The following is a 144179-nucleotide window of genomic DNA, read 5'->3' as shown; positions in this document are numbered from 1 at the left end:
ACTGGAAACATACTTCCATATGATACTTCCTCTCCCTTGCTGAAGCTGAAGGCTTGAAACCCAAGGCTAAGAATGTCCCCTTTGATCCAACATCACTGGTAAGAAGAAGTCAGGACACGTGCATCAAAAAGGTTGACTGGAATAAAGGAAACTTTAAACCCAGGATTTACAGATGATAAGTAATCAACATACCTCTGGCCCCCGTGTGGCTGGAGGCAGACCATTTATTTTATTTATCTGAAACAAACGAAATCTGTTTAGTTTGTGGTACATTTTCACAGAAACAAGAAGAAAACACTCTGGATTTTATTGGTGCCTATAAAGCAGATTGCCCCCTCAAGTCTAAAAGTGTAAAGAAACAGGGCTTCTTAGTCCTCTCTGTTCCCATCATGCCTGTGAGCAAAGAAAACCCTGGAGGGAGAGGGAGAAGGGAATCAGAGGGAAAGAGTGAGGGCAATAAACACATAAGCCTAAGTGTCTGCTTGTTGAGCAGATCTTTTACATCCTACCTGGAATGAGTCACAAGAGAGTTCCAGGCAAAACTTGAGAGAAGCCTTTATGTTTCAGCTTTGGTGAGTTCAGCTTACTGGAACTCCTGACACAGCCGGCCCTCAGAGAAAGAAGCACACAGAATTTGCATGTCCTGGACTTGGCCCTTCGCCTGCCTCATGCCCAGCCTGGCTCCTAGTTGTGACCTCCCTAGATGTCCCGCTACCCATGGCTCCTATTTTCCAGTTGAGTTCTTTCAGCATTAGTCTTGACCAGCCCTGTTACCACATCCAACTTCACCTACTCATGATACTCTTTCTTCTGGCTCTGGAAATTCCCTTGTGATAGGAAAGTCGGGGGTTGAGAATCAGGGATTGGTGAGTGGATGAAGCAGGGAAACACTCATAACTTTATTCATTCAACAAGTATTTATTATTTACTCTGTGCCAAAAGCTAGGACTTCCATGGTCCAAAACATAGTCAAGGATCTTGCTCTTATATGTGCTTGGGTTCCATGTAATACCACATGCAGGTAACATCTCCTGATGGTAATGATCCACGCCAAGCACTGTACAAAGACCTTCATCCTACAAAATACCCACAGAAGCACTATAAGGAGTAAACTTGTCAGTTCTGTTTTGTAAGCTGAACATCTGGAGGTGGAATACATTGTCTAGGCTCGTAAATAAAGTCAGTAATGGGTGAAGCTAGGATTTTATCCAAGCTCTAATTCCTGCCCCACTGCACTTAATTTCTGTGCTGCACTCTGCTAGTTTGGAATCACAGATCCTTGCACATTGCCATTCTAAAACGTTTGTAGAATTGGACTGTTTGTTCAGAGAAGTGTTGCAGGGTAACACTGTGAGTGAGGAGAAGGTAATGACATCGGTGATGGTAATGTGACCAATTGCACATAACTTGAAACCCTGGCTTTGGGATTTACTGTGGGAGGTGACTAATTAGTCCATTTTTAGTTCTCTTCCAAAGACTGCATAGCTCTAAGGTATGATGAAGATTTACATTCAGGGCTGAACATCTTAATGAGAATTCTTTTATGTCTTTTTTCCCTCTGGAGATAATAAGCATCCTAAGAGAAGGGGATTTTGAAGAGGGTATAGAATGTTCTGACAGCCAATGAGTCTTCCATCACCATTTGAACCCTAGGGATGTTCCTAGGACTCTTAGATCAGTGTTTTACTTGAAACCAACCAGGCTCTTTTGGGACCTTATATTTGGCAAGGAATCTATCTCAGATCATAGCATATCCCTTGGCCATTACTCAGCATTTCTGAGAAACCCTCTATCTATCTGAGTTTGCAATAATCTCCTTGTTTGGTAAAGTTGCCAATCAAAACAACGTCACCATCTCTGGTCCAACATGTTTTCCCTAGCATGGTAGACTCAATTCCCACTGACATCACACAGGGGTTTTGGAGGACTGTAATCATAGTGGATGACTATGATATTCCCTGGGGTAGGTTCACAGGGAACCTACCTTCACCCACATGGGGAATTCTCTACGGTCAAGGAAAAGACATACCACAGTAGGGCAAAGACCTAAGCGATTGGTTTCAAAGGCATAGCCATTGTATTGTCCAGGTCTGCAAAAATAAGCAGAGTCTCTTCTGGGACAGTGCCCTTGTAATTCAGCTATTGTCTAAATTCCAAAGCCCTAGACATTTTGTTTGGTTTGTGGCTCAGCAGTGACACAGTTGCTATCAACCCCTAGGCAGACACAACTGTCTGGTTGGCAGGATAAAGCCCATCTTCACTGGGAAACATGGGATAGTTCTAACATTGTTTGAGCCAGGAAAGCTCTGTAAGGAGGGAAATGTTAATTTCAGACCTAGAAGTTGCTTTTTCTCTTGAGCAGACCCAAAGATAGATAAAGAGGGGCACCTGGGTGGCTTAGTGATTGAGCGTCTGCCTTTGGCTCAGGTCATGATCCCGGGGTCCTGGTATCGAGTCCATGGGGAGCCTGTTTCTCCCTCTGCCTATGTCCCTGCCTCTCTCTGTGTGACTTTCATGAGTAAATAAGTAAAACCTTTGTAAAAAAAAAAAAAAAAAAGAGTAGAAAAAGAGGCACCTCAGTGATAGCAACCATTTGTTTCAACTCTGAGAACAGTCTGCTTTCTTTCATCCATAAAGAAGAAGGTGGCTGTATCAAATGAAGCCCAAGAGGTAAAAGGATTAAAAATTCTCCAAGGGGATCCCTGGGTGGCTCAGAGGTTTAGCGCCTGCCCCTTTGGCCCAGGGCATGATCCTGGAAACCCGGGATCGGGTCCCACGTCGGGCTCCCTGCATGGAGCCTGCTTCTCCCTCTGCCTGTGTCTCTGCCTCTCTCTCTGTGTGTCTCTCATGAATAAATAAATGAAATCGTTAATAAAAAAAAATTCTCCAAGGACATAAATTCTAAGTCTGACAATCTTTTAAATAATCTATCTAAGGAATTTTATATCTTACCAACGAATTCTCCCTTTTGAAGGTTAGCATAATAATAACTGATATTTACACAGTGCTTAATTTGGGCTAGGCAGTAGTCGAAGTGCTTTTAAAAAAATTGTATATTATATCTTTGAATTCTCACAGCAGCCCTATAAAGTAGGTCTTATTTTAAAAATGAGGCAACTAAGGCACAGAGAGGATCAGTAACTTGCTCGAGTTTTCACAGTGAGTAAGGGCAGAGTCAGGAGTTGAATTCAGGCAGTCTAACTCAGAGGCTGAAGATACCCCAAACCCTTTCATCAGAGAAAAGAGAGAATTTAAAGGCAAATAAAGAAGCGTCTGTCATTCCTTCCCTTTGATTTAGGTGGCCATGCTTCATGTCTCAGTGACAAAAACTAATCCACAATGTTCCAACCAGCAGAAATACTCCATGGCTCTGGAAGCCACTTCTCTATCCCTTCATTCTTACTACTCCCTCCTTGACCAACAGCCTGCTCCATGTGCCAGCTGGTATCTGTGGGCTGATTATGTTTGGAATGATGCTAGGGAGTGTGGCATATGTTCACTCATAAGAAAGGCAAGGAGCCCTCAGTTGGGGGTTTAAGGGTGGGTTGGAGCAAATCACTTTGCTCTGAGATCTGTTACAGGAAACCAATGGACTCTGGTTAGACAGCATATGTCATTTTCCACAACTCAGCACGTGATGACCAAACTTCTACTCAAAGGTGACATTTTATGAAACACCAGATGCAGTTTGGTGTCTGACTGAAGTTAAGTGTAAAAACAGCCATGGATCCCTAAGAACAGAATAATAATCTCCCCAGGAAATTTTTCCGTCTCTGAGATTACTGACTAATAACATAGTTGACCAAATAATAGTGCTGGAGAGGGAAAAGAATAGGCTATAATGGGAAGAGATGCTAGCTAGCTGAGCTCATCCAGGTTACAAAATACATCTTTGCCATTCATTTGTTTATTTTCTGTTCCTTTTCATGACTTTCCCCTACTATTTTAATAGTTTCCCACTATTTTAGTAGTTTTATATTCATTATTTAATATTTTGCATCAGAGATACATGGTGATTATCTCTAGTTTTAGGATCTTTGAGTCTAAGGGCTTAGACAAACATTAGGATCCCCTGGGCCAATCATACTGTTTTGTGAATGAAAAGGCTGAGACCCTTTCAGGTTAAGGGACTTTTCAAGGGTAGTGAGTGAGATGGCTGGAGATAATGCCTCACAGCCGTGGTGGTGGTTTGAGCTCAGCTTTCTCCAAACAAAATTGGTGGTGAGGCAGAGACAGAGTGGAGCAGCAGCTCTTTGACCCTGGCTTTACCCCTTTTCCAATCCCTGTGGTAGTCACCCTGTTATAAACACCAGGAGTCATATTGATGACTTTAGAAGTATAGGGGTGAGACAGGGTGGTACATGGGTCTATTCATTACAGAGTGACTCCCTCCAGATGCCATCTACCTGCTTACGGTGTTCAGTCCTTCACTTCAGGTCATTCTTTACCTAATGCTTTCAGCCGCTGAGATACCTACACTGTGTCCTCCTCAAGGACAAGAGAAGGTTTAGGGGCTTACAACTGTAAAACCTTCACAGTCTTGATCACAGGCACAACAGATTTTTACTCTTTTCCTTATCATGTTTGTTAAGAACAGCTTATTTTTATTTAGAAGCAGTTAAGCAACCTAAATGACATCTATAATTGCCTATATTCTTCAATTTTCTTATTCCATGTACAATACAGCCAAAATGTGTGCATGTGTATATATGTTTCTTTGTATTTGCATAACTGAATCTAGGATAGCAGTTTCTGAATCTGAGAACAAAGTAGGGTGAGCTTGATTTTTAAGTCTCAGAGTTTGAACTAGAGTTAGACTGAATTAAATGTTTAGTGCAGCAGTTGAATTTAGTTTTAAGCAATAGTATTTATCTACTTGTAGAGATTTGTGTCTTGTTCCACTTTATACAACTCTTTCTGATGCATAGCTTGAACCTAGATATTAATTCCCCTAACTTGATATTTAATATGAAGTTAACTTTTAAGGAAACATTTAATTTTATGTTCTGGGTTCATTAATTCAGGGAAGTACTAATGGGCCAAATATAATCATGATTATGCTGGGTGGCAGCTGCTAAGGAAACACAACGAAAGAAAAATGAGATTTTTTTTTTATTTGTGGCAAATATCATAAGACCTTTAGAAGCTGGGTTTAATTTTCCTGTTTCCAAGTGGTGAAAACACAACCTCTAAGAGTTTCTTTGAACTGACTGTGTTCATGTGGCAAGCTAAAGGAGGAACCTGCAGACTATTCTAGATATCAGTGTGTTCTCTTTACCTACTTTACTTCCTTTCTATTTGCCAAACTCAATTTGGTCTCAACTTCATTGGCTTAGATTGTTTCCTCAGATAAATAACCCCAAAGTAGGCTCCGAATTATACCTGCCTCAGCATATTTGAGTGCACTATTCTATGAACTCCTGTATCTAAGGTCATCAAAGAATAAGGAAAAAACATCCCTAAACAGCTAACAAGTTGGCAGAAGCCAGGAAGTATGGTCCTGGTATAAGGGGAAATCTCATTGAGACTTCTTAGGGCAGGGAATGTTTTATTGTTCTAATTTCAACACAGTCAGTAAAGGGGATGTTGGCTGTCTGCCAGATAAGGAAATGAAAACTGTAATGAAAAAAAAAAAAAAAAAGCCACCATCAGAAATAGAACCATGTCTATCCTAACACTCATTTGAATTTTGTAAAACAACTCTTACAAAGCAACCGGGGAAGTTTAAACATTACTTTCATATCCACCCAGGGCTCAACATGTCTGGACTTGGGATGCCCTTCAGCTCAACCAACCAGAGAAAAAAGGGCATTCCCAACTATATCCTAGTGAAATGATTTGTGGGCTGAGCCAGAAGGAAACCCAGGTAGGAAAGCTGAGCCCAGCCCTCAGAGGCTCCATGCTGCCTGCAGAAGCCTACTTCACTTCAAAAGAAATTCCAAACAGCCAAGAGAAAAACTTGACAAAGTCCAGAGAGTTATTGCAATAATCTTGATTTAAACTTGGTTTAGTGGATTTACCTAGAGTAATCTATTTAAAATGATTGAAATCTTATGAAATATAGTCTCTGACCACAGTGGAATAAAATTAGAAATCATAACACTCAGAAATTTGGGGAAGTCATAAATACATAAAAATTAAACACACACTCCTAATTAACCAATGGATCAAAAACTGTCTCAAGAAGAAACGGAAAATATGAATAAATCTGTAACAAGTAGAGATTGAGTCAGTAATTAAAAACTTCCCAATGAAGAAAAGCTCAGGACTAGAAGGCTTCATAGGTGAAATCTACCAAGTATTTAAAGAAAAATTAATACCAATCCTTCTCAAAATCTTACAAAATCTAGAAGATGAAGGAAAACTTCTCAACCCATTCTGAGGCCAGCATAACCTTAATTAAAAAACCAGACAAAGACATTACAAAAAAAAAAGAAAGCCACAGAAAAATATTCTTCATGAATATAGATGCAAACATTCTAAACAAAATTTTAGCAATATGAACCTAACAATATGTGAAAGAAATAATATATTGTAACCAAATTGTGCTTATCCCATGAGTGTAGTATTGGCTTAATATTTAAAAATCAATGTAATTACCCATATCAACAAATTAAAAAAGAAAAGCAAACCATGCTGTAAGAATTGGATAACTTTGTGCAAAACAAAACTAAACAAACAGAAAATGAAGTTTGATCCATATCTTACACTATAAAAAAAATTAACTGAAAGTGGATAACAGACCTAAATGTAAAACTACGAGTATAGAATTTCTAGATGAAACATAGAAGAAAATCCGCTACTTTGGGTTAGGCAAAAGTTTCTTTTATCCAACACCAAAACCAGTACCCATAAGAGGGGAAAAAAAAAAAAAAGATAATTGGAGTTAATAAAAATTAAATTTTTTTATTCTTTGCAAAATGCTATTTTTTACAAAAAGAGTTTCAGGTCAAACCATAGGCTTGATTAAAATATTTGCAAAGCACATAACTGAAAAAAAACAGCAATAAACTTGCATCTGGAATATATAAAGAATTCTCAAGCCAATAATATGAAAGCCACCCATCCGATTTTAAAAAATGGGCAAAATACTTGAATAGATACTTCACTTCAGCAAAGAATATAGATGTAAGTAAATGGTAAGATTAACTCAACATTTTTAGCCATTAGGAAAATGCAAATAAAATCATAATGAAATAACACTGCATACCTATTAGAATGGTTGAAATTAAAAAGGCTGACTATATCAGGTATTGATGAGAACGTAGAGAGACTACTGGTGGGAATGTAAAAAAGGATGTAATTACTTTGGAAAAGAGTTTGGTGGTTTCTTAAAAAGTTATAAATATGCTCTATGATTTAGCCATTTGTCTCTTAGATATTTACACAACAGGAACAAAAACCTATGTCCACACCAAAGCTTGTACACACATACTCAGAGTAGGAATTTTTGAAATAGCCCAAATCTGGACACAATCCAAACGTCTACCCACAGGGGAGTAGATAAACCATGGTACGTCCACACAATCGAAGGCTACTTACACAGCAATACAAAGGAATGGACTATCGATACCTGCAGCAACACAGATAGACATCAAAATAAACACTCTGAGTGAAAGAAGACATGCAAAAAAGTACATACTGCATGAATCTATTTATACAAAATGATAAGTGACAGTAAATCAGTAGTTTGCTGGTAATAGGAAGTGGTAGGGAGGTAGAGGACTAGGAAGGAGAGAACTACCAAGGACCACAAGGAGACTTGGCGTTGATGTATGTTTTCGCTTCCTTGATTTTGATGATGGTCTTACAGGGTGTATGTAACAGATATTCTCAAAATTTATCAAATTGCCTACTTTAAATATGTGTAGTTTATTGTATGTCAATTATACCTCAGAAACAGGTTTTAAAAGAAATAACAGAATTGTGACTATAAATTGAAATTTAAAAGAGAAATTCAGTGATCAAAAACATGAAAGTTTTGGTATTGTGGTAAACTTCCTCATTCCTCCCAGAATTAAGTAATACTAAACAGGTATACTTGGTGAAACCTCTCCTGAATTACGTATCATCTTGAGTAACTTACATTTATTTACTGAATACTCACAACATCCCTGTGAGCTAGATAACCCACTATAACATTTTATAGTTGGGGAAACTGAGGCACAGATCACCTTAATCAAGGGTTCACTGCTAAAACTAGCCAAGCCAGGATTTCAATCCAGACCGTCTGGCTCTACTATGTTTACTCTTGACCACTGCGCTGTATGACTTCTCAGACAAAACTCTCAAAAGATTGTGAACTGAGCTAATTGACTGGAAGTAGAAATATTGAGACAAGAAGGAAGACCTTCAGGGAGCCAAGGAGAAGGGCTGCATGAGGTCTGGACAGAGTGGCCCAAGTCATCCAGATCTGGCTTTGTGCCTGTCCCACAGTGGCCCACCGGGCTCTGTGCATGATACAGCACCACTTATATTCAAAGGATTTAGCCTAAACCTTTGACTCCTTCCCTCATTAGGCAGGTGGACTGTTTCTGCCCCAAGCCAACCTCGAAGCTCAGGGTCCCTCACCAGTTTTCACAAGAAATTCAACCTCCCTGAAAAAATTCGGAACATTTTTAGTTTTCATAAAGATCTGGGCATTCGTGGGAAAGAGTGACACCTCCCAGAGAACAGCATTTCTTCAATTCCTTCACCTCATGCAACTATCTACCTTCTAATCCTCTCTTCTTCCTTCCCCAGGCAGTGTCCATTCCCCCCTATATCTTTCCTGCAATGCTTAGTCCTAGCTTCCCTTTGATTTTCCTTCTCCACTTAAAAAGCTAGTCCATGGCTTTTACCCTCCTCCCAAGCCTGTCAAAGTCATTCTGATGTCAGTTGCTAAGAAGACAAAGTTATCTCCATATCCTCATAGGAGCTCTTGGCGGACTTCCCAAGGCTGACCTGACCATGGTTGCTGTTCTGAGCATATCTAAAAGAAATGCATGGAGCACAGGCAGGGACCTTCCTCCCAGATAGAACCTCAGCCCTTGGGTTCTATCTTCAGTAAGCAAAGGCCCAAACTCAATGCACCCTTCAGGAATCTGACTGAGATTTTCTCAGACTGATAACCAGATATCTCCCGGTGGCTAGTGGGCATCAGTTTATATGGTTCTGTTAGGGAGATTTAAAAAAGCCTGGAGAGCTCTCCCCTCTCCTCGAGCTTTGTATGGCTGTCCCACTTTGGCTTACAAAACAGTTTGCAACATGAAGGCAGCATTGGCAGGGGGGCCATTTATAACTCAGGATCTCAGTCTCCGAGGGTGGGAAGAACAGATGGAGGATGATCTCAGCCCCCGCAACGATCTGGATTGCCCTGTCACCCCCTCTCTGTGAGGGTACGTGGGAGAGTAAGGGGGTGGAGAGGGAGGAAGAGAAAGCAGATGGGGCCTCTCTCCAACAGTGTGTGCAGAGTGAGGTGTGGGAGCAGAATAAACTCTGTGAAAGGAAGTGAAATCCCCAATGAGACAGTCATGCTACACCTCTTCTTTGCTGTGTCGCCCCCTCACTCCAGTGATGACTAAGCTGATTCATTTAGGGCACATCCATTTTCAAATGAAGAGGAACAGTTAGGGCCTGGGAGAGGAGGAGAGAGACACAGGCTCAGTGTCCTCTCCTATAAGAGCAGAGATGTGTGTGCAGGACAGAGGATCTGTGGATGTGCTCAGCAATCACAGTGTCTTACACAGGCCTGACCTAGTTGTCAATGTGTGAAGAGGGAGCTGGGGATTATTTTCCATAAAAAAATCAGAACTCTTGAATATCAGCTCATCTGGCAACCTCACTGGATCACTTTAACAGCTTCCTAGCAGGTCTCCCTGTTTACAGTCTGTTTTAAACCCAGCAGCCAGAGGGATCCTTTTACAGCATAAATCACATCATGTCACTCCATTGATCCAATCTGCCCGTGATGTCCCATCTGGCTCAGAGCAAAAACCCAAGCCCCAGAAATGCTCTGCAGGGCCCTGCACTGGGGGAGGGGAGAGGGGGGTGGAGGACACCTGATTTCCTTAGCTCCCTCCTCTTCCTCTTTTCTCCTTCTCCTCCTGTCCCCACAGATTACACAGATTCAAGTCCTGACATTATTCTCTGCGTGTCTTTGGGTAAATAACTGGTACGTGTCTCACTTCCTCCTCTGTAAAATGAAGCTAGTAATCTTATCTTGCTCACAGAGTTGTTATGAGAACAAAGAAACTAATATTTTAAAAGCCCTCAAAACAGTCTGATACATGGTAAGAACAATCCTGTTGCCTCTCTGCTCCAGCCATGCTGGCTTCCTTGATTTTTTTTTTTTTTTTTAAATAAGCTTTGTTTGTACCTGCCTGGGTGCCTTTGCAAATGCTGCTTTCTCTGCATGGCCCTGCTTCCAGAGATACCCATGAGCTTTGCCCCCTCTGCCCCACCATCCCCACATTCAAGCTTGCTTACTAGTATTTGGGGTGAATCAAAATTTTAACAATTCAAAGCAAAGATGGACCAAAAGAAGAAGAAGAAGAAGAAAAAAAAAGCCAGTTCAGAAGAAATTAAATGGGTATTGATTGAATTTAGGAAAGAAATGGGAGGAAAAAGACAATTATCTCAAAATGAAAATTCAGTTACAATGTGGCTAAAGGAGAAGAGATTCGAATAAAAAATTAACAAAGAGCGTTGAGAAAAGCCTGAAAAATAACAAAGATAATTAAGATATATGATACATTTTTCTAGAAAATCATGAGAGCACCTAAAGTTTTAAGCTAGATATGGATCAGTGCTGTCTCGTTTAGGATTTGTTCTAGATGTTCTGGAGCATCCAAGACCAGCTTACCACCATCCTGGCTACTGAAAACTTTTTGCCATGACCTGTTGGCATGAACTGTCCAGGCTGAACTGTCTTGTCTGGCCCTGGGGCTCCGGGAGGCAGAGGGCCCACGCTCCTTGTGACTGTGTCTAGCCCTGCCTGGCTGAGATACACCATCACGAGGCTCCCCAGAGGTTCCAAGTGGCAAATTATGCCACGTGCCCAGCTCCTCCACCCCCTGTCCATCCTCTTCCTTCTCCTCCAATCTCTAGGGTCAGGGTCAGGGTCAAGGGTAAGGTCAGACCCTGTCGATCCCTCACTTCTCTGCAGAATCACAGTTTCCATTTCTATTTGGCATGCCAGCAATGATTACTTTCCTTCATTCATCAACAATATTTATTTTAAGCAATAGGTATCTAGTATTGCCCTTATTTTCAGAGAAATAGAAACAATTGTATGTTTTTTCTTATTTCCAAAGAACTCTAAACAAGTATAAATGGAGGCTTCAGTGTGAGTGCCTTAAATCAGTATCACCGATTCAGAGGCAATAGAGGATGGAAGAGGGGCAGTCTCCACGGTCCTGCTTTGGTCCTAGGCCAGGGAGGGGAGGCCACAGGAAATGGTCTTGGAAGATTGCTTGTAGCTCCTGACTCATCCTGCCCTTGGTCAAGGTCTTCTGGGCTCCTTGGCAGCATGGGGGCGATGTAGCGAAGCCTGGGCCAAACTATAAGAGAAAGAGAGACGTTTTCTCCTTTTGGCATGAGCCCCTCCGCACATTATCTGGAAGAAGCGAGGCTGAAGTCTGAGAGTCAGGCACACCAAAGTGCATTCAGACCTATGGAAGCTGGCAGATGGGTGCCAGTGAATGTCATGTGATTGAACACTTTTCAACACTTTTCAGGGTGGGGAAGGGAAACAAAAATAGAGGGGAAAAAAATCTCAGAACATATAAAGATTTTGCTTGATGCCTTTTGAATGAGAGCTAGAGTTAGAGTGGAGACAGTAGTCACTGGCCTTCCCTGCCCGCCCGCCCCCCCTCCTGGAAACTTCTCTTAGGGGTGGGAGGGAGACTTAGGGATCGCAGATGTTGAGTAATTTTTTTTTTTTTTTTCTTCTCAGGAAGCTTGTCTGCTAGAGTCCTCATCTAACTCTTCTCTGCCCCTTCAAGTGAGATCATTGCTTTGCTAACAAGCTTTGGGGAGGAAAAAAGTCTCGTGGATTCGTTGCAGAATATTGTCACTTTAACGGAGGTTCACTCAGATTCGTGTTTTCCCTCAACCTGAAACAAAACCAACTTCCCATTCCCTCTTTTCTCCTCTCCTTTTTACTAGAAACAAGTTCTGTGACCACAATGGGGAGGAAGTGACCTGCTCCAGCCTTCCCACCTCAGCAGAACCTAATGAGCATGAAATGACTCTGTTTAGGATCCTATAAACACCCGCTGTTCCTGACCTGGGGCAGAGGGAAGAAGGGGCAAGAAACATGGTGCCAGGGTGAGGGATAAACTAAGAGGCCAAACAACGTAAAGAACGCTCATCAATGTTTTGTAACTAAAATCTGGGTTTATACAAATTTTAGGAAAATTCTAGATTTGTACATTTTTCCAACTGAAGACCACGTTAATATTCATTTCTGTAATCACATAGTATGCTACTTCGCCTAGTTTTCCGTTCAACCCCAATACTACTGCAGTCTGAGATGATTTGAGATTTTAACCATTTCAGTTTTGACTTTTGAAATTAGATATGTCTGCGAATATAAAATAAACTGCTTTTAAAAATCCAGAAGTGAGGGAAGCCTGGGTGGCTCAGTCAGTTGAGTGGCCGACTCTTGATTTCAGCTCAGGTCATGATCTCAGGGTTATGAGATAGAGCCCCACCCCCCCCCCACCCCAGGCTCTGCCCTCAGTGGAGAGTCTGCTTGGGATTCTCTCCCCCTCTCCCTCTCCCTCTCCTCTTCCTCTCCCTCTCCTTCTCCTTCCCCCTCTCCTTCTCCCTCTCCCTATCCCTTTCTCTCTCCTCTTCCTCTCCCTCTCCTCCTTCCCCCTCTCCTTCTCCCAATCCCTCTCCCTCTACCCCTCTTCTCTCCCCCTCTAAAAAATAAATCAAATCAAATCAAATCAAATCAAATCAAATACAGAAGTGAATGGCTTTAGGTCTGATCCCACATTGAACATTCCAGGGTTTCTGGGGCACTTCTGTATATGCCCCCGCTCTCATGAGATTTCACTGCCTGACACATGGATATACTTGCCCACCTCTGTTCTCACTTGCTACCCCTAGATGAAGCCTGACTGCTCTTTATACATGCTAGGGTGTGTAAGTGGTTACGACCGCATTCTGAGGGCTGACTGCCTGAGATCATGTTGTGGTTTTGCCACTTCTTGGATGTGTGGCTTTAGCCAAGTCACCTATTTTCTCTGTGCATATTGCTTCATCTTTAACATAGGGGATAGTTAGTCCTTATGTCATAAGAATACTGTAAGGAATAAAATCAGTTACATGTATAAAGTGCCTAGAACAACGCCTGGCAATGTTATGTGAATATTAGCTATGGTTATTCTTCAGTCCTAGAGTCCACATGATCATATCCTCTCTGTGATAATCCTAACCCTTCCTGTTCCTTTTAATCTCAGATAAACTTCCTCTTTCCTAGGAAACCATCATATGTACCATGTACTTAATCCATAGCATGTCTTATTTTATTGTATAATTAATTTTTCTTTGTGTACCTTTTATCTGCCTCAATTATACCAAAGTCTTTAAGGAACAGTAATGCTGTTATATGACTTTTTGTATCTCCTATGTCCTGTACAGTATTTTGCTCACATAGGTCCTCAAATAATTTTTGTTACCGGGACTGTGGAAATAGTAACAAAGATGAATTTGGGAAAAATGTGGCAAAAAAAAATAGAGAAACTCTATTTTGGGTGTGTTGGTTCCCATTCTGATACGAAGGCAGAATTTTCATCCTTTGTGAGTTGGAGATCTGAGATGATGACAGTTCTCTTTGTTGATACCATGTGGGTTTTTTTTTGAAATGTCATCTCTTCAAACCACATAGGAATTTTTATCTTCAAATTTGTCCAATAAGGAAAAGATGCTGATGTGCATTAGCCAATGCAATTGCCATTTGGTTTTTCTCTCACAATAGTGTACAGGTCCCTCTGTGGAAAGTTCTGCAGGACTTTGGCATGAGTGTTGCCCAGCACCTTGTCACCACATATGGTTATCTAAAAGGAAGACACTCTACCTGGGTCAGTGTTCCTGTGTCTGGTATTCCTGCTGAGATTCTGGTAGAGAGATGGATGCACCAAGGTAAGTGCAGAGGAAAGGTGGTGAGAGAGATGCATGAAGGCAGTCTCATATTCTCTCAGGCTCAGGTGAAAGAGCCCGTCTAGTCTGATTTAGCTTAAAGGATGTGGTTTTGTCCTGGGGTGAACTTGATGGGAAAAGTTTGCTCTAGTTCTGAACTCAGTTCTTGGAAACTCCTGCCAAATTAATGTCTGCTGAATGAAGAAATGAGTCAGTGAGTGAGAGAGTGGCCTTAAGAAAATGACGTTTGGTATAAGCTCTCAAATTGAAAATGGGAAAAAGACTACATTGGTCTGTGTGGCTATCCTAGAGGCTCAGGCCATACCTTCAAAGTTTCCTGAGTTTTAGAATAAAATGGCATCAAAAATTATACAATCTTTCCACCTGGGGCTCTAAGCCTCATACCAACCTCTAATCGATTTCTACAGTTATCTAAGATGCAAACATGATCACTGTGATACTCACTCCTTCAGTGGCTTCTTGTCACATTCAGAAAACGTTCAAAGCCCTTGGCATATCATGCAAAGTGCTCCATGTTTTTCCCTCTGTCTTTTTCTGTCATCTTGTCTATTGCTCCTCAATTCAGTATTTAAAGTTCCATTTCTTGTCCTTTGATGATGGAAAGCTGTTTGCTGTCCTCCAATATGCAAGATGCTCTCAAGCCTTCTCACCTTTGTATAAATGGTTTCTCTGCTAGGCATGCCCACCAGCCTTTTCTCTCTGCTACCATCTACTACTCATTTCCCAAGGATTAACTTCTGGGAACTTAACTCAAGAATTAATTCCCAAGAGTTTCCTCTTGGATGAATCTTTCTCTGGTCCCTTCTAAGTAGTTTAGGGCTCTCTTCTCTATGTTCTTCCAGCAACTTTTGCCAATTTCTATTGTAACACACTTTCTTTTTTTTTTTTTAAAGATTTTATTTATTTATTCATGATAGACATAGAGAGAGAGAGAGAGAGAGAGAGAGAGAGAGAGAAGCAGGCTCCATGCAGGGAGCCCGACGTGGGACTTGATCCCGGGACTCCAGGATCGCGCCCTGGGCCAAAGGCAGGCGCCAAACCGCTGAGCCACCCAGGGATCCCTGTAACACACTTTCTGTCTCTCCAAACACACTGTGACCTACTCAAGGAAAAATATTTCATCGTACACATGAGCATAATTCTGGTAGACAGCTATAGTTGTCCCTGAGTATAATTATGGAATTGTAATAAAGTATAATGTTGATATTATGGATATAGAAGTTAGTATTGCCTGAGTTTCCATTATAGATTCCCCATTTTCTGAATTGTGCTGCTTTTGTAACCTCTTTAAGCCTCAATTTCTCCATCTATGAAGCAGAGATAATCATCAGCCTCGTGTGAGTATTAAAAGGAAATGTTGACTGTCAATGTCTTAGCACACAGTTCCTTGAACACAGTATTTATTCCATATTGTAGTGCAGACACAGATGAAGATGAAATTTGTTTTGTTTTCTCTGCTTCAGCAAAGAAGGAGTTAGAAAAGCACTATTATCTCTCCAAGGCCAACCTTATTTAGAAGGAAGTTGGGATGAAGGATGTATTTTAGAATCACTGTGGATGGCTACCATTAGAAGGGGTAAAAAGATGGAATAAAACAATGGAATAAGACTCTGTTGAAGCCCAGACCCCGGGGTTCTGGATACTGCAGACTGCTCAGCCTAACCTAACTCTGTGCTTCAGGTCTGACATGCAGTTAGAGTGGGGTTGTCTGTACAAAGGAGAAAAACTGATGTAAAAATCCTGGAATTGAGAATTAGCCCTACAACAGAGTGCTGGGCTTAGGTCTCACAGCCAGCTTTTCCTTAGCTCTCCGTGCCTCACCACACAGAGGTAGTGCAGCAAAGTGGGATGGTGTTAGTCTGGAATATACCTCCCAGTCCAAGATACTCTTTTATTTTTTTGGAAGAGAAAGAATGCCAGCCAGGGGGAGGGGCAAAGGGAGAGGGAGAGAGAGAATCATCTTAAGTAGGCTCATGCCCAATACAGAGCCCAACATGGACTTGATCTCAAGACCCTGAGATCATGACCTGAGCCAAAATCAAGAGTTGAACACTTAACTACAGACTCACCTAGGTGCCCCCCAGCCCAACGTACTCTTTGTACTGGAACAAAATAGAGTCCAGAGACTTGGATTGGCTCCCATTACTGGTAAGTAGAAGGATGGGCTTCTTCGTCAGATCTCTGGATTGAAACTGGATCATATGTGTTGTATAATGACACTTAGGAAAGGGTTAGGGCACCCATATTATGATGTTGCCATTAGTTGTTAAATGGATGGAATCTGTAAGGTGGGGTTGATTTTGAGTTCCCTAATAGTACCCAAAATGAATGGATATGCCACAGGCTGTGCAAGACAGTCCACTGAAGTGTGGGAAGAAAATATTAGAACTTCTATTTGTAATTCTTAATATAGGTATAAAGATACATAGTTTTTGGTTTTACCTAGACAAACCTCACAAAATGGATAAAGTGGCATAAAAAGGATTTCTGCAAAAAACCAAACCCCCCAAATTTCCACAATACTCCACATTTAACGATAATACTAAGAGTATAAAAACAAGAAAATAATAAAACGTGTCAAAACTGACAATTTCTTCTTTTTAGTTGTTAAAAGATAAACTGGGGATATTTAAATTTTAAATTTTTTTACTTTATTTTGAGAAAAACTTGATTTATCTAGCAGCATCCAATCTACAGATAGAAAGAAGCTCTGAGGAGCAGCACCAAATGAAAGACTTTTACAGGGAGAAGAGAATGGGAACTAGGAAGTTGTACTGGGCAAAAAGCTGGCTGGTGATTGCAGTTACTTTCCCTTAGGGGATGGCAAGGGCCTATGGGCCAGATGACCCAACTACTGCTAATCAAGTGATAGCTGATCCAATGGTTTAGATTTTATTCTGGGAGAGTTGAAACTGCAGTTAAGTCCCAGTGTGGTGATGTGAGGATAAGCATAAGCAATTCCTTTTGGAAACTGATGTCTTGTTTTTAACTCAGTAGAAACTTGTCAACCATGTAATTATATTAAAATGATGATTTAAGCAGTTCTTTTTAAAAAATTTTTTAATAATAAATTTATTTAATTTAAGCAGTTCTGACAGTATGTTATATTATAGATATTTTGTAAAAGTAAACTCAACATCTACTTCCAAGGTAAAGAAAGTATTTTAACAATGAGCGGGATAAGAATTGCTTGTCAAAAGAAACTCGAACTCTGAAATATGAAAATGATGCTTCCATTGATAAGCAATTTTTTTTGCTGAAAATGATTCCATGTTATCAGGTATTCTTTCTCTGTACACCTACAAAATTAGAAAATACTGCTTCCTGGACTATTTTTAAAGCCTTCCAAAAAGATTAGTTTTGTTTCAACTCATGTGCTTAAAATATATAAAAGTGCAACACCCTGCAGTTCACTTCCAAGAATAACTGATATCAGGGCAAATGTTAATTTGCCAGTTAATTTCATTAAAGTTTTTGACCTAATTTTTAGTGATTTGACTATTTACTCAAATTCTAGAAGCAAAGAAGAGTGAACAGAAATGTTCTTTCACCCTACTATCCTTCCATTATTAAATACCTTTCAATGAAGCAAAACGAACTCCATCTCTCAATTGGAATATAATTTTGTGTCTACATGAAATAATTTTTCCCCAACAAATATTAAGCCACATGAGAAGTATGATCATATTGGTCATACTGTTTTTTTCCAAAGCAGGAAGTTTGAGCCACAACCTTGTGAGTACTTTTCTTTCTGAGACTCTAAGTTTCTGGGGGAATTTGCCTTCAGAAATAAAGAACTGGCCAGCATTCAGTTAAAACTGAACACAGACCCAAGGACCTAGATTTTGGGATTTCCTGTGGGTAAATCACTTAAATGAAAAATATTAAAATGGACAGTTTATTTAATCTTCATGAAAATAGAATAGAATTGAAAAATAGAATTGTAACATACTAAAAATTACACACACACACACACACACACTTGGAATTAAGAAAAGAAAGGAAAAATTATACTGATACATTTGACTATATCTTTTAATAGGTAACAGGGGCTAACCCAGCAGGTAATCCAGGAACTGCTTCAGTTTCTAGGTAAACTGCTTCTTGTCCCCTTCTCTATGGAAAATTATGCCTACAGATTGTGACTCAAATGAATGCCAAACCTTCTGACTATGGGCTGTCCTGATGACTGCCCCACTCTGCCCCGCTTACCTCCAGCTGTCCCCCAAATCCAGCACACATTCCAGCAGAGTACTAGGAATGGGAGAATAAAACATATCAGTTAGGATTAGGTTCATCTGAGAATAAAATGGACCACTTTTCTCCCTTCCTCCCCCCCACACACAAAAAATGCCTTTAGAAAGATAGAAGTGTCATTTTCTCAAGTGAAATAATTTCAGAGATTGTAAGGCCAGGAATGATAACAACCTCATGGTCATCAGGAACCAGTCTTTCCCCAAGGTTCTGCTTCAACATGCTTAAGACGTGGTCTTAGTTCTTATGGTTCAACTGCCTGCTGGAGCTCCAACCGTCAAGTCAGCAGGTTGGAAGAAAGGCAAAGGAGGGCTTTTTAATTAAGGAGAACTCCTGAAGTGTCACACAATGCTTCCTCTTATGTCATATGGCCCCAAATTAATCATGTGGTAAGTCCTAGCTTAAAGGGAGATCGAGCATGCATATTTTTACTATATTCTAAACTAAAATATATATTTCTTATTACTAAAAAAAAGGAGGGGGGATGAATATCAAAAGACAAGTATCAGTGTTTGCCAAAGGAATAGATTCTTTATTTCATGTTTTATAAAAATGACAAATTCCATCTCAACTATGTAAATGGAACCCTTTTATACTATAGTGTATATAATTCCTTATATTCCACTTCCCAAAGAATTTTAAGTTATTGGCCCAGATGCCAAACTCCAGAAGTCTAGGTTTCCATATGGCAGTGGTCTCTCTCTCTCTCTTTTTTTAAGATTTTATTTATTTATTTATTTATTTATTTATTTATTTATTTATTTGAGACACAGAGACAGAGAGAGAGGCAGAGACACAGGCAGAGGGAGAAGCATGCTCCATGCAGGGAGCCTGACGCGGGACTCAATCCCCGGACTCCAGGATCATGTCCCTGGCCAAGGGCAGGCACTAAACCGCTGAGCCACCCAGGGATCCTGGCAGTGGTCTCTCAATGTGACTCCCATCTTTTCTCTCCAATCTGAAGGTCAATGATTCTCCCAACCATTTTGTTTATTGATCCCACAGTCCACCTTTTTATTAATAGCTACAAAAACTGGATCATCTCAAATATATTCATATTCACAACATGTACTCAGAATTCTGGGAATTCTAAGTGGTGTTATTCAAAGTGGTATTATTTTTTTTTAAAAAAAAGGAATGGAATTATAGGGCCTACATGACAAGTGTAACTCAATATTTCCAAATATCTAGATAGTAAGGTATTGCAAGATCCCAGCTATTTGATAATCAACCAGTATCTTTTTATATGGGTGTTTTGGTCTCATTTAAAAATATTTTTTTTTGTCCAATTCCAAATTTTTGAAAAATCATCTTCTTGGTATTTCAAGTTTTTCTGTAAGGATTTTGTGAACTATTTAGGATATCTGCCATTTTTCATTTGATACTTATTAAATCCACTTCTTTATAATTGCTAACTTCCTAACTTATCTTCTTAGTATTTTTAGTTTTTTCTTACAATCCTGGACCTAAATCTCAAAACTTCTAGAAGAATTCCTAATAATGGAGGCCACATATGCATGAATGTTTCAAGTCCCACAAAAAGATTTTTTTGTGTGCCAGTGATAGATGGAAAGAGCACAGAGATTCAGGAAATTCCAGACCTAGACTGTACTCAAGTGTTTCCCTCACTTGTTTGTACACAACTTTGATGTAGCCGAATGATCAAAGAAACATACAGTGATCTGTGCATGGTCTTTGCAAGATGTTTTCTAAAACCCACATTTTAGCTATTGAAATAATTAGCAGAGTTAAATTAACTTACATGTTTATGGGGGATCCCTGGGTGGCTCAGCAGTTTGGCGCCTGCCTTTGGCCCAGGGCGTGATCCTGGAGTCCCGGGATCGAGTCCCACGTCAGGCTCCCAGCATGGAGCCTGCTTCTCTCTCCTCCTGTGCCTGTGCCTCTCTCTTTCTCTCTCTACATCTATCATGAATAAATAAATAAATCTTAAAAAAAATTGAAAATATATTAAAAAAAATTTACATGTTTATGTAAAATTTGTTTATACCTCTCAACTGGTCCTTGTGGATTTCTGGCCTATTTCTTCTCAGTTGAAGGTATCGGTATGTGCCTGTGGTATTGTTCTTGTGGTTTAGTTTTATCTATTCTCTTTAACTTATTCTGAGTCATATTCCCATGTCAGAAGAATAAGAGCACAGCAAAGGAGAGAGCTGGAGGCACATAGAGAATGAGAGAAAATGGTGGAGGTCATATGGAGTATAAGCTGCCATATCACATTGGTTAGGCAACGAATTCCTTCAAAACTATCATCTCTATTTATTATACATTACATATGTGTTACACACTGGGTATGTCTTGCCGAGAGCTGAAGGGTAAACTTCCCTTGTGTCAACCAGCAGGGTTATACCTGCTTGGAGCAGGAGGAGGCATTAAATAGCTCTTATGGTGGGAAATTCCAGTGAGAGAAAGGGACTAGAAGAATTTACAGATGGGCAGTAAGGACTGAAAGTAGGCTGGTGCTCTACCAAGGCCAGAACCAGACAACTGAAATGAACTGATGTTAAACCTGAGGACAAAGAAATGACAGTTAATATCAAGTGTGTGGTAGTTGTAAATCCCGAGGGGTCAGGATTAAGGACTCTGGTAAAGAAAGGGAACTGTGCTCATTACAGGTCGCAGGGGAAATGGAATGAGATTTCAAGGCATTTGCAAGAATCCCTTCTCTTACATTGTTGGTCTTGATGACTTCTCATCTCTTTGGATCTGGGAACTCTACAGAACTGACCTGAAGCCCTAGAGTATATATGTGGATACAGGGGCCTATCAAAGAAAAAAACTACTTACTTTGCTATCTTCAGAAGAGAAACTTCCATTTTTATTTAAATGTCATATATATATATATATATATATATATATATATACACATATACATATACATATAATGGAATATTACTCAGCCATCAAAAATGAAAAATTTTTTACATCCATATAAAAATGTGGATAGAGCTAGAGAGTATTATGCTAAATGAAGTACATCATTCAGAGAAAGACAGATGCTATGAGTGCATAGCCCTCAAGACCCATGAGATCATGACCTGAGCCAAAACCAAAACTCAGAAGTTTAACCAACTCTGCCAGCCAGGCGCCCCTATCACCAGAGACTCTTAATGACAAAAAACAGAGGGTTGATGGAGGGAGGTGGGTGGGGAATGAGCTAGGTGGGTGGTGGGTATTAAAGAGGGCACTTGCTGTGATGAACACTGGGTATTGTATACAAGTGACGAATCACCGAATTCTATTCCAGAAACCAATATTGCACTGTATGTTAACTAAGTGAAATTTAAATTAATTAATTAATTAATGCAATTATTTAGAAAATTCTATTTAAAAGGAGTGCCTTTATTTATTTATTTATTTTTATAGTTTGCATTTCAGTGTTCCTAACTCCCTTAGCAGATGTCTCTCTCAAGGGGCCCCTGGCTATAAAAGTACCTGGCAACAAATTTGAAGTGAGGCCATGAAGACTGTAGCGAGAAGACATAAGATATCTTTCTAACAGTTGTTTTCTTTTGAAAAGCTTGGGTTCACATAAATATTTTGCACCACAAGAGTAGCCATGAGGACAGAAATTTTTACAAACGATTCTGTGTGATGTCAGTTTTGGATCACTTTGAGAGTAATGGTTCCATCCAGGGATTTTTAGATGTTGCTAATCTGCTATGTTTTTAAAAGGTTTCTTTAAATTCATATCACAATGATAGGAACATGCTGTGGGTAACAAGCAGGGCTCATGGGAATGGTATTAGAGCACAAAACTTTGGCCTTAAGGTCTTTTGTTTTGATTCAATACACTTTGTGAATGACTAACTGCATACCAGTAGTTTGGTAATTGAAGTCTGCACAGAAACAAAGAAAAACACGTTGTCACTAAAGGCACAGTAAATGTTAAAGATGCAAATTGGATGATGAGTAGTAAAGAAAGATTATAAAATATAAAGATTATAAAAACAGAGATTTATAAAATATTAACAAACTGGACTCTATCTTAGAAATCATGTTGAAAAAAAGAAAAAGAAATCATGTTGAAACATGCTACCTTTCATTTTTTTTATTTTTTTATTTTTTTAATGCTACCTTTCAAATGAAGTAGTTTCAGACTTGGCTTCCCAAATGTATGTTGAGAAACAGAAGTCAAAGAAATATATTGATCTTGTTATAAAAAGAAAAACATTTAAAATAATATTATTATTAATAATAATTGAGTACAATGCAACTCTCATTTTTGCAAACATTATTTAACTCTCATTTAACCAAACACAGCATTTCAAGCCCAATTACTTGACCACCAACCATGTGAAAACACTAGGAAAGAGGACTCAGAAAATTACAAAGTAATTTTTTACAAAGTCATACCTTTTGACTTAAGGTATGAAGAATGTTGTTAAATGGGGAGAAAACCTTTCCCCAAATTTCACATAAGTAAAAAGGAGAAGATTTGGACAATTCAGTCGTATATTTTTCCTTTGAAATTCAATAGATATAAAAATAAACCATTCTTAAAAATAAAAGCAATTAACTTCCTTTGTAAAATAGTGGTAATAATAATGTCCACCTCATCAGGTTATTCACCTCAATAAGTCCCAGCTAAGGAGATCACTCAATATATGTGTTAGTATTCTTTCTTCAAAGAGCAATCAAAATGCAACTATGACTATTCATATGGGTCATTTAGGATAAAGTAAATGGTGATTGGAACTTATTTTTTCTCTTAAATCATAACAATTCTTTCATTTCAAAGAAAGCAGAGAACTACAATAGAGGTAGAGAAATCTTTAGAAAATCATTTCCTCCCTTCTAATAGTCTACCCATCTACCCCATCTACCCTCACACAATGATACCATCAGACTCTGTAACTGTGACTAATAGCTTATCTACTATTTTGTGATTATGATGTCTATTATTAAGAGAAATAAATATTTAAGACTTAAGGTAACTCTTGAAGATGTCTTTCTTCTTATAGAATTACAAGGCAATTAAAAGTAAAAAAAAAATAACAAAAGAAAGACAACTTAAAGGCACTTCATAGAAAGCTGATGATATGAAGGAAAAGACATGATGTGTATAATCCCAAGAACTGGGTTTCCATTTCAGCTATGCACACAAGCACTGTGTGCCCCAGAGACTAGATTTCCTTGCCTGTGAAATGGAGATGATACCTGCTGTGAGAATTGAATAGTGTATGTAGAACATTCAGCCCACTGCTTATCTCATGGTGTTCACTCCTTCTTTCATTCGGCAATGTTTAGTGGATATTTACACTATGTCTGGCCATGTGCAAGGCACTGGAAATTTATCAGTGAATAAACAGACATGGTTCCTGCTCTCATGGAGCTTACAATATGGTGGAAGAGGCAGACATTAAGAATGATGCAAATCATAGTTTGATAAATAAGTAAAAGTTAATTCTGACTAAAAATTAGTTCCATTTCCCTTCTCATTTGTAATAAAGAGAACACCGATTCTTTGTAGGTTCACTTATGAGAATTAACTGAATTGCTGCATGTGAATCCACTTTGGAAATTCTAAAGCTCTCTATAGATGCCCATTGCTATATTTGTAACAAAAAATGGATCACACACCCACTGTCTGCAAGGCCCTAGGGCAAGTAAAAGAGGAGCTGGACACGGTTCTCCTTGCCCCTGCTGGGGGAAGGTAGGACAACTGGGTACTGCGAGCTACAATTCCAGGCAGAAAGTACTAAAAAGTGTTTTGAGAGAGGAAGGGGGGAAATTTGGAGGCAGCAGAGACAGGCTTGATTGAGAAGCTCAAGAAGACTTTATGGAGCAGGTATATTGAACTGGCCTTGACAGGGAGTACTTGGACTTGAAATCAGGAAACCGAATAGGCAAAAGCACAGGAGTGAGAGACAAGGGGAAACAAAGAAACAGTATGTGGTGCATTTTGGCTGGATTGAAGGAAGTGTTAATGGCAGTAGTTGGCAACTAAGAGTTTTGACAAGTAGTTTGAGATCAGGTCATAAAGGACCTTGAATGCCAAGCTATGGAGTATGACCTGTGTTTTTGACAGCTGCAAGCCATGGAAGGAATTTGAGTAAGACAGTAACATGACTGGAGCTGTGAGTCAAGAAGAGTAATCATCCTATAACAGTGTGTCAAAAGGAGTGTTATGACTTTCAATATAATTTTGCTGAAGCCCCTGGAGAGGGAGATTTTGAAGTCTTATATTTTGTCTTCTTGAAATCCAGGGTCTTGAAGACATCAGAATCAGAGTGGTCTAGGGAACTTGAAGTATTCTTGTACCTGTCTCTACTGAGACGCGTAGAAAATAAACTTCTTTCTCCAAATAATATGGAACTCATAATGTAGGTGTGAGCTCCATATTATTTGTGGTTGCAAATAATTTGTGGTTGCAAAAAAATTTGTGCTTTGCAACCACATCTCTCATTTGCCTTAGCATGGGTCATGTTACCTCATCTCATAGAAATAGACAAGAGAGACACCAGGAGGTAAAAACAATCGCTCTAAAGACTAAGCTGCTATGACTCACCATTCTAAAAGGTACACACCAGACCCGGTTTCACACACACTCAGGGCTGTGACTTTAGCACTCAGTAATGGCTGATCAGAGCAGCTTAATGAAATATCCTTGCTTCTGGAATTCCCATGGGCTGCAGCACAGAACAAGCTGACCCTGACCCCCTCCCTCCACACCCAAGAGCCTCTCAGAGCCAAAACAGCTGTGGGAGATGAGTGGCAGCTAGTCAGCCAATCAACAAACAGCTGATGGATGACATGTTCCATATGTGACTCTACAGAGGAGGGAGCCAAGTTGCCCTACCCAGCTGGGTTCAGAACCTCTTGACTGAAAGAGAATAACAGATGTTCATTTAAAAAGTCCAACTGCAAACCCTAAACATGATTTTACTGCACAAATACATGCCAGTGAATATTTGGAGCATAAGAACATTCTTTTTTTTTTTTTTTTTTTTTTTTTTTGCCAGCCCTCACAGGGCGTTTGGAAGACAGACACAGAGAAAGGTCTACATATTTCTAATCTTTATCACATTTCCATGATGAACTCCAGAGAGTGTGAGACACTGTCTTGGTATGTCCTACAGAGCTCTCAAGGCTTGCACTGGGTTTGTTTAGAGCTGGGGCAAACATGGGACTGGTCTTTTTATTCCCAAGGCGAGGAGAATAATTAAGTAGGAGCAAGATAGGTAGCTGAAGGCTTTGTATCATTACTTCATATATAAGTTTTCACATTAAATTAACACATTTGGCATGAGTTTACCAACATAGAAGAAAACGACACTAAGCCATTGACATAAGCTTTTAAAGAATTCAAAGTCTAAGATTTAAAATTCCCTTCATCCAAATAAGCAACTGGCAACTAGGGTCGGGCCTCGTGATGTACATATTATGTAATGAAGAGAGGCAGCCAGAGGTTAAGCCCTTTTTCCCCAATGATGAGCAAGGAAGTGGAAATTTCCTACCATTGAGAAGATCACCTGAAGGCCTGTTCTTCAAAAGCTTCACCTTGCTGCCTTGGCCCAAAGACCAAAGTGTTTATGGCCAATGTGTGAAGCTGAGCTCTGTAAAGGACAAAGAAGATGCCAAAAATGTCTTGAAAGGTTGTTTGGGCTGGTCTTTGGACTCTAGTCTATTTGTGGCTCTGTCTTGTCGAAACTGCCTCCAACGTCTTTCTAGCTCAATTACAAGAAGGCCTGAGCTTCCACCTCTATATCAAGATTTCCTGACCTCTCGATCTTTCTTTGAGGGCATTACTCTATAAGGAGGAAAGGAGAAAATTGGTTTAAATTAACTAGAGGTTCTGGGTATCCAGGCCAACCTTTCCTGGTACTTCACTTGGGGATAGAGTTAAATTTACTTTAAGAAACCAGGTGATACCTGTGAGGATTGTGAGAGTAGAAATGGACTCCAATAGGCACTCAGATTGTTGTGCTGGATCCCAAAACACTGGAGGTAGGTCAAGAGACCAAGGTAGGATTCATGGAGCAGAGGTCACAGGCAGAGCTGGGATAGACCTAGCATGGGAGTAAACCCCTAGTCTCAGAATGCTGAATCACCTAAAAATACACCCATAGTCACCTACAATTGCACTCAGTGACTGAGATCCCAGGGCATGCTTCCTGCCTTGTGTAAACTGTTTTTAGTACAATTGATTAGTGGAATTATTTTAGATTTCTAAAGGAGCTTCTGACACAATGGGCATAGACGTTTTCCTTTTAAGTTGACAACATATGTCTGCTATTTCTACTGTGGACTTGTATAGGGCGGGAAAGTTCAAATAATTTCTTAAAAATTATTAATACAATGCCTCTCATTATATAGGTGTGTTTCCAAATTGCTTTAAGGAGCTCCCTTGGAAAATACAAGAAGTCCTTACTGCTTAACAAAAATGTAACCCTGAGAGAAGACCACTGAAATCAATCCATCTCAACAAGTAGTAAATGAAATAGCCAATAGTTCAAAGTTTGTTTGCAACTTTATCTTGAAGTTTGAGAGAAAAATATACAGTTTATTTTAGGTGTAGCATATTGAGTTGTAATTGCAAATGTGTGCCCTATTCTTAGGATGATGAAGGAATGACTCAGCCCTTGCTTTGGGGCAGAGTAAAATTTTCCCAACCAAACTGCATAATGTGACTTGGTATCCATCACTTCACAGTGGACTTTTATAGCATAGTCCCAATGAGGATCACATTTTTAAGCTTATTCAATGGCTTTTCAATGGCTCTTCACTGGTCTTTCTGAAAGACCCATTTCCAAATAATTTTCATGGGAAGTACCAATCATTTTTTTTATCCTTGTTGATTTTGTTTTCTGCCAGTTTTCTGAGTGTAACTTTAGCAGTTCTTCACTATTTCTTGTTAGATAAAGATGCCAATTGATGGGGACCGTTGTGACATGGAGAACAACACTTGGGAACTAACTTTGTAAGTAGATAGTCCACTACTTTTGTATTATTATGACACTAGCTTCTTCTCTACCTTGTGTCTTTAGATAACAATTATGATGACAGGTATTTCATTAATTTTTTTTTTCCTCTGGGACGCCTTGGTGGCTCAGTGGTTGAGTGTCTGCCTTCGGCCCAGGGCATGATCCTGGAGTCCCGGGATTGAGTCCCATATCGGGGTCCCTGCATGGAGCCTGCTTTTCCCTCTGCCTGTGTCTCTGCCTCCTTCTCTCTCTGTGTCTCTCATGAATAAATAAATAAAAATCTTTAAAAAAACAATTTTTTTTCTCAAAAGCAAACCAAGGAAATGACTTCAATTCATACACAGTAATCATAGTAACCGTAGACTCCCAGAATCTTCAAGGCAAAATATTCACCTGGGGTAGCCACTCTCCAAATGTATAAATTCTCTGCAAAGGAACCCCTATTTTAACACTTTGTTCAACAAGGAGCTTACTACCTCCCCAGGCATCTCTTTCCATGTTTGAACAGCTCTGGTATTGATACCATTTTCCTTATAGTAAGCTGAAATCTTATCTAGTATTTGGGCGTATGTAAGTACAGCTGTCTGGATGCTGGAAAAACACAGTGGGGAAAAGTGAGGGAAAAAATTAACTGAGTTATTTTTGCCATGGAGACAAATTAAGTTTGAATAGTTGGGTGAACATTTAACTGGCTCTGCTGCAGTTGAAAACACAGAAAAGCAATTGTTCTTTTAAGCATCTGTCAGACTGTCATGCTCTGAATATCCACAGAACAGATAGTTTTGAATTTCTAAGTACTTCAATAAACTGGGTGTATATTAAACATTTAAACAATAAAATATTTATTAAAAAAAACTCTTAAAAATAACCTCTGGATTTAAAATCTTTTTTTTTTTTTTTTTTTGCTATATGTCCATCTATATTCACTTACTGAATCAGAAATCTTGATAATTTAGACATACTAGCTCACCATGAACAGGTGTACATGTGTCATGTCTAATGCCCATCTATTTTGAGACAACACTTAAATGTAAAATAATTTAAAGTTATAATATTTTTAAAATCAAATAAATTATTTTATTTCCAAAAATAAAATTAAAGGCATGATTTTCCTTTTTTAAAAAAATATTTTATTTCTTTATTCATGAGAGACACATAGAGAGAGGCAGAGACATGGGCAGAGGAAGAAGCAGGCTCTCTGTGAGGATTCTGATGCGGGAATCAATCCCAGGACCCCAGGACCATGACTCGAGCCAAAGGCAGATGCTCAACCAGGTGCCCTAAAGGCATCATTTTCTTTCCTGCCTTTTTTCTTTTCTTAAATTATAGACAGGTTAATTTAGGTGCAACATGGTAAAAAAAAAAAATTATTTCCATCTTATTCCAAGTTTACAGTCAGGAAATTTTTTAAAAAGATTTTATTTATTTATTCATAAGAGACACACAGAGAGAGAAAGGCAGAGACATAGGCAGAGGGAGAAGCAGGCTCCATGCAGGGAGCTCAATGTGGGACTCAATCCGGGAACCCCAGGATCACACCCTGAGCTGAAAGCAGACGCTTAACCGGTGAGTCACCCAGGTGTCCCAGGAAAATTCTTTTATGATTAAGTTATTAAAACCCTTAATTAATGGAATCACTGCTCGATTTCCAATGCAATTGCACTACTTTTTAAGTGAAGACAGAGTCTCTAGGGCTCCACTTTCCCTTCATACATGAGGATGTTTACAATTCAGTGTACCTTTTAAGATATGACTGGGGAGTTTCACAGGTCCCTGAATTTTGTGCAACTCACATTCAAACCATCCAGTGATATTCTTCTGAAGACCGTGGCCCTGAAGGTCATGCATTCCTCTTGCTTCTCTAGGGCACCTTCACACTCATCTGTTGGTTAAAGTTCAAAATCTTCTTTGCAGGAGGAAATCCCAGGGTCCCAAGCTCCACTCAGGCATTATACTGCCGGTCTATTATCTCACAACTGCTTTCAGCTTGATCTGACTTTACACCATCAGATTTCCGTGGTTACTGCTAGACACAGTGCCTATTTTTCAGTTCACTTCTAGACCAGAGGAGCCTTGAGTTTTCTCTCTAAAGTTCTCTCTTACTGTTGAGGAATTTGCAGCAGGAATGAAACATTGATATTTGAGGAAAATTACAGTGACAACCATTGAGGGGATAGATTGGAAGGACGAGTCTGGTGGCCAGAAGACCAACTGGAAGACTTTTGCAGCTGTAGAGAGGTGAAAGCCAACAGGTGACACAGGGTGTCAGCACTACACTGCCTTTTGATTTTATGACAGATTGGCACAAAATACTTAATAGGTGATTCCTCTTCTAGTGGTTAATCATTTCTCTTTGTGTTTGGTGTTTAGCACTCTGTTTGATCCTTTAGCTCCTTCCATTGCTCCAGTAGCCTTTTGTCTTAGGCTGGACGCTTGAGGTTATGGGCTGTTCTTGTGCAGGCACTGTTCCCCTCTCCCCCAAGTAGCTGAGTGTTAGCGTTGTGGTAGGCACATTGCATACATTAAAAATAGCCATTCATAGTCCGATTCATAAAGACGGAAGGTAAAATAGTGGTTTCCGGGGGCAAAGGAAAGGCAGGCAACAGAGAGCAATCTTTAATAGGTAGAACTGTTTATTCCCCAAATGAATGAGACCATATAATGTTTGTCCTTCTCAGATTGACTTACTTCACTCAGCATAATACCCTCCAGTTCCATCCACGTTGAAGCAAATGGTGGGTATTTGTCATTTCTAATGGCTGAGGAATATTCCATTGTATACATAGACCACAGTTTGGGAAGATGAAAAGGTTCTGGAGATGAACATTGGTGATGGTTGCACAACAATGTGAATGCATTTAATGGTGCTCAACTGAACACTTAAAAATCATTAAATTGAAAAAAATCATTAAAATGGTAAATGTTATGTTATCTATATTTTACCACAATGAACAAACAACAAAAAGATTGAGAACTTCTGGGGCAAATCAACACAGAAATTTGCCCTTCTTCAAGATACTTCACTTGTGTGAATCAACAAATTCCCTGTTGTTTACAGCAGTTAGCTATGGATTTCCGGTAAGCATGAAGCACTCTAATAAAATCATTGTTAGAGAAAGATTAACCCTATTATTTATATTAAAAATAACCATTCACATTTTAATAGATGAAGGAACTGAGAGGTTCAGGTAGGTTGACAGCTTGCCCAAGTCACACAATTAGTGAGCAGGGAACCTTGGATTCCAGTCTAAGGCTTGTTTGGCTGTAAATGTTGTACGGCCTACTCTTAGGCAAAACAAATCTATGAATATATGAAATCCCCAACCGTGGGAACTAGGAACTATTCCCCAACCAGGAACAGGAATTTCTTTTTTTTTTCAATCTAAGCTGTTTCTCTTGTTTTTGATGCAGTTACTTACCAACATTTATTTGCACTGACTGAATTTCCTGAGAGTTAATGCCAACACTTCTGTCAAAATCCACCATTGAAAATTATTTGTAAAGGGACCACATGCTTTTATTTTCCATATTTAACTTTTAAATAAAAGTAACATTTAAAGCTTTAGAATGTTACCTGTTAACATATTCAGAATGAATTTTGCTTTGAACTTTTTAAACTCACTTTGAAGACCACATTGTATTTGATCTTTATTCTGGAATTTTTGCAACAGACTTTGGTTAAAAATATTTAAGTTATAACAATATAGTTTTTTTTTTTAAGATTTTATTTATTTATTCATGAGAGACACAGAGAGAGAGAGAGGGAGAGGAGAGAGGCAGAGACACAGGCAGAGGGAGAAGCAGGCTCCATGCAGGGAGCCTGATGTGGGACTCGATCCCGGGTCTCTAGGATCAGGCTCTGGGCTGAAGGCAGTGCTAAACCGCTGAGCCACCTGGGCTGCCCTAACAATATAGGTTTTAAACAGAAATTCCTGAGATGTGGTTACAAACTAATATGACTTTTTAGGAAACAGTGGAATCCAAATTCATATCACTGACTTCAGAGCAAACATCTTGGGAAACTGTACATAGTAATATTTCAATGGTTCATTCACAGAAACACATAAGAAGTACTTATTCTATGTCAGACACTCAGAGAGTTTTTGAAATTCCTTTTTTTTTTTGTATTTCCTATTTTTTTTTGTATTTTGTATTTTTTGTATGAGAAGCTAAAGCCAGTTAACGACCCATGCAGAAAGTTTATTTATTTATTTATTTATTTATTTATTTATTTATTTATTTATTTATTTGATTTATTTACTTAAGAGAGAGAGAATGCACAGAGGGAGATGGAGAGGGAAAAGCAGATTCCCTGCTGAGGAGAGAATCTGACATGCGGCTTGATTCCAGGACCACGAGATCATGACCTGAGCTGAAGGCAGATGCTTAACTGACTGAGCCACCCAGGTGCCCAGAAAACTTACTGCTTTATAATCATCTATTATGTTGACCCAACCAGAAATATACAATGTGATCATCTATTTTGTCCTATAGACATGGCTTCTAGAGATTTCAGGCCATGACTAAAACTCAACGCCAACTTCAGAGGTTGAAGAATTAACAAAGTGGAAAATATGATAAAGATCCTTTGTATGTAGCGGACAACTGCTCTGGTAAGTCTTGCACTTGGTAATATCTAATCACCCAATCTTAAACAGTACTTTTCTTCCTTCATTTGCTATTACTTTTCCCTACAGTGTTTTTCTCTTCAGTGCTTATCTCTCCCTAATAGAATGTGAGTTGCCTGAGAGCAGAGACTTGTCTGTTGCTGTATTCCTAACCCTGGAATAATGCCCAACACATAAAAAGCGCCGCATCAATAGTTTTTGAATGAATGAATGAAAAAAATGAAGATTTAAAAAAAATGAAGATTTATATTACTTCACATAAATGTTTTGCTTTAATTTCACAATTCCATAATTCAATGAAAGAATAAGGTCTCATTTTGATGATGTACAGTGCCACGGTTGTGTTACTACTATTATTATTCAATAAATAGGGACAAAGGGATTCTTTGGTTCATTAGCAGTGTAGATTCTCTTCTTCTGTTCTTTCTTACTTTAAGGTGATAAGTCATAGTTGGGTTGCCTTCTGGAACAGTGCTGTCTCTCTTTTTAACTGTATTAGAGAGGACAGACTTCCCATTTTTGTACCATAACTACACGCAGGGTGCTAAGAAGGTGCAAAATAAGTGTAGGGTTACTCCATGTTTTTAGAAGCTTAAAGCTGTGCTTGGAAGAACAAGAGCCCATATTTGAAGTACAAAACAATTAGAAGAGTGATGTTGTCCTACAGGATACCTTCGCAGAGAAAGGAGAATGATTTGTGTTAGGGCTTCTCAGAAAACTGTATGGAGAAGAGAATACTGGGCCTGGACATTGAGAAATGAGCTGAATGTGGACACGTGCGTTAAGGACCTGTTGAGAAAGGTCAGAAGGAACATGTGATTCAAGCTGTGGGGCACCGGAAAACAGCACGTGCTCTCACCTTCCTCTCACCGCATCAGCTGGTCCTCTTCCATGTCCTCGGCTCCTCGTCTTTTAAATATTGTGCTTCAGGCCACAGGACTCTTCCTCTCCACGAGTACTCACTCCTTGAATGACTTCTTCCAGCCTCATGCTTTAAACAGCCTCCCAAATTTACAATTCCAGCCCCAATCCTCCTTGACGTCCAGACTCACATACCAATTGCCAGCTGGACCTCTGTACCACAGTGTCTAATAGGATTTTCAAACATAACATTTGATTGTTTCTTCCCCAAACTACTCCCATAAGTCTGTCTTGAAAATACATACCGAAGAGGATGACTTTTCTGTACCCATACTCCTGCAGCGGCCTAATTTAAGCGACCACACTTGCTCTAGTGTGCTTAAGTGTCACTTGCTCTAGTACAATGTCTTCCTAACTGGTCTCTCTGCTGCCATTCTCTATTCATCGTGTAGCACCCATAGTTATCGATTCAAATTGTGTATCAGTTCTGGCCACATCCTTGCTTAAAATCCTTGAAACACTGCTCTTCTGCAACACACTTGGGTAACAGAGTTTGCCTCAGTGACTGTGTACCTGCTATTCCCTCTGCTTAGAATGTTCTTCTCCTCCCCCAATACTTGGGTGTCTAGCTCCAGTAGCTTCACTTAAAACCATTATCCTTGACCCCTATCTAAAATGGCCCACCCTCCCTTCAGCAGTTTTTAATCCCTTCTCTTTAAAAAAACCCTTCCAACCACTTATCTGAGTATAGGTATATGTATATTTTTTTATATTTTTGTTTCCTGTTTCCTACCACTGGAATAGAGTTTCCATGAGGTCAGGGAGTGTTTGTTCATTGCTATATCCCTTGTGACCAGAGCAATGCCTGGCACTGAGTAAATATCTGTTGAATGAATGAACTGCCGTCCTGTTGGTTATCCCCTCCTTACGTAAGGTGGTATCCTGAGTGATGTGATCAAAATCCAGAGTGCAGGCTCAATACAGAGAAACAGCAAGTGAAAGATGGGGCAACCCTAGAAGAGCAAGTGCAGCAGACAGAACCAAGATGGGGACCAGGAAAATGAAGATGGAAGGACTGTCAGGTAATCCAGTGCCACCCAGTTTATCTCGGACTCTCGCAGACTCCAGTCCACTCTAGAGCCTATGAAACATACCAAGCAAGATTTTTCAGTGCCACATAGTAACTCCTCTTTCTGGGGAAAGCCTGCTCCAGGAATCTAAGGAGCAAACTCTCCAACAGGAATGGACTCTATGCATATTGGCTGCAGCCATAGTCAGCACTGAACTTTTTTTACAAGAAAGTTGGCAGTACTGCTGTGGAAATATAATTGATATTTGTTTAATTTCTCCAATGGGCTGTGAACTTCTAAGGGGAACAGACTTCCTAGTTCGGTACCGTTCCTGATACAAAGTTTGCACTATTGGCAAACATTCCAGAGAATGGCTGAAAGAAGGGGGAACAAATGGTTCAGTGATCTCTTCTTGGCTATACCCACAGGTGTGAAGAGCAGCATACTTAGAGTTTACCTCTTTAAACTAGACTGATAGAAATCTTTTGCATGCATTGAATGGCCAATAGTTAAGACTTTGAACATGGTACTATCTATCCCTTCCCAACACAGAACTAATGCTCCGAGCAGCAAACTGATATGCCCACAAATTTACATCTATTGCACAGACAGAATGGCAACCAATGTAGATCTAAACTTCAAATTATTGACCTTAAAGATTTACAATAAGCTATTAGGTTATTCACATAATTTCTTAATCTCTGCTAGGGCAAGATCTTTCAATTTGTTCTAAGTTAGGAGTTCAAAATTCTCTTCATTAAATAACTTTCCACTTGGAATAAAAGGTAGCCCTTTATGGCTCCCTCAACAAGCTCTAAAGTAAAATAAATGAATAAAAAAGAATATTGATGGCTATTTCCCAATAGCTTTGGCCATTATCCTGTCAAGTATTCCTTACTTTTATTTATTTTTTAAAATAGACCTATTTATCAACTGTGGATTGAACACATGACCCTGTTGACTTTCCAGAAACAACCCCAGATTGTTTTTTCTTGGGGATTAGCCTTTCTCAGAGCCTCTCTGGGTTGGCAGTTTCCTGAATTAACACATTGCTGGCTTTCTCCTGGACCGTGTTGTTTATTTCTTTCATTATCTTACCCTGTGAATACTGAGAAAGAGGATAATTCTTTTTCATTCTGAAGGACATACATGTGGTCTTCATTCTTAAGAAGGAACGTTTGATTAAGGTCTGCAAATGAAAAGGAAAAGCACAAATCAGTATCTTCAATGTGCAATTCGATGTCTCTGCCACAAAGGTGTGATGAAATGGCTCTGTTATTTTCCAGAGTCTTCATCCCAGGGTGCCGAGCCTTAGGCCAGTGTGTGACTGACCAGTTAGCACACCTCCTTCTGGATGCCTCTTTACATTTATTCCAACCACCAAATAATTACTGCTACCTTCATGTCGCTAAAGCCATTCTGTTTCACACACTCATTTCCTTTCCTTCCTCTAAATTACTGTGCAACCGGTGTCAGGCAGTTTCAACACAGTGAAATTCCCAAACTAGCATTTCTAAAATCTACTTTCAAATTTGATTCCTTTTACCTTTGTCTGACTCAACAGTCATCTCTTTGAAATCTCTTTTCTCAGCTAATGGGTTAATGTTTCTTTTTTAGGTTGAAGAAAAAAATGGAAAGATCTAAGTGGGAGGGTTTTTTTTTTTTTTAATACAGAGCTCTTAAAAGTCTTGGACTAGAGCTTGAGAATCTTTAGAAACCACATATCATGATAGGATTCTCCAGAAAGGAATGGATGCTAACCTGCTTCCTAGTTACTTTTATTAAGTATGTGCTCCCTGGACTTCTGAGGTCTCAGGGAAGATTTTAGGTATTGAGGTGGAAAAATCCTGAACAGGTAGAGAAACCCCACATTGCCAGTCTGCCTGTGAGGGGGATGGGGACCTCTGGGGAGACGTGGAAGTGGTCTAGTCAGTCCCCTCCCACCTGTGTGTTTAGCGCGCCATCTAGTGAAGCTCGCAGAAGGGAGAAAGCCTGAGGGCCGCAGGAAGACACACTCAGCTCAAGGTTGGGCTGTCTTCCCCTCTGGGTCAAATCCTTTGGCAAAACTGTGTTTCAACTCTGCCAGTGCACAGGTGATGAATGTTGTATGCATCGTTAGAAGGTTGGTGAAAGTCATGGGATACTTAAGAAGAAGGATAAAAGATATTAAGGACTTATTAAGAAAGGCAAAAAGTACTGCTATACAGTCATCCCAGAAAGTAGCACTCGAAAATTATAAGTACTCTGGCTAAGCAAACAAATAATACTTCTGTATGAATATGAGAAACACAAAAAAGGAATTGAAGGAAGGGAAAAAAGAGAAGGCATGGGGAGAAAATGAGAGAGGCATGATGCTTTCTAGGTAGTTCTAAACCTGGGTTCAAATTTCAGAGCTACCATTTGCCATTTGTGTGATGGTAGGCAATTTACTTAAACTTACTAAGCTTCAATACATTCATCTGTAAGGTGGGCATCATCCCACCTATCTTGTAGGGATGCTGTGAGGGATAGATAAAGGAAGGTATGAAAGCACCAAGCCCAGAGACCCAGGTGAAAATGCTCAACAAATGGTAGTGCTACTAAAGGGGAAAAGACAAAAGGAAAAGAGAAGAAAAGAGGTCTCAGCAAAGGATAGTGTGGAACACAGTATGATCTGAGAAAGGAAATAACATCTGGGACTGTCCAACTTTGCAGAAGGCATTGATTTGGTCAACTTAACAGGTGAATCCCATGAAAGGGGATGTCGTCTCTGACTCCAGTGGACAGAAGGCCTCCGTCTGAGGTCCACCTTTGTTACTGCTCACAAGGGTCAGAAAGGGCTCCACAGGAGAGCCCTTCTTGTCACATCTCGTCTCGGTGAGGTGAGAAGACTACACTCAACACCCTACAGGTCTTTAGCTCAGTGCTGGGAGCTTATGTGAAGGAAAGGTGAATGTGACCAGTCAGAGATGGGGCCGATCAAGGGGTAGCAATTAGGAATCAGTATTTAGCCGGTAAGGGTAGCCACTTACATGGCCTAGCTTGAAGAAGCCTTCTGAGAATCCTGGGTTGCCACTGTCTGTGCCAGTTAATACCAACTGAATGATGCTCTTTGAGACTGGAAGAAGTATCTGTGTGCCCTGAGAATATTGAGATCATCACCAGATGAGAGATCAGATCTCTCATCACCAAAAGCTGAATGCCCTTGGCAGAGCCAGGAGGTGGATACACAGAGCTGCCTCAGTCTCTCTTTTGGAACCTGATCTGGTGACTTCAAAGGATGGCCTAAAATCCTCCAGACTCCTGAAACCTCTGGAGAGCACAATCAATCCTGTGCTACACTCCCACAGCAGCCTCCCTCCCCAGTCCCATCCTCCGAGGAAGCTCCTAGCCTAGCATCTCTAGCCAGAGCCCAGAACTGGAGATCATAATGCCCTTCCCTTGATGTAATGCCAACCACAAGCTCAGGGGAACAGCAGCCATTGCCTGCCATTTCTAACCTTTTCCCAGCTTCCTTCCATGCCAAGGAGAAAACGAGGAACAAGAACTCAGTAATATGATCCCCAATTAACATAAAATAAAAACAACCCAGTCATGTTTTCCATGGGCTTTTCCAATCTCAAACTAAACACATAAAAGGAGGAGAAAGAGATAAAAATACACACATGGAACTATAAATATATATGCTGTCCGTGGATGTACAGCCAAGCACCCTGACCCAAATGAGTATCTGTCTCTAGGAAAACTGAGCAGCCAGGTGCAGAAATCTGAGAATTTTCCGTTTCCAAAGTGCAGTGTGATTCCAGACAGGAAGGGAAAGTATCCTGATTCCTTGGCATGGAAGGGGTTAAGTCCTCAGCCATCCTATCCTAAAGTGATTTATGATGATGTGTAGCGTTTCAAAACTTTCCCCCACCCCAAAGCACAGCCCTCTCCTTCCCCACGGAGTCCACTCTCAACGTGCTGAAGTGGGAAGGAGGTGGTGTTTTGCTGATCTGTTAAATTCTTAGCGAAGTTTCCTTGATTTCCAGCGGCTGCTGTTGTTGGGAGTTTGGTTTGGATCAAAACTGAGGTTGTCCTGGCATTTCTGGGACCGAGTCCAGGCAAGAGGAAGAAGAAAAAGAAGGAGAAGGAAAAGAAGAGGAAAGAAAGAAAGAAAAAAAAAAGGTGGAGAGACGTAAAGGAGGGGACAAGCGCAGGAAAAGAAAAAAAAGTCCTTTTTCAACATCACATTCCTGTGTTTTCCCTCAGCCTGGAAAACATATTAATCCCAGTGCTTTCACGCTCGGAAACAAAGGGACTCAGCCAGACTGTGGGGGAAAGGGTGATAAGAAGGATCCTGGAACTCTAAAGAGAGAGAGAGCAAGATTGAGGAGTAGCTGGGACTCCACTCTCAGGGGCCCCTGCGTCGCCGGCACAGGGGACTGGCACACACAGCCACTCGGGACGAGCAGAAACTACAGACAAATGGAGATGCAAAGCCTCACAAGGACAGCTCCTTTCCCCTCATCCTACTTGTCAAGAAGGTGAAAAGACAGCCAGGGGAAAGAGGAAAGCAGCTCGGCCGGGGTCAGGACAGGCGGTGGCCGGTGGCGCCTTTGGGAGCCGGAGCTGCCCGCACCCCCCTTTGTGCTGCTGAGCCTGAGCCGGGCTGCGGAGAAGGAGGCTTGGGAGGAAGAGGATCTCATGTAGGAGACCGTCCTGGGACCACGCCTGGGATTGCCTTTTAAACCCTCTGCATTCCATCTCCATGAGCCACAACGTAAGTGTGCAATCCCTTCTGTCCTTGGTGTGCTTGCTTGTGTCTTTGTCGCTCATTTGAAGGCACGAACTAGGAGTGTTGTAATTCGTGTGCCCAGTGTGCCTTTGCCCTGGAGCATCCGAGCGCCGGCCCTGCCCGGCTGGCCTTCCTGCTTCCTGCGACTGTCCCTGTGGAGCGCTAACAGATTACCTGGGTTTGAAAGCAACAGGCTGTCACCCTTCTTGCCAGCGCCTGACCTCCCTGCCTCGCCTCTCACCGCCCCTTCCCCCCACCCCCCACCCCTTGGCCAAGACAGAGAAAGAGAAAATGCCCAGTTCTGTTTGCAATTAAATGATTTTTCTTTTTCTTCTCTCTCTCTCTCTTTTTCTCTCCATTCTCCCTCTTCCTCCCCGCCTTCCGACCCTGCTGCCTTTCAAAGCGGATTGCACAATGACATGGACAACGGCACTCAGCTTTGCCATGCTGGTGGCAGTGTGGCTGGTGTGCGGCTCCGAACCCCACCTCCCTGCCGCGAAGAGGGGGAGCCACGGGGCGCGGGGAGCACCCCTGGTGTCCCCAGCCCCCAGAAGGCCGGCCCGGCTTCTGAGGCACGCGGGGAGGTCCCGGGGGATCGGGAGAGGCGCCCTGGAGGAGCCGAGCCTCCCGCCCCCCCTAAGGAGGAGGGGTGTGCCGGTGCCCAGGGCGGCGCCCCCCGCGCCCCCCGCGCCCCCCGCGCCGCCGCGCATCAGCGGGGCCCCCGCGAGGCCTAAGCAGAGACCAGGGGCCCCCAGGTCTCCCCGGGACATGATCCGAGACGAGGGGACCTCGGCTCGCTCGAGGCCCTTGCGTTGGCCCGCGGGGTCCGGCTCGCCCAACGTCCTGGCCAGCTTTGCGGGCAAGAGCAGGGTGTGGGTCATCTCGGCCCCTCACGCCTCCGAGGGCTACTACCGGCTCATGATGAGCCTGCTGAAGGACGACGTGTACTGCGAGCTGGCGGAGAGGCACATCCAGCAGATCGTGCTGTTCCACCGCGCGGGCGACGAGGGGGGCAAGGTGCGCAGGATCGGCAGCGACGGCCGCGTGCGGGAGCAGCGCCTGGAGCCGGGCCTCGTGCCCAAGCTGATGAGCTTCCTGCAGCTGGAGCACGGCAAGTTCGGCATGGTGCTGCTGCGCAAGACGCTGCAGGTGGAGGAGCGCTACCCGTACCCCGTCCGGCTGGAGGCCCTGTACGAGCTCATCGACCAGGGCCCCGTCCGCAGGCTGGAGAAGATCCGGCAGAAGGGCTTCGTGCAGAAATGCAAGGCCTCCGGGGTCGAGGGCCAGGTGCTGCAGGAGGACGGCAGCGACGGCGGCGGCGGAGCGGGCAAGCAGGGCCGCGCGCCGGGGCCGCCCTCCAGGGCCGGCCGGCCCACCGCGCCCCCCGCCCCCGCCCCGACCCCGACCCCGACCCCGACCCCCAGGGCCGCCACCCCGCCTCCCGCCGCAGCCCCCGGCCGCCCGGCGAGCCCCACGGCCCCGCCCGCCACGCAGAGGCCCGGGACCCCCAGGGCGCCCCCGTCCTCCGCCGCCCCGCACGGCCTCTCCCCGCAGCCGCGGAGGGAGAGGCCGCAGGGCGCCCGCAGGCCCGGCAAGGCGGGCGGCTCGGAGAGCCTGGCCGCGCCCCCCCCCACGGCGCCCGGGCAGGGGCAGGGGCAGGGGCAGGGGCAGGAGCACGGGCAGGGGCACGGGCAGGGGCAGGGGCAGGGGCAGGCCGCGCGCGCCCGGGACAACCGCACCGACCGGCGGGAGCACGGCCCCCGGGGCCCCGAGGGCGGGCCCGCGCACCCCAAGCCCGCCAAGGGCAAGGCCGCCCCGAAGAAAGGCCAGGACAGAACCGGGAGCAACGAGTACGAGAGTAAGTATGACCCCGGCAGGCCCGGCGCCTCTCAGCGGGACCCCGAGCTGCGGGGGGGCGACGGCCGCGCTCCCAAGGCCAAGGCCAGGGAGGCCAAAAAGCACGAGAAGCTCGAGAAGCTCGAGAAGCTCGAGAAGCCCGAGAAGGAGAAGAGGAAGAAGCTGAAAAGCGAGAAGGCAGACAAGTTGCTCAAGGCGAAGAAGGAAAAGGCTGAGAAAAAGAGCCGGCAGGAGAAGGAGAAGAGCAAGAAGAAAAAGGCAGGTAAAACGGAGCAGGAGGGCTACCTGACGCCCACGGCGCAGCACGTGGCGCACAGTCCCGGGAAGTCGGTGACCCACCTGCTGGGGTCCTTTGAAGGCAAGCGGAGGCTGCTCGTAAGTAATCTTCTCCCCAGCTTTGTTCTGTGGGCTGACGCAGGGCAGGGGCGTATGGGTGCTTTATTTATTTATTTATTTAAAAAAAATTTTTTTTTTTTTCTAAAATCATGTTGCTGGATGGCAGACTGTGGCTGAACCTGTGCCACGTCAGGGAGATCAGGAGGCTTGTCTTGAAAGGGCTGCCAGGCCAGAAGCACCTCTTGGTTTGGTGCTCTGTGGCCCCAAGGTTGCAGACTCAGTGGCCACGGGCCCTTAGACCTAAGCGTAAGGAAGCACCTCTGCTGGGGTCCTTCCAAACCCGTCCTTACCCATCCCCCATCCTGAGCTCTCTCTTCCAACGGAGAGTTCTTATTTTATTTTATTTTATTTTATTTATGCATGAGAGACATAGAGAGAGAGAGGGAGAGAAGCAGAGACCCAGGCAGAGGGAGAAGCAGGCTCCATGCAGGGAGCCCCACGTGGGACTTGATCCCAGGTCTCCAGGATCAGGCCCTGGGCTGAAGGCGGGGCTAAACCGCTGAGCCACCCGGGCTGCCCCCCAACGGGGAGTTCTGAGTATAGCCTCCCTTTTACCAAGTTCAAAGAATAAAAGAAGAACAAAGGAGTTCCTAAAAGGGCAAGCGTTGACTAAGGTCACAACTTGGGCAAAGGATTTATCTCTTCGTGAGCTTTGGAACTAGAAGCATGCGCATGGGGAACTGGTCAAGGTTTTTCCTTTTTCTCCTGGTTAGGTCTATATGAGAGTGGAAGCCTCAAAGAGGAAAGTAAGGCAGCTTGGGTGGAGAGTGGGCATGTATGACTGGGAGCCGGGAAGGGCCCTTGTCGGTGTGACCCTCCCAGATACTTTAAAACCAGCTGGTTGAAGTCTTCTCCCCTCCAAGACTGCCTCTCCCATCACTGTCCAAGTAAGAGGCCAAAAAGACAGAATGGGGAACTGGGTTACTTGTCCAATCTCCAGTACGCTAGAGACAGAGGTCAGTTTGTCCTGTGTCTCTGTCAAATGAGTGTGTATGTGTGTGTGCGTGCGTGTGCACGTGCGTGCTTGCATGCAGGTGAAAGGAGATAAGCAAGTCTTGCTTTCACTTTGCCTTTCAGTGTTCCTGAAGCCACTGATACTGAGCAAGCCATAGGTCCATCTCAAGAGCTCTCTCTCTTTGGGTCATTACTTGCCTCCATCCAAAGAATGATAAAAGAATCTAGTCAAGCCCTGGGAAGCCTTTGGAAAGAAATCAATCCCATCCTAAATGTAAGGGCAGTTCTCATCAGCCACGTGAGAGTGGCTCCTTCTCCTCTCCATGTCTCCTTGTCCCCTCTTTTAGTGCCCTTCCAAGATCTTTATCCCTTCTTAATGCTGTCATTTTACTTACTCCAGGCTGTCAAGGGGGAGAAGGTGCAGTACAATCATTGCAGAGAAAAGGATCAGTAAATTAATGTCACGCAGTGTGGGTCAGGAACGATTTTTTTCCGATACATGGGTGGGAAGGAGACATCTCATGCCACTGAGGACAGCATTTGTCCTACTAAAGGCACAAGGTGACCGCAGCCTGCATTATCCCCATCCAAAGAAATAGACACTCTTCTCTCAAGGCATCTCTCAAAGGGGCTTTTACTTTTTCCAGTCTGGTCTAAATTTGGATTAATGATCTGAGCAGAAAGGCGCTGGTGTCCATTGATCGTTAGTGGTCTCAAAAAATTTAAATTTGCATTTGAAATGTTACTCAGAGCAGAATCCCCGGTGGTGTTTATCATGGGTGGGGTATGTCCCAAAATTCTCTTATCAGGTCCACAATGATGTACCTGTGTATTAGAAAAAAACTCAAGTTTTCATTGATTCTACAGGTTTGTGTGTGTGTCTGCTGTTATGTATTTTTTTTTTGTATATTTTACCCATTTTTAAACAGAGCTTTAAAGTATATAACGTAACTAGCAGAGGATAGGCTGTATGCTAGAGCAGTTTGACAGCTACTTGGTTATTTTCAGAGTACATAAATTTAAATGAGAATATTTTAGTCAGAGCCAAAGGAATCATTCATTTCAGAGGAGCATTCTATCCGGTACTTAAATGTTTGTTACAGAACCCCAGGGAGCCAACTGCTCTCTTTGTGGTGTGGGCAAACCTTACTCGTGTGCTGCTCCTGAGGACCTAGGACTTTGTCCAGGAGGCTAAAGCACATCACCCAAGCCTGGCCATTCAGGCAACGGGGCAGGTGAAGTGTTCCTCTGGGCAGCTTTTAAGCAGGGGGAAAATAATCATGGGTAAAATATCAGGATTGTAATTGTGCACCCATCTGGCAAATACTTCCATTGCCCCTGGTTTGTGAGTCAAAAGAAAGAGGTTTTCATACTCTTTCCCCGATATTAGTCATGCCTTTCTTTTCTCCCCTTTTGCTCTACTCCCTTAGTCAGGGATTTGAAAGCCCAGCTGGGTATTTTCTGCTTTAAGCAGTAACCCTGATCATAAATTTCTAGCAAATGAAATTCAAGCGACAGCCTCTGCTGATGTCATGTGAGGCAAAACAGAACCCAGCTGGGATTGCTCATTGCCATGAGCAAAGAGTGTTGCTCTTTGGGGCTGGCAAGAGAACCGAGTTTGTTATTAGGAAGAAAGTACCAATAGGAGGCAGTTCAGTCTTACCATCCCACATGTGCCCAGCTGATGATCATATCAGAAATGTGTTTTCTGGAAAGCTTATATCTAAAATGCGAATGGATTAGAAAAGACAAGATGAAATAAAAAAATGATACGATCTCAAAAGACGGAGAGAAAAGAAATCTATTTCACCAGGCAGAGAAGAGACTTGGGTTTCTGGGTGAAAGTGCTGGTTGGTGCCATGTATCTTTTTTCCACTCATTTTCCCCATGAAACATGCTGATGTTATTCAGGAAGTTTGGTGATTCAATTAATATTCACTAAGGCTTACCACTCTGCGAGCTGTAAAAAGACCCTGACAACATGTACCTCCAACTGGCCTCGGCCTACTCCGTGTGCTGAAACCGAAATGAGGTTAGATGCCAAGAAATCATGCAGGACTTTTAGCTCATCTTCCCAGTTTTTCAGTAACCTGATGCCCAAACTACAATATATCATACACTCCTAGGGCTTTACATTTATTTATATCATTCTTTGGATGTGAAAATATCGTGTAGCTGCTCCTTACCCCCCTTTTAGAGAAACAATGGCCACAGTGGTGAACAGCATCCGAGGGGCCTTTCAAGGAGCTGCAGGTAGAACCAGGTGTTCTATTCTGAGGCCAGAGGTCAGTCCTTCAAACCCTCTGCCTCTCAGTCTATAAATCAGAAAAGGGCACATCCCGCAAGGTGCTTTGCCGAAGCTGTGAGGTTTAACTGTCACAACAACCCTATGAGGAAGGACTTATTAACTCCACTGTACAATCAAGAAAAAAAGCTTAGAGAGTTTGAGAAGTTTCCCAAGGTGTGTAGCTAATACCTGGCAAAGTCAGAATTAGAACTCAGGTCTGTTTAATTTTAGTTCATACTCCAGCCACTCTCCTCATTCTGCCTTCCTATGGGTGTGAGCCTCCATGGTCATATGCCATAAAGTGGAGGGGAAACTGAGATACTATCCTGTTAGTTAATCAATGCAAATGTTTTAGAATTCACTTTTAACCTTAAATTACTCAGATAAATGGGAAGGTCTATCAATTGTCAACATTTTGTGCTAAGCAACAGTGTAGAGACTCTGTCCTTAATACCCAGCTGGTTCTCTTCACCTGAGCTCTCTGGCTTGTCTGGGGGTCAGTCGAGAACGACAGAATGAATCCCAGTTAACCCGACCCCTCAGACTGGTTGGTGCCAGTTCGGGGTTGACAATGGTACGGATATAGAAGAGGCATTTATCACTAAAACATTGGACTATGTGGAGTAGAGCTGAAAAGCCATCAGCTTGTGCCCTGAGATGTACCCACTTGTCATGAGCAAGAGGCCTCATAATGCAGAATTACAGACTCAATTTCAACTTTAAGCACACCGGAGACTGAATCTCCTGTAATTCAGTTGGGTTCATACATTTAAACTTACCTCAGAAATTTGGGTACTGGGAGAATAATCAACTTATGTGGTTTAATTTTAGAAAGGGGTATTAAGCTCTGCTTTAGTAAGGCGTACTACTAGCTTGAATGATACTTCAGAGTCCTGTAAAGATCTAGTGCTTTGAGCCTAACACAGTGCTTAGAATAAGCTGAGACCTAAAATACCTTCCCTCTCGCATCTCCCCATTCTGGTTTGCTCCTTTCACTTATGCAGACTGGCTTCATTATATTCTGAGGCTCCTTGTGCCAACGCACCAGTTGGAACAGAAACGTAAAAAAGAACCACAACGCAGTTCTGAATTCATGATACGTGCCCTGATTTATCACCACCAAACTGGAAAGAGGCCAAGTGTCAGACAATAATGTTTAGTGAGAAGTGCGAGGATGCTCTTTTTACGAAGAGGGGACTGGACACGGTTACCATTTCAAACACCATTTGAAAGACTGCCAAACTCAACAATGAATGGGACGGAGGTGTCAGTACACAAGGAAAGAGTGGCTGAAATATGTTCCCTTGGTCAGCCTCTTCTACTGTCCCTGAGGCAAGCTAGAGAGTAGATTAAATGCAAAAGAGGGGTGGGTCCTTCAGCAGCTGGTTTGCAGGCGGCATCTGGCATCTAGACATTTCTAAGCAGGGGACCACCCCTCCTCTCCTCTGTCTGGAGTGATCTATGGAACCTGAGGAACAGAGGCCAGCATTTGAACAGCAATTGAAAGGAGCAAGTGGCCATTGTGGGCTAGGAAAGATGTTAAGGAGGATGCTGCATTTGAAGACTGCCTGTGTGCCATTAAGGTGGAGGGGAGGGGAGAGCGTCCTGGGTGGAAGAGGTAGGCGCCAAGGCAGAGGAAGGAATGAGAGTCAGCTCCTCAGAGGCAACACACACCTAGGGTGCTTGTGTGCACACAGCCTGTATATATTTCTCTTCTTTCTTTCTTTCTTTCTTTCTTTCTTTCTTTCTTTCTTTCTTTCTTTCTTTCTTTCTTTCTTTCTCTCTCTCTCTCTCTCTCTCTCTCTTTCTCTCTCTCTTTCTTTCTTTCTTTCTTTCTTTCTTTCTTTCTTTCTTTCTTTCTTTCTTTCTTTCTTTCTTCTTGATTCTCACTACTATTATCAGGGAAGTTGTTTCATCGTAAAGATGCAAAGGCCAAGCTTCATAAGGCTAAGTGGCCTGGTGGAGGCTAAAGGTAGCCAGCGTTGAACAAGGAACAAGTGCAGACCCTGCCACTTTGACTACAGTCCCCCTTTCTCTGTGCCACTCTGCCCAGATTCCTTTCATTTCATAACTGAGACCAATCTGGCCATGGAGTGAAGAGGTCACGTAAGGGAGGAACAGGAGGAAAGGTTAGCAAGAGGGAGCCTGGGGCCAGGTTGTGGAGGGAGGAAATGAGTCATGCAAAATAAATGTCACCTCATGGGTAGGTTAAGGCATCCCTCAGCACAGGTCCTGAGGTGAAAATAAACATCAGGGCTCTTTATTTATTTATGTCGCTTCCCACTGGGTACCCAGTGGCCTCAGGCTACTGTGTTCAGAGGTTCTAAGAGAAGCTGCCAGGCGGGGTGGGGGGAAGGTCCTGTATTATTCTATGCTGTCTGAAATTCCCATTTGTGCACAAGAGGGAGAAACAGACCAGAGGGAGCTTTGAGGAATCTTGTAATCCCGTCCTATCATGATCTGGCCACGGGCTGTAAAGGTCCATGGCAAAGTATGACAAGAATGAAATGGAATCTATGTATGGCTTTGAAGTTACAAAGGCAGGTGATTATCAGTCATCTAGCACGTGGGCAGCTGTGCCCTACAGACTCCTCTAAATATATTCTAAATACAGGTATATCCTTCGCTTAGAGAAGCGAGTCCAAAATCATTACTAGTAAATCTTACCTTTGTTTCTATTTTGTGTTTTCACTTAAACATTCATTTATTTCAAAATAGCGTGTTTGTGAGCAAAGAAAGGCCAGAAGGAAAAACCTAAAACCAACCGAAAAAGTTCCATCAAAACCTGGAAAAATATGTTCAAATGTCATAAAACCAATTAAACTGACAAAGAAAGCAAAAATACCATCACCATATCTTTTTATAGCCACTTCAAATCTCTCTTAAGGCTAAGTATGAATCCATGAATACATTTAGCGAAATATTATTTTTCCTCTTGGGAAATTGCATTTCTAAAATAAGCATGTTCTACCCACCTTGGTCCTCTGAACTGGCATGTAAACACAAACTCAAAAATAAACAAAATCATGGCTACTTAAATAAATAACAACCTGAGGGAAAAAAATAACTTCATCCCAGAAGAATCTTTGTTAATGTTCCATTCAAAAGTTATTGAACACATGATTTCCACGAGGGGTAGTATTTTGTCAAGCACACGGAATTTTTAAAAGAGAAAGCCTGCAGGCAACAATAAACACATCTCTGACTGAGAAGGATAAATAGCAGTATCAAGCTGGGAGCAGATTTACTAACCATTCTGATAAAGTCTTTGGAAGAGGTTAACTACATGGCACCTCCCCCTCCACCCCCCAAAAAATGCCAAGCTAATAGCCACAAACTTCAGAAATATTTTGTAAGGTTTGATGGGTAAGTAGAAAAGTGGCTGATAAATTTGAATGTGGTCAGGTTTGAGAAAGTGTATAGAGAGGCTGGTCTCGAAGCCAAGTGATTAGTTAGCAGACAGTGAATCGACAGTGTTCATGCAGACAACAGCCTAGTGAACTATTTGGAGTCAGAGAGCTCAACAAAGACCTGGTCATCATCAGAATGAAATTTCACGTCCTTCCATCTCCAGGGTGAAGAGCACCATGCCCGCTCACTCGTGGCGTGTGGTACATAGTTATGGTTTCCGCCCATGAAAAACCTGGTAAAATTGGAGAAGGCTCATTAAAAGTCTACAAAAATAACCAAGGAAGTAGAAAAGCTTTTATATCCAGTTAGATGGAAACATTGAGACATTCTTAGGGCATTCAACAGGAGCCCTAAAAATGGAGGGTATCCTCCTTTTTATCCAAAATTACAAAATATGCTTTCCCAGATGGCTCTGGTAACTGCAGCATCTCTTTCTTTTGCTCTGTCTTTCCTCTTTTTTCCCCCAGAAGTCAGGGATTCAAAGTGAGCATGAAAGACACACAGAGGCTAGTTGATAAATGCCAGGTCTGAGTTATATATAGAAGGCTGAACTGAAAGAGTAAAATCCATCCTGTTAGGGGTCTCTAGCATCAAAGAGGTCTGCCACAAGCTCTGTACAGGCCCAGTGTGACAAAACATAGGACATAAAGCCATCCCAAAAATTTTCTGCAAGGTTGCCTAGAAAACACTCTTAAGTCGTTGAATGTTCCATAGTGCCCGAGGCCTGGCTAGGAAGCTCTGTCAACCCCGTGGGACATGAAACAAAAGAGTAGTAACCATTGAATTCACAAATGTCTGAGCACCCAGTTAGGGTAATAAAGACCAAAGGAAGGTAGGGGGTTAGCACTTATGGAACAATGATTACATGTCCAGTACTCTGTAACGTTCACAACAGCCTTGCAAAATAAGTATTCCTGTGCCAAGTTCACAAATGAAAAAACTAGGATGGCTGAAGACTAGCAATAAAGATAACTAGTGGGAATAGATAACTCTAAGGTATCTGGAGCCATTTAAAAAAAAAAAAAAAAGAAGGGGACCTTTCCACATGGCCTGTCTTGGCCCTCATTATGCTAACTGCCCAGTAGAACACCTTGGTTTAGTTGACTTTAGTGTCAGTCACTACCCAGCCCCCTATTCCAAATCATCCCTTTGGATTTTGCCTCTGCGGGCAACTATCATTGTGAACTAATGTTTGCTTGCCTCCACCCACCTCTAGCTGATCACGGCTCCGAAGGCTGAGAACAACATGTATGTGCAGCAGCGAGATGAGTATCTGGAAAGTTTCTGCAAGATGGCCACCAGGAAGATCTCTGTGATCACCATCTTCGGCCCTTTCAACAACAGCACCATGAAAATCGACCACTTCCAGCTAGGTTCTCTTAAATATTTTAATTGCATTATTGTTTTTCTCCTATTTAAGGTAGGGCAAACTTTATGGGAGAGGTCAGCGGGGAATGAAGAGGAAAATTCAGATATTCAGAGGGTTCTTTCCTTGTGGTAACAAAGGTCAGTTTACCTCCTATTTATGTAACTATTCTGGATGGTTTTGGTGTAAGATTTTTGGCACTTTAAAATGAAAAAACACGCAAGCATTCTAAGATTTGAAAGTCAATAATGTGGAGAAAAATCAGAGAAGCAATACAGTTGGTGGGAGAGCCGGTAGGGTACGTAGACAGTTTCTTCTGGATGCGGAATCTTCTTGCCTGTGAATAATACCATCTGATCTTCCTGCTGCCTTCATGCTGCAGGTGACTCACTCACAGATGGGGACCTGCCAGACCCTTGGAAGCACTTGACTCTGGCAAGCCTGGGGAGGGCTGAGAAAGGCTATTTAGCTAAATGAAAAGTCACTGAAAATATGGACTATCCTGCACCCAAGTCTTTTGGAGAGCCAAAGAATTTGGCTCAATGTAGAGTTTTCACAATTTTTCATATTAATGGTGCGTGTGAGGCTCATGAGGCGTACAGCTCAGCAGTGGGCAGCTAACTCCTTGCAGTTCTCATGGGAATGTTGCAAGAATTAACTGTGAGTAGTTTGATCGCAGAGTCAGAAGCCGCAGATCTGACCCACCCAATTTCTTTTACAATCATTACATCTCTGGGGCTTTATGTTTAAAAAAAAAACCAAAAAAAACAAAAAAACACAACTTTTTCCCTTCATGCATTCTCTACTTTTTAAACTTTTTATTTTAACTACAACGAAAGTCCTTCATACTTTACCAGTTGCATATCCTGCATATTTTTCATAAAGTACATCTCCTCTGAAAGAATATAAAACATATTTTCCCTATTAGTTAACATTTAACTTCAATATATATGACACATTATCTCACAGATTTTTCTGTCATGTGATCTTGATGTAATAGAATGCATAGCAGTCATAATTATGTCATGACAATGCCAATTTGATTTGAATATTGTCTGGCTTCTAAATAATATTTAAAAAAACCTTTTTTTTATATTTTAAAAATTGTACCTAAGGGGCGTCTGGGTGGCTCAGATGGCTAAGCATCTGACTCTTGGTCTCAGCTCTGGTCTTATTCTCAGGGACATGAGTTCAGGCCTCATGTTGGGCTCCACATGGGGCATGGAGCCTACTTAAAAAAATTGTGGTTAAAACACATGATCCAACCTTTTCTTTCTTTCTTTCTTTCTTTCTTTCTTTCTTTCTTTCTTTCTTTCTTTCTTTCTTTCTTTCTTTCTTTCTTCTTTCTTTCTTTCTTTCTTTTTTCTTTCTTCTTTCTTTCTTTCTTTCTTTCTTTCTTTCTTTTTTCTTTCTTCTTTCTTTCTTTCTTTCTTTCTTTCTTTTTTCTTTCTTTCTTTCTTTCTTTCTTTCTTTCTTTCTTCTTTCTTTCTTTCTTTTTTTGAGGGAGAGAGACAGAGAGACAGGGAGAGATAGGGAGGGTCAGAGGGAGAAGGAGAGAGAGAGAGAGAGAGAAGCCTAAGTAGGCTCCATGCCCAGTACAGAGCCTGACACGGGGCTGGATCTCACAGCCTGGAGATCATGACCTGAGCTGAAATCAAGAGCTGGATGCCCAACCAACTGAGCCACTGAGGTGCCCTGAGCCTGACCTTCTTAACTGATTTTTAAGTGTACGATACAGTATTGGTAACGATAGGCACAATATTGAACAGCAGGTCTCTAGGTACATTACGACTCTGGGTCAGATTCAGATATGAAGTTTCAGTTATGCATTCTCTATTTTTATTAGCTCACTTTCCCCTGAGTTAGCTCCAAAGGAAAATAAATACCATCCTTTCCAATGCCCCATCATAAAACACTGCAAATCAGTGATTGGTTTGTGGACATTAATCCCTGTGCTGCATGTATGTTTGGGAGGGAAAGCAACAACAACAATGAAGCCCTTAACCATGACAACAATAATCATACAAACAGAAGACACAAAAGAAGTTCTAAAGTCAAACAGACTTTAGAAACAAATAATTCAAATCCACAGTCTCCACTTACTTGTTGTGTGACTTTGGGCAAGTTGCTTCCTAAGCCTCAGCCTAGAAGATAATTACATATATTTCATGGGCTACGGTAAGGATTTCGTAAGATAACACCTATGAATATCTGTCATATAAAAAATACTATTGTGTGGTCATCATCATCATCACCATTTTTTCTGGCAGGCTTCTGGAGATCAATGAGCTGTCACAGGGACTAGAACACCTATAGTTAAAAAGTACTTGCAGTTGCTTTCTGCTAATTACAGAATGTTGACGGGGAACCCCCACAACTGCCCTTCCAGGTGACAAGGTACATTACTACTCCGGGTCATAAAACCAAAGCCCAAAAAAGACTAATACTACAAAGACACATATTTAGTGTTTAACTGAGACTCAACCATTTGCTTCTGGATTTTCAAATAACAGCAAGAGCCAGTGAGCTTAATTGCAATCCAGATGACTAGAGAGGAAGTAGGTTTCCAATCCAGTGCAGAAACTGGTGCTGGCTGGCGATGAAAGGCCTCCTCCGCCAGGCGTTCCCGGTGTCAAATGTGTTGCCCACCAACCCTTACGCAAAGAATCCTCATTCCTTATTTCAGAGAAGTTTGGAAAAATCATTATATGTTCTACTTCAGCCTCTATGTGGTCCCAACTGTTATAAGCATCTGGTGCTGCCTTGGCAAATTTTTAGCATTAAACCTGCTGTTTGTTAGACATCTGGATTGAATATGAGCTGTAGAGGCACTGAGGGGATTTTTCCTGCCCTATTGGAAGTCAGGTATTGTGCGTTGGGTGTTTGCCTCTCCCTGGATGGCAGCTCGGACATGATCTGAGGGGACTTCTATTTTGTTCCTCATTTAATTCCTGGAAGGCCTTTTTTTCCTTGTGTTATGTCCCAGCTTACCCTCCTTATGGGAAAGGCCATAGTACTTTTCAGCCAAGACTGGGAGCCAGCCATGGGAAAACAGGAATTGGCGTGCAGCGCGGACTCAGTGAACCAAACTCTAGCCTTGACCGATTTTCAGCTGGAAATCTATCAGATGGCCTTACTTTCCTTAAAAATAAATCAAGCACTCTCTACTCTTCCAGACTTTTACTGGGCCTTAAAAACAGAAACCCACATCCAACTACACTGTGGGCTGTACTCACCAGCTGGTCCGTCCTGCTAAATGTATTTGAACTATAGATGATGGGCTTACAAATACCAGGAAATTTACCTTAAGATTTCGGTCATTAGCTTAATGAAAGTCACTCATGCCTGAGCAAATTGCAACCCAGAATAAGCCCATCTGGTTTTGCCATCCAAGATACCATTATATGTGAGAATTTAGAAAGACACAGCACATAACAGCATTCCCAATTGTTAGTGGTATTTAAAATATCAATTGGATAGAAAAAAAAATGGTGTGTAGGTAAAGAGGATGGATTATAGACAAAGTTTGCCAGGTAGGACAAAGTAGTTGGCTAAGGGCACTTTACTGGAAAATCTCAAAAGAGAAATGAGGGGAAAACATTGTGAGCATGTTTCTCTCTTAGCAAAACAGAGGGATAAAAAAATATTAGACACGGATATTCAATCATCAGCTTTTAAGGGCTAGAATATACAGGACATTTTTATGGGGCAAACGGAAGTCCTTTGATAGCTTCCTTTAAAGGAAGAAGAGTTTGAGAGTAATTGATGAAAAAAGGAGGTGGAAAGTTGATGGGGATGTGGCTAGACTGTAACAACAGGAGAGAAAGTGATTCCATAGTCATATGAATAAGGAATTCATGAGTAAATTTCTAAAATACCTTTTATAGGTGAGAACGATAGACTCCATTTCACCCTAATATTCTCTTTCTGTCTTTGATCTTGTTGAAGAGAATTGTTCTTTATGGACAAGCCGCACTGGCTCCATACCAATGCAGAAATGTCACTTTCCCTCAGGAGCACTGGAAAATTTGACCCTTTGCCCCAGCTCCTCCTTTTATCAGTGGTGACAATGTCTGGCAGCTGCCTTCTCTGGACTCTGTGCCCTTGTGCTGGGAGGGGAGGCTGGGTGAGTGATCAGATTTCCAGACACTGGCTGGGTGTCCCTCTCTGTTTATTCAGTCTCTGATTATCAATCACTGTGGCCCTGGAGGCTGGGGAGCCTGCCCCCAGCTTGTTCAGTCATCCCATTTCACTGCCCTCCTGCCTATCAAGAGTATCAGTGTCAAGATCAACCTCTGATGATCAGAGAACGTGGAAAGCACCTAATAAGTCAACCATACAAAACAAGTGCTTGAAGAATGTGGTGGAGGGAGATAGGCTCTTCCAATTGATTGCAGTCATTAGAGAAGATGTAAGTATCAGAAAATGTTGAAAAGTGGGTTGATTTATTGGAGGGGCCTTGAAAATGGAGAATTTTTTTGATAGTGACGACTCTATCAAAGTACTTTTTGTTTTTATTTTATTTCTTAAAGAGATGATGCATTTTTTTGTATCCCAAAGTCAAAACTACATAGAGAGGTACAAATAGACAAGCATTATGCCCATTCCTGACCCCAGGCCCTATTAATTTCTGCCCCATAGGTAGTTTATGATTCCTTATTGATAAACTTAGTGCTCCTTTATGCAAATATAAATACATATAAGCAGCTATATCCCCCCTTTTAGTACAAAATATAGTATTTATAATACTATGAACTTTGCTTTTTGTTTTTTACCTAAAAAACATTTCCTGAAGACCTTTCCTTATGAACTATAGAAATTGTCAGATTCTACAACAGTTTATTTAAGCAATCCTCTTGTTAATGGACACTCAGATTGTTTTCAATATTTTATTATAAACAATTTCACAGTTATTTACTGGGCCAAATGAAAAATGTATTTAGTTTTGTTAGATATCACCAGATTTCTCTCAACACAAGGTGTATCATACTGCCATCCCACCAGCAGTGTGTAAGAGTGTCTATTTCCCCAAACCTCTCCAAAGGAGTGTATAACCAAACTTGTGAATGTTTTTAGCCAATGCGATATTTGAAAAATGATATCTTAGTGCAGTATGTTGTTGGGTTGTATTTTTCTTTTTATGAGTATGATTGAACATCTTTTCACATGTTTAGGAGGAATTTATATTTTATTTTTAGTGTCCTTTGCCTATTTTTCTACTGGCTTGCTCTTAAAAAAAAAAAAAAAAAGATTATTTACTTGAAAGAGCATGAGTGGGAGGGGCGGAGGGAGAGAAAGAATCTCAAGCCGACTCCATGTCTAGTGAGGAACTCGATGCAGATCTCGATCTCACAACCTGAGATCATGACCTGAGCCAAACCAAGAGTTGGATGCTTAACCAACTGTGCCACCCAGGCACCCCAGGATTGTTCTTTTTAATCCCAATTTATAGGTACTCTTTATAAATTAGAATGAAAGTTCAGATTCTGGCCCTCTTCCCCATTCCAAGATATTGAGCCACTTTGGGGATAAGGTCCAGGAATTTATATTTTTAAAACGTTGCTCAAGTGGTTCTGATTTGTAGCTAGGTTAAGTGTAGAACAGAGGGAAAAAGAGGTTGGTACCAGATTTTAGAGGATTTCAAATACCAGGCCAGAGAATTCAAACTTTATTTGGTAAATCATGTGAAGTCATTAAAGATTTCTAAATGTATTTTTCAAATACATTTTTAAAAAAATTTAAGTTTTGGTAGAGTGAGTCTGTGGGACAGACAAGAACCTGGCAGGAGACTTTGTTCATAGATGAGTCAAGTTGCTCTTTCTAAGATCAAGTGAAAGCAGCAACTTTGTGATCAGGAATGGCCAGGCTAGTCCCATCTATAGATTTAATCCAGACATTCCTCTCACAAAGGGCTGGTAGGCAGGCAACCAACCCACTCAAATAGTAAAAGAGGAGCAGGGGAATCAACTATGAAGTCATTTAAATTGATCTGTTTCCAATCAAAAGAAAGTAAATCCCATCATTGGAGGCCAGGGTTATCCTAACTGAGATTAGTCTACTACAGATGCCTCAGCAATCCCAGAAATATTCTTCAGATCAAAGCAATTCAGCTTCTTCTGGAGTCTTTGCTTTCAGATTTATCCACAGCTTTGGCCTGTGCTGAATTCTTGAATAAGATAGTTCTATTTTAAATACCATATAACCATATAAACACATTTTATCTATGTTGTATGTGACCCTGGACAGGGTTTATTAAGGTATGGTGGTAAATGGGCATCACAGTGAATGACACCCAAAATACCAGAATGCCACAGAAAAATAGAATATGTTGCTCATGGGCCTCAGACAGGAAATGGCAGCATACCTCCCGGGGCCACAAGAGGTCAAGGTTGGGTCAGAAAACAGAAGCAAGAGCAGAGGGGAGATCTTAGGTCACTGCCTTTCCTGGGGTTTCCAAGAAAAAGACAAGAGGGGACAGGATGAACAGTTTCTGATTGGCTAGTTTGAGTGATTTCAACAGGCTTTGGGTTATAGGGGTGGACTCTAGTTGCTTGGTACCTGACCTGAGGATAATTAAAGCAGAGGAATACCGTTTCCTGGGGTGCATGTGCCAGATTGAGGAGGTAGGGCATTCAGTTGAATGGCTTACATTTCAGAAAGCTACTATCGGCTGGACCTTTTGCTGTCTCTAAGAATTGAGTAGTCTTGGGAAGAGCAGTCTCTCTCCAGTCAGAAAGGGTTTTTAAGATCTCAAAGGATCATAATATATAGAAAATAAAAAAAATATGATTGATACAATTATAAGACTTCATAAGTGAAAACCCAAATTGAGAAAATAAATCTATATGATGAGTTTTTTCAAATTACACTTAGACTGGCTGTGTTGTTGTAGGCTCATCAGATAAAGGAAGTGTAAGGGTTTGATGATGGTTCTCTATAGAAACCCAGAATTTCTCATCTTATTTATTCTATCCTTCACTACTATCTTTTTTTTTTTTTTTGTACATGACATCTTTCTTAGGGGAGAGATTTATGATTACCAAATCTGTACCTACTGTTTATTGTGCCAGGCTACAGGGATTTAGAAGATGATCAAACATCTGTCCCTATTGATGAATTGCTCATATCTGGTGGGAAGATAGATGTGTAAACAACTGGTGGAAATGTAGGTGATAAGCATTATTGCAGAAGTGTGTGTGTAAAAGTGTTGTGAGTGCCCAGATGAGATAAAGACAGGTTGACAGGTAGTTAGTTCCCATATGGACAAGGGTAGGGGTAGCATTCCAGAAAGAGAAAGCATATTTCTAGAAACTGAAAATAGAGGCTGGAGCACAATATCTGGAAGAGTTAAGGAATCAGCTAACTAAGATGGACTGAGTCCAGGACAGAAATGGCCTTGGTTGCTCTGCCCAGGATTTGGATTTTATGCTGTTCTTAGACAGCATAACAGTCACCTAGAAAACCTGCTAAAACGCAGATTCCTGGGATGCCTGGGTGACACAGTTTGTTAAGCTTCCGCCTCTCATTTTCAACTGGAGTTGTGTGCTCAGCGTCATGATCTCAGGTTTGTGAGACTGAGCCCTGAGTCAGGATCTTTGCTCAGTGTGGAATCTGCTTGACATTTTCCTTCTCCTGCTGCACCTCCTGCTCATTCTCTCTCTCTCTCTCCCTAAAATAAGTAAATAACTCTTTAAAAGAAATGTAGATTCCTGGGCCTCACCACTAGCAACTCTTTTTTTTTTTTAATTTTTATTTATTTATGATAGTAACAGAGAGAGAGAGAGAGAGAGGCAGAGACACAGGCAGAGAGAGAAGCAGGCTCCATGCACCGGGAGCCCGACGTGGGATTCGATCTCGGGTCTCCAGGATCACGCCCTGGGCCAAAGGCAGGTGCCAAACCACTGCGCCACCCAGGGATCCCTAGCAACTCTTATCTAATCGGTCTGGATCCAAGGATTGTGATTTTAGCAAGTGTCCTAGGTGATTTTGATGAAGGTAGACCGTGGATTGTGCTTTGAAAAAATCGCTGGAGGAGGTAAGAAACTCCTGAAGCAGTGGGAGACATGGTTCAGGGACACTGATGGAATGCCTAAAAGTCAGGTAGGACAGGGTGGGAGGGGTAAATATACCATGGATATCACAGAGAAGAAGCCATCACTGATGGAAGCTTCCAACGTAATGCCTGGCACATGGTTGATGATTACTAAGTTGTGGCTGAAGCTGAATTTTTCTGCAGTGTCATTGCTGTCTGTAGTCAGACACGGAAGAACAGATACATGAACGAACCTACTTATTACCTGAAATTGGCCACTGACTTTTGTAATCGAGGTCCTTCAAGGTTGGAACCCCTGGCTAATGCCCCCACTTGCAGAACAGGTCCTTGCCAGTATGTAACAGAGTTCACACCCCCTTCTGTCCCTCCTCAGTCATTTTAGGTCAGGGACAAGCTGTGTGGAATAGCCAAATCCCACCAGATGGGTCTGGATCTGTGAATCTGTTTGCTGTATCAAGACCATGTGGACTGTTTATAGGATGTATCCAAAAGAATGTTTGCTTCTAAGCCTTACGAATGAGGAGTAGAGCTTTGGCAAAACTTGGATAAATGTAACAAGAACCTGCCAGATTTATGCTGCATTTCCAGACTGAGGAGCACCTCGTGTTCACCCGGTCCTATCTCAGCCCTGCTGAGACAGAATGCAGAGCATAACAGAAACCTGGGACAGGGGTAGGCAGCCGGAGGTGGGAGTTCATCTAGCACATACCTCGCTCGGAATTGGACCAGAGGGGAACTGCTGTCTTGCAGTAGAGTTGTGCCCATCCTAGAGCCACCGTTGATCAGTGCTTCCATTGTTTTTGTAGGGCAGATTCTCTTCCTCGACACAAATGTTCATTTGGGATGTAAATATCCTATAATCTGGGGGTGTAAAATGTTTTATTTTTAATGCCAGGGCAAAATGTTTCAGAAAATATTTTAGTTGAAAGGTGAAACCAGACCATGAAATTGGTTTCTTGACATATCCCGTTAGAACAAAGTTTGGCTTAAATCTTGGTCCTAGGTCCTCTCTGTCCTTGAATGGGTCTTATTTTGGTAAGCTAGAGAGAACAGTGGAGAAGAGCGAGGTCATATTAAATCTGAGGCTTAACCCTCACTCTGTTACCAGCTAGTAATGTGAACTTGAGCAAGTTGCTTCCTTCCTGGGCTCTATGATAGGTTTATCCTTTGGGAAAAAGACTCTAGACTCTGAGATTTGCATGTGTGACGTTAATTGGGAAGTATTCTCAGGAACAATCCTTGTGAGAGGTGAGGATACGAGAGAACAGAGAGGGAATTTTAATCATAATGCAAGCGACCCTTCAGCGTGGCTCTCTAGGAGACCGGGGCGGTGGGGGGGGGGGGCATCTTTTAGATCTACGGCCTCCCTACCTCATCAACCATTGAATGTGGGCTGCCCCCTAGTTATAGTGTGACTTGGGGGAAAGGCAGCTCTTTTCTAGGGAGAATGATTTTCAGAGAGGGAGTCAGCTGCTAACCTGCACAGTGACCTTGCTTCTGAAAGTAGAATCTGGACGGCGCGCCACAGTGTCTGCTTCAGTTCCTGTTTCATATGTTTCCTATATTATTGTTTCTCAATAGCATGACTGGGTTGTGCCAGATAATGTCTGTATCACTTCTCTTGCCCCAATAAGGCTTTGTGATGAAGACTTGCACACTTCAGTGGCGTATAATTATTAAACGGTCAGTCATGGGTCTGTAGGGTTTGGCTCATCTGGACTAGGCTTGGTGAGTCTTGGTAAGGCTGGTCCATGTATTTGCTGTCAGCTACTGGTTGGCTGGGTGGTCCTGCTGATCTTAGTTGGGCTTGAACACTTTAGGGGTCAACTGGTGTTGGCTGATCTGGAGTAGCCCTGTCCAGGCTGAGGACAGGGTTACTTGGTGTAAGTTTTCCTTCAGAAGGCTGGTATGGATGTTTTTCTCATGGCCAAAGTAGAGGCAAGAGCAATCCCAAATGCACAGGTCCAATTCTAGCCTCTGTCTGTGTCACTCATGCCAACATCAGCTAGCATTGGCCAAAGCAAGTTGTGTAGATGGGCTCAGAATCAAGAGGCAGGACAGTTTACCTCATTCACCTTGACAAGGAGCTGCAATTACTGAGCAAAGGGTGTAGGTATAGAGAGGGGTGATGAATTGGGGCCGTCTTTGAAATCTACTACAATCTCCAGCTTCCTTCCATCTCAGCCATTCAGTGGTTTTTGTAACTTTCTCTGTTAGGTAGATATAATGGTCTCATTTTGATTCTAATTAGAAACTTTAACTCTATCCAAGTTGCTGATCTCTGAATCCAGGGCCCAGCATAGACTAAGCACTGACAACAAAATATTTGTTGAATGAACAAAAGTAAAAATGACTGTATGTTGGGAATTAAAAATAGTAATCCCTAGGGTCAAGATAAAATCTGGTTTGTAAAGTATTAGGGTATTTAGCTGCTATAAATATTTTAAATTAATTTTTAATGATTTACATTATTATTATTATTAATTGTAAAGTATGTTCCTTGTTAAATTTTAAATATGTGTGGAATAAACAGTGAAAATTTCCACCTCACTTTTTCCTTTCCCTAGAGGCAGCCATTGTTACCAGTTCTATGTCCTTCTGGACATTTTCCAATGTCTATTCCTAGGCAGATGTGTTTTCTTTTGTTTGATATCGTTTTAACCAAGAATAACGCCTACTATCCATTCTCTTCAGCAACTTGCTCTTTTTGCTCAATGAGACATATTAAACAAAAACCGACATGAATCTCGAAATTCTTTTAAATTACTTTGTAATTAATTAGGCAGCAAAAATGTAAAAAATGGCAGCAAAAATAGGTCATATTTTATATGAACTTCATATGGATGAAGCGTATCATTTTTCATTTTGCAGACAGTGCTTGGTCCTCACATAACTATCTATCAGCTCCCATGCCTTTGAATCGCCTCCACAAAGAGCTGTCACAGTTTGGGGGAGGAATACAGATTCTTTCTCCTCGAGTTCTGATCTGCTTTGGGGGAAATCAAGTTCCTTGTTTGTATACATTCAGTGATCCTAATCACATAAACCAAAGGAATAGTTAAATTGTAATCATCCTTTTTTTAAGAATAAAAGGAAAATGGTCTATGATGCTCAAGCTCTGTAACCTCCGTATCTACAAAACTGTGAAACTGTGGTTGTTTCTGCTGTGGTATTACTCACTGAATAGCAATGTTGATAGTAAGTGATAGACTCTTTTCACTAATAAATCTACTATCAGTTATTTGCTGATATTAATTTTTCACATTTATTATACAGGGGATTATTTTGCAGGGGAAAATTTTAGTGCGGTTGAGGGAAACACTGTGACCTGTCAGGAAAGAAAGTAGCATTTTCATCTCAGAAATGTTAAAAGTATTTCCAGGGACATAGAGTTGCCATGTTCATACTTCCCATCAACCTGGGGACATCTTCAAGAACGTTTCAAATTGTAATAATTTATTCTTAGGGCATGGTTTTAAAAAATACATAATAGTTAAAAACTTCTGTCCATTTAGTAAAATTTGGCTTGAAATTGTATTCACTTACAAAATTTGTATTATGAAGAGCCCTACATTTTTGGAGCTAAAGCGAACCTGTGGCCAGGTTTGAACATAGGTTTATTTTTCTCTATAGCAATGACATAGTTCACTCAGTCCCAAAGTGATTCTAAAATAAAAGTGAAGAAGAGATACAGATTTTAGACTCAACTAAATAAATAACTAGAACTAAGATAAATTTAAAAACTCCTTATTGAGGTGGGGTAATGACTCATCCCCAGGGTAAAATTGGCAGTCTTCTTCCAGGGATGACTCAGCTGCCTTCACTCTCACTTTGCTCCTTCTGATTCACTACTACCAGGGTAGGCAGAGATGGGGCTTGATCATCTGTAAAAGACAGACTTTCAAAATTAACTTATTCATTTATTTCTATATTTACTTATTCACTTGTAAAACTTTTGTTTAAACAAAATGTTGGCTAATGTGTGCAATTAATGAAAGCTGTTCTAATTCACTCAGGATGGAGACCCAGAGCCTTCACTCATTCACTTCCCACTTATTTCTGTCTTGTCACACTCATATTTATTCACATTTCATTTGCCTTAAGATAATGAAAAACCCATGCGAGTGGTGGATGATGAGGATTTGGTAGACCAGCATCTCATTGGTGAGCTGAGGAAAGAGTATGGAATGACCTACAATGACTTCTTCATGGTGCTCACAGATGTGGACCTGAGAGTCAAGGTACAAGTTTTCTGTTTGAGATGATACATTTCTACTCCTTAGAATAGGAACTCTGGGAATTTTTTGTCAATGAACTGATTAAATATATGAATAAACACAAATTACTTTATACTTGGGAAGGCTTTAGAATGGGTCCGATATTCCATGCTGCCCCACAGAATGTGTACCTAGAAATGAAGTCTATGGAAAGAGCTGGGTTGGATGCTCTCCTGTGGCCCAACTGTTTGACTCAGACTAAATTCAGTGCCATGCAGTCATCAGACACCGGTTGAATAGCTATCATGTACCAGGCCCAAGGGATAAAAGGTGAAGAGTATTTGGCTTCTTCCTTCAGGAAAGCCAGATTTAACATAGACCTACTCTTTTGGAAGGCTCTGGAAGTTTATCTCCTGATCCAACATGGACAAGACAGTAGGGTTTTCTACCTACTTTCCTCCCATGCTTAGGGAAAGAAGTTCTGAACCATAAAAAACTGTGCCATGTAATAACACTAATAATAATTATCATAATAATAACAAAATATCTAACTTTATTAAGTGCTTTCCTCATGCTAGGCACTCACCTCAACCCTTTACAATCCATGACTCAAACCTTTGAGATAAATAACAAGTATTATCTATATTTCACAGAAGAACAAAGAGAGTCCCAAGTTCACCCAGTTAGCATTGCACTCCATACCCATACAGGTGGGCTCCAGATTGGATGTCTTAACTCTTCTGGTACACCACTAGCATATCATGCTTACCCAGAAATCGTCAGGGAAAAGGTCACCCGGGCTAACAGAACAGCTGATCCAACCTGCAGTATTCTTCTGGATCTGAAGAGAGGTCCTTTTATTAACTCCTTCCTCACTTGTGTTGCCTCACCTCTAATGTGAGGGGCTGGATTAGATGGGCCTGAAGGTCTCTACCAGCTTTCACATTCTGGTTTACTGAACTCCCACTGGGTGCATAGCTCCAAGTCACGTCCAGACTTCTCTCTAGTTTACGCTGCCTGTGCTCAGCTGGCTGCCAAACCCATCTTAGGTTGCTGTTGTAAGTCCAGACGGCTATGACCCAGGAAACGGAATTGGATTATCTTTAAGTTAGATTCCAACTTTTTTCTGAGACTATATATAGAAACAAGACCTAATTTTAAGTGACGCTCAATAAAACAGACTCCATGAATTTCAAAGAGTTTATGTAGATTCCTGATGACCACAGGACAGTCCCCCTTCTGGTGGAAAAAAAATTTTTTTTTAAGATTTTATTTATTCATGAGAGACACAAAGAGAGAGGCAGAGAGACATAGGTAAAGGGAGAAACAGGCTTCCTTTAGGGAACGCAATGAGGGACTCCATCCCAGGACCCTGGGATCGTGACCTGAGCCAAAGGCAGATGCTCAACCACTGAGCCACCCAGGCACCCCTTCTGGTGGGAAATTACCCTTATTGTTGAGGTCAGATACTTTCACAGCTTATTCCATTTCTGTGTTGGTTATAGCATTTCTTACCTTCTCCCCAGTTGTGTAGTGAAAAGAAACAGTTTAGTCCCAGAGAGAGGGAAGCGAACCTAAGATAGTGTGATGAGGAAGGCACAGACCCTTTCCAATAAAAAAAAAATGCAGTTAAGAAATGCTCATAAAAGGTAAGGGACAGTTGTTTCATGGATTCTAAACCTCAAAACCTCAGCAGAGGTACTTTTGCAGACAAGAATTTATAAATCAATGAATCCTCCAGGTTCTTATTTCCTCCCTGTTCTCCTGAATTCTCCTGGGCCCTCCTAGCCTCTGAACAGAGGGAAGAAATACCCTAATGCATTATATACATACTTTCTATTCTTTCTTAAACAGCAATACTATGAGGTACCTATCTCGATGAAGTCTGTGTTTGATTTGATCGATACATTCCAGTCCCGAATCAAAGACATGGAAAAGCAGAAGAAGGAAGGCATTGTTTGCAAGGAAGACAAGACGCAGTCATTGGAGAACTTCTTATCCAGGTACCCCACCCTTGGCGTCCCCGAGGAGCCAGATGGGAATGTGTTGTGGGTAAGCTAAAGAAGAGGCCAAGGAAACACAAAGTAGATCTGTGTGTAGACCTTCCCTGGTGAAAGGTCTGTCTGCTTCATAGCCCTCTGGCCACTGGGCTTAGTCTTTTCCTGTTGAAAGGGTTTGGTCACAAGTTTGGGGTCATCTCCAAGCTTGAATGTTGATTTGGTGGCTTTGGATAGATCTTTTCTCTCTTTTCTGCTCCTTTTGGGCACAGAATAAAGAATTCTGACTTGTGAGGCTTCATTTATTCCATCAGTGAATTTAGAGGGCTTTGCATACAGCATTTTTATTTTACATATTTATTTATTAAGCCCCTCTGGTTCCAAGCAGGATTTGGAACATTCTGCGTGATTTTCTGCTTCCTCCTAACTCTGCAGAAGACAACAAAAAGCCCTCTGGGACTTCAAAAAGATAAATCCTCTTGACCCAGCTCCCTGATTCCCTGGGGAATAGGGTTTATCGAAAAGTGTTGTAGGAAAACTTCAGTAAATACACAGAGAAGACTGTTTTTTAAAAAAATTGCTCCACGTTCTCCCTTCTCTGTCCCTTCCCCCATGTTGGATGAAAATTGTACAGGGCCTTTGGGGCCCTGAGAGGTGCAAAGCTGCAGAAATTCCACCCACAACAAATAAATACGGAGAGATCTCAGCATAACATCTCCCCTTCTCACCCCCGACACTAGCAGTACTGTGTGGCCAAGAGGCTTCAGAAACAGAGCAAGCATTTACTTGGGGCTCATTAACTCGGAGGCTGTTAACTTCCTTACTTGTGTCTATAAAGCATCGTCTCCATATGTGAGTTGGAGAATCAAGAATTTCTATGCTTAGTAAGTAGATAGATCATTTGAATTTCTCTAGATTCAGGATGCTTGGGTCTCTTAAAAGAGAACCTCATGATGTGTATGTAACAGGTATAGGACTTGTTCATCCAAGTTTTGGGTCTGCAATTTACTAGCTATGTTGATTTCTCTATGTTTCTCAATTAACCTGCCTTAAAAATCTCACCCATAAGTGAAAATATTAGCAAGTAGCCCTGACCCCAACCCAGGGTTGCTGAGATCACTTTTTTTTTTTTTTTTTTTTTTTGAGAGAGAGAGTGCACACGAGGGCAGGTCAGGGGGCTTGGAGGTGGGAGTGGGCAGAGGGAAAGGGAGAGAGAGAATCTTAAGCAGCTCCATGCCCAGCATGGAGCCAAATAGGGGGCTCCATCTCATGACCCTGAGATCATGATCTGAGCCAAAACCAAGAGTTAGACACCTAGCTGAACCATCCTGGTACCCCAAGGGATCATTTTTTGTATGCTCACCTTTAAGCCAAGCACCTCATTTTCCTTCCAGAGTTTAATCTTTACAACAACCTAGGATCTGAATACTGTAACTACTGTTGTGTTGTAAATGGGACAGGTGAGGCTAATGGAGATCAAGTAACTAACTTTCTGTTATCACTGAACTAGTGTCAACTCTAAGACTCAGTGGCCCCAGGAAAATCTGGGTCCCAAAGTCTGCATTCTTATCTAATACTCCTTTTGAAAATATAATGTGAATTATTTTTAGTCTTGGACCCAGAAGGCCACAAAGTGAAGCAAAGGGAGATATCCCTAAAACCACAGGATTTCAGAGTTGAAAGGAACCTGAGGTTCTTCCTTCATTCAAATTTTCAGTGCAGCGGAAGCATCTGGAATGGAGATGGAAGGGACATGTCTTTATAAAGACTTGAGTCTCAACTCAGCCTTCAGGCCACTCTCTTGGCTGAGAAAGGGCTCTAACACACCACTGGGCCAATGACTCTTTGTCTAATCTTGGGGGCACTGAAAAATCAACTTCTGATCTAAGCTCAATGACTTAGAAGATTGATGATAAAACTTGTTGCCCTTGAGGTGTTTTTCATCCTTTTCCTTCCTTCTCCTGCTCTCCCTCGCCCTCCTCCTTCCCTTTCTTCTCTCCCTTCCTCCCTCCCTTCCTTTCCTTCCTTGTTTCTTTTTTACTTACTTGCCTTCCCCACCTTCCTCCCTCTCTCCCTCTCTCCCTTCCTTTTGGCAGATAAGATTCTTTAGAAGTTCACTTTTTAAAAAAAAAATTATTTATTTGAGAGAAAGAGAGTGTGAAATAGAAAGAGAAAGTGAGCATCAAGTAGGGGGAGGAGGGGATCCCCGGGTGGCTCAGTGGTTTAGTACCTGCCTTCGGCCCAGGGTGTGATCCTGGAGTCCCTGGATCGAGTCCCACATCAGGCTCCCTGCATAGAGCCTGCTTCTCCCTCTGCCTGTGTCTCTGCCTCTCTCTCTCTCTCTCTCTCTCTCTCATGAATAAATAAATAAAATCTTAAAAAAAAATAGGGGGGAGGAGAGCAGTGGGAGAGGGAGAAGCAGACTCCCTGCTGAGCAGGGAGCACCAGGTCGCGACCTGAGCCAAAGGTAGACACTTAAGGGACTGAGCCACTCCTAGCAGTTCACTTTTGATTTTCACAATTAGTGTTAAATATATCCAAGTTATAGATTTAAGACCATAGCTCTCTCTTAAACTTTTAAGGTTGGCTTTTAAATTTTATTATTCTATTTATAACCTAACACATTTAAGCTATCACTTTTAAGGGGCTTTGAATAAGGTTTGATCTTGCTTACAAACTCAATTATTGAACAATCTTATTATTTCAAACATCTATTTTACGTTTAATATATATTTTTGAATTGTTCAAAAAAATGAACAAAACCTTGCTGAATTATTAAATGATCCATTGATCTCATAAATACAGTGAATCTGAAGTTTTCTCAGATGTCGCAATAACTGCACTCGACTTAAAGCCATACATGTAAGCCAATTACTCAATTATACATTCTAATTTAAAGTTCCAAGGTTGCCATTTTATTAAGCTAAATTTTCTTAAGTTTCACAAGAACATAAATGATATATCTATCTATATCTATATCTATATCTATATCTATATCTATATCTATATCATGAAGACCAGGATCCTTCTTAGAAATACATATTATCATTATGATTCTTTGAAAACTTTTTCTTCTTAGTTCTAAATCTTCCAGGACTAAAGCATATCTGCAGAACCAATCTCATAAACTCAGGCTGCCCATCCTTGACAGCAGACAGTTAACCACCCAGTTCACTGTTATTTATAGCCAAGGATTTCAGCCCTGAGACCTGCAGCTACAGACATTCTAAGAGATTTTTCTTACCATCCCCAGGCAGGCTTCTTACAATTACCATGTCATGGGTTTCAAAACTTGACAGAGAAGGCTTGACATTATCTCAATGTTAATCACACACAAAGCTCGCAGCGCTCATTCTGGTTGATTATTGATCCTAATGGCATATCTTTGATTTTTAAGACTTGTATGCACATTTTTCATTTAAAGTCTTTTGTACTGGATAAGGCACTATGATAACGTAAGTGTGTTTTCCTTCTGACGTCAGAGCCTTATGGGCTTTAATATTCAGTACTATTTCAGGAACAGGTATTTGTTGTGGATACTCAGAATAGACATGATTATAATTTGGATGTCCTATAGCTCTGTATGATTTATCGTCACAACTCTTGGAATCACTTTGCTAGTAATTATCATTGACCTTAAAAGTTAAAGTGGAATCCCGTATTACCTAAAGGCATGAGTAAGACAACCCTGAGTTTGATTCCTGATTTCTCCACTTATTAGCTGTGTGACCTTGGGCTGATTATTTAACTTCTCCGGGTTTTAGTTTTCTCATTTGCAAAATGCAGATAATAAGTATATCTATTCCTAAGATTGGTGAAAGGTAAATTCAATACTAAAGGTAATGATGGTGCACAGCCTGGTACAAAGTAAGTAAGCAATGAATGCTGGCTATGAGTAGTACTGGGACCAGTCATTCAGCTCCTAGTTCGAGAACTTTGTCATGAAAGGAGAAGTAGGAGGAGATTTAGTAAACACATCAGGATTGAAACCCAGGCAAAGAGAACTGAAAAAAAAAATTTTTTTTAAATAGCAGTTCTATAAATAAATAAGTATCCAAATGGAAATTTTCCTTCAAATTTGCTGAGTTGTTGGTGAGTCTATACAGCCTGGTTTCAGCTGACCAGACTCTGAAGCCAGTCTGGTCTGTAGTGACACTCATCTGGTTCAGGCTATAATTACGTTCCTCTGAGACAGAAGCCCCAAAGAGTGGGCAAATGCACACTAATTTGGGAATGCCAGTTGAGAGAAGCAAACACACACACAGCTCATAGAATTTTTATTTACTGATAAGTTAAAGTAACAGGAGAACACGGTCTGAAATAAGGATCTGGGCCGCATTGACATCTCTTGTTACATCCTATGGAAGTGATTTCCTTCAGTGTCATGAGCTGGAGCCTTATACTTTAATGTGAAGGTCCATGGGAGAAAGAATCATTACTTAGGGGAAAGGACTTTCGCCTGGTTGTGTCTGCGACGGGGAGTCTCAGATCCTGTCCCTGTCCAATCAGGACAGCGTTCAGTCGTGCACACAGGTAAACAAGTCAAAATATACCTCACCCAAAATAGCTCCTTCGAGGATACCCTACGGCTCTGTGTGAGGCCAGGAAGGCTGGCCTGGTTTGGATGCTGGCTGGGGGGCCAGTGCTGGGCTGGCATGCCTCCTAAGGAAGCAGGGAGGGTACAGGAGACCGTGTTTGTGATCCAACAGCAGTTCCCTTTCCCAGGAGATCTCAGACGGTCTCAGACACTGCTCTCCCCTCCTCCATGCCAAATACATTCATCTCCCTATCTTCAGTGGAGATTTTAGTTTTTCTTTCCCTTTGAAGAGAGACAAGCAGAGGAAGCAAATGTAATGTCACAGCAAGCAGTGCTTGGCGAGCCTTGCTACAGGCATCCATTCAGGGGTTATATTTCATCAGACTATCATTTACTCTCATTCACCCAAACCACTGTTCCCTCAAGAGGCCATTTTCTTTGGGCTTGAAAACTCTCGTGTTCACTGTGAGGCTAGAATGGGCACAGGGAGAGAAGTCACGAATAGAATCAACTGGCTTCTAGCTTAGTGAGTGTAGTAACACTCCACAGTTGTCTGCAGAACTCAGAAAGCAAAACCCTGCCTCTATTGAAAGTGGAATTGGAGAAAACTCCATACTGTTACTCCTTGGATGCATACCCTCTCTCCTTCATATGTCCCGAGGGACCCTGACTGTGTCAGCCACGCCACAGGATCTCTGAGGGTGATAGACTAGGGAAACCATTGACCTGGGAATCAGGGAAACCTGTTGTTTTGGTACCACCTCTTAGATTTACTAGTTAGGCCAATTACCTCTCTTCTCTAAGCCCCACTTTGCCATCTGTAAAATGAAGACAAAAGGCTGCACCTTCATTGACCTCTAATGTTGTCAGTGTAGACAAACTCAGCTATGAAATGATACGAATGTAAGGACTGAGTCACTTACCATATGGCATTATGATAGACAAATGTCCAAGGTCTATTAATAGACAAAGTTCTATATCTAGAAGCCCACAGAACAAGCCACCATCTATATCCATGCTATTCCATGGACGACTTACACTGATGGGTGTATTTTAATTCTTAGTGTTATTATCTCTTTAAAGTAGATGCTCTTTTTGGTTCTAGAGATAAGGAAAAATTGAGAGTTGGATGAATTTAGTGACATGCTCAAGGAGCCCAAAAAGTTAGCAGTGACAATACACGAACTCAGGTTACAAGACAAAAGCTCTTTCTACTCCCCTACAGTGCTGGAGCAGAAACAAGTTTACCATACATGCTAAATTCCTGGGCTCTGGGTGTAGTCCCATCCCACTTCACAGGAAGGCTCTATAATGTTGGTTTTTCCTAATGACAGTAGGCTACATTTTAGAACTTCCATTTGCCTCTGGAAGAACCACTGGCTCTGGAGAAAAATACCCAGGGCTTTGCTTTTCCAGGAATCCTCCTTGACCCTTTGAACCACTTCCCCATTTTCCTTCTTCATGTCACTGTCACTCTGTCACTGTCACCTACTTAAAATTTCACCTGTTTTCTTTTTCTACTCTATTTCCTGTCCATACATTCAATTCTCAATCCTCTCCAAGCCCTAGCAAAGTCTACTAGCACTTGAGTTCTCTTCAGTTACCTTCCTCTTTCCTATTTCTATGGCTACAATAGACCTTGCTATTTTGGCCAGTCTTCATTGCATCTGAGAGCTTCGTGTCTCCCCAAGTGACTTCATCAGGCGTGGTGGCCAGATGCCTGATGTTTCATGCAAATGCCACAGTAGGCAGACCGTGAAGTTATAACAGAAAAGCTCAAGAAATGTGGAAATGCAATTTAATGGTTTTGAGGAGCTATGAGGTATTTCTAAGGGCCAGTGTTTTTTATTCTGGGCACAGGAACACCCGACAGCCAAAGTTACTGTGCCTTCTTACACTAAGCCTCTATTGTTTGAAGCAGTAATAACGGCCTCCTGCTCCTTTCAGGTTCCGATGGAGGAGGCGGTTGCTGGTGATCTCTGCCCCTAATGATGAAGACTGGGCCTATTCACAGCAGCTCTCAGCCCTCAGTGGCCAGGCCTGCAATTTTGGTGAGTGGGAAGCCTCGTCATCACTGTTTTCCCATACCGCTCTCTTCCTGGTCAACTCTAAAATGGAACATAGAAGCTTAGATCATCCAAATATTCCTCAGTCCAGACTGGAGATTCCCAGACACTTACTCAGTTGTATTGAGTATAAAGTTGCTTTCAGACTGGAGCCTTAGTGAACTGGAGGGTTTTTTTGTTTTCCTTTTTTTGTGTTTTTTTTTTCTCAATATTCTCCCTTCTTGGGTTCTTCACCGAAATGTTTGAAAATACCTACTGCTTTACTTTCAGTGATCTGTATTATATGCCTTATTGTTTGTTTGCTTTTTTAAAAATTTGTCTCAACACCATAAAACTCGGGTATCATCATTTACTTAGGTAATACTTAGGTCCAAACACTAGGTACTTCTCAGTAGATTAAATGTCGTTGGTAAAACAGGAATGGCTTTGAGAATTAATATATTAATGGAAGCACGCTATACTATACTGCCACTCCCTTAAAAAGGATTTTGATCTATCATTGGGCTCCAAATACAGCAAGACCTGTTAAACAGAATCTTATTTTTAGGACAAATAGGTCAAAGAGAAACATAGTTTATTATTTATTTTCTTGTAGTGAACGGCTCAGTGTTTTGAAGACTAATATTTTCTTTACCTAAATTATTAGTGGCCTTAAGTATCACTTTAAAGATTATTTATTTATTTGGGAGAGAGAGCATATGAGAGAGAGAGAGAGAGAGAGAGAGAGAACGAGCGCATGAGCAGAGCGAGAAGCAGACTCACCCCTGAGCAGGAAGCTGATCCCGGATTATGACCCCAGCTGAAGACAGACACTCAACCAACTGAGCTACCCAGGTTCCCCGTAAATAAATATGGACACGCAAAAAGGAAAATGCATAGTACATAGGACTTACTACTAAATTCAATGGTGAACCAAGGAGGTAAGGGCAATTTCAAAAGTGGAATTCCATTCCCAACTGGAATACAGATGAGTCAGCATTATTTTGATACTTCTGTTAGGAAGAAGAATCATTTATGAGATAAAACTGTGCTTGATTGATAAAAAGATGAGGTTATAAGTTTTGTAAAGTATTAACAGAGCCTGGGTCCTTACTCTGACCCCATATCTGTAAATTTTAAATACACTTCAGTTTGAAGATGTGAAATAGTAACTCCAAAGCAAGCAGAAAACAAGCTCATAAAAGTAAGAACAACTAGAAAATTCATGATTTTTTTATTAAAGTTAATAAAAGTTAATCATTTAAGACTTTATATCAACATATAAGATTTTTTGTATCTTTAAGTATATTTTAAATCATTTATAACCATCAGTGTTGCTAGGAAAGGCAGAAATTCTTAGAGCAGTTAATGGGCCTTCACAATAAGAATGTAAATAAAATCATGGCTTGTTAATTTTCCACAGACACCTTTGGAACAGTTATTAAGTGGGGTTTCATTTCGTCTCTGCACACAGAGCACAAATCACATTAGTGCAAGCAAATCCTTTTGTAATATACAGGAAATGTAAACAAGTCATATTTTCCAGGAATGATTAAATTCCTGATCTTTCCTCTTGAAAACATGACTCAACAACATGTAGAACAGAATGCTTCACTTCTCTGGGAGAAAAGCAAAGACCACAAACTTTTTTTTTTTTTTGAATAGCCTTTTGCTTGGATTTTAGCTCTTCCGTAAGACAGCCCCTGCCATGGCAACTTTCAGTTCTCCTCCGAACAATAAGCACCATCAAAATTCGTATTATTGGTCCCAAGTTATGACCCTGACTAGGTTGGCATTTTGTCTAACGCCATGAAGTCTTGATATGATGAACTGACAGCCCCTTCATCCTCCAATTTTTTTTCTCCGGAATCCCTTCATGTGCACTTCATCCTCAAAAGAATTCCAACAAGCTACCAAGGCATGACCTTCTCTCCTTTCCTGAAACTTTAGCTGAGGGTGGGAAGCACATGGTGCTTGCTTAAGTGCTTCTCCTTTGAATCCTCTGAATAAGTGGTAAGAAAGAACCTGCTCTTTAAGCTGACAAACTTTTGTGCAAGAAAGCCAGAACTATTCCTTTAGCCATCACAGTAGATGGGTTCTGCTGTCTTTTCTCTGAGAGACAGTTGAATTATCTGTGTAAGCTGTTATAACCTCAGGCATGACTCTTTTTCAGCACACTAATCAGCTCAGATCATTCCAGATATTTTAATGTTCCTATGGCTTCAATTTTGTTTTGTTTTCTTTAATAGAACCACAGTTTAAGAGCAAATTCTTGTATTTCCATCTTCAAACAAAAGAAAATTCACATCTGACCCTGTTGTTAATTCTAAATCTGCAAGTGGTCTTTTTCAAGGTTTTAAAAGTATTTAATTACTCTTTTTTTTTTTTATGGAAAGAAATGGATTATTTTACCTAACCAGGTTATGTTCTATAATCTTTTTAATGTAGTGATTTCTAACTGTCAGATGTCGGCCTCTGGAGGTAAAAGAGGACTTACTGATTCTGTGGCTTCCTTTTTTCTTTCAGGTCTGCGCCACATAACCATTCTGAAGCTTTTAGGGGTTGGAGAGGAAGTTGGGGGAGTGTTAGAACTATTCCCAATTAATGGTAAAGTGCTATTATTTTAAAATAGTATGAACTACTGGTTAAGTTCAATTAAATTATATTAAACTGCATGCAAGCAGTGGGTGTTACCTGTAAGATGAACACAGTTCACTCAGTCCACCCCACCTTGTGTGTGTGTGTGTGTGTATGTAAACAAGCAGGAAATAAAGTACAATCACTAATACTGTTTTTGATATAAAATCATTCATAAGTGACAGTAAAAATACCCATTTCCTTAAGTAGAATACTGCTTTTTGTCTGCATAGGACTTTATAATTTACATAGATAATTTTGATCTATACCATTTCATTTAATTCCCAGAATAATTTTATGAAGCACATGGGTCATATCTTACTGATTCCCTTTCAATACATGAGGATAAATGCTGAAAAGCTCAGAGAAGCTGAAAGAAAATGAGTAGTGACTCAAGTTTTCAGAAAGCAAACAGTCCTTCCTTCCAAGATCAAGATGTTCACAAGAGATAATGTGCATAAACTCGCTGGCACAGAAAGTGTCAGCACCTTCCCCCTTCCTCTTCTTCTTTTTGCTGACCATAATAGTTTAAATACATTTATCCACATCTTCATAATTGGTATTTCACTCCTTGACAGTGAAATAAGCTTTTTGTTATAATAAAAAGTATCAAAAGGAAAGCCATATTTGCAAAGAAGTAACTAAGCTAATTGGAACTAAACTTAGAAATATAAACAATATAATCTTTGTTTGTGACAAACTTGAAACAAGTTGATCTTGCCAGAACTGAATTAAAGGACTGGTTTTATATTTCATAACATTCCCTATAGAAGAAACATCCTGTCACCTAACATTTGACGCTAATAATGTTGCAGAACATGTGGGATGTTTAATTTGTAGTGGAAAAACTCAGCAACCTTCTTTAATTGGATTTTGAACCAAAGGGAACAGACTCATGGGTCCTCCTCTCTCTATTCTCAGAGTGACTTGTTCTCATTTTGATGTTTGCTTGAGGGCTGACTCTTCAATCCACTAACAACAGCTTTTCTAACCCTTTCTAGGGAGTTCTGTTGTGGAGCGAGAAGACATACCAGCCCATTTGGTGAAAGATATCCGGAACTATTTTCAAGTGAGCCCAGAGTACTTCTCCATGCTTCTAGTTGGAAAAGATGGAAATGTCAAATCCTGGTATCCTTCCCCAATGTGGTCCATGGTGATTGTGTATGACTTAATTGATTCAATGCAACTCCGGAGACAGGAAATGGCCATTCAGCAATCACTGGGGATGCGCTGCCCAGAAGACGAGTACGCAGGCTACGGTTACCATAGCTACCATCAAGGATACCAGGATGGTTACCAGGATGACTACCGTCATCATGAGAGTTACCACCATGGATACCCTTACTGAACAGAAATACGTAACCTTAGCCCCAGCCAGTTTCCCCTGCAGCTGTTAAAGCCACAAGTGGCCAGCTACGTAAAGAAGTTTTTCCACACTGCCTACATTCCTTGCCTTTTTCTTTCCGTGTTCTTCCAAAATTAAATAAATAGCAAACTTTTGCCTATTCGTGAGTTGTTATTGAAGCCTTAAGTCATAAAGATATTTAAAAGAATTGTTCATTTCTCTTATTGGAGGGGATCTGGTGCTGAATGGATATTTTCTTCTTCTTACATGATAGACATTATTTGGAATACAAAATTCTATGGAAAAATATTAATACCTCTCATTTAGTTTTTAAAAGTATTCATTGGTAAGTAAAACCATGATTGTTAAAGAAAATTAAAGATCACAGCACAGATGTTTTCAGGAAATGTCTGAACACATGTAACAGAGGAAACAGCTTCTTAACACTTTTGGAAATGTCAATCTAAAAATGAGTGAGATGCCTCTGCTTTATATTGTGAGTTTCTTTCATAAAGCCTGATACCATGGGAGTCTAATGATATTGGCCACCAAAGCCAGGAAAAGCACCAAACCCAGCTTTGCTATCATAGCCATTTCCTGCCCTGTTTTTCTTATCTTATTGTCTTTTCAGAGATAGATCAGAAGGCCAGGAAGAGGAAGACCTAAGTCTGGCACTGCAGCCAGAGGTGATACTTCCAAGAGTTTTAGCAGGTGCCATGGAATTCCTGCCAGGGAAAACCTTAAACCCCTCACACTTGACCCCTCTGTACTTACTTGTTAATGGACCTATTACCATATTGGCATCTTATATAAGACAATTACAAAGAAGGAGATTACATCCAAGGGTTCTTTTTGTTTTCTGAGGTAAGTGTTACTAAGTTATAAGGGACAGAAGTGTAGCTAGAGGGCAAAATACAATCTTTATCTTTGTAAAAGAGCATTTATTTTTTAGATATGGCAATTCAAACTAAATATGCTCCCTCCTTCCCTTTCTCTTTCCCTTCCTTCTTTCCTACTTTTCTTTTTTTCAACAAATAAATACCAAGTAATGTTACCAACTAATATCTGTGAACTTGCCCTGAGGTAGTCGGATTCCCAGGCATGTAGCATCCTAGGTGCTAGCCTCTATCTATAATGAGGATGTTTATTTTTTTGTCTCTCTTACTGATAACTAATTCTCCAAATCATCTTGGTATTGGTCATTAACTCTAAGGAGCATAGATATTAATAACTGCGTTTAAGCCACCTTTGAATATTAGCTATTAATTTATCTGTGCCTATTTGCACAATCCATCTTATATTATCTGGACTTTGTTATACATAATTATATGGTAAAAGTGGAATTTGTAGCTCAGTAAACTTGAGAAATCACTTGTTTTGCCCTTTATTCTCCATGAAGACCATTCATTCTTACCTGATTAGGGAGCTGAAGTCCATATAGTTCAAGTGACTTTAAAACTTAGTTCTCCTATGTAAATTATGCTTCCACTCCCCTCCCCTCCCATGGTGAATGAAGAGCTTTCTTCCTCTCTCTTTTTAAATTTTTATTTATTCATTTATGATAGTCACACAGAGAGAGAGAGAGGCAGAGACATAGGCAGAGGAAGAAGCAGGCTCCATGCACCGGGAGCCCGATGTGGGATTCGATCTCGGGTCTCCAGGATCGCGCCTTGGGCCAAAGGCAGGCGCTAAACCGCTGCGCCACCCAGGGATCCCCCTCTCTCTTTTTAGAACAGTCTACACCAGCTGCTCAAAGTGTGCAGGTAGGAGGACCAGGATGATGTACTTGCTCTTAAATATTTGCCAAGGTGATGCTTAGCTTAAAATTGCCAATAAAAAATGGATTTATTTACCATTGCTTCTGAAATTATATAGGGACAATTTTTAAGTACGAGGTCTAAATAGTCTCAATTTCAGGAAATACAATAATGAAGGAGTTTCATCTCCCAAGGAAACCAAATGGATAATCATAGACAATTTACTTACAGAATAATATTAGCAAAGTTCTAGTTTCGGCAACCAAAGAAAGACAATACTTTTTCATAATCTGAGATTACTTTTCACTGGCACTGAAATAGCAATGTGTCTGAACTCTCTTTCCTTTCATGGCCAAGAAGCCATGAATCATCATTTGGGTGCTGTAGAATAAGCCATAGCTCAGCAAAGGGACTGAGACACAGGCAGAGGAAAACACTGTTGGGAAGTGTCCTCGATTTCTCTAATCTGGAAAAGCACAAAGTACATTTCAGTAAATGGGAGGATAAGAGAGTTAGATCACCTGAATCTCTGTCTTCTGGGAGTACAGATCAGATCATTTGAAATCTGGGTATTGTTTTGTTTGTTTGTTTTTTAATGAAAGTGTTTCCTTCCAAACAGCAGCAACAAAGAAGATAAAGTTTTTGAGAATTATTATGGAATTACACTATTTAGATTAAAAAGTACCCAGTAGAGTGAGAGAAATCTGGAAGACTCTGAGGAGGACAAAGTTGCTGATTGTCACAATTCACTATCGTGAATTTCCAGGAATTGTTTGTTGCTGGAGAAATCGCAGGGCTCTGAGGTGAACATTCGGCAGAGAGATCCTTCCCCAGATACAGAGGCAGGCAGTCCACACACAGTGGAATCAGTAGAATCCAGCTGGTCTCATTTTCTGGAGTATAGTTAACATTGAAGTTCACATACCTTCTCAACTTGTAGATCCTTGGTGATAAAAAAACAACTCAAGACCAGGGTGAATGATGGCTTTACGGCCCCTAATTGATGATCTCAGTATTCAATAACATAAGGAAATTCCAGAAAAAGAAAAACCTCTTGAAAAGAATCTCTGTTTTTCTGCCACTACTAACTCCCCTTTCCCTGTAGGATTGCTTTCCTTTCCTCCATTCTCCTTGGCTGCTCTGTACTCAATGGTTTGGGGTGTGCAGATAGTGGGGTGTGGTTGATGAGTACTCTTAACTTCATGACAAAATGAAGCACAGTTAAATGCTAACTATTTCTCTTCAGTTCTCTCATAGTTGGTGCAAATCTCCCAATGCCAAACTTTTCTTAGTTTTGGACATGTTATTAAGAACCAAGTTTAGGGCAGTGAGAGGCACAGGGCCAGCTGTCACAGAAGTCAGGAATGTCATAAAATGGCCACCAGACTTGGGAAAATGGTTGGTCCTCACTCTGCCACAGACTGATCTGTGTGACCTGAGGCAAGTCACTTTACTTTTGGGACTCAGTTCCTGATGTACAAAATGAGAGAGTAGTAATAAATATCTAAGTTATCATCTAACTCCATGGTGTTTATGAATCTTTCTTGGCCTTTAGGAGCAGGATCCTAAACTCAGAGGTTTCCTATGGCAGAGCTAATGTTAAATTCTTAGAGAACCCAAACTTCATAGTTCAGATTCTACTTTTAGATGTTTATGGGAATAGGGCAATATATTGAATAACTTCTTTCCAGCATGGTGCATTGGGGCAGCTGGACCCAACAGGTTCATCACCTCTAAACACAGGAAACCTCATCATCTCCATACAGCCAGAATGGAACTTCCAAGGACATTCAAGCTGTCAAGGACTGAGCATCCTGAACATTGATGGAGTCCCTCCAACAAGGCATATGCTTGTTCTCTGACACAATTTCCTAATGTGGCAACCACATGCATCACCTCTCTGATATCCCGAAGTTGAACAAACTGGGCTATCCTTGAACAGACTGCAGAGACCTTAAATATTAGGACTTTCCTTCTAGAAAGCAAAAGAGTGATCTTCATTCCTCCAATCTATCGGTTAATACATGTGGCAAAGATGTTGGGTGAAGGGATGGGATGATTTTAAGTAGCTAAAACTGACCCTGGGCAAAATTTTCTTTGGCTTTCCACCTCCTCCATAAGAATCTTTTTCCTCTCGCTTGGCCCTTTTCCAGGCCACTTTCCCATGATCCATTCCAGCTCAGGCTACAACCGGTAGGCTATAGGTGCCACCCTTTCTAAGAAATCTAAAAGTGCAAAAGGAAATCCTTGAAGCAGAGAGGTAGGGAACAAACCACTTCTGGAAGACTGCCAATCTTTGGAAGCAAGGCTTGCTTCCCTTCCCAAAATGTTAGAGAAAGAATAAATTCCTCCTGTAGACTTCACCATCATTCCATTTGTCTCCTTCAGTCCTCTTTTCTATCTTTAGCTTATTTCCTTGTGATAAACACTCCTTAGAGAGACAAAGTAGGGCAGGGTAGGCAGAGGCCCTCAAATTTGGCAAGTCCTGATCCATAATAGCTGTATGCAAAGAACCATCTGGTCATTCTGGTTCTTAATCCAAGACACTAGCTTGTAGATTAGACTCAAATTATATGATCATTCAAACATTAATTGTATTTATACTATTTCCTGGGTAGTCTGCTAGAAAACACAAGTATAAAACAGAAAAAAAAAAATTCCCTGCACAGAAGCTCGCAGACCAGTAGAGAACAGTCATACACTCAGTTATTTATAAAATGCTGCGTATGGATAATCAATATTGGGTCCTCATGGTGGGTGGGAAGGTTAAGGGCACAGAGGGGAACAAGAAAGATGAGTGGTGATAATCCTTCAGTCTTTTGGAATCTAGAATTATAAACTGTTCTTCCTGCCAAGCTCCACATGATGTGAGCAAGTGCCTCATATTGTCTCCATTGTCACCATGATCCTGTCTTTGGATACTCACAATGCAAGCACCATTTCTTCTGGGAACTTCCCTCTCCCAGATTTAAGAAGTTGTCTACATATCCACGGGAATATGGTGGCATTGATTCATTTGTAAACACCCTTTCCCTGAAATAAACCAAAATGAACAAAAATTAGTGAGTATATAGAAGAAAACTTCATCAACATTGAAACTAGGGGTGATCCCTGGGTGGCTCAGCGGTTTGGCACCTGCCTTCAGCCCAGGGTGTGATCCTGGAGTCCCGGGATTGAGTCCCACATCAGGTTCCCTGAATGGAGTCTGCTTCTTGCTCTGCCTATCCCTCTGTATGTTTCTCATGAATAAATAAAAGTCTTAAAAAAAAAAAAAAAAAAAGATTGAAACTAGGGAATGGCTTTAATCCTACAGCATAAACTTTGAGTAAACTATCTCCAACTTGGGGACACTTGGCAGGAGGAAAGATAAGTAATACATTTGTAGTCCATTGCCCATATAAGGGTCAGCTTAGAGGTCAAAGATAGTGACATGGCTGTGTCCTTATGTTCCCCCTTCTGACTCACCTAGCTTTCTAATTGGAGGAAGGAGGTTTGGAGGTGGGGGTGTCTATATGAAGGACAGAATTGGTTTACAGCTAGGCTTGGAAATGCTTTATCTTTATCTCTGGGGAGATAAAGATGTCTTATTTTTGACTCTTGGCCAAGATTACAGCAGTGGGATTTATGAAGTGCTGTTTAAAGTCTGGAATTACTCTGGTGATCCCTAGGGTCAGTTTCTTCAATGATGGTTTCCAAATGGCCTAGAGATTAAATAAACCCAGTTGATTACATAGCCAGCAAGGCATAAAAATCCTGGAAAATTCTGCTTTGAGCTCTCCCAGAGTCAAGATTCCCCACACAGATCTTTCAGGCAAGAGACAATGGAGACGGTGTGGTCTGTATGAACAGAGGAGAACCCTGTAGAGCTTAGTCATGAGCTCTCTCTCTCTCGGACCTCCAATGTCTATGTTCCCCCTTTCTTGCTGCACTGTATCCATTGCCTCTAAATAAAAGTGAGTGTACTCTGTGGAGTCTGATGAGTTCTTTCAAATATAAGAACTTGGGATATCTTTGCAGGGTGGTGTGTGTATGTATATATATATATGTATGTGTGTGTTCATATATGTATTTATGTATTTGTATACATATATGTGTGTATATATATAATTTGCAAAGTATAAAATACATTTTATATAGCATATTAGATGTATATAATGTATTAAATATAATATATAAAATATTATGATATAGAAATATTCAATATAAAAAATCTAGCAGTAAATTTTACATCAGTAGAGAAAGTTCACGTGCTACTTTCAAAGCACTTTCCTTAACCTGACTTCTTACCAAAGCAGGGCGCTCCATCTAAAACAGAGGAATAAACTAAAACTCAAGTGACACCCCCTCCTCACAGATGGGAGACAGTATTCCCCATCTTTATGGGGCTGGCCCTCAAAGCAGAAGTTTCAATCAGTATAGAAAAAAGCATCATCTGCAAAGTTTCCTCATTGCAACTTCTATGGTCCCTGCTTCCCAGTATCCAGGTAAAGAGCCACTAGGTTAAGGAGATTCTACTTATACCATTTTGTGGTGCATATTTGGCCCCCTTGGAGTATTAAACTTTGTTTAAAGATGAGTACACAGAAACCTTAAAGAAAAGACCCATATAATAGCCAATCACTGTTCTTCTAGGCTTAAAAGACAGCTCCCCCCCCCCAAACAAAACAGCTCATATATAAAAGGAAAAAAGATACACATACACACATCAATACACAACAAAATAGCAGGGAAACATTTAACGTCTTGTAAAACTAAATGGTAAAAAAGAGATTTCTGATAGTAAAAAAGGGTGACCAAGAAATATTTTCCAGACAAGCCGTTATTTATGTTCAGTGACTACAGACAGTAATAAAAAGAAATGTAAAACCTGCTTGAGCAATGCGACTAGAAAAAGTGCTGTTAGTAAATAATTGCTAGATGCTTAAAAAAAAAAAAAAGAAAAAACAAACCCAAATCTCAGGGAGTGTATTAGCCAAAAGCCCTTGCAGAAGAGAAAAAATCTATTTCACGGCAGCTTCCAGTTGAGAGATAAATTAGCATTAAGAAGTTATGAATGAGGAAATTATGTTATGAACAAATTAAGTTTAATTAGCTGTGATAATTAGAATTAGTATTAATTCTTGAAAGAAAAGGTATATAACAAGGAACAAAAACTGAATGAACTTCCAAATTTCACCATGTCTATGGCAGCATTAATTCCGAAAGGTATCAATCACTATTTTATGTCCTCACTAAGAAAGGACACTCTCAATTAAACATATTTTTTGTGACTTAGAATTTTTACTTTATATTTCTTTAAAGAACTCTTAAAGACATACCTACCATTTTCTGGTTACACAAAAAGGGAAACTGGAAGTTAAATAAATTAATTAAGCTATTTCTAAAACACCTTTCCATTTTGAGCCAAAAATCTTTTGAATAACATTCTGGCGCAGAGCTGCAGATGTCTGAGGTTTCCAGAGTTCTCTGTGCCCTTGAGAGAACTGATCATGATGTAGCATTTCTTAAGTTTCTCTGTCTCCAGGGTTTTTAAAAACTTTCAAGCTATTGACACTCAATTTGTAAAATGTAATGCTGGTATGTTCCTGATCTTACTGGGAGGTCTCATTGCAAGATTTTCAGGCAACAACAGGACTCTTATGCTCTCCTCAAATGGTTTGGGTTTTTTGAGGGGGGCAGGGAGGAGGGTGCAGAGGAAGAGAGAGAATCTTAAATGGGCTCCACACCCAGCACAGACCCTACATGGGGCTCGCTCTCACAACCCTGAGAGTATGATCTGAGCTGAAATCAAGAGTTGATGCTTAACCAACTGAGGCACCCTGGCACCCCTCTCCTCAAATGGTTTTTAAGTGGTTTGTTGACTGAAACGTTGTCCAGTCACACCAAATGCCTGTATGTGCAAGCAAAGACAACTTCATTATTACACCACAAAGCAGCAGTCATTTTAACCTGCCATTGCTAAAGGTATTCCAGTTTCAGAAATGGTAATGTGAAAACATAGGAGTCTTAGAGAAGACAAGATGCAGTATAGCAAACCTGGATAAAATCCTCAAGCTTATTAGAAGAAAACTGAGAGTTGGGAGGAAATATCCTAAGTTCCTCATCTCAGTGAAAGGAGTTGATGACTATATTTTAATTTTTCAAATTGCTAAGTTTATAAATAAGGTTCTAAATTTGCTTTTTTAAATGTAAAAGTAATTACTAGTGATGAAATGGATTAGAAAGAGAAGTAGAATAAATGTCAAATACTACAAGAAACTCTCAGACTGGCTCAAAATAACAAACCAATACCAACTTTCTCAAAAAAAGTTATTGTGTACTGAAGGACCAGCCAAACTACACTTAGTAATTCAATAAAAACATGCAAACAACCATAGAAAGAATACAGATCTCATTTTCTAACTAAATGTATGAAACCAGAAATTAACGAAAGTATGAATAGAAACCTCAACCCCACAATTCTTGACTCAAAACAGACTAGTTTGAAAATAATAATACCATATTTTAAGGTCTGTGGGGGTTGGCCTAATATGCATTTATGCCAGGAAATGTTTCTACTAGTTATAAAAATGCTCATTAACAAACAAGAAAGGAAATAAATGTATTTCAAGTACATAAGATGGAAAAAGAACATAAAACAAATCTTAGAAAAATGGAACACAAACTTCAATAAAATAAAGATTATAAACTGCTTGTTAACTTATTTTAAGAAAATACAGAAGCCATTCACACACAAAATTAAGAATATAGAACTATAGTTACAGAAAATTAAAAGAATTATGAGACTGATTCAAAAATTCCTATGCAAATAAATTTGAAAATCTGGATGATCTTTTAGCAAAATATAAGTGACAAAGTAGACCCAGAAGAGGACAAAGGATAAATAGAAAATGTTGGGGGGGTGGGGGGTGAGTACTCAAAAAATGCCAAGCTGAGGCAATTCTATTGGTGAGTTCTTTCAAAACTTTAGGGAACACATAAAGCTGACGTTTTAAAAATCTTTCCAGGGCACCGAGGCCAATGGGAGTTGGCAGCTTGACCCACACCACATCCGTATGGGATTGTCAGGGACATGGGTTGATAAATCCCGGCAGGATTAAATGCATTACTGGCAATGTCAGCAGGTTTTTATCTTGGCAGAGACAGGATGGTGCTTGAAGCAAGTAAAATAGCAAAAGAGGGCAAATGTTCTGCAGGTTAAAGGGCTTTATTGTGATTTTATTCGAGCAAAACAACCCCTTCTCATTAAACTCATATTTGAATTGGAAGTTTATTGCTTTATAGCTACGTTCCTATTTTAATTTGCAAATTTGTTTTGGTTTTCATATAAACTATGAGCAAAAAAGTTTATACTTCATATTATGTTTGTATGAATTTATATAACAGCAAAGGAGAAAAAGGTCAAAGTTGAGATCTGTGAGAAAAAAAATTTTCTCTTAAAAGAGGAATATACATTACTCAATTTCAGAAAGTCAGCTCTAAGTGTCAGAGAAGGAGAACCACTGTCTTTCCTTTGAGTTTGGCTTTCTCTGCCTCTTCACATTGGAGTGGCAAGAGTTGGTGGGGAAAATCAAGATTTACATATAAGGGAGAAGAGCCAAGGAGGAACCTGGGCTGTCTTGGGTCAAGCCTGTTAGGTCTGTTCAGAAAATTGAAGGGATTCCCTGCAGCTCCAGTCTAATCCAACTCATATGCAATGGGATTTCCACATGGGGATTGAGGCAAGCCTTAAGAGTTGTAAACAAAATAATCTGGCCCTGAGTCTCCTCTGCATGTGGACTCTATGCAGCAGGACACAGCTGGCCAAGGATCTGGGATCCTGGGTCTAGGCCGTCTTTCCCTCTACAAGCAGCATCCACATCCTGCTTCCCCTCAGGATTAGGCACATTGCTGGACCTAAGTTTGGTCCTGGGGCCAGTGAAAGAGCTGGAAGCAGGTCACTGCAGGCCATACCCGTGGCCCAATCAAAGGCTATTTGGAAGCTGTGAAGCAAACAGATTTAGCACATCAGTTATAGAAGTTTTAGATGCTTAACAGAGCATCTAAAAATAAGAAGGGCCTTCAGAAATCACTTAGGCCAACTTCTATACCAATGAAGGAATCTCTTCTAAAACATCCTGATGGTACAGTCTCTCCCTGAAAACTTTAGTAATTGAGAATTCACTACTACTCTCTACCACTCTGCAGGAGGACCTTTTCTACTGTTGAAAAGAATCATTTGTCAGGAGGGTCTCACTTGTAAGGAAAGAGTAACCATCACCCTAAAATTTTCACTACACTTTGGTTCTTTGGAGTAGAAAAAACTACTTTTTCCACATGACAATTGTTCTTCTCCCCAGGTTATACACTGTCTCCAAGAGCACCTGAGGTGATAAACTATGGTTTCAGGACCTCTGACCTTCCAGTTAGTTATTCTCCTTTTTAAAGCACCAGTGCCCGCAAAGTATTGCAGCACACCCACATCAGAACTTTACATTTTACTTCTTTTTATCCTATTAAGTGGTCAATTAACACAAGTAAACCTGTAATTACAGATAAAGTCATTGTAAATAAGAAAATCAAGCTCCACGAAGTAGTAAAATCCATTTTATGTAATGTATTTAGTGTAGGCAATACCTTTGCCAATAATACTGTAATTTTTTCTGTTCCATAAGATAGATTATTTTAGGGATCCCTGGGTGGCGCAGCGGTTTGGTGCCTGCCTTTGGCCCAGGGCGCGATCTTGGATACCTGGGATCGAATCCCACGTCGGGCTCCCGGTTCATGGAGCCTGCTTCTCCCTCTGCCTATGTCTCTGCCTCTCTCTCTCTCTCTCTCTCTGTGTGACTATCATAAATAAATAAAAATTAAAAAAAAAAGATAGATTATTTTACATTTTTCCTAAAAGTGAGGTCTTTCTATACCTGATTTTCTTTCCTTTAATGTGAATTGCCATATTAATGTAATCTCCCTCTTTCACAACATGGAGGGCTATACGTATGATAAGGTGAACAGTTTCTCTATTCTCAGAAGTCAAGATCTACTGAAAAATAAAATTTCAAAAGTTGCTTGGATTTCTTGCTTTGCTCCATTTTTTTTAAATGAAAATGAAAAAGAACTCTGCGTCCCATCTCACATGACAGTGATAACTCAAGATAAAGGTTTAATAATTATTTTATTTATATATTTCCACCAACTTTTGCCTGTCATATTATTCCAGGTATCACAGATGGATTATTTACAGTATTATCACATGCTCATCTGCATGAAAATCAGGGAAAAGAAAAGATATACAGAGTACATGAAGATGACATCTTATAGTTCACATTTACAGTGTAGTGCTTTGTAAACATACAGGTTATAAACTAGGCCTGTCCTATCATAATCCAGCTGCATGACCTTGGGTAAGTCACTTCTGTTTTCTCACTTTTAAATTATCTATCACCTGACTTCTCTACCTCATACTTAATTGGCAGCATGCAAAAATACCTAAAAAAATATCATGCATTGAAGCGTCAATATAATTACTGTACTTTGTTATGTTTCCTCATTTTAGAGTAAGAGTACCCATATTTCAATGAAAGGCATTTGTTTGCAAAGGGATCCTTTTAAGAGAACTCTTAGGCATTAATCTTACTGACAGTCTTAAGCCAATGCCTCAATTCTTAGTAACAGGGTATGATAGTGAGATACACAACAATCTTAAGTTCTAGTTAATAACTAATACAATGAAATGACTCAATAGATCCCTAAAATACTCCAAAAGTAATGAGGTAAAACCCAGGAGAAAAAAAGTCCATCGTGGCTTACTTAAATGATTTAAATCCAAGTGAGAATCGTGGTAATTGGGAACCAACTTTTACCTAAATTGAAGCTTATTTGTGCAGAAAAACATCAAAAGATAATCAGTGAAAATCATATTCTCTATGAATTTCTGAAAATTAAAATTCTAACACTTTTGTTTCTGAAAAATTGCTTCTTTGTCAAAACATCTGGCACAGACTACACTGCCCTCAAATCAATGTTGTAGCCAGATGGTAAAGTCCTTCGGTCAAATTTTTTAGAAAGAGTCACATTGCTTTTTAACTGTAAAGTGAGTATCTCCAGGGTTTCAAAATTCAAGGTACAACCTGGAGGATATTTATAATGATATGTAAGGGAAGACTTTAGCATGCAGAATGGAACTACATAATTATGAATATCTGGCAAACCGATCGCTATTTGTGTATTTATAGGGTAGAGTCAACATGATTATTATGAGTTTTTGGAACCCTGGAGGAGAAGGGAAATAATGTGGGAAGTGTCTTGTCGACTTACCAAGTACCATTAATGCAGTCTCCAGACTATTACTCCCATCAGTTCCTTAGAACATTTTAGCCTTTGCGGACTCTAAGCCTTGGATGGAACTATTCAGGGAGTGGTTAGATATATGCAAACAGTTATTATGCTTGAGAAATGTTCTTGTTTATCAAAGTGAAAAGATAAACATCACACATGCTGAAAATGTGAAAATAAGGGTTTCTGAGAGTTGTCAATCATTTCGGTACCAATTAAAAAGTATCTTCATCTGATTCAATGTCACTTTTCGGTTTGGTAAGTCTCTCCAGTTCTTCTCCATCCTAAAAGAAAGATGAAATCAGTAATTACAACAAACCTAGAAATGTGTAATTTTTAATGATTACTAAGGAGAAACACTGACAAATTTATTTCACTAAACTACAACTATAATCTAGTCAAATGAAATTAAATAACTACTCATGTTCTTAGAAAGTGAATTTTAGACACATAATGAGATTACAAAAAAATCGATATACATCTCAGTACTTGAATTCCAAAGTTAACAGGAATGCAGTAAGGAGCACCCTCTGCTGTTCTTGAAGGGAAATAACTAGTGGTTTGAGAAAGTATAAACTAGGTCATTACCTAAATCTGTATATATATTTTTTTACCTGAAAAGTAGGGCAAGCAGTGTTATCAGACCACTGGAAAAGAATACAGGACTTTTGAAATTATACTCTGGCCAAGATCAGGGTATTTGGGACTCACCCTTTTAATAATTTTTTCATCTTAAGAATCTGCTGTATCACCACTTCAGAGACATCACTGATGGAAAGCTCTACTACGAATAGGCAAGAGATTTTCCCAAAGAGAAATGTTCATTTTGCTAAGTACTTAATATTTTGTGTGTTCATGAAAATTGTAAATTTAAAGCTAGTTAGAGGGACACCTGGGTGGCTCAGCAGTTGAGTGCCTGCCTTCGGCCCAGGTCGTGATCCTGGAGTCCCAGGATCTAGTCCCGCAATCGGGCTCCCTGCAAGGAGCCTGCTTCTCCCTCTGCCTGTGTCTCTGCCTTTCTCTGTGTCTCTCATGAATAAATAAATAAAATCTTTAAGAAAAAGAAAAGAATTATAAGGAACTTGCAAAATAATACTTATCCAGGGTCACTGCATAAGTATTTTTCTAGGAAATATTTTTCTCTTACTCATGAAGACCCTTTTCAAAAATCACCTTCTTAATGAGGTAAGACCTAGCCTTCTGGCACACTGGGGTTTTAACTCAGGGAAAATCAAGGAGCCAGGCCTTCCATTTATATTTAACAAGACTTACTAATATCAAAGATCAACTTTTCTTATGAATGAGGTATATTTTCCTGATGATGGTGGAGTGGAAAGAGTAATGCACTAGGGATCAGACCTCATGGGTTTAGTATCTTTTTACATCCTTTCTATAACCCATGTAGTCTGAGTCTGTTTATTTATTTACCAAACCAGAAAGACTGGCCAGGGTAACCTGTGGGACATCTCCCAGCTCTGTGGCTTTATAATATTCTAAGATACAACTAACACAGAAGGTCCTTGAGACTGTGATTTATATTTTTTCTCCACCCCTAACAGCATTATCACAAGCCCTTGAACATGTAAAGCCCAGTGAATGTTAGTTGAATAATTTTTAAAAGTCACAGAAATCCAATGCATCCTTTGATAAAATAAGCACTGACTGATTTCTCTCCTTGTGTAACCATGTGTCGAATTTAGGAAGAATAGGCAAAAGGCAGCATCCTCCCAAACTTACCCCAGAGGAGCGCTCCCAAAGACTGCCACCTAGATCTCGGACTCTTTCTTGCCTAGGTGCATATTCCAGACCTTGAGGCTTGCTGGCTTTGTAAATAAATATGGAGAGAAGAACTGAGGGAGCTTCTAAGAAAAATTCTAGGGAGGGCCTGAAGTCAAAGACCAGCACAGACACTGTTGTGATGATGACAGTGGTGACCTGGGCCATCAAGACATGGAACATGTTATCCAGGAACTTCAGGATAAAAGCCACGGAGAGGCCCTGGAATGCAGTCACAAAAATAAGAGCAACTGAAAACACATTGTGGCCATAGAAAACCCCGCAGTTCTTAATCTGATTACGGTTACTGCCCTGAAGGCCCAGCGTCAGTCCATTAAAAAGGATGCCAAAGAAATAGAGTTTGCTGTTCTGTATGAAGATGCTTTCGGTGAGCTGGTTCCCTTCCTTCAGTATCTTTTCATTATAGATGTTGGCCATTGAAGAAATAAAACACTGGACGATGATCAGCACATGGCCCAAGCCGAGACGGATGTGGCTAAAAACCATGGCTGTGGCGTTCCACTTAGCTTCAGGAAAAGTCCATGCCTTTTCCGTGCAGTTGTCTTTTCTGGGACACTCACTTCTGAAAAGAAGGCAGGAATTGGATGGGCTGAAGAAGGCATCGTGATGAAATCCATGCCCTGCCAGGTTATGCTGGGACGTTTCGGTCCCAGCAGTGAGAGCCACAATGGACAGGAACAGAATCAGGAGGGAAGCCCATTGTATCCAACTTAGATGCCTCCTGTTCAAAGAGGAAGAACAAGATTTTACTACTGTTTCCCTCCCTCCCTTTGCCCTGTCGACTTTCTACTGAAAACTCAGACACTTGAAGTACTTGGTTGAATAAACTAGACTGTTTTTGCTCCCCTTCCTGATTCAAGTTCAAAGGAAACCTGTTGGTGTCTCTGCTTCTTAAGCTTGGTATTTTTTTATTTACCCCTGTAATAATTGCCCTTTAATGCCATTCAGTCATTTCACCTCATTGTAAGTTTCCTTTTAACTTTAGATTTAACTAAGTCTCCTTTTTGCCTCCAGAGCTGATCTTAGATCTTTGTGACAGTAACTTTTTGTCTTGCTATGAGGTAAGTTATGGCAGAGATTCTCAATCCGATTTCCACGAACATGAATTTGGAGCTTTAGAAATTGGCGAATCCTTGCAGTGAGTGCCAATTCTTCTATACAGGTGATTTCCCAGCCCCACCCCCATCAATCCCATAGACTCTTCAAAGCTCTGTCAAATTTCAAAGGTGTTTGTGACCCAAAAACTATTTAAGGAGGGAGGCTGCTCTTAGATCCATGGCCTAATCATAAAGCATTTTATAGCAAACTACTGGTTGGGATAGCACGGAAAAGAATATTTTTAGTGTTTCAGTTTACAAAGTCTTAACAATGCTTTATCTCTTTACTTATTTTGCCTAAACACAAACCACAAACTTGTGTGATATAGAAGACAAACATATTGTCAATCTGTTCTGTGGATTCATTCAGTTCAAAAGACATTTAAATAAGCAACTACTATGTGCCAGGTTACTATGTGCCCGGGGAGATAAGACTTGATCTCCATCCTCAAGGAATTTACACTTTAATAGGGGAAAAGCCATGAAACTAAATAATGCAAACATAATATGTGACAAGTGATACATAGAACCATTAGGTCACAATAAGGAAGGAACCCTTGAGTCCATAAATGGAGTCGGGTATTGTTTCAAAGAAAAAAAAATGACCCTTGAAGTGAAACATAAAAAATAAACTGGAATCTGCCATGTGAAAAGGTAGTTGGTGATATATCCAGCCAGAGGGAAGTCTATACAAAGACAACAAATGTACAATGTTGACTAAGGATAGCGGAGTAGCTGACACAGGTTGGGGTAGATAGGGGGAACAAATCTTCAAGTTTAAAGATGAATTAGTCAGATGAAGAGGGAACACACACAGAGAGAACATAAGTAAAGGAAGAAGTGTAAAGCACCAGGTAAGAAATGGAAGTTTTAAGACTTTTGGAGCATCTACTGGATACCTTCTATGGGTTGGGCAATTTCTGTTCTAAGGAAGAAAACAGTGCTCTGAGAGGTTAACAGACTTCCCTTTCTTAAGGTCATGTATTTATGAAAAAGCAAGGAGGGAATCTGAACCATGGTGTGCATGTCTTCTTTTTGGACCAATGCACCTCTAAGGCATAATGTTTAAGGAGAATGAGTTCCCAAGGAGCATATATACAGGAAGAGGTATCTGATATCACTAATGCTTTCACAGAGCGTCATGGATTGAAATTGATAAATGCACACAAACCTAGACAGCAGCACGCACGTGCACCCTATCATGCCTTCTCATGTATGCACTTTCAAACAACCAGACCTAGCATTTAGTTATGAGGCTACTATGACAGGAGGTCAGAAACTATGTACTAATTACATAAATTTCTACAGGTGTAGCTGGTATGCGGTAAGTGGTAGAAAGCAAATTGACTGGAAATAGAAAAGAGACATGAAAAGTATATGATGGGCAGCCCGGGTGGCTCAGCGGTTTAGCGCCACCTTCAGCCCAGGGCGTGATCCTGGACACCGAGGATTGAGTCCTACATCAGGCTCCCTGCATGGAGCCTGCCTCTCCCTCTGCCTGTGTCTCTGCCACTCTCTCTCTGTCTCATAAATCAATCAATCAATCAATCAAATAATTTTTTAAAAAGTATATGCCCAATTTATAAAAACCATTATATAACCAATTATTGGATATTAAGACAAATAAGGTAATAATATAACTATAATTCCTTTAGAAGTTTTCCATTCTGAGAGCTATAGATTTTCCACTAATGCTGACATTGAGAAAAAAAGAATAAAATTAAAGTCTTAAACAAGTTAATCAGTACTACTGTAAACATTGTTCATTCAACATAATGATCCAGAAGAAGGTAAAAATTATTAAGGGTTAGGCTGAAAATGGTAGATTTTCAGCAAAGAAAATAAAGCTTAATAAATTATCCCATAAAGTCAGCTGATAGGTGCTCTTATAAATGACAATTCATGAAAGAATTTGCTTCTCACAGTTTAGTGGATACAACTGGTAGAAACTCACCTAACTGATTTCTCCACTGCCCCAGTAAATAATTTGTAAACCATTTGGATTTTTTTTTAGTATAAATGTTCATTTAATTTCAGTATAATAAAGACAAAAAAAAAAAGCAACTAACTTGTCACACTGCACAGTAACTTTAACATAAAAGGTTTAAACTTATTTTGTCAACATTTTCTTCATTGTATATAGCTTTAAAAAAATATCAGAAATTTGTGATATAGATTTACAAACAAGGCAAGAACATACACTCTCACATTCCTGGTGAGTTAATTCTGCATTAAAAGGGCTCAAGTTATTAGTAATAAGATAGAAATTACAAGAAATCCTTTGACAGAGGTAAGAAACGATTTGAGCTGGAAATCATGATGGTCTCATTTCTTCTCCTAGATAGGCAAATCATATGTCTAAATACTTACTAGAGCCAAATCTATCTCAAAAGTTTGGGATATTAATTTTTCTTTGTTAATATTAAATGAGAAATGAACACTTAGAATAAAACTTTTTCGGGACGCCTGAGTGGCTCAGTGGTTGAACGTCTGCCTCTGGCTCAGGACATGATCCCGGGATGTGGGATCCAGTCCCACATCGGGCTCCTTGCAGGGAACCTGCTTCTCCCTCTGCCTGTGTCTCTGCCTCTTTGTGTGTCTCTCATGAATAAATACGTAAAATCTTAAAAAAAAAAAAAAAAAACTTTTTCGATGAATAAAGGATAGTAATATCCACCTTTGAAACTGAGTGCTTACAGCTAGAAGGCTATTCTATCTGAGGGCTTCTGCTCCCAAATGAACTGCTTGCTCACAAAGAGTCTCTGTTCCTAACTGTGTTTTTGCCAGGTGACCTCATTATTGTAATTAGATATTTTAATGATTACATAAATGATAAATTATGAGCAAAAGAAAAGGACTGCTGTTTTTATGAAAAGTTGCTTTGGGAAGACTATTTAAAGGCAAAAATTACTTCCAAGATAATCTGCCATCAAACTGGGTACAGATGAGCTAATTTTAAGATTAGAAAATAAATAATAAAAATCTACAATAATCTACTTTAAAAATATTTTTTTAAGAACTTGCTCTACTTTAAAGAAACTGAAACCAGAAAGCATGGATGATGTATAATGAATGTAGCTTCAAGAAAGACGCCAAAAAACTCCCAATTAGTAAATCTCACAAATTCTCAAAGGCCTGAGTCCTTCAAAAGAATGAACGGACATTTACATTTTAAGCTGTTTAAAGTATCTTGTTGTTTTAGTGATTGATCACTTTGAATTTTCCTAATAACTGACAATTAATTTCAAATTCTGTCAGATAAGAGCATCTCTACCATTTTGGTGATAGTAAAACAGGACAGAACATGAAAATAATGAAGTGGAAAGACTCACAGGACTTTAAAAAAAAAAAAAAACTGTACATATTTCTTAGTAGCACAGTGACCAGAATTATCAAGTGAATGATTTTGGAGCAATGCTCGTGCCAGTGAGTGGCACTTTTATTTTTCTGCTGATTTGGAGAGTAACTAAATGTTATTATAACTTCTAAGACACCCATCATGTATCAAAATGTTTTTCATTTTTTCCCAAACAGCTTCCTTTTGAAGATATCAGAGAAATTTATACATATTTTTTAGATGAAGGTGCTTGTTGTCTTTTGCCCCCAGATCTCAATGTTCAGGTTGATACTACTATTTCCTAAAGTCTAATTAAACAAGATAATACAACTTTGCCATGCCTTAAGAGCAAACCAGTAAGACTCCAAGGCAAAATGCCTGTCACCAGTTTCCACTGTGGACCAGTAGCTACACTTAAAAAACAAAATCTACACATTCATATGGGGTTTCTCTAGAGCATCCATTAAGACATTTGATTGATGTATTTTTTTGTACCACACTTCCATATTTTTCCAAATTATTCTTGCATTAGTCACTGGACTTTTTTCCTAGACTGTGTAGACTTACACTCTTTATCTATAGGAGAAAGGTATTTGATGGCTCTGCTAAAGTCAAGTGTAAGACAAAAGCTTTAATATTCTAAATGTAGGTGGGAGGAGTGGGTAACAGGGTGATGGGCATTAAGGAGGGCACATAATGTAATGAGTACTGGGTGTTATATACAATTAAGGAATCACTGAATCTACCTCTGAAACTAATAATATACCATGTCAAATGAATTAAATTAAAAAAATGTAAAATGAGTTATTTATGGCAAAAAACATTAAGAATATGCGGTAAGACTCAATCTGCTACTCCTGAGTCAAAATTTTATTGCTAAGGGTAAAAGACCATTAAGTGGTTCACAAAGGGCAAGACTGAATAAGGAAAGCCAAACAAACAACATTTAAAATGTCTTAATAGATAATACAGTACTTGGAAGACATTCTCATAAAAAGACAGTATTGGATTTATTATATTCTGTTAGCACTACTAAAAGTAGCTTTCGTGATGATTTGTGAATCAGTCAAATTAAAATTCCCTGTAGGAGCTAAGTTAGTGCCTGTAAAAATAATAAAAATGGAGTGATTTTATTGTCTGTTTAATTAACTTCAAAGGATTCAAAACAGACATTTACAACAAAGCAAACACAGGTCTAGAATTTACTGCTCTGAATATTAAAAGTAAAAATATGTAAAAAAGCTTTTTGGAACTTTAGTTCCTAACAAGGTTATTATTAAAACCAGCAACAATACAATTAATTTTATTACAATTAATAGTATTAAAAGCAAACATTTTCAGTTTACAGTAAAACCAGATTTGGATTTGGTTACACTACAAATTAACTTTCTTAATACAAACAGTTAAATGCTTAATGCTTTAGCAGGGCCATCTCTGCCATGTGCTAGTTCTCTGCCCTGAAAGGGGCAGTTGACTTTGAACTTGTCCCTCTGCCTCAAATCCTGCCACCCCACATGCTCCCTCCCCTGTGGTCAAAGCCACCTAAATGCTGCAAAATGCCCGGTGGTTCTGTGCACAGACTCAGATTGGGATGAATCTACTGATGAACAGGGACAAGAACTTCTGCCTCCTAGGGTTATTGTGGGGTAAGTCTAGATAGAAGAAAGGTCCTTGGTTCAGCCGTTGGCCCTGAGGAGTCCTTACTGTGTTATCTTTTTTTTTTTTAATATTTTTTATAATTTTTATTTATTTATGATAGTCACACAGAGAGAGAGAGAGAGAGGCAGAGACACAGGCAGAGGGAGAAGCAGGCTCCATGCACCGGGAGCCCGACATGGGATTCGATCCCGGGTCTCCAGGATCACACCCTGGGCCAAAGGCAGGCGCCAAACCGCTGCGCCATCCAGGAATCCCCTTACTGTGTTATCTATCTTCTCACTGTTCAGCTGAAAGCCTGCCTCCCTGGTGCCTACAAACGAACGGGCCAGCCCTGGATAAAGCCTTTCTGGGAGGCCCCCTACCTGACCTTTGAGCCTCAGCTCATGCTCTGCAGTGTATTAAAGAAATAAATAAAAATATTATATACAATTAAGGGCACAGCTAGAACTATAGGCCAATTCTAAACCTGGAAATACATACTTTGCATATTTTTGCTTTGGTAAATTCAATTTTAAATAGCTGTAACTTTGACATAATAATAATGTATTATATAAATACCATGTGTACCCATAAGCTGTCATTTCACTGGGAAAAAAATTTTTATTTAGAAAAGCCCAACATGTGTTTGAGACCTCTTTATGAGACTCTCTTATTAAATAATGAACTTTTTATTATGTGGCAGAGCCAATTTTTTTCTCCATGGACATGTCTCTCTAATTTTATGAGAGGAATCAATATAAAGATATTACTGTTTAATTTCTCAGAAGTCAATTTTTTATCCTGTAAGATGACTTTTATGTTGATTTTAAAGACTTCCAAACATTTTTGGAATAGCATTTTGGAATAGTTGAATTATTGTCACAATTCATAAATAAAATGAAGAACCTGATGCAAAGCAAACTTCAGTGCACTCTAACATTTAACCTGGATGAAATATGACTTTCATTTTTCCCCCCCTCTCTCATGTCAACAGTTAAATTGAAGACTTCCTCAGGGTAAAAAAAAGTCTTTCAAGAACTCCATATAATTAAGGTACTGAATTCATCATGGATTCAACAAATATTTACTGAGTATCTATGTACTAAGCCATTCACCCTTTTGTACACATAAATTATGAAAGCACATATTACGACATGGCATATTGAGAAATAAGAAATTAAAAGGGAAAGTGAACACAAAATTAAAAAAAAAACAATCACAACAAATATAACAAGAAGTTAATTTTATTTTTATCATCAGCATCAAGTAACAAAATAAATTGGAGTCAAGTACCCAGATCCCATTCTACCTTAGAACATTTTGGCCTTTGTGTGGCAGCAGAGCCTATTTACCTAAAAATGTTTATTTTATTCAAAGGTCTTCTTGGAGAAAGGAAACACTGGTGACAATATTTTTAAAAGTTAAAAAAAACTATCATTCTTATTAATTGTAATTTTGACTAGATTCCTCATGAAAATCCTCTGCCTATCAGAGCTCAAATTATGCACTTTGAGCATAATTATTAACTATTTGAGATGAGTATAGTTAATAGCTAATAGTTAATAGAGAATAGTTAATAGTTAATAGAGAATGTACCACTCTTTATCATCTCCAAACTACAAATGACAAATGTATTAACAATATTTAGGACCTTCTTGGTTCCCTACCAAAGTATAGAGATTCTCGGAGGAAAAAAGGCTCACAAATTCTTTGTTGAAAATTTGGCACTAAAAATTAAAATAAGCCAATTACCTTTTGTCTTGTTTTTTTTTTTTTTTTAAATGGTAAGAAAAAAACTTTTCATACATCTAGTTGCAAAGATTTAGACGGGCCAGCACTGGAGTTGCTTTCTAGACGGGTTAAACAATTTTGTCCAAAACACAAAGCCAGTTAGGAATAAAATCCAGGCCCTGGGACTTGGAGGGTTCAGTGCTCTGGGTATATCATCTGAAATAAGGCTGCGCTGTTTTAAAGTATGATATATGCTTTCAGAGCAAGTTACTTACTTCAGCACTATCCTGAATAGAAGAGCTGTTGTTATAATGCTAAAATTTGAGAAGATAACAGCCATGGCCTAGAAAGAAGAAGAAGATAGAGTTACAATCCAAACAAAGTAGTGACCTCAGAAATCTCCCAGTTTGCTGGTTTACCTGACAAAAAAAGCTTTTTGGTCAAGAACCTGAGAGGTTACCAGGGCAGCTATTTCACTAGAGGATTAAATTCCATTTTTATTGGGTGTTAAATTTATGCAGATATGACCAAATTATTGTACAGGCTTCAAAAACATTTTTAAATTCAGTTTAATAATCTGTATGTACAGATCTGGAAATGCTTAGAAATTCGAAATGTCCAGGTCTAGAAATAACAGCTACCTTGTTTATGAAGCATCTTTTTCAAGCTCCTCAAGTGCTACTTTTCACACTGTTTCCAAAGGTATAGGGAAGGCAAGTACTATTAGACCCATTTATACATTAAGAAAATTGAGGTACAGATTTTTAAACATCTTTACTATTGCAGGAATTTAATCAGTTCTCCTGGCTGAACTGCAGTGACTTTGTACCAGTGATTCAATACCAGACTCCTATTGGATAGTCCTTTTATTTATATTGTTCTAAACACTTAGAAATGTGTTAGCCAGATTTTATAAAGGACTCTTTTTGTGCATTCAGTCATATTTCACATATGAGAATATTAGCCTGAACATGTATATATTTTGGCTGGTAAGTATGAAATTTCATCATTGCTCCCCATGATTGGATCTGACAACCTTAACAATTTTTAAAAACAAATCCTACGTATTGACTTCACTTTGCTTTTTTCCTTGCTGTCAGTTTAAATTGACTAAACTCCAAAGAGTATTTTTCAATAGTATTATATAAGCAGCAAACATGGCTAATGTGCTGGTGAATTAAAGAAATAAGAATAAACCCAATAAAAGCCAGCAAAAATTCCAAGAACACAACATTGTTGTTTTCCCACTGAATTTTTTATGGGAAGCACTATTTTAAAGATTTCTCAATGTCCTCCGGAGATGAACGTTTATAAACCCCTGGGTAAGGGGAAGATGAAGAGCTGATTGGGAAAGTAAGTGGCTGGAAGAGGGAGTAGGCAGTGGCTCTGATCAGTCACAATAATGGTGCACACATATCTAACACCAAGCAGCCTGGCTGACCCATGAATTCTAAAACTGCTTTCCAAGCAACAGCACAGAATAAACAAAGCACCAGAGCTCTTTGCCCCAAAACTTCCATGTGTTATCTATTTAATTCTTTCCAACTAGACTTGGGCATGGCAATACACAGAATATACCATGTGATTGATTTTGTAATATCTGTGGTTGTGCATAATGGGGAAGGAAGAGAAAGGAAATAAGCTGGAAGAAGAGGGAAGCTGCAATTTGCTTTCATATTGGTGATGTGGGAAAGGGACATAAATATAGAGGTAATTTAAATAAAATACAACAGACATGTACTCATTGATGTGAATAATCATGTTGCTGGGTACAGGAATTCTCAGATCTGAAAAACAAAGTGGAAGTAAGAACTTACGAGAGAACACATTCTTATGTTCAAAGTACTTACTAATAATAACATGGATCACAGAGCTGAAAGGAACTTCAGGTGATCACAGGGCCCAGGTTCCTGCCTTGGGTTGGTATGGTAACGTTATCCTATTTTACAGACAGACTACTGACACTTACACTAGCTGGGGGTTGCCTGGTTACACACCTTCCTAATTGTGCAAAAGAATCAAATTCCTGTTTTCTACTTAGTGCTCTACTGGTTCCTCTTTCTTGTCCCACTCCCAAGCGGATCTGGCTATATCTAAGAGGCTTCACATAGAGAACTAGTGCCAATGAAAATCCTATTTATCATCAAAATGCCTAAATCTATTCTTTAAAGAAATTTAAAACACATTTTGGCAACAATGGCAACAAGAATTTTCATTTTATAAAACATTAGGGGGAAAACACACGGTAGTACTGAAAAAAGGAAGACCAAATTTTAATTCTGATTATTAATGATTTCTCAATTGGCATGGAGGATGCCAAGAGAGATAAGAAACATCCCTAGTATTATCAGTTATAGACAGCATTTAAAGCTGGGAGAATGTATTTTCTACCCCTAAAGACCTTGCTGCTTAAATGACAGGACTAACAGGAAAAAAGTCATGCAAACAGAATGCATATATCGCATGAAAGTAGATATAGGAAATAGTAGTACACGGAGTATACGATTTTCTGAGTTCATTGTGGACACCTGTTTGGAAGTCCTGAATGCTGAAGTTAACAGAGGTTGGTGACCACAGGACGGCTAGGAAACAGGCAGACTGACTAAGGTTAAACAACGAGAGATGACTTCACACTCATTGCCAGGGGGCAAGTCCTGCAAAACAGTCAGCACAGCTTTCTTCAGCAACATTTAACAGCGAGAAAATGCGACAAGCAGAGTGGTAATTCAGTATTCCAATGATTCCGATGATTCTAGTCAAACCTCAGGAAGACCACTGAGGGCAAAGAGAAACTAACGCTGACAATGAAAATGATAAAAAAGATTAGTTCTGGGATTCATTTCTCTACGTTTTCCCAAAGCTGTTTTCTATCATAATTACTTACAGGCTGAAGGTAGGAAATGACATAGAAGACAATCAAATTATCCAGGAAATAAAGAAAGGCGGGAATGGACCACTTCATGAAATTACAGAATTCCTTCCAGGAAGCACATCTCAAGTTTCTACTTTGATGATCTTCTAAAGAAAGACAGACAACAATAAACAAAGGATCTTGATGAGAATGCCCATATTTTTAGACGAAGTAAGTTGTATTTGATTACTGATATAATTCTTTGAAAGAGGCTTAATGAATTTGCTTTTATCAGTGACTATTAGCCTCAAGAAATCAAAGGCAATATAAGATTTCATTATTGTCTCTCTTCAACCTACCACCATGCTCAACTGATAATCAGCAACACCCTCAGGAATACCTAATTCCCGTTAACTTGAAACATCACTTAAAACATCTCAGGATACTTACGGTTTCCCTTACTACTATGAGAGCCTAAAGCCAAGGGAGAGAGAGCAAGAAGCTAGAATATAGAGAAAAAAAAATTCCCAGCATAAATCCAGAGGGGACCGGGAAAAGACGCTACCAGGTAAAAATTTACATATATGGGAGTAAAGAAAATTAAATTTTACTAATCCCAGTATGAGTTATGATCCCATCTCTAGATTTCCAAAAACTTAGGAAAAGGTATTGTAACAAGAAAATGTAAAAGAACATGCAAAAATAGAAAACAATTTAAGTATAAGCTCTGCCAATAATGCATAAATTTCATGAGATTAAGAAATGTATTCCACCAAATAGAAACTTTTAAGAATAAAAAGAAATCTTCCTGGAAAATACCTTTAATACTCTAAATTCTACTTTACCATACATGTGAAGGCAGATCAAAGAATGGAGAGCTAAGGCTTAATGATTGGGGAATCAAGGTGAAGAATATATAGTACATGTGAGGAGCCACAAACGGCCAGATGCTTTAGATGTGAGGAAAGGATGGGTATCCTTGCTTGATAACTGATGAAACTGGAACTCAGAGAAGTTAATATAATCTCCCCCAGAACATTGTGTCTCTGCCTCTAACCCACTATACTACCTCCCCTGTAGGAAATGAGGACTGTTTTTACAATATGCTACGTATTAAATCAGACAGCAGTGATTTAGAAAATCCTAAATTTGAATAAAAACTAACTATCTATGTGACCCAACACAGGAAGTGGAGCAATGGCCAAGACAGTAGGAAAACAGGAGTTGGAGTCCTGGCCCTGCCCCCTCCTACCCACCACTGCATAACATTTTCTCTTTGATCCTGCTTCTCCACTTGCAAAACATGGGTAATCATACCTACGTTTGTATCTTAGTGTCCTCATATATAAAATTAGTGGGCTAGACTAACATCGAACGTTTCTTTTAGTTCTAAAATGTTTTGACTCTCTCATTTTTAACAAGTATAGAGTACCACTTCAAGACTCACCTTTCTTTACAACCCAGAATGACACAAGCACACAGAAAACTAGTTTCACCAATTCTGAGCACACATTCACGGTAGTTGGAAGATAATCATACTTGTTTTCTGAAAAGTAACAGAAATTTTTTTAACTATAAATTTTGTTCTATATAATGCTTATATGCAGTTGATATTTTATAACTGTTTTAAAACTTTATCCAGCTGGCTTGTTTTCTCTTGGATTTTCTAATCAATTCACCTAATATTGATTTTTTAATCAATTCACTATCCCCACCGCATTGAGTGTTTTATTATTCTTGAGTTTGATAAATAGGCTTCTAATGTTTTCATCCAAGTTGCTGATAAATATGGGGAAGAGGCCTCTTTGGGGTATGGCATTAGAGATGGACTTTTAAACTGACCATTAATTAGCACTCAGGGACTGACTCATCAAAAGCTATGAATTTATCTGGCTGAATTAGGACCCAGGCCTGGTTCCTCCTGTGTCATTTGCTAGAATCAAGGTACACTGTCTGTTTCGCATCCTGGCATGTACAGAAAACAGCATTTGTTTGGCACTCTGGGATAAACAGCACATTGGCGTAAAAGAAGGAAGTTATTAGAGGCAAGAGGCAACTGCCCAGGGCTCTGGCTACCTCTAGGGCTGAGAGGAAATATTTGACATATCCAAACCCACTGACAAGTTGGGAAGATAGTTCTTAACTTACAAGTCAATTTAATTAGGAAATGAGGTGAGGTCAGTATGCCTTGGTCTTAGTTATCACCTCTGTCTATTCCAAATGCTGACAAACAACTTGCTGTATAATTTTGCTACGGACAAACATAAACTTTATTAGGTCCTATTTTAAGGAATGCATTTCCCCCGCTTTTGAAACATTTGCTTGTTTCCCTTGGTCATGATATGAAAAACTAAAACTGGCCAAGTACAGGGGAAAAATGCCAGTTCAACATTCTTTCTATCCAGAACATTTTTTTTCTTTTTTTCTGTGGTTTCCCTTGACCTTCTCAACCTAAGCATAGTCAATTCTTTGTTCATCTTGGATCTTGTTGCACTTCCTATAAACCTTCATAACAGTACTCATCATGCTGTATTATAGTTACTTCTTCTGTGTATATCATACCCTTAGAACGTAAGCTCCTTATGAGAACAGGCCCATGTTAGTCATCTTCATATAACTGGCAGGTAACAGTATTCTACATCTAATAAATGTTCACTTGAATTTAATACTTGCCTGTTATATTTTCTCCATCATTCGAAGCCTAGATAAAGTATCTCCTGTTCCCTTCTCTGAGCTTAAAGCTAGGCTGAAATCATACTCTGCTATCTGCCAATAATACTTTGCACTGAGCTCTATGAAATACACAAGAGCAAACATCCATACAAGAATGAGGGGGGCTTCAGGTTACAACTCTCAAACTCTAGCCACTGCTCGAGAACTCACTTTGGCTTTTATTCATTTATTTTTAAATTCTATTTCTGTCATGGTAGATCCCAAACTATGACTCAGCATCACGTCAGACTTCCTTCCACATACCTTCTGCCCTCACTCGTATACCTTATTTACATCGCATCCATCCTTATCCATCTGTTTAGTCCAAAGAGGGGCCATGATCCCCCTATGACCCATTCTTCCCTTTAAAACTTTCCTTTCTCTTCAGGAACTTTGCTCCAATAAATACTTCCTCTGGATTCTATTAATTGGTTTCCTCCCCTTGGCCCATAAGTATGCTCAAACTGTCCCATCCAAAAATAAAATTTAAGATCCTACCCCTGCCCTAGTGACCATACTTTCTTTTTCTTCCTAAAATAGAATCAACATTCATTATCTCCATTTTACCCACTTTCCATTCAGGGCTAATTCCCAAGCAATCTGGTTTCTGATCCCAACACTTTATACAAACTTCCTAGTCTCTGAGATTATCAAACATCTTCTAATTACTAATTCCAAAGGGCATGTTTTAATCCCTATCTTATTTGATGGTGCAATTTCCTTTGCCTCCAAACTCATTTCCTTCCCTTCTACAAGTCATGAGCATTTAGTTTTCTTATTTCTCTAATGATTCTTAACATCTAAGTGTCGGTATGGCTCTTAAATGTTGGCATTCCTTGGAGTTCTATCCTTGGCTCTTATTTTCTTATTCTGTGTGTTCTGCTCCTATGGTTTAAATGTCAATTTAATATTAATGTCTCCAAATCTGTATCCTGGAACATTTAATGCTCACTAAACATATCCACACAAATAACTACCTCCTATTTATAAATTTAATTGGTATTTCCTTCACATATGTGATTTGCTAGACAGCGTAGAATATTGCAATGAACAAGGACATAGCTCCCGGCCTCATGGAAGGTACCTAACTAAAATTCTGTAATCTTTCTGAATTCTGTCCAACCTGCTTTTTCCTACTAGTAGCTTCCATCTTAGCTAAGAACACCATCAATCAATCTACTTAGGATCCTAAATCAGAAACTTTTGAACTATCCAATATATCACATCCTTTAATCTCCACATTCAATACATTCTCTGAGTCCTGTCTTTTCTATGTTTAGAGTATTTCTTGAATCTATCCTCTCATCTCTATCCCTACCTCCAAAGCCTTTGGTTAGGCTTGAATTTGCAATAATCCCGACTGGCTAATTTGCCTCCAGTCTCTTCTGAGTCCACACTCTAACCAGCTACCGTAACAGTCTCTCTCACTTTGTTTACAATCCTTCAAGCATGCCCTATCCCCTAGACTCTAAGGCGTAGAGAATAAAGTCAAAGTCCCAGCTCCTTAGCACATGAAGTCCTTAGGTATCTGATCATGACTTTCCCCTCTGGTCAAAGACCTCTTGCCCTTTTCCTCCAAGTCCTTAAACTTTCTGCTCAGTAATTCTAAAGTAGACATTCTTACAATTCATCCTTTTTTCTTTACGTATCCATTCATTTCTATGGATTGTTGCTTCTGTTTTGAATACCCCTGCCTACCTGTCCTCTTGTGGATCAACATCGCCCTATCAGGGAAGTGTTCCCGGATCCCTTTGCACTCCACGTCATCGTCTCCCAGACAGAATATATCACTTCCTCATCTAACCTATCTGCGTCTTTGGTATAGAACTGCGTTTATTCTACTGTATTTTTAGGATGTTTCACACGTATGGCTTTCCTAATTAACTGAGTTCTTGAGAACAATGTCTAAGTCTTACACACTTTGAACACTGCTACTAATACTTGGCCTTGTGCCCAAGAGATAAATGTTAACTGAAGTAAAGACTTATATACACATCTGTCTCCCGAAGCAGACCATTAAGGGTCATGGTGTGATGACTTTATGTGTCCTCAATAACTAGTAAGAGGTTCTCAACACAGCTTTGTAGAATTAAACTTTATCTAAATACTAAATTCTTACATAAAACAAACAAACAAACACAACACCAGAAGGGGTGCCCGGGTGGCTCAGCTGGTTAAGTGTCTGACTCTTGATTTCAGTTCAGGTCATGATCTCAGGATCATGAGATCAAGCGCTGCATTAGGCTCTGCACCAAACATGGAGCCTGGTTAAGATTCTCTCGCTCCCCCCCCCCCAAAAAAAAAAGGCAGCCTGGGTGGCTCAGAGGTTTAGTGCCGCCTTCATCCCAGGACGTGATCCTAGAGACCCAGGATCGAGTCCCATGTCGGGTTCCCTGCATGGAGCCTGCTTCTCCCTCTGCCTGTGTTTCTGCCTCTCTCCCTGTGTCTCTCGTGAATAAATAAAATCTTAAAAAAACAAAAGATTCTCTCTCTCTCTCCCTCTCCGTCTGCCCCTCCCCCACACTGTGCACAAGTAAGCTCTCTTTTAAAAAAAAATACCTCTTTGGCTAATAATTTCAAAGCTAATAACCTCTACTACCACACCGATGTAGTAATTAAGACAACACCTCACAAATGCCAAGTGACCACGTATCTATTTCAAAGTAATTTATAATTACACATACTGCTACAGACCCAAAGATACCTGTTGATTAATGCAATAGTCAGATGTTGAGACCTGTTCTCTAAAGGGTTTGATGCTGTACTTGACTAACCCAAATTTCACTCAGTTTCAAAAATTTTTCTTGCGGAGGAATGAAGCGTTACAGAATCAAATTTAAACATGCCTTATTGTTTACATGAAGCAGCGTACCTGAAAGGGTATTCTATTTTACAGGCAAGGAGACCAAAGACAGGAGGCAGGATGTGTGATTGCATGGAAGTGCTTCATGTATTCCAAGTCTTAACTTACCTTCATTGGCCGAATATTTTACCAGTAGGATTCGACTTGAACTTAAGGCAATGAATACGGTGCCTAGCAGGAATGTATACATTGTTGACCAGGAGCAGAACACAGGGCGGCCACAGCACTTGCTTTCCATTGCAGTGTTTGTTAATTGCCTTAAAAAGAACATCTTGGTGAGCAATGCTCCAGGCAGATAAAGCATAGCACAAATATCACGGACAAGTGAAGAATGGAAAAGGTATTTTGTAGATGTCTGGCTACAGTTCTATCAAAACCAAGAAAATTGGGCAGCCCGGGTGGCTCAGTGTTTAGCGCCGCCTTTGGCCCAGGGCCTGATCCTGGGGACCCGGGATCGAGTCCCAAGTCGGGGTCCCTGCGTGAAGCCTGCTTCTCCCTCTGCCTGGGTCTCTGCCTCTCTCTCTCTCTCATGATTAAATAAATAAAATCTTAAAAAAAAAAAAAAAGAAAATTGAGAACAAGACAAACTATGGGGAAGGGGGGTGGGGAGGGAATGAAAAAGAGTCCCAACTGGATAGGAGGGGCAACCTGAGAGACAGAAAGAAACGGCAGTGCCAGATCTTAAGTGCTGCCCAAAGTAGCAGGTGAGCAAGCGACACTCGGGGACCGCGCAATTCTGCAGGGAGCGGCTTCAACTTCCATCCCTATTAGCAACTTTGCTACAGAGGAAGAGATTTTCAGATTTCTGTCGCTCTCCCCGGCGGCAGCTCTTCCCTAGAAAGATGGGGGGCGGGGGGGGGAAGAGCTGGCTGGGAAAGATTTCGTTACAATAATAAGCAGCCAAATGCAAGTATTTGAAACAAATCAGAGCTGAGAATCTGTACTCGTGCTGAAAGCAAAAAGAGAACTCAGAAATCAAGGGGCTGGAAGATCGTCTTTTGATATGTTGAGGAAACTAAGCTCTGGGCTGGGTCACTTGCCCAGGGCCTCCCAGAGCAGGGATGATGCCCCGGGCCTGGGAGGCCGGGGAGAGACGGACAGCCCACCTGCGCTCCAGCGTGGAGCCCTAAGAGGCGCCTCCCTAAGCAGGGAGGCAGGATTCCCTCGGGGGGGGGGGGGGGGGGGGGGGGGGGGCGCTGGTCGCACATGCGCAGTGGCGATCTCGAGCGGCGCGCGCTCCCCTCCTACGCACGCGCACTTCTCTGCCAGCCGCCTGAGGTTACCTCCGTCCGTCCGTAGGGCTTCTGGTAGAGGAGCGCACGTCCTAGAGCCGGGGTAGTGGCCATGCAGCTCCGCAGAGGCGGCAGCGGCTGTTAAGGTCCATAGCTGCGGAAGCCATGGGGAGGAAGGAAAGGCGAAAAAGCCTCGGCCCCCGACCCTCCTATTCCGGAACGAAAAGCATAATAACGTCCGGACTGGGAGAGAGCGGCCCCGGCACACAGTGCGCACGCGCGCCCGGCGTTCCGCTTCCGGGAGGAGGGGCAGGAGCGTCCTGAGCCCGCCCCAGCGCGCCCTTTCTCGCGTCACGTGTCGGGGAGTCCTGGGTCACGTGAGGCCCAGGTGGCGGCGGAGCTACGGCGAGAGAGAGAGAGAGAGACGGGGAAGCCGGAAGGGGCGCGAGTGCCGCCGAGGGGAGCCGACAGCGCCTGAGAGGCGAGGGGTGTGCGTGCGCCCGCCGCCCGCCGCCCGCCGCCCTCCCCCCTCCCTCGCCGCCCGCCGCCCGCCGCCCTCCCTCGCGGCCCGCGCCGCCGCGCCTGCCTGGGTGGCCGGCAGCGCGCGCCCTGCCCTCGCGGTCGGCGCCGGCCGCCCCTCCCCCTCGTCCCGTCCGCGCCGTCGCGTCCAGTCCCGTCCCCTCCCGTCCCCTCCCGTCCCCTCGGGCGCCGCGGGCCGGGGGCCGATGCGCGGCGGCGGCGGCGGCGGCGGTGGCGGGGAGTTCCCGTGAGTCCCGGCCCCAGGATGCAGAATGTGATTAACACGGTGAAGGGAAAGGCGCTGGAAGTGGCTGAGTACCTGACCCCCGTCCTCAAGGTAAGCCGGGCCGGGCTCGCCGGGGGCGGCCAGGTACCCGCTGCCGTCCGCGGGGACGGGGGACGCCGCGGTCCCCGGCGGGGAAACGTGCCGGCGGGCGGTAAGGGGGGACGCGGCAGGGGGTGCGGCCCGCCGGGGGCTCAGCTGCTCTCCGGGGCTCTCGGGCCCTGGGGGTCAGCGTGGGGCGCCGCGGGGTGCGCACTGCTGCCCCCCCACACCCCCTCCGGGACCCGGCGCGTCCGGTGCGTCCAGCCCGAGGGGGGAGGGGGTCGGCAGCGGGGTACATCCCACCCGGGAAGCTCCGACCGTGACATCCGAAGTCTGTCCGACTCTTTAACGAGGGCTCTGCCGATCTTTCAAAAAACGGAATCCGTATTGGGTACCAAAATGACACATGTCACTGTTTTCTTTCATACTTCCTAGGAAAGCCCTCTTAGCATAAGGAGTTTGAAACACGAAGTGGTGACTGAGGTCCTGAGGTCCTCCCTCTGTTGTTAGGATTTCAGAGGAACGAGGTGAATTGCAGCATTATCGCTGTGGGTATCCGTGATCCCAAATAACAGGGGGGAAGCGGTTTTTAAAAATAGCCGAGAAACTGCAAAGCCTGGACTTCATTGATGATAAGGAGCAAGCAGCCCGGCCCTCCGAGATATATTTACCTTTTTTTTTTTTTTTTTTTTGTCTTGTCAGTAATACGGCGTCTTTAAAGTGGAAGTTGTTACAGATTAGCTGTGTGACAGCAGTGACTTTATGTTTGAGAGAGAAATTTCCAGAAGTGCATTCAAGTTTTTAGAAGTGTTTAAAGTTTGTGTCATTGTGGTTTTTTTTTTTTTTTTTTTTTTTTCCCTTTCTGGTAAGTGTGCAATGAGAGGAAATGAGTAGGGAGTTCTTGCTCAAGTGCTTTTATTTTATTTATTTATTTTTTTAAGCGTTCAGTCAAAATTTTGCAGATTTTCTTTTTAAAGATTTTATTTATTCGTCAGAGACATACGCAGAGAGAGGCAGAGACACAGGCAGAGGGAGAAGCAGGCTCCATGCAGGGAGCCCGACGTGGGACTCGATCCTGGGTCTCCAGGATCAAGCCCTGGGCCGAAGGCAGGCACTAAACCGCTGAGCGGGGGGGCCCCCCCCTCCCCCCCACGGGTGTCCCAAAATTTTACAAATTTTACTGTGAAGATGAAATATCCTTGGATATGGTTGGTTCCCTCTTCAAATCTTTGTTCCGGTATGCTAAGAACAGTGGAGAGTTGTACTTTGCTCTCTTTCCACGAAGAAGGGAAGTGTTGGTCCTGTATTTATATATATATATATATATATTTTTTTTTTTTTAAGATTTATTTATTTATTTATTTATTTTATGAGAGAGATTGAGAGAGACCCAGGCAGAGGGAGGAGCAGGCTCCATGCCGAGAGCCCGACGTAGGACTCGATCCCGGAACTCCAGGATCACGCCCTGGGCCAAAGGCAGGCACCAAACCGCTGAGCCACCCAGGGATCCCCTTTCTTATATTACTAAGACTGATTTTAAAATGATAACTTTTGGGCCAAGTTAAAAAAAAGACAGAAAACTATGAGAATTCAAATTCTTGCTATGCTTATATATTTTTTTTTACTGTGAAATGTCTCGTAATTAAAATTAGTCAACTTAGAAGATGAATTTGACGTTTGAATCAAATGATTCTTTTGCATATCATGGCATCTTTCAGAAACCTGTCTACCTATATCTGACATTTAAATAATGCACAATTACTAAACTTTTTAGAGAGGAAAATGAAAGAAAAAAATTCCCAAATTAAATATTAAACTGCTTGCCACATTGTTAGCCAATCGTGTTTTATTGAACTTAAAATAGAATTGTGTTTTGAGGAATCATTTTATTCTCTAAACTAAAAAGTCAAGTGTTAGCTTGTCAGTATGTACTTGTCAGTGTGTATTTTTAGTAATAAGGAGAATTATTGACCTTCTCCTTGCCTGTCTCTGTTTAAGAGAGAATCCTTATAGAGGCAAGGAGGAAAAACTAAATCCCTTGGAAAGAAACAATGACTTAACCTAGCAGGTAGAAATTAAGAAAAGTCATGGTGCAGTAAAAGCCAAAGTCTACAGTGATCTTCAGGCCTCTGCTTGATTGGTAGAGAGGCGCTTATTTCCACTACTACTTTTTCCTTGCTCACTTTTGCTGCAGCCAGTCTGAGCTCTTTGTTACTACATTAATGCTCTCTTACCTTGTTTTTTTTTTGTATTCCTGCTTCATCTGCCTAAAATACTCTTTTACAGCATTCTGGCTTGTTCATTTTTTTAAGGTATCTGCTCAGTAGTCACCTATCAGTGAAGCCTTTGTTTTCTTACCATTCTATTATGTTTATTTATTTAAAGTGTTTTGTTTTGTTTTTTAATTTTAGAGAGAGCAAGGGAAGGGGGGGGGCAGTAGAGGAAGAGGGAGAGAGAAACTCAAGCAAACTCCACACCCAGCATGGAGCGCAACGTGGTGCCTGATTTCATGATCCTGAGATCAGACCTTAGCTGAAACCAAGAGTTGGATGGTGAACCAACTATTGCCACCCAGGCATCCCGTTTTTTTTTTTTTTTTTTTTTTTAAAGATACTTATTTTAGAGAGAGAGTGTGTGTGTATGCAAGTGTGGGTAGGGTCAGAAGGAGAGGGAGAGAGAGACTCCTCACGCTGACTCCCCTCTGAGCTTGGAGCCTGTTGTGATGTGGGGACTCCATCCCAGGACCCTGAGCTCATGACCTGAACAGAAAGCAAGAGCTGGCCACCTAACCAACTGAGCCACCTAAGCACCCTACCATCTTATTTTAAATCTCTCTCCCCACCCCTGACCAGTTTCCTAGCTGCCTCATTTTTCCTGGTGGTTTTCATTACCATTTGGCTTTTCTCCCTCCGCTAGACTTTAAATGCCTTGTGAGGACAAGGATGAGTTTGGTTTATTTTATGCACTCCTATATCCCCATTACTTGAAATAGTGCTTGGCACATAGTGGTTATTCAGTAGATACTCATTGAATGAATAATGTTCATAAATGAATCCTTTCATTTTTGTAATCTGTACTACAGAATCTCACATTTAACTTAAAATTTAGCAACATTTGGAAAATAGCATCTTTGCTTTAGAGAGGAGAATATTATATCAATATCTTGAAGATAATGGAAAGGATTAAATGATTTATGACTTCTAGGCTTGGTTTCTAATATTATTCAATTGAAATGAGATGTTGGAGATGTTGGCTTAATAGTAAGCTAGCTAAACATTTTTAAGACATTTTTACTGTTCCGTAAAATAAAGATATTTGGTCATTTCACAAAATCATTGTAAGGCTTAATGTTGTATAAACCTTTGGATGTTTTTCCAAAGAGCTTTGCTCTGTTACAGCACTGATCTAATTGTATTGTAATTATTTTCATGTCAGTTTCTTCATTAGACTTTTGTATATTCCTTGGGGTCAGGTATCAGTGATGGGTTCTTTTTTGTATGTGCTCTGTTGCTTGGAAGGGTGCTAAGTGAATACTTGCCCACAAACATTTTTAGTTTGAAAGTGAGAGAGTATATAATATGTTATTCTTTTTGCTCTTTTTAGGAATCAAAATTTAAGGAAACAGGTGTTATCACCCCAGAAGAGGTGAGTGTTAAAAATATTCTGAAACTATTATATTTTATAATTATATTTAACTGGGTGGGGTTTTTTGCTTTAAGAAATCTTTAAGAGATGTTTAAGAAAACAAATTTCAATCTTGATTTGAATAAAATTAGATTCTTTTGACTTTATTAGCAATTTTATAGGGATTTCTACTTCCTCTTAAGACCATGTAACTTCCCTCTCAGTTTGCCACTTCTCATATTTCTCTGTAGTTCCTCTTTATTTAGAAATGGAGGTGGGAGAGGGAATGGAAAAGATTCCTATGGTCATTTACCCTTCACTCATATTTGTATTATATTGAAGTTGTATGATGGGCTTTGTGGTGTTGGCTGTTGTCTTGCCTCTGTCTACATCAAACATGAGTTTTCATGGCTTTTCATTTGGAAACTGGCTCACTGCTTGGATATTAAGTTTCTTTCAGTATTTAGCTTAAATATTTTATTGCTAGATACTGTATGCTGATTTTTTTTTCACAATTCTTTCACGTTTTCTACTAACCAAGTAATGTTGAATCTACTTACTGCTGAAACTGAGGTCTATTTTATAGGTTAGTTGTGTTTTATTCAACTTTTAACCTAGAATTATGTTTTGAGGAATCATTTTACTTGTTCACCAAATGTATAGAATAAAAGCGTTCTCTTAGGTAGTTTGTTATCCTTACAGAAATGCTGTTGTAGAAATTCTTTCACATTCTAGTTGTATGAATAGTTATGGTTGCATCAGACTTATTATTTTAGTCTTAATAAATAGCAAAGAATTATTTAAGCTTCACCTTTAACTTTCATTAAAAATACCACTTATTAGGGCAGCCCCAGTGGCCAAGCGGTCTAGTGCTGCCTTCAGCCCATGGTGTGATCCTGGAGATCCAGGATCGAGTCCCATGTCAGGCTCCCTGCATGGAGCCTGCTCCTCTCTCTGCCTCTCTCTCTCTCTGTGTCTGTCATGAATAAATAAATAAAATCTTTAAAAAAAAAAACAACAATACCACTCATTGGTGATAGAACTTTACTTACTCTTTTGAAAGAAACATTTTGAGTTGGGCATATTTTATGATCTGGCTTTTGCTGTAAATTTTAAGACCTCAAGCCTGAGAATTAACTGATCTTTCAGTTTTCAATTGTGATGGAATATCTTAAGTCCCAAATCTTTGTGAGTTCTGAGAATGGTGTGCTGAATTGATCTTTTATCTAAAATTATCTCTATTTTTAGTGAAAACACATGGTAGTATAAAAAGAACCTAGGAGATCTCCCTTTTAGACCCATTTCTCTTAGTCTTCTGACTTGGGCAAATTGATTAAGCTATGACATAGGCCTCATGTTTCCTTGTCTGTAAAATGAGGGATTTTGGCTAGACATTATCTGAAAGACCTATTCTACCTTAGGCACCATGAGTTTAATACCTTGAATGCCACATAAAACTAAGTTTTGATATTGTTAACTTTCTTGCCAAAGGTATAATTTAGACTTGGCTCTTAAAACTCTGAAATCAGGAGCAGGGATAAAAGTATGCTTTTCTTCTTGTGCTCTTTGGTTTTGTCTATAGGAGGATGACTAATTGGTAAATAGATAGTTGGAGTTAGAGATACAAGTCTGTGGTCATTGGATAGACTTAAGCTAATTTTTAAAACAGCTACTAACCGTAGAATGAATAACACTTAGCTGTATCATTAAGCGGTTTTTGAGTTTCTTCCTTTTTAAAAAAATGCAAGGCTAAACTAACTCAGCCGGGTACCAACCACATAATGCTGGATTGAGGTAAAGTACAGTTGCAGGACTGAGTTAGATTAGAATGAGTCTAGAGGAGGAAAACGACATAATTGATTTAGGATAAATGATATACTGAGTTTATTTGTTTTCTCTTACTGTTTTTGGGCTTCTGGCTGTTACCCTCCAGCTCTCTCCTCGTTTTCATTGAGAGGTGTTGGAAGTACTGTGTTTAAAAAGAGGGGTAGGCATTATCTAAGAGAGTATTGCCTAACTAAAAATTATATATATATAAAATATATATATATGACTTGATTAAGTGTAGAGTATTAGTAGAATAGCTTGAAGGATAAAGTTGCTGACCAAAATCTTAATAACTGCTTCCATCTTGGAGTTATTCTGCATTGTCACCAGGAGAAAGCTACTGCAAGCAATACTGAGAATTGAGAAAATTGAGTCTGCCTTACATTTTGTTTCATTTGAGCATATGAAGCCTGCAGTAATGGTCATTACTAGTGAGGGCAAATGTACACGTGTGCTAATTATCTGTGCAATTCTATGTTCTTTTGTAGGTTTTCTTACCTTCTAGTGTTTTGTTATTTTTAAAAATTTTTTATTTATTTGAGTAATGTCTACACCTAATGTAGAGCTGAAACTCAAAACCCCAAAAAAAGATTTAGATATCCTACTGACTAAGCTACCTAGGTGCCCTTGTTATTTTTTTTTTTTTTAATAAATGCTACTGGAGGCGCCAGGGAATAAAGTGTTAGTCTTGTGACAAAGCAATATCATTAAAGAATTTTTAAATTTTTAACTCTTTGTTTTGCTTGCATTTTGTTGAATTAATACCTTTTTGGTGATGATAAATTAATTCTGGTAACCACAGAGTTAAAGGTAGCATTTGGTAGCAGTGACCTAAAATGATTAAAATGTGGGGAGACAGTATTGTTTTCATTTGTTTTTGTTTTTTCCTAACTAGTTTAAATAATAAAATTCTTTGAAATAAAAGAACAGAAACATTTGAAAAGTTGCTGTTGGGAATATGCTCCTAAATTTTATCTTGTTAATGTACATTCTTGAAAGAACTTGCTCTTAGAAAACTTATTTTATAAAATTTTGCTATCTTAAATGAAAGTAGAGTATTATATGTAGACATTCTTTTCTCAAACATTGGAGATTATTTTATTTTATTTTATTTTATTTTTTGCTGTGTAGTAAACCATGAATGATACGTGAATTTAAGTTAGAGCTATTGTGAAATAGAATTGGGAAAGTATGTGTATATATTGCCTGAGTTGGGACACTGCAGTTATGCTTAATGAGACCTTAAAGAAAGGTCTCATTTTCTTTAATTTTTTACTCTCAAGAATAAACAAGGATTTTTGTTATACTTACAGTAAGATCAGTTCATGCTCATATATAATAGACATTCTCAAAAGTTTGAACTTTCTTCCTGAGTCTGTTTTTGATTTCTGAAGAAAAACAAAAACTTGTGAAATGTTCAACCCGCCCAGAAAGTCTAAGGTGTTAAAGGATTCGATTTCTTAACTGTGTTGGTACTTTCTGAGTCAATCCAAAAGCTTCTAAATATTTCCCCACTGTTTCGCATTGCCTTTCTCACTCTTGTTAATGTGAAAAAGCTTTCAAAATGGGCCTTTACCTAAATTTAAAAAGAAACGTACACTGTGATGTCAAACTATTGTTACATCATAGGCTTGTATCTATTTAGTAATTTTTCTCAAAGAACTTCATTGAGTTTTCAACCAGTACCAGGAATATCTCTTCATCTTAATTATCCACAAAATGGATTCAGCATTTTAAATCCTTCAGCATTTTAAATCCTGCATTAAATTATTCATTTAATGATACTGTATCCTTTTGGCATTATTTAATCCAATGAAAAAATTTTAATTTAAAATAAATAGCACTCAGTGTTTTTTTCTTCAGAATTTAAATTTTATGGATATAAAAATTTTTGCAGTTTTAATAATAATCAAAAATCATTGGAGTGGTAGAGATTTGATGCTGTTTGCATTTATATGATTATTGGCTGTCAAGATTACACAGGATGATCACTTTGGCATTTTACCATCTTACATTCAGTGATGTTCAATTTTTCTTTTCCCTTTTCTTTATATTCCTTTTAAATCCTAAATAGTTTGTGGCAGCTGGAGATCACTTAGTCCACCACTGTCCAACATGGCAATGGTAAGTAATCTTGAGTAAGAAATAGAAATTAGTACAAGGTATAACTTTATAATCCTGGCAGTTTGCAAAATGGATTAGGGTATGAATTTTAGAATGACCAGCTTAACTCTCTTCTAGTAGCTTTCTCTGTTCAGCAGTGTGCCGATGATATTTAAAGTAAAATAAAGGCTGACAAATTGGTGTTATACCTATTTTATTTTGCTTTGTTAGAAAAAAGATAGACTTTTTTGAGATCTATGCCTTTACTTCCTTTATAGTGTCTAGACAGATCTGATCTTGTGGTGGATCTTTAAAAAACAGTGTTCAAGAGTTTAATAAATTTGACTAGTTCATTTTTTTTCAAATTAAAATGTTTACTGAATATTTTTATACCAATACAGACATTTTGCAGTCTTAGGTTTTTTAATCGTAAGACCTTTTTTTTTTTAAAAAAAAAAAAAGGATTTTATTTATTTATTAAAGCACAAGCAGCAGGGAGGAGGGGCAAAGAGAGAGGGAGAAGTGGACTTTTTGCTGTGCAGGGAGCCCAGTGCAGTACAGGACCCAATCCCAGGATGTTGGGATCATGACCTGAGTTGGAGGCAGATACTTAACCGACTGAGGCCCCTAGGTGCCCCTAATCATAAGACCTTCTATTAAGGTTCAAAAGTATGCTCCCATTTTAGGAATTAGCTGAAAAGTTAGGAACATTCATGATATTCATTAAGGTCTTAACTGAAAATCTGATAGTAATAGACTTTTTACATTTTTTTTCATTAACTTTTTTTCATTATGAAATTAATTTAAGCAACTTAGCAGATCTCATAACCTATTTTAAATATTCTGAATAATAACAAAATGTTTTAAAACATAGGCTGTTTCATTACATTCAAGTACTTATGTAGGGCAAAACCCCTTGACTGTAGCTGAAAAAGTGTGGCTCTCCCAGTACTGGCAGAGCTATTTTAATTAGGCTAGAATTGTTTGGGAATTATCATCTTGTTTGGATATAGGTGGTACAACTTGTTACATTCTTTTTTCTTTAAATTCTCTTAATGACACTTTTTCAGTTGTGGTTGACAGGTACAGTTTTGATTTGGGAGCAGGGGCTCTAAAATTAATAGAACTGATAATGTTTTCCTTTGTTTCTAAAGAGCTTAGATACTTAAAACTATTTTAAGCCAAAATTGGAACTCTCTTTTATCTGTGGCCTGTTCTCTTCTTTTTATATTTGAGTCATACCCAGAATAGTTTTACTGCTTTTTATCAATTGCTTTTTATCTTTCAGAACACTGTTCCTTAATGTACCAAAAAAGGCCAAAATGTCAGGTTTATTTCATTTCATCCTTTGTCTTCCTTATGTGTATTTCTGTTTCATATTTAAAATTGAGTTAATATCATAGCAGCTCTCTGATTTAGTAAGAATGATTAATTTTTTTGGATTATAAATTGTTAAAATTCTACTTAACTTGGTTCTAGTCTATAATCTTTGTGTATTTCAAGTCAGCTATATACAATTTAAAATAATATCCATTTTATAAAAGGAACCAATTTAGGATTTTCTTCAATATAATGTACATTTTCTTCGGGTTTCTTTGTCATAGTCCTTATTTGTCTAATTCAGACATACGGTTTATAGTATGGTTATAGGGATATGCATATATGGACAGGATCTTTTTTTTAGCAGGTAGTTTATAGTTTCACTTTATGAATTGTGACAGTTGAAATAATTTTATTGTAACAGAGCTCAGCTATACCCTACTCCAGTGTCCACACTTCTGGCTGAACACTGGGGCCAAAGGAACAATTCATTTTAAACCAGTGCTAGAAACAGATTATTTCCCCATTATAGTTTCATGTCTACAAGTGCCATCATGACCTTATTGTATATTCATCATTCAGAACTTCAGGCATTGCCATGTCATTGTTGAATTTGACAATTGAGAATGGTCTAAAGAAGCCCAGAAGGCTATTAAAAGGTCATTTCCTGGCTTTATTTTATGCTCGTATCTAAGGTTTAAAATTTAGACTGAAGCTTTGATAAAGCAGTAGACTCAAAACTTTTGTTCACATGTTTGTGACTGACAACACATGCCATTCTAGCTCTGCCAGTTCCATTAGGTGACCCACAAAAGAATCCATGAGCAAATTCTTAGTAAGGTAGTCCATACTAGCAATGAAAAATCAGAAAGGGTATAGCTGGCTCTGATCCACAGAGGAAGTAATGTTTAAGCAGGAGCCCTGGATTCCTTTGCTCTTTTGTGTTCTGGTTTTCTGACCAGAATATGAGCAATCTGACTTCTTTAAGCTAAAACGGGGAGATTAATATTACTTACCTCTTAGGGTTCTGAGGAGTAAATAAAAATAATGCATGTTAGAGTTCTAAGTCTATTTTCAGTCATTATTTTTAATATTATTATCTTGTGATTCAGAGCATCTTTTTTCTCTTAGTTCCAATTTTACTCAAGTGGCAGGAACGGGGATCTTGCCAACCACCTACTTTGTTATATAATGTCCTACAGTTATTTTTCTGCCTCCTCTTCTTGAAGATGAGCAGTACTTTAGAATTAAAAGTCTGAGATTATACTCCCTAAGGAACAACATTTTCTTTTTGTTTAGAGGCAAGCATAATAGTTGCTTAATAGTTCTATATTATTCTTTTTTGGTCTGCTATTTAATCTAAATTCTCTTAGGTCTGTCTGTGTCTCTTAGTACATTTCACTTATAATGCTATGCTCTTCCATGCCCTAGCATACAGCACTTAATGGTATCCTTCCGAAACTAGTCCTTAAAACAGTTTCTTAGGAGTGTGGATTGTGTAGTTTTGATATTTGCATGTGATATCTTCTGTTCTGTCTTTGCCTTTTAAAATAGTTGTTGTATTTTGGTGCTTTTTGCTCTTTTTAAAGGGCTACAGGGGAAGAATTGAAAGTGAAGGCATATCTACCAACAGGCAAACAATTTTTGGTCACCAAAAATGGTAAGAATTAATGTTGCATATGTTAATAAATTTTACACAAAGAGTTATGTTAAAAAACACAAAAATCCTTAGCATTTACTGATCTTAATTTATGTTTGAAGCCATACGTAAACAGCTTCTCTCAGAAATTTGGAAATTTGATGGAACTCTGGGTTTTCCATTGCTAGAGCATTTTTTTTCCTTATTTCATTTTTACCTCCTTCCTTTTTGTTGCTTCTTTTTGCCAAAAAGATCTAGTTTTAAGATGTAGAGGGAAAGGGCCCAAGCAAATTTGGAATTTTAAATGCCTTTTTTTAAAGTTGACTTCATAATCAAAAACGTTTTAGCTATTTGATTTTGATCTTCTTTAGACTTAAACATTTGTCATGAAAAATGAAATTGAACTACCTTTGACATCTAAAAGCTCCAAGCTGAAGATTTATTATCCATTGTGTCTTGAAAGATTGCCTTTAGAAACAAAAAATGTTTTTGAAACTGGTGGTATCTCATTTATGAAGTTAATTTGAAAACAGCATCAGAAGGTTGTTATAGTCCCCATCTAATCACATAATAGTACAATGGTTTTTATTTTGATTTATCTATAACAGGGAAAATATGTATAACATACCAGTTTTTTTCTTTCCTACAGCATATGTTTTATTATAATTGATCAGTTATATCCTTGTTTTTTAAAAAAAATCAAGAGATAACAGCTATTTCTTGACTCTACATCATCATGTTTTTACCTTGTAATTGTTCAGTTATAGGCTTATGTGAATAATACCTGTTAATTGACACATACACTATGAAAAGCTTAATTCCAATATTGTATAAGATAATGAAATGTAATAGTTTAGTGAATTTTACACTGGCTTATCCATTATGAATAGCTGGAACTTAAGAATTATGAAGTACATATTAAAAGTTAATAAAGCAAACTGAAGGTCACCTCTACCACCCCTGAGAATGACAGGTGGTGCCTTCCTGTTTTGAGAGTAAGGCTATTAATATAAAGGATTATTATTCATTAGCCTGAAGTTGAGCAATTTCATCTTTGGCTCTAGCCTGCTGTTCTTCACAGACCATCAGGGTAAAAAGTACATAGAAAATTTCCAGTAGAGCCTTTCTACTTGTGTTTTGACAAGGCTATTTAGGGAGAGAGAAATGTGGTCATGAATGTGTCTGTAGGCTGAAGGTAACTCTTTAATCATTTTTATTAGAAGTGAAATACAATATTTCCTTAAAATGGAATAAACTCTTTTTCCTGATTTATAGGAAGCAGATTATGTACTAGTAACTGTATTTGCCATTTTTTTTTAATAGTGCCATGCTACAAGCGGTGCAAACAGATGGAATATTCAGATGAATTAGAAGCTATCATTGAAGAAGATGATGGTGATGGGGGATGGGTAGATACTTACCATAATGCAGGTAAGAGAAGAATGGAATACTATATATTAGTTTAAATTGTTTTAAATTCTTACAGTCTTTTATTACAGTGTTGATTTAAAAACACCAACAAGAGCAAATATAAGGCACAGTTGTCCCAATAGACTTTTACCTGAAAAGAAGCAGTGAGACAAAATTGGAAAAAAAGAAAAAATGCCCTTAGAGTATACCAGATTTCTATAGTACTGCTACTTCAGCAGCCATTTGAAAATATCCATATCATATTATTTTAAAGAAACAAAGATGATTAGAATTACTGAGTGTGCATACTGCTTTGCTTTAGAATTCCTTATTTATCTGTCATTCCATTACTGAATGATGAGCTTTGGGACAGGAACTATAGTTACATTTATTTTACTCAGAGACCTGGCATTTGAAAGTACTTAATAATTATTTGTTGAATGACTAAGAGTATTATAAGGACCACACTACATGAAAGTAGAGATTCATTGTTGAATCCTCAATATCTATCATAGTATCTGATACAGCAATTGTTCAGTAAATCTAAAGGAATTCTAAAGGAATTGACTAAATTCAAGCCTTTCATAAGTGTATGTTTGCAGAAGTTGTTTCTAAGTCTGAATATGATTTTTTATTTCTAGTTGTAAAAACATTTTGCCACTACATTTATATGTCAATGCAGATTAGTATATACTGCTATAGCTATACTAACTTAACAAGAGCAGCCTACTCTAATCTACATTGACGTGATTATATATAGTTATATGATATACAGTTGTATAAATTATTAGTTAATAGTTAACTATTAGTTCATTAATAGTTAATTTACATAGTTATATACTATTTATGGCTTAGCTTTAATGAAGAAAATGTGTTCTGAGTTTAACTCTAGGATACTAAAAAATAAATTTTCTCCCTCTAATTCTAGAAAGTAGCAGGTGTATCAAAAGTAGTATTAGAGCAAGGTTTCTCAGCCTTAGCACTACTGACATTTTGGGCTGCATGATTCCTTGCTATAGCATTTCCTGTACGTTGCAGAATGTTTACAGCATCTCTGCCCACTAGATGCCAGTAGTATGAACTTAATTGTGATAACTCAAAATGCCTCCAGGCAGTGCCAAATATTCCATGAAAAGCAAAATTGCTGCCACCATTTGAGACCCACTGCAGTAGTTGGAAGGCTAAGTAATCTGCACAGGAAAAAGTATCTTGTTAGGTCAGTTTCCCCCTCTAGTTTTAGAAAGGGACACTGCTATGCGTTTATGATGATAAAGGCATAGATTCAGGACTTGGGTTTCTTGATTTGAAACTCATTTGTTTCTTGATGAGGTTGAGTGTTAACATTAAGGCCTTGAGAAAATAGTGGATTGAACAACTTTTTAAAATAATTTTAAAAATCATGCTATTTCTCCACTGAGAGTGCTGGATTTCTTTATTTTTGATCTTTCCAAAATTGTTCAGGTACTCTGCCTTAGTTTTCCTGTGGTGGAAGATGTGGGCAGCACATCTATAAGAAATTGTTGACTAACTAGAGCCATTAGTTATAACACTGTATTTTTGATGTCAAGTAAATGACTTATTCTGTTTTCTGGTTGTATTCTCTTTCATAATCACTAGGTCAAAATCTAGATGCATATTTACAGAGCCTTTCATTGCAGAAATAATAATAAGTAGGTGTCAGTATGATTGGATTAATAAAAATCTATTACAAAAATTCAACAACTGAAAAAATGTTTGCGCTGCTAGAGAGAATTTTAGTTTAAACTGTATCGTGATTTGCTTAAAACAGCATGCAACTGATGCAGAAGGTCATGTGCCTGGTTTCTTATTCACCTCAGTTCTCTTTGCTTCATCTTTGCTCCTCATAGGTTTCCTTTATTTCTCTTAGCCCTTGTATTACTCATGGTTCTCCAGAGAAACAGAAACAATAAAATCTAGTATATAGATATAGATATAAGTATAGATAGATTTATTTTAAGGAATTGGCTTACATGATTGTGGGAGCTAGTCATTACTGCATTTTATAGCGCAAACTGGCCGGCAAGCTAAAGACCTAGGTAAAGGTGTCAGCTCGAGTCTGAAGACAGTCTGAAAGCAGAATTCTTTCTTTTTCCTGAGCACCTCAGTTTTTTCTCATAAGGCCTTGGATGAGGTCCACCCACATTATAGAGAGTAATCTACTCAGCCTGTGGATTTAAATGTTAAAATCTAAAAAAAACCCACAACAACAACAACAACTAAGAAATACCCTCATAGCTACATCTAGACTGATATTTGACTAAGAACCTGGGTATGATAACCTAGCCAAACTGACATAAAAATAACCATCGCAGGTCTTGAGAATGTTACCCTTATTAGAGTCATTTGAGTTTTGGGGGTTTTTGTTTTTGTTTTTTGGCCTGTATATCCTATTTTTAGAAACGTCTAGTTTGGTGGGATACTATTATTATTATATTTGGACAGATTGAAGGTGTTTATTTTATTTGTATCTGTGTACTGGATTCAGTGAATCGTTTTTGTAATACCAATTCAATGTGTTAAGATTTTTTTATTATGAAATAATTTTATAATATGAAATTTTGTGAAATAATATCTGTTATGTAGTAATTTGAAAACCTATGAAGTAAAAGCTTTATGCTAGAGCTGTGGATTGTGACATTTTCTATTAGTAAAAGTGAGTTATTCTTTGGTTTGAAGATGTCGAACAGATCAAGGTTTTAGAAGATTAACAGAGGGGCAGAGCTTATTTTGTATATATAGGGTTTTTTTTTTTCTTTAGTGTATTTCTTCTTTGTTGAACTATGGAATTAAAAACACTGGCATGTATTTTGAATTAGAAATACTGTTTAACTGACTTGTGCTACCATCAGCTTACTGCCATCTTCATCGAGACAAGTAGATTCAAGGTAGTTGCTTAATGGGTGCAGTGGATAAAACATTGAACTAAAAGCACATGTGGATTTGAATCCCAATTTCTTCACTGTGAGACTCAAGCAAGTTATTTCATCTCTGGAGACTTCATTTCTTCTTCTGGAGAAATGATTACCTAACTCAAAAGATAGTGTTTGTAAGGATGAAATAAGCTATGGAAACAGTAAGATAGAAAACCCCATATAAATGTGGTATGGTATTTACTACTTCTCCATGTCCTAGATTTCTGAAACAAATAACATTAATACCTTCTTGAGAAAATTCTAATGCAGTTTTGAATAAAATCAATGTGTGTCCTATAGTCTCTTAATGTGTTTACTCTGAGAATAAATATGTATTGGATAAAAATCCACACCAGGAAAGGTAAATGAAGAATAGTAGATGAATGATAGAGTAGAATAATTCATGGTAAAATATCACATTGGTATTTTATTTTTATTTTTTTTTTTTTTGTTTGTTTTTTTTTTCACATTGGTATTTTAAAAAATTTTTTTTTTAATTTGAGAAGTGCTTTTAGTGTAATTTTTCCTATTAGAGTTCATTTGTAAAAATGCTGCTAACATTGCCTCCTCATTTCAAAGAAGTGAGAACTTAGGTAATTTGAAGTGTTTATATATTGTTTGAATCTGGTAAATAGAAGATGTTTACAATTTAATTTTAGTTATTTTTTTGAATTTTAAACAGGTGTTACAGGAATAACTGAAGCAGTTAAGGAGATTACATTGGAAAGCAAGGTACTGGTTAATTAGTTCATTTGTAAATTCAATGACATAGTTATTTGTGTATATATATATTCTTACTTAAACTGATTAGTTTTCAAGCTTTTTGAAATTCCAGTTATTTTTTTCTCCTCTCAGTTTTCCATGTCAACATATCAAAACTACTACTTCCCAATGCTTATTTTCCTTAGTCTGTTGTATGGTTACAAAAATTTTGAGATTAAAGCTGGAAAAAACTAATTTTCACCAATTGGGAAGGCTATAGGCTACTTTAAAATAAATAACTTTTTATCTTTTGGTGTAAGTACCAAATATTCTGTAAATGGAGGTTTTGGGGGAGGTTTATGTACTTGCTGGTTAGTAGATACTAATGATACATTATTTAAATTTTATAGTTCCTTAATTTACTGCTATTTTGAGTAGAAATTTTGGTTTTTGAAAATTTAGAGGTAAACTTCAGTTTAACATCATCCAAAATGTGATATATTTTGACTGAGTGGAAGCTGAATCAGTTAGGTTTTATTGTATGGTTTATTGTGGGGAGTTGGGTAAAAATCTATAACTGGAATTTTTCTGCTTGAAAATTTCAATTCAAACTATCATATCAGCTTTTCATTTCTAAAAATGATTGCAGTTATTTTCATATTATTATGTTTGCTTGAAATGACATGAAAAAATACAAAATACCTTTTCCCATATCTTTTCTTAATTATTTTGTTAACAGATCTCTTAGAGGATAGACTCTTTGGACAGAATAATTGAGTTTCTTTTGTCCTTATGAAATATTTTCTACAAGAGTTACTAGTTTAAGATACACTTTTTTGTATGGTTTTGTCATTTGGATCTTTTGGGATTTGTAACTGGCTTTTAACAGGAAGTGTTAGAAACTGAAGCAAGTTTTTGCGTTGTTTCCCCCCCCCCCCCCCCCAATGTATAATTTTTTGCTTGCTAGGAATTAAGATTCATTTGCTTGGCCCGAAAATTCATCCATTTGAAATTACACTTTTTGGAGAATTTGACAACTGAAGAAAAATTACCAAAATGGCTTTGCTACTTTAGGAAATCTTACTTATTACTCTGGCCATAATTGTATATGCTTCAGACTTTGAAAATGAAAAATGGCAGAGTACTGTGGATAGCATTTTTTGATAGGTTTATAGTAATTCTTTCAATAATTTTTTTTTAAATGCAGTACTGGTTAATATGGTCCTTGGTATCCCACTTAACATCCTTATACTAAGGGATGAATACTCAGAATAATGTACAACTTGAATGTCTTTCTTGTTATTTCCTATTTAATGTAGAATTTACACTATTTTTTATAATTTAATGCTTCCAGTACTTGTCCAGACCCAAGTATTAATCTTTCTTGTTGATTTCTGCTGTATTCTGTTTCAAGTACGATCACCATAACAACAAAATGTTAAAATTTCCCTTAATGATCAGTTTGTTACATATTGGCTCATCTAATAATTATCGACATACTATCTTTTTCTATGGTTTCACATTTTGGGTGTGGTAATGATACATAGAATTTTTAAGTTTCTAGTGGTAAATAAAATCTTCTCTAAGTAAAATTATAAATTAGGTGAAACTAGATGTCCAGTTTTTTTTTTTAACTTTTCATTGACTTCAGATTTTTAGAATATTGATTTTGTGAAATGATAATTATATATTAGACTTGTCTTTGGTTAGTATTATTATTTCATTTCAGTGCAAATAGAGTTTAAAAAATGAACTAAAATCTTACATTTTATAATAACTGTAAAGTCCGATAATTTTGCTTAATTCAGTCTAAGGTATTATTAACAAATTAGAATATAATAGTGTTTGGTTTGTAATAATAAGCTTAACTTACAAATGTACTATGATTTATAAATACATATCTTTTTTCTCCTTTATGTGTGCAAATTATAGCTCTAAACTCTAAGCTCTAATATTAACGATTAGTTAAATAAAAATACTATTTTTTTGGAAGTGCAAAAAACATTAATTGTTAGCTTTGATGGTACTTGGTTCTTCTCAGATACTTTTTATATTTTTCAGTCATAGCACTTGTACATCACTTTTTACCATTTGGTTATGGGTTTGTTATCTCCATTGGAGTAGGAAGGAGTTTCTTGAGGATAAGAACTATCTTTAGCACTCTTATTTTCACAATGGTTTGCACTGTGCTGACACATGAGTACTCAGCGTTTGAACTAATGGACATATTTAAGTGACTTTAAATATAATTTCAAAGGACAGTATAAAACTTCAAGATTGCTCAGCAGTATGTGAGGAGGAGGAAGAAGAAGATGAAGGAGAAGCTGCAGATATGGAAGGTATTTTGTGTTCTAGATTTTCTTTAATCATACTAGAATGTTGATTTTGGAATATTCGTATTTGAAGTAGATAAGAATTGTACTCCATTGAGTTCTAGATTTTAACATTTAACAGCCTAAAGAGGATTTTGTTTAGTTTAAATTTAGTTAGCGCAGAGCTTACCTTGGTCTTGAACTATTGTTGTATTTTACCTAGAGCATAGCCTTGATTTCTAGTGGGATACATTTTAGTCATAAATCTTTAATGGTAGGTACAGTTCTAAGACACAGATTCTTAAGCTAATTCTTTTTTTTTTAAAGATTTTATTTATTTTTTCATGAGAGATACACACACACACACACACACACAGAGAGATAGGCAGAGACACAGGCAGAGGGAGAAGCAGGTTCCATGCAGGGATCCTGACATGGGACTCGATCCCTGGTCTCCAGGATCAGGCCCTGGGCTGAAGGCAGCACTAAACCTTAGCTGAGCCACCTGGGCTGTCCTCATAAGCTAATTCTTAAAAACTATTTCAGAGCAGAACAGAGCTTGCCCAAGTACTGTATATTTTCTTTTTTTTTTTTTTTTCTGACGAAATATATAGAATTTATGGTGAGACTGAAATGCTCTATAGCATGCAGAAGTGGAAGATGGTGCCAAGTGGAGTTGAAGCATTATAAGAGCAAGTGGTTTGCTAATGAGGAGGTGACAGCCAAATTGCCAGAGTAGCCTTGACTCAAAGTACCTTTTTTTTTTCCTTTTTCTTTTTGAGAGAGAGAGAGTCAAGTGATGGAAGAGGAGCAGAGGGAAAGGGAGAAGCAAGACTCTCTGCTGAGCAGAGAGCCCACCCAGCTTGGGGCTCAATCCCAGGACCCTGGCTGGGTTCATCACCAGAGTCGAAGGCAGATGCTTAACCAACTGAGTCACCTAGGGCTCCCCTCAAAGTACTTTTCAGTTTTGTTTCCTAAATTACTTTTGAGTCCTCCTGAAACCTAGCTGTATATCTGTTCCTGAATTCTAGTAAGAGTTTATTTTTATAGTAAACTCCCATCCTTTGAAGAAACCAGAATGAGTTACTGGTAACCAAAATTGCTCACAGCAACCTTATATACCGTCGCTGTAATTGATTTCATGTTTAAATCTCCAATCCAGATCTCCTGAACTTCAAATGTACTTGTTTAGTTTCATTTGCACCTGAATGTGTCATAATTGTCAGCACCACCTCCTTGCACAAATACTTTCCACATTCCATCTGTCTGAATGGTGTACAGTTACCCGAGCTGGGGCGGAGGGTAGGAAGAGTACTGTGAGTAAGGCACTGCTTTTAGAGTACAAGCTGTGGGACTGCCTTAAATATCTGACAGCTTTTTAGTGTGTTTGTTACATTTCCCTTGGCTAGAGCTAAAGAAAAAAAATGCTTTATTTGGAATTTTGCTTAAAAAACTGTTGATGATATAGCAGGTAATATAACAGCAATTAATATTACAGGCAATTTTCACTCCTTATTCAACAAGTATTGGGCAGTATAGTATCTGTGTGTCAAGTACTGTCCTTGGTGCTAGAGATGAAACAGTAGACATGTTCTAGTTATAGGAGAGGAAAAAAGAACAATAGGTAAGCAATATATATGCTGTTTTAGATGGAGATAAGTATCAAGGAGAAAAATGAAGGGATGGGGATGGGACAGGGAGTCTTGGGGAGCAATGAGTATTATTTTAAGTACGTTTGTCGAGAAAAACCCAGTTGAGAACATGAGTTTTCAGTAAAGCCTGGCAGGAAGTGAGTGAGCAAGCTATTTGGATATCTAAGGAAGAGTGCAAAGGCCCCTGAGGTAGGAGCTTGTGTAGCTTGTATAAAATACTGAGCAGGGGTGCCTGCCTGGCTCAGTCAGTAGAGCATGTGACTCTTGATTTCAAGGTCATGAGTTCAGGCCCCACATTGGGTGTAGATCTTACTTAAAAAAAAAAAAACAAAAATACCTGTGTTCAGAGAGGCGTAAGGGCAGAGTCAGAGAAGTAAGGCTTGGAGTCAGTGAGATAACCTTGGGACCAGATCATGTAAGGACCTGGCTTGCCTCAGTGAAATGAGAAGCCATTGGAGGGTCTTTCTAAGTAGAAAAGCAACCTAGAGTAAGATTTAACATTTTAACAGAATCACTGTGTGATTGCTATATTGAGAACAGAATGAAGAGGTTTAGGGACAACAGTTGGGAGGCTCTTTTGATGATCTGATTAGGCAAGATAGCAGCTTGGTCTCGATAAGCAACATTAAAAAGTCATGAGAAACAGAATTGTGGACATATTTTGAGGGTAGGGTCAAAACAATTTGCTGCTGAGGTGGAGTGGCATGGGAGAGACAGAGTAGTCAGGTGTGATTCCAAAGATTTTTGACCTAAGTATCTGGAAAGATGTCTTCAACTGAGATGAGGAAAATGATAGGAACGAATAGCTTTGGAGGAGGAGTTTGGGAGGTCAGTTTTGGATGTGTGCTGTTTTTGATGTACATTAGCTATTCCTTTGGACCCATAAATAGACAAATACCCAGGTTTGTAGCCAGGGATAAATTTGGGAATCATTATCATTTAAAGCCATTGAGACTAGATGAAATCATTAAAGGAGTAGTGTGGATAGAAAAAAGACAAAAAAAAAAAAACCCACAAGGTCCAAAAACTGAGCCCTTGGTTACTGTTGAGTTTTAAAAAAGAGAGATGAAGAACCAAGCATAGAAAATAGTAAAGGAGAAGCCAGTGAGGTGAGAGACAAAGCCAGGAAAATAATAGTATTTCAACAGCCAAGAAAAGTGTTCCAAGAAGGTGGGACTAAATCATCCAGAGGGCTCTGTGAGAGATCAGTGAAGATGGAAACTGGGAATTTACCCTTGGATTCAGCAGAGTGGAAGCCACTGATGATTTCAATGAGCACATTTTATGCAGTTCTATAAATAGCCTTGTGTATGTGATGGAGTCACTGAGGTTCTACAGTATCATTATGCTGTTTGGAATTGCTAAAAGCCTGTAGCTTGGACCAGGCCCTGGCATCCTAACTTTCTCTGGCTCTGTCAGGTAGAAAATCTGCTGTTCCTTTGGAAGTATAAAATTAGCTCCTTCGGGATCCCTGGGTGGCGCAGCAGTTTAGCGCCTGCCTTTGGCCCAGGGCACGATCCTGGAGACTCGCGTCGGGCTCCCTGCATGGAGCCTGCTTCTCTCTCTGCCTATGTCTCTGCCTCTCTCTCTCTCTCTCTCTCTCTCTCTGTGACTATCATAAATAAATTAATTAATTAAAAAATTTTAAAAAAAATTAGCTCCTTCATACCTATTCAGTATCTTCAGTTAAAAAACAAAAGCAAAAACCCAGGTTTTGAATGATACTCTGAAGTAATATATAGTTTGGTTTAGGAAATTTTCTTGAACTTGATTAATCTTTTGTTGCTTTTTATAACAGAATATGAAGAAAGTGGATTGTTGGAAACAGATGAGGTTTGTAAATTGAGTTTTTAGTTAACTTTTACTGAATAAACTTGGAGATTAATATTTCTAATAGTATTTGATCTTTCCATAAACTTTTTAGTTATATGTTTGCATTGGTTATATAGCATATAATGTTTTAGCTTTGGCTTTTAAGTTCTTTTTGTTTTTGAAAAAAAAAATACAGGATGGGAAAAATACTTTCTAAGTTGTCACATTCATTCTGATTTTAATGAGTGTAAATTTCTCTCCATATTCCAGGCTACCTTAGACACACGGAAAATAGTAGAAGCTTGTAAAGCTAAAACTGATGCTGGAGGTGAAGATGCTATTTTGCAAACGAGAACTTATGACCTTTATATCACTTATGATAAATATTACCAGACACCACGGCTATGGTTGTTTGGCTATGATGAGGTAAAAACAAAATATATTTTAATGTAAATATCTTGAGTTGTTGGATTTAATTCCTTTGTGGGTATATATTATGGGCATATATTATGGCCTTTTATTTAAATTTTAGAAATCATTTGTTTTACAATTTCATGATTAATATTGAACTACTTATTTTGAAGAAATTATTAATTATTCAGTGTGACAATAACACTACTAAGAATCAAACAAATAATCTGTTACATATTTATTACTTGGTCCCTGAGGTTATTCCTTCAAAATATAAGGGAAATTGAACTCTGTTATATTAAATTTATTGGGCATTAACATTTGTTGAATGTATAACAGAATGATCATGTTGGCATGTGTGTTTTTTTAAGACAAAACCTTTTTTTTTACTCATTTACTTAGTAGAATTAAAGGATAACTGAAATAAAACTGTTTTAACCTGTCAATCTTATGACTAAAAGTGGGAAGTAAAAAGATATAAAACAAAATAGACCCAAAAGATGAGTTATAAAATGTTTTGATAGCCATGAACTTGCTTTTTTGTGGGATCTTTACTACATTAGGTGGTGGCTGAAGTCACATAGCCTTGGTGTTCAGATTCTTCCCTCCCTCCTCCTTTTCTTAGTTATAAGTGTATTGTAAACTCTCCCCCAAATAGTCTAGTAATTCTAAATAGTCTGGAATTCTATATTGCAAGTGACACGGAAGATGGGGATAAATATATTTTAAACAGAAGTTTAGGCCTAAAAGGTTTCAGACAGTGATTTTAAAACATTTTTTGTTGTTGTTTCAGCAAAGGCAGCCTTTAACAGTTGAACACATGTATGAAGACATTAGTCAAGATCATGTGAAGAAAACAGTGACCATTGAAAATCACCCTCATCTCCCACCGCCTCCTATGTGTTCAGTTCACCCATGCAGGTGTGTGTGTGTGTGTGTGTGTGTGTGTTGTGTACTTCATGGATTTATTACTTGAGAATCTGTAAACAAAGTGCAGATTTGTGACAGAAACATTATAATAAGCAAGTACGTACTGTTCTCTTTTGTCTTTCTTAGAAATGTTCTTGTGCTTAAATATAAAAGAAACAGGAAAAAGTCAATTTATTTTAAGTTTAATTCATTAAGAATATATTTTGCTCTTTGTGTGTTCAGTTATAGCATAGATCTTTGTGATTTTACTATTTTTAGCTCCAAGAATCGTTTAGAAAATGCTTCTTAAATAAAAAAAAGTACCCATCATTTAGACATGGTTTGCCCTACTGTGATGTATCTATTAATGTGGAGTATAAAGTGATCCTTGTGTTTTTCTAGGTGACTTATTTATCTCCTTTTATTGGTTAGTGAAGGGAGACGTATGCAGAGTTCTCTTTTCCTTTACTCTTAAGAGATGTTCAGCCCAACTAAATCAAGTGCATTTTATGATTTGGGGTTTTCTTCATACCATTGTGTGTTTTTCAAGGCCAAATGAGTGAAGCTGAGTCCATATGCATGATTTGTCAGTTATTTCTAATGAGTAGCTTTCACAAACCATTGAGGAATTCTGGTAACAATATTTTTGAGATGAAAACTTTGGTATTCCGCTAATTAGATGCAACATTCCAGTTTTAAAAAGTTGTTTAATATTTTCTCATTTTTGCAGGATCTTGATTCTCAGATTTTATTATATAGAAAGCCTAGTTCATTTTTCCAGTTTATCGAGAGTTGTTAATGTTGCTAAGTGAAAAGTAATTCAAGAGTCATTAGTTTTAGTTTTAAATTATCTAAAAGGTTTTCATTTTATTCTCTTCGCTTCTGTGATGGTTGGAGGGTTTAGGACAGTGCTTGTCAAACTGAGGCATGTCTCAATTCTAAATAGAATAAATAAACTCTAAATAGAATCAGATGGATTTTATAGTATGCATTAGGACAAAGAAAAAAATATATATAAACTTCTTGACTCTAACCAGATTAGCTTTTTTAAAATTCAGTTTTAGCTTATTCTCTGCCAAGTATTTGAACAGTCAGAATCACAGCATTAGAAATATCTGTTTTTTGGATTAGCTGTTACCATGTAGCTTTTTTGAATTTGCTTGGTCTGGTTCTTGTTTGTTTGTTAGAGCCTACAACCCTTGCTCTGCAATTATACTTTGGCATGATTTGCCTTTCTCTGGCTTTCTACTGTACTACTCCACCCCCAAGTCCTTCTACCCCTGTTATAGGAACACTAACAAGTGGTATTGTGTTTGTGACTACCATAGCTTTTAAAATTTAACCTGTGCTCCAGTAAAATAGTGTATATGATTCTCAGCAATCTGACTTGTTGGGGAGTAGGGAGGAGAATATTTTATAATACAACTATTATGTTAAAATTAATTCATTGACCCTAATAAGATTTCTTCAGAGACAAAAACTTGGCTCTTCCTATTTTGATCTAATATGTTAATAAGATTTATTTGTTCTTTTGCTTTTAGGCATGCTGAGGTGATGAAGAAAATCATTGAGACTGTTGCAGAAGGAGGGGGAGAACTTGGTGTTCATATGTATCCTTACCTGTATATGTCGTTAGGGGCATATTTGCTCTTAGGATTTTTTTTTTTCCCTCTTTGGGAAATGTTGGTACAATGTTAATGCCCCAGTACCTGTAACTTGTTTTAGCCCCTCCCTTATGTGGAAGTCTTAGTAGGAGTCTTTATTTGGAAAATGTTATATTGTGATAGTTCTGCTTTGTTCAGTTGGTTAGCACATGTCCTTGTTTGCACCAGTCAGCTCTGCCTTGTTACAGAGCCTCAGATAAATATGTCTTTTCTGGCAACAGCTTGCCAGTTGATTTCGTTTGTCTAAAAGGCAATGGCTAAGAGTATGTGAATATAAAACCATTGCTCTTGATGGAAAAGAAACTCAATGGGCTTAATTTATTGATGAAAGAAGGGTAACCTACTAATTTAGAAGATATCACATGAGTATCTTTTCCCTAAGTATATTTCCAGTTTAACTGTTATAAAAACTGTGCTTCCCATCAAGTAAAAGTAAAATTACCTCCTATCATTCTAAAGTCTCTGAAGCAAAGAATTCAGACTAACAAATCGGTTAATTAAAAAGTAAAGCACACAATGCATTTTTTATTAAAATGTAATATTTTTATATTTCTCCAGATGAAAGCAGGAGATTTTATATCTTCCTGTGGTTTTCCTACTTAGTTCTCTGTGATTGACAAGAGAAGTAAACTAAGTAAACTGCTAGATCCTGAAATACATGTACTCATAGCATGGATTCATCCGAAGCAACCAAAGTCAATGATTTAGACGCAAATAGTTTGAATTTATTTGGTGATAGATTGATGTTACACTTGGTGCTTCATGCCAATCAGCATTCATTGTAGACTGTGAAGGGTCACCCCTTCTTGCAGTTACAAATAACCTAAGAATTGCTAATAAAGTGTATCCCTCAGAGGAACACTGGTCTTATTTGACATTGAAAGAAACCAATAACTTTTGGTCCAAACTAGATTTACTTCTGAAACCTTATTACACATAATTTGAGCATTCATTGCTATTGTAGGCTATGTAGTAACTTAGAAGATTCTGTGTTTAATAATTGATTCATCAATTCCTTCAATTAAAATTGAGTTCTTAATATTTCCAAGTACAGTGGAACATAGAAAAAAAATCATGATCTTATTAGACAGTCCAATATAGTAGATTCTATGGCAAGTACATATACTAACTTAGAATCAGTTCATGGAAGGTTTCCACTTTATTTTTTTCTCTTTTCTCGAGTGCGTTTATATTCTTTATAACATAAAGTGCGTTTATATTTTCTAACATACCCTAGCAAACTAATAGACAATAAAGGAACCATTTCCTACTCATTTAAACATGAACAACCTTGTCCTTATTTTTATATCAAAATAATTGGGCTCCTGTGAACTCTTACTTCCAGGAAGTTTCCATCCAAATATTAAATGGGACTAGACCGAGCAGTCCTGAACCTCATGTTGAGGAGACACAAATTTGCATGGGTGAAATTTTTAATATATTTGATTTAAGATTTTGTCTTACATGTTTTTTTCTGAGAAATCATTGCTTAATAAGGATAATTACAATGTTAGCTGAAATCATAGTACCATTTACCAATCTGTTTTCCTTAGCTAAAGTCCTTTAGGTATCTTCTAATTTTCTTGAAGTTTGTACAAGCTGTCATTCCAACAATAGAATATGACTACACAAGACACTTCACAATGTAACGAAGAGAGCATAGAATCTATCCTAATTATTGTTTCTGATTTTTAAAGAATTAACCCATAGATGTGACCATTGACCATATTCACCGATATGTACAATTTCTCTAATAAAGGGACTTATATGTTTATGCATCAAATAAAAAAAGTTCCACTACCAGCCTTATTTGTTTAATAAAAATGAGTGTAAAGAGACTGTTTTTCTTGCTTCTTATCAAAAGATGATAGTATTTTCTTTGAGGATTCTGGAAATGAAGAATTATCTCCTACAATATGATAAGAGTATTTTTGGTTCATCCTAATGAGGAAGGCATTAAATGTGTTGTAATAGTGTGAACTAGGACTAAAAAATACTGCAGGCTAGACATACCTTCCCTTTCTCTTCTGTTCTTTTTGTTTTCCTTCTCCTCCCCTCTTCCCAAGTTTCTTATCTGCTAATGGCTAATATTTATGAAGCACTTACTGTGTGGCAGGAAACATGCTAATACTTTGTTTCCTGATTGTTTTAATAAACTGATACCAAAATTATTTCATACTAAGGATTCAAGAATAGATTGCATGGTACAATATTAGCCTTTAAAGGGATCTCTTTGTTGTATGACATGAATGTGTAGATCTGGGTGTAGGAGCTCAGAAAGATCAAATTTATTCTACTGTGGGACAGTCAAGGAGTAGGACCAGAATGCCCATTAGGACATTCTCTTTGTATTTTGCATCTTGTCACTGTTCTTTCCATTCTGCGCATAATGCAGTGGCTAACCCTGCCTCTAAGGAGTCTGTTTTTTTTTCCTCTCCTCATCATTCAAGAATACTCTACTTACTTTGTTTGGTTTTGTTTTAAGATTTTATTTATTGGGATCCCTGGGTGGCTCAGCGGTTTGCCGCCTGCCTTCAGCCCAGGCGTGATCCCGGAGACCCGGGATCGAGTCCCATGTCGGGCTCCCTGCATGGAGCCTGCTTCATATATTCCCTTATATTTCCCTCTTAAGATTTTATTTATTGATTCATGAGAGACGGAGAGAGAAAGGCAGAGACACGGGCAGAGGGAGAAGCAGGCTCCATGCAGGAGCCCAACGTGGGACTCCAGGATCACGCCCTGAGCCGAAGGCAGACGCTCAACTGCTGAGCCACCTAGGCATCCCACTCTCCTTCCTTTGAGTGCTTGTTTACTTTTTTCCTTTGTCCAACTGTGGTTCAATTTTTGTATTGCAAGGAAATCTCCATAATAAAGATAGTGACTTGGTAAAGGTAAGGTGCGATCTCTGATATGGTGTAATATGGAGATAAAACATTTGCATCATCCTCTAAAATACTTCAGGTATCCTACTTGCTCATAAAGCCAGCAAGCTCTTTTTCTTTCTTAATCTTCCAAACTGGTTTTACTGAAATACTCTGTTTTTGAATACTTTTAGTCTTAACTGATATCCATTATTAGATATTATCACATTATTCACTTTTTTGCCCAATTAAGTCTTATCAAAGTACATATAACCTCAAATCTTTTTAAGTCAACAGTCCTATTTATCTCGGTCATCATTGGGTGGCATAAATAATTTCGTTGGTCAAACCTTTTTAGTTTCAGACCTTTTTTTCAATTGAAATCTTTATAAGGATCCTTAATAAAACAAATGGATCTGTTAATTATTGTAAAACAATAATATGTTTTTGTAAGTTCATAGGAGTTTTATGATAATGGGTTGTTTTGATGTATTGAAAATCGTTATGAAAGTCTTACAAGCGTTTGCAGTGTACTTTTTATATTATGCTTCATGGTATTTTTAAATAACTGATTTGCATAAATAGCCTATGGAAATAGTTTTTTTTTTTAATTTTTTATTTTGAAATAATTTTGTATTTACAGGAGTATCACAAATCCTGTAAAACCTTCACCTGGCTTCCTCCAGTGTTAATATCTTACATAACTATGATACGTTTATCAAAACTAAGAAACTAATATTGATACACTTAACTGCAGATTTTTTATTATTATTTTTTTATTTTTTTTTAATTTATTTTTTATTGGTGTTCAATTTACTAACATACAGAATAACCCCCAGTGCCCGTCACCCATTCACTCCCACCCCCCGCCCTCCTCCCCTTCTACCACCCCTAGTTCGTTTCCCAGAGTTAGCAGTCTTTACGTTCTGTCTCCCTTTCTGATATTTCCCACACATTTCTTCTCCCTTCCCTTATATTCCCTTTCACTATTATTTATATTCCCCAAATGAATGAGAACATACAATGTTTGTCCTTCGACTGACTTACTTCACACAGCATAATACCCCCCAGTTCCATCCACGTTGAAGCAAATGGTGGGTATTTGTCATTTCTAATAGCTGAGTAATATTCCATTGTATACATAAACCACATCTTCTTTATCCATTCATCTTTCGTTGGACACCGAGGCTCCTTCCACAGTTTGGCTATCATGGCCATTGCTGCTATAAATATCGGGGTGCAGCTGTCTCGGCATTTCACTGCATCTGTATCTTTGGGGTAAATCCCCAACAGTGCAATTGCTGGGTCCTAGGGCAGGTCTATTTTTAACTCTTTGAGGAACCTCCACACAGTTTTCCAGAGTGGCTGCACCAGTTCACATTCCCACCAACAGTGTAAGAGGGTTCCCTTTTCTCCGCATCCCCTCCAACATTTGTTGTTTCCTGCCTTGTTAATTTGCCCCATTCTCACCGGTGTGAGGTGGTATCTCATTGTGGTTTTGATTTGTATTTCCCTGATGGCAAGTGATGCAGAGCATTTTCTCATATGCATGTTGGCCATGTCTATGTCTTCCTCTGTGAGATTTCTCTTCGTGTCTTTTGCCCATTTCATGATTGGATTGTTTCTTTGGTGTTGAGTTTAATAAGTTCTTTATAGATCTTGGAAACTAGCCCTTTATCTGATAGGTCATTTGCAAATATCTTCTCCCATTCTGTAGGTTGTCTTTTAGTTTTGTTGACTGTATCCTTTGCTGTGCAAAAGCTTCTTATCTTGATGAAGTCCCAATAGTTCATTTTTGCTTTTGTTTCTTTTGCCTTCGTGGATGTATCTTGCAAGAAGTTACTGTGGCCGAGTTCAAAAAGGGTGTTGCCTGTGTTCTCTAGGATTTTGATGGAATCTTGTCTCACATTTAGATCTTTCATCCATTTTGAGTTTATCTTTGTGTATGGTGAAAGAGAGTGGTCTAGTTTCATTCTTCTGCATGTGGATGTCCAATTTTCCCAGCACCATTTATTGAAGAGACTGTCTTTCTTCCAATGGATAGTCTTTCCTCCTTTATCGAATATTAGTTGACCATAAAGTTCAGGGTCCACTTCTGGGTTCTCTATTCTGTTCCACTGATCTACGTGTCTGTTTTTGTGCCAGTACCACACTGTCTTGATGACCACAGCTTTGTAGTACAACCTGAAATCTGGCATTGTGATGCCCCCAGATATGGTTTTCTTTTTTAAAATTCCCCTGGCTATTCGGGGTCTTTTCTGATTCCACACAAATCTTAAAATAATTTGTTCTAACTCTCTGAAGAAAGTCCATGGTATTTTGATAGGGATTGCATTAAACGTGTATATTGCCCTGGGTAACATTGACATTTTCACAATATTAATTCTGCCAATCCATGAGCATGGAAGATTTTTCCATCTCTTTGTGTCTTCCTCAATTTCTTTCAGAAGTGTTCTATAGTTTTGAGGGTATAGATCCTTTACATCTTTGGTTAGGTTTATTCCTAGGTATCTTATGCTTTTGGGTGCAATTGTAAATGGGATTGACTCCTTAATTTCTCTTTCTTCAGTCTCATTGTTAGTGTATAGAAATGCCACTGATTTCTGGGCATTGATTTTGTATCCTGCCACGCTACCGAATTGCTGTATGAGTTCTAGCAATCTTGGGGTGGAGACTTTTGGGTTTTCTATGTAGAGTATCATGTCATCAGCGAAGAGGGAGAGTTTGACTTCTTCTTTGCCAATTTGAATGCCTTTAATGTCTTTTTGTTGTCTGATTGCTGAGGCTAGGACTTCCAGTACTATGTTGAATAGCAGTGGTGAGAGTGGACATCCCTGTCTTGTTCCTGATCTTAGGGGAAAGGCTCCCAGTGCTTCCCCATTGAGAATGATATTTGCTGTGGGCTTTTCGTAGATGGCTTTTAAGATGTCGAGGAATGTTCCCTCTATCCCTACACTCTGAAGAGTTTTGATCAGAAATGGATGCTGTATTTTGTCAAATGTTTTCTCTGCATCTAATGAGAGGATCATATGGTTCTTGGTTTTTGTCTTGCTGATATGATGAATCACATTGATTGTTTTACGAGTGTTGAACCAGCCTTGTGTCCCAGGGATAAATCCTACTTGGTCATGGTGAATAATTTTCTTAATGTACTGTTGGATCCTATTGGCCAGTATCTTGTTGAGAATTTTTGCATCCATGTTCATCAGGGATATTGGTCTGTAATTCTCCTTTTTGGTGGGGTCTTTGGTTTTGGAATTAAGGTGATGCTGGCCTCATAGAACGAATTTGGAAGTACTCCATCTCTTTCTATCTTTCCAAACAGTTTTAGGAGAATAGGTATGGTTTCTTCTTTAAACGTTTGATAAAATTCCCCTGGGAAGCCATCTGGCCCTGGACTCTTGTGTCTTGGGAGGTTTTTGATGACTGCTTCAATTTCCTCCCTGGTTATTGGCCTGTTAAGGTTTTCTATTTCTTCCTGTTCCAGTTTTGGTAGTTTGTGGCTTTCCAGGAATGCGTCCATTTCTTCTAGATTGCCTAATTTATTGGCGTATAGCTGTTCATAATATGTTTTTAAAATCGTTTGTATTTCCTTGGTGTTGGTAGTGATCTCTCCTTTCTCATTCATGATTTTATTAATTTGAGTCTTCTCTCTCTTCTTTTTAATAAGGCTGGCTAATGGTTTATCTATCTTATTAATTCTTTCAAAGAACCAACTCCTGGTTCTGTTGATCTGTTCCACAGTTCTTCTGGTCTCGATTTCGTTGAGTTCTGCTCGAATCTTTATTAACTCCCTTCTTCTCTTGGGTGTAGGATCTATTTGCTGTTTTTTCTCTAGCTCCTTTATGTGTAAGGTTAGCTTTTGTATTTGAGTTCTTTCCAGTTTTTGAATGGATGCTTGTATTGCGATGTATTTCCCCCTTAGGACTGCTTTTGCTGCATCCCAAAGATTTTGGAAGGTTGTATCTTCATTCTCATTAGTTTCCATGAATCTTTTTAATTCTTCCTTAATTTCCTGGTTGACCCTTTCATCTTTTAGCAGGATGGTCCTTAACCTCCACGTGTTTGAGGTCCTTCCAAACTTCTTGTTGTGATTTAGTTCTAATTTCAAGGCATGGTCTGAGAATATGCAGGGGACAATCCCAATCTTTTGGTATCGGTTCAGACCCCACCCAATATGTGGTCTATTCTGGAGAAAGTTCCATGTGCACTGGAGAAGAATGTGTATTCAGTTGAGTTTGGATGTAAAGTTCTGTAGATATCTGTGAAATCCATCTGGTCCAGTGTATCATTTAAAGCTCTCGTTTCTTTGGAGATGTTGTGCTTAGAAGACCTATCGAGTATAGAAAGGGCTAGATTGAAGTCACCAAGTATAAGTGTATTATTATCTAAGTATTTCTTCACTTTGGTTAATAATTGATTTATATATTTGGCAGCTCCCACATTCGGGGCATATATATTGAGGATTGTTAAGTCCTCTTGTTGAATGGATCCTTTAAGTATGATATAGTGTCCCTCTTCATCTCTCACTACAGTCTTTGGGGTAAATTTTAGTTTATCTGATATAAGGATGGCTACCCCTGCTTTCTTTTGAGGACCATTTGAATGGTAAATGGTTCTCCAACCTTTTGTTTTCAGGCTGTAGGTGTCCTTCTGTCTAAAATGAGTCTCTTGTAGACAGCAAATAGATGGGTCCTGCTTTTTTATCCAGTCTGACACCCTGCGCCTTTTGATGGGGTCATTAAGCCCGTTCACGTTCAGAGTTACTATTGAGAGATATGAGTTTAGTGTCACCATGATATCTATTCAGTTCTTGTTTTTGTGGATTGTTCCACTGAACTTCTTATTAAAGGGGAATTTTAAGAGTCCCCCTTAAAATTTCTTGCAGAGCTGGTTTGGAGGTCACATATTCTTTTAGTTGCTGCCTGTCTTGGAAGCTCTTTATCTCTCCTTCCATTTTGAATGAGAGCCTTGCTGGATAAAGTATTCTTGGTTGCATGGTCTTCTCATTTAGGACCCTGAATATATCCTGCCAGCCCTTTCTGGCCTGCCAGGTCTCTGTGGAGAGGTCTGCTGTTACCCTAATACTCCTCCCCATAAAAGTCAGGGATTTCTTGTCTCTTGCTGCTTTAAGGATCTTCTCTTTATCTTTGGAATTTGCAAGCTTCACTATTAAATGTCGAGGTGTTGAACGGTTTTTATTGATTTTAGGGGGGGATCTCTCTATTTCCTGGATCTGAATGCCTGTTTCCCTTCCCAGATTAGGAAAGTTTTCAGCTAGAATTTGTTCAAATACATATTCTGGCCCTCTGTCCCTTTCGGCGCCCTCGGGAACACCAATTAAACGTAGGTTTTTCTTCCTCAGGCTGTCGTTTATTTCCCTTAATCTATCTTCATGGTCTTTTAATTGTTTGTCTGTTTTTTCCTCAGTTTCCCTCTTTGCCATCAACTTGTCTTCCATGTCACTCACTCGTTCTTCCACCTCGTTAGCCCTCGTCGTTAGGACTTCTCGTTTGGATTGCATCTCATTCAATTGATTTTTAATTTCTGCCTGATTAGCTCTAAATTCTGCAGTCATGAAGTCTCTTGAGTCCTTTATGCTTTTTTCTAGAGCCACCAGTAGCTGTATAATAGTGCTTCTGAATTGGCTTTCTGACATTGAATTGTAATCCACATTTTGTAACTCTGTGGGAGAGAGGACTGTTTCTGATTCTTTCTTTTGAGGTGAGGTTTTCCTTCTAGTCATTTTGCTCAGTGTAGAGTGGCCAAAAGCAAGTTGTATTGGGAAAAGGAGAAAAAGAGAGGAGAGAAAGAAGGAAAGAAAAGAGAAAGAGAAAAAAAAGGAAGAAAAAAAAACGAAAAAAAAAAAAAAGGAGAAAAAAAGGGGGTGGGGGAAGGAAACAAAAAGCAAAACAAAACAAAACAAATCAAAAAGCAAAACAAAACAAAACAACAACAAAAAAGAACCACGGGGGAGTATCTTCTGATTCTGTGTACTTTAAGGCCCTTGGCTTCCCCTGGAAGTTGTCAGTCAGTCTAGCTGGTCTTCTGGGGGAGGGGCCTGTTGTGCTGATTCTCAGGTGTTAGCAGTTGGGGGAGCTGCTCAGCGAAAGATATTTAAGCTGTTTATCTGGTGAGGCCACTCTGAGGCTCAGTGGGGGTTGTTTACCCCTTGAGGCCGCAGGAGGAACAACCGCAGTGGCAGGGCCAGCTCTGCAGCCCTGGAGTCAGCTCCCGCAGTAGCTCCGGAGCTCTCCGTCTGCAGGGCCTGGAGGCTCCGGGGCGGGGCCGCTGATGTGCTCAGCTGGGGCAGGAGCGTCCTCGCTGTCCTGGGCCCTCCCGGCCTCTGTCTGTCCCGGGGGGGAGGCCGATCCGGGCTGTGTCCCGTGCCCTGTGCTCCGGAGCCTGCGCTGTTGGATTCGCGCTCCCGGGCCGCGCAACCCCCTCCGCGGAGCCGCCGCCAGAGCACCCCCGAGCTGCTCCTGGAACCGCGCAGCCCCCTCCGCACGGAGCCTCTTCCTCTGCCCGAGCCCGTCCGAGCTGCTCCGGGTCCCGCCGGTCCCCCGTGAGCGCTGCAGCCCTTAGGGAGCTCGGCGCACTCTCCCGGGGTGCAGGTGCCTGTTAGTGTCCCCAGGAGCCCGAGGGCATCCCCGCCCTCCTGGGTCCTGCTCCACCTCCCTGGAGCCCCTTTCCCCCGGGAAGGTCGGTGCAGCTCCTGCGTCTCCGGGACGGGGCTCTCCTGTCCTGGGGACCCTCGCCCCGGCCTCAGCCCGGCTCCTCGCGGGGCCCCTCCCCCTTGGAGGCCTTTTGTGTCTTTATTTCTTTGTCCCCGTCTTCCTACCTTGATAGAAGCGCGAACTCTTCTCACTGTAGCATTCCAGCTGGTCTCTCTTTAAATCTCAGGCCAAATTCATAGATTTTCAGGATAATTGGAAGGTTTTCTAGGTAATTTGTTGGAGACAGGTGATTTGGAGACCCTACTCTTCCGCCATCTTGCCCCTCCCCCAACTGCAGATTTTATTCAGATTTGCCAGATTTTCCACTTAGTGTCTTTTTTCTGTTCTGGAATCTAATCCAGGATTTGAAATTAGTTGTCATGTCTTGGTCTCTTCCAGTCTGTAACAGTTTCTGTCTTTGTCTTTCATGACCTTGATACTTTTGAAGAGTAAGGGTCAGAAATTTTATACAGTGTCCTTCAATTTGGATTTATCTGATGTTTTCTCATGCTTAGACTGAGGTTAAAAATTTTGGGAAAGAATACCACAGAGCTGGTGTTCCCTTCTCTTTGCTAAGGTGATGTCTGCTAGGTTTCTTAGTTTCAAATTCCAATTGTTTACTATTGATATTAGGACTACAACTGGCTTTCTTATAATGATGTTTCAGCATCTTTACCAAATTCAGTTTTAATTCCTGTTGTTTATTGCCAAGTCCTAGATTTTCTACATAGATAATTATATCATCTGCAAGCATAGTTTTACTTCTTTCAATCTATGTATCTTTTATTTTTCTTACTTCATTGAACTGGAGAGGACTTCCAATATAATATTGATTACCTGTTCCTGATCTTTGGGAGAAAGCACTCAGTTTCTCACCATTAAGTAAGATATTAGCTGTAGCTTTTGTATATGCCCTTTATTAAGTTAAAGAATCTCCCTTCTGGGATCCCTGGGTCGCGCAGCGGTTTGGCGCCTGCCTTTGGCCCAGGGCGCGATCCTGGAGACCCGGGATCAAATCCCACATCGGGCTCCCGGTGCATGGAGCCTGCTTCTCCCTCTGCCTATGTCTCTGCCTCTCTCTCTCTCTCTCTCTCTCTGTGTGACTATCATAAATAAATAAAAATTAAAAAAAAAATCTCCCTTCTACCTCTGGTTTGCTGAGTTTTTATTATAAATGTTCGATTTAGTCAAATTTATCTTCTGTATCTATGAAACAATCATAATGTTTTGTATTATGTCTCTAATACAGATTACATTGATTATTAAGACAACCTTGAATTCCTCAGATGAACTACATATTATTTTTATAGACTACTTGATTCAATTTGCTGAAATTTTATTGAATTTTACATCTGTGTTCATGAGGGATATTGCCAGTGGCTTTTTTCTCATGTCTTTGATTTTGGTTTTACAGTAATGTTAGCCTCATACTATGAGTTGAGAAGTGTTCCTTGTCTGTTTTCTTGAAGATACTGTATAGAATTAGAATTTTCCTGTGAAGCCAACTGGGCCTTAAGAGTTTTTGGAAAGTTTCAAATGCAAATTCAATTTCTTTGTGATATATTTATTCTTGAGTTTGGTAATTCGCATCCTTAAAGGAATTTTGTTGTATAGTAGAGACAGAGGGAAAAGATCTTTGTGAAGTTTCTGCCCCTCATGCATAGCTGCTGTTCCCCTACCCTACGTCTGTACCACAGTGGATACTTCTTAGGGCTCTTTCTGATCTTTTCTGTGAGTGCCAGGTAGAGTTCACGGACTCCCCAGTGTGGATTTCCCCAGTATTTCTGACCCCAAGGATTCATAGTACTCTGCCATTCTGGAGCCTGCCTTCACCTGTTTGCAGCTCTACCAACTGTACATATCTCAGGTGGGCTTGTGTTACCTCTCCTTTTTCCTGTAGGAAAGATTTTGGATCAGTTGTTTCTTTGCAACCTTGGGTCTCCTGTGGATTTACGTAAAGTCTTAAATTTGAAGCTAGTTTTGTTCTTTTTTTGCTCCAAGATTGGAAGAAATACATTTTCCAGGTCTCTATATCTTGAGGCAAAAGTGGTTTTTTGGGTTTTTTTTTCCAAGTGTTTTTTAAAACACCAGTTTCAGGATATACTCCGTTAAACCAAATGGTGGAAGAATGTTTATTCTGTCCCCTGCACATGAATGATTTAACCTGGAAATACAGGATAGTGTGATGATGACTTGAGAGCTCCTGAAGCACTTGGCAAAACTCAGTTGTCTACAGAATGCATAATTTATTTTGTAGGGTTTGGACTTCTATTTGAAGTAAGGAGAGACAACCAAGCTACTTAAGCCTGGATTTTCCCAAAATATTAGGTAAATAAGAATTAGAGGCTTGTTAGAAGGAATTCTTTAAAAGCACATGAGCTCTAGTAAGTTGATTCATAGGTAAAGGATATTACTTGTTAAGCTACAGGATGGAAAATGCTTTGTCTTTATAATTTCAACTCTTTGTACTTCCAAACAAAAATGTGAAGGAACATATTCTTGCAGTGAAAAATTATATATGCCTGAATTGTGGTAAACCTGCTCTGATGAAAATATAGAAGTAGGCCAAAAAACACCTGTAAAGGATAAAATTAAAAACTTTCTAGGAGAAAATGTAGGAAATATCTTGCAGCCTAGGATGTAGAAGTTTTAAATGCCAGTCCTTCCCCCTACCCAGCATGAACCATAATGCAGAATATAGATTAATTTTGCTATGTCAAAATTAACGGATTTATTTTCAAAAGACAATATAGACAAATTTAATAGACAAATGGTAGTTTGGAAGAGGATATTTATAAAATCTAAAGCTGACAGGGGACTCATCTTTTTAGACTATTCAGGGAAGTCCTGCAAATCAACAACAGAACAATCATGGTGTCAATCTTTTGTATAACAAATTACCCCAAAATATAGTGGCTTAAGACAATAATATGCACTTACTGTCTCGCACAGTCTATAGGTTAGGAATTTGGGAGTGACTTGTTTCTGGGTCAGCATCTCATGATGTTGCAGCCAGCATGATGGCAATTGTTGCAGATCCTTGAATGCTTGACTGGTTCTGGAAGATGCATTTGTAAGATGACACTGTCTTGCCAGTTGACCAGCAAGTTGGTGCTGGCTAGTGGCTATTTCTCATCTTGTGGACCTTTCCATGAGGTTCCTTGAGTGTCCTCAGGATATGACAGATGGTTTCTCCCAGAGCACGTCATCTAAGAAAAAGAAACCACAGTATCTTTTATGACCTAGTCTGAGAATTTACACACTATAATTACCTGAGTGTCCAATTGATTAAACAGGTCAGTTCTATCCAGTATGGAAGGAAACTACACAAAGATGTGAATGCCATGAGGCAAGGATCGTTGTGGGCTATCTTATGACTCAGTCTACAGCCAGGAATTAAATTTTTTTTTAAAAAAAGATAAAATATATATAAATAGGCAATTATAGGAGAAAAACCACAAAGCTAAGAAGTGTGTTAAGATACGCAAACTTAACCAGAAAGACGTTAAGATGCTTTATACCTATTCAGTTGGCAAACATTTGGTTGGATAATGGCAGGCATTCAAAGACATGCAAAGGTAGTGGAACCAGCCCTGTGCCCTGCTGGAGTGTAGATTGGTATAGCCATTTTAGGGAAGAATCTGGTAGTACATAATAAAATTAAGAATGTCTCACTTCGGAGTGTATAGTCAAAGGAATGGATGCAGAAGACACTATAAGGATGTATTAGACAAACTCAGTTTTCCACCTGTGTTTCTCACGTAGAACACTTCTAGTCACCAAATGTGTAGTTTTTCTCCCACACCAAGCAATTTTCTATAACACCAGTTGGATGTCCTGCAATTTAACTCCATTCTTACTGCCTGGAGATAGACCAGACTCAAGGGCTCAGTCTCACAAAACTGCACACCCAATAGCACATCCCAATAGCAAGCAATAGGTCCCATAATAGGTTACAAATTATGTCTGACTTAGTTACAAATTAAGGGTTCCCACAATGTCTCCTCAGATTTGATCAATCTGCTAGAGTGGCTCATAGAACTCAGAGAAATATTTTTTGTCAACTGGTTTATTAAAGGATATGATAAAAGATACAAGTGAACAGCCAGATGAAGAGATTAATAGGACAAGGTCTGGGAGGGTCCTGAGTACAGGAGCTTTTGTCCTTGTGGAGTTGGGGTGCCTCACTCTCCCAGTGTGAAGATGTTTGGCCAACTGGAACGTGTCTGAACCCTATACTATTGAGATTTTATGAAGACCTGCTCGCATAGACATGATCAATCATTAACTCAATTTCTAGTCCCTCTCCCCTCTCTGGAAGATGAGTGAGAATGAAAATTTCAT

General features: G+C 39.5%; 3 protein-coding genes across 10 annotated transcripts; 2 read left to right on the top strand and 1 right to left on the bottom strand.

Moving 5' to 3' along the window:
- Nucleotides 1–37595: 37595 nt before the first annotated feature.
- On the top strand, nt 37596–73927 carry CCDC80 (coiled-coil domain containing 80). The gene is made up of 8 exons (XM_049105129.1): nt 37596–38650; nt 39069–40897; nt 48787–48943; nt 61094–61230; nt 63061–63209; nt 69688–69791; nt 72312–72392; nt 73424–73927. The coding sequence occupies exons 2-8, from the start codon at nt 39080–39082 to the stop codon at nt 73768–73770; spliced, it is 2793 nt and encodes a 930-aa protein (XP_048961086.1). The 5' UTR covers nt 37596–38650; nt 39069–39079; the 3' UTR covers nt 73771–73927.
- Nucleotides 69709–105289, bottom strand: SLC35A5 (solute carrier family 35 member A5). Of its 8 annotated transcripts, none has more exons than XR_003147584.3 (9): nt 105148–105289; nt 103973–104121; nt 99737–99835; nt 98323–98456; nt 95714–95781; nt 87576–88356; nt 85821–86122; nt 78451–78557; nt 69709–69848 (listed from the first exon to the last, which is right to left on the bottom strand). XR_003147584.3 is itself a non-coding variant. In XM_025477726.3 (7 exons), exons 2-7 carry the CDS (start codon nt 104100–104102, stop codon nt 86054–86056), a joined length of 1281 nt encoding a protein of 426 aa, XP_025333511.1. In that variant the 5' UTR covers nt 104103–104121; nt 105148–105289; the 3' UTR covers nt 84660–86053. The 8 variants fall into 8 exon arrangements, 4 of the variants coding, with proteins under 4 accessions (XP_025333511.1, XP_025333533.1, XP_035565922.1 ...); XR_003147586.3 differs by lacking the exon at nt 69709–69848 and adding an exon at nt 75299–76467; XR_003147587.3 differs by lacking the exon at nt 69709–69848 and adding an exon at nt 84255–84350 and having other exon boundaries at nt 78214–78557.
- Nucleotides 105290–105748: 459 nt separating this feature from the next.
- On the top strand, nt 105749–132096 carry ATG3 (autophagy related 3). Its single transcript, XM_025477772.3, has 12 exons — nt 105749–105952; nt 109544–109585; nt 113466–113515; nt 116404–116474; nt 117777–117884; nt 121479–121528; nt 123756–123837; nt 127261–127295; nt 127545–127700; nt 128479–128606; nt 130136–130204; nt 131826–132096. The coding sequence occupies exons 1-12, from the start codon at nt 105881–105883 to the stop codon at nt 131905–131907; spliced, it is 945 nt and encodes a 314-aa protein (XP_025333557.1). The 5' UTR covers nt 105749–105880; the 3' UTR covers nt 131908–132096.
- Nucleotides 132097–144179: the final 12083 nt, after the last annotated feature.

Source organism: Canis lupus, chromosome 33 (genome assembly GCF_003254725.2).
Source record: "Canis lupus dingo isolate Sandy chromosome 33, ASM325472v2, whole genome shotgun sequence".
Lineage (NCBI taxonomy): Eukaryota > Metazoa > Chordata > Mammalia > Carnivora > Canidae > Canis > Canis lupus.
The sequence above is the reverse complement of the archived record's forward strand: the minus strand, read 5'-3'. Positions and strand labels throughout refer to the sequence as shown.

Coding starts and splice junctions, on each gene's coding strand:
- ATG3 (XM_025477772.3), top strand. CDS start 105,881: ATGCAGAATGTGATTAACACGGTGAAGGGAAAGGCGCTGGAAGTGGCT. Junction 123,838..127,260: donor AGAAGCTGCAGATATGGAAG/GTATTTTGTGTT, acceptor TTTTTATAACAG/AATATGAAGAAAGTGGATTG. Junction 128,607..130,135: donor TGTTCAGTTCACCCATGCAG/GTGTGTGTGTGT, acceptor TTTTGCTTTTAG/GCATGCTGAGGTGATGAAGA.
- SLC35A5 (XM_025477726.3), bottom strand. CDS start 104,102: ATGGAAAGCAAGTGCTGTGGCCGCCCTGTGTTCTGCTCCTGGTCAACA. Junction 88,357..95,713: donor CTATTCAGGATAGTGCTGAA/GTAAGTAACTTG, acceptor CTCTTTGAACAG/GAGGCATCTAAGTTGGATAC. Junction 86,123..87,575: donor TTTGGGAGCGCTCCTCTGGG/GTAAGTTTGGGA, acceptor TCTTTCTTTTAG/GATGGAGAAGAACTGGAGAG.
- CCDC80 (XM_049105129.1), top strand. CDS start 39,080: ATGACATGGACAACGGCACTCAGCTTTGCCATGCTGGTGGCAGTGTGG. Junction 40,898..48,786: donor AAGGCAAGCGGAGGCTGCTC/GTAAGTAATCTT, acceptor ACCCACCTCTAG/CTGATCACGGCTCCGAAGGC. Junction 69,792..72,311: donor TGGCCAGGCCTGCAATTTTG/GTGAGTGGGAAG, acceptor TTTTTCTTTCAG/GTCTGCGCCACATAACCATT.